Source organism: Scyliorhinus canicula, chromosome 7, assembly GCF_902713615.1.
Source record: "Scyliorhinus canicula chromosome 7, sScyCan1.1, whole genome shotgun sequence".
In the NCBI taxonomy this organism is placed as follows: domain Eukaryota; kingdom Metazoa; phylum Chordata; class Chondrichthyes; order Carcharhiniformes; family Scyliorhinidae; genus Scyliorhinus; species Scyliorhinus canicula.
In genome coordinates this window covers 132,438,590-132,582,768 of record NC_052152.1, presented here as the reverse complement: position 1 = coordinate 132,582,768, position 144,179 = coordinate 132,438,590, and the positions used below count along the sequence as shown (strand labels likewise).

Sequence of the window (144,179 nt, the reverse complement as noted above, 5' to 3'; positions counted from 1 at the left end):
CTGCCACCACCACAACCCCCCCCCCCCCCCCCTCAGTGTACACTGCTCCACTTCGACATTACGCTTATCACTGGGTGCAGACGGAATGGCACAACATTGATGGCTGTGTCAGCGGGTGTGATCAGTGCCATGTGGAATGATGACAGCCCGCTCTGCGAAGAGCTGTGAGCTCAGAATCGTTAGAGAGAGTCTGACCCATGGCAATAGCTGAACCATCCACCTTGGTGGCCGCTGAGTTCGTCACTGACACTCCATCACGTGCCCGCGTGGGCTAGCTGTGGGAGGGGGTAGGGGCAGGGACTGCACACCCGGCACCGAGGTTTCACCACCCGTCACCCCCAGCGACACTCGGTCACCATCACGATTCCTGTGGCTGTGAAACAATCACACGGTATTACAAGTAAGGTGGAACAGTGCGTTTAATGTTAACAATTATTTACAGGTGCCCTAGCCCCTACAACTAAACTGTGCCCCTTCACCCGTGCCAACTTACTCAGTGTCTATCTTAGTTGCCTTACGGGCCCTACCACTACGTCTAAGTGACTCCCCAGATGATACAGCAGGAGTGGAGGAGGATTGCTGCAAATCGCCCCCCTCGACTCGTTTTCTCCTTGGCTAAGCGTTTCCTGGGGCGACCAGGCCTTGATGGGCCAGGCTGCTCTGCGGGCGTCTCGGGTGACATTTGTGCCACCCTGCTCTGCCTGCTGCCCACCCCGATGCACCAGGGATGGGACGGGGGGAGGCCGAGAATTCCGGGACGTCCCGTGATGGAGTTAATGGGACGGGCCCCGAAACCTCCCTCCTCCCTCGGGGAGCCCGGTGGTCCCCGGGCCTCACTTTGGGACAGAGGTGCGAGCGGGAGGTGCCCCGTCGCACCACCGACACCTGGCGCTGCCAGTCCTGGAGGCCTGCAAAGGTATCCACCAGGATCCGAAGGTTTGCAGAGACGGAGTCCAGGGAGTTAGACATTCCCGCCAGGGACTGTGCAATCTCAACCTGTGTGTGCACGACGCCATCCAGCACATGTGTCAGGCGGTTGATGGTCTCGGCGACCGACTGCTGCGACTGGGCCATGACCTGCTGAGACTCGGCCATGGCCCGCAGGGCGCCGGCAATGTCATTTTGGCTCTGGCACATTGCTGCCTGTGAGAGGGCAACCCTGTCCAGGGCCGAGGATGACGCGTGCACATTAACCCCAACGTCTTGCATACCTGACCCATTGCCTCCACCGCGGATGCCACCCGTGCGGTGTCGGACTGGGTCTCTGCCATGAGCAGCACCGCTCCCTGCTCTTGGACGCGGTTCGACTCCTCTAACAGCGTCTGCAGAGCCAGGAAGGCTGCCCTCCTCCCGCCATTGTTTCCCTGGGTTTCCTGAGGCATCGGCTGTGCGGGTGGGTTGATAAACTCCAGGAACCTCAGGAAAACGTCTGGGAGGCCAGCTGCATCCTGGGCCTGGTCTGGCCTCCGCGAGTCCGGGGCCTCTGTTGCTCCGACCTCCACCTGCTGTACATGCTCAGCTGTGATGTGCCAACCAGACTGTGCCCCAGGAGACTCATCACTAAATAGGCCCGCCGGGGTGTGTGTCTCTGGGATGATAGATGTGGTGGGAAGGAAGCAGTGCCGCAAGCCCGACGCTCTCAATGTTTAGGGCCTCCTCCAGGGTGTGGGGCTGCTCAGCGACAGGAGGGTTGTCCCTGGCCATTTCTGGTGGTGGTGGTGGACTTCGAACCCTCTGGCGTCCTGGTCCGCAGATTGGGTGGGGCGGATAGGGCTGCCCGCTGATCGGGCACCCCTGTTGTGAGGGACCCCGGGTGAGGGTGGCGGCAGATTCCTCGTCTCCGTCTGGAGGCAGACGGCCCTGGGTCGTTCGGCATCACGTCTAGGGAAGAGAATGAGACGGGTATTTCGATTTGCTCGGCAGGCGCTGGACGGTCCCAGGGGCAGGGTTTTGTGAAGGGACAGAGGATGGGGGAGGTTGTCCCAGTGGGCAGGTGTGTGAAGGGGCAGAGGATGGGGGAGGTGTCCCAGTGGACAGGGTGTGTGAAGGGACAGAGGATGGGGGAGGTGTCCCAGTGGGCAGTGTGTTAAAGGGACAGAGGATGGGGGAGGGGTGAGTGTTTGTCAGGGAGGGTTGTCTCACTTGCTGCAGTTCGCCAACCTCGCATTGCGCGATATCTCGGGTGGCAGACCCCCCCAACAAGGTTCCCAGGGCCCTCTGTTCAAAGGTGCCCGAGGGGGTGCAGGTTGGGCGAACCCCCTCCAGTCTTGTGCCGCTCACGGTGGTTGTGAGCGGCCTTGGCCTGTTGGGGGAGGGAACATAGGTAGATCATTACAAAACGGTAGGTATCAGCAGTCCGTTCAGATACTGGCACAGTTTGGGGGGGACAAGTTGTCATAAGACGATTGCCTCTCTCATCGGGGCCAGAGCGCTGGGTCTGTGACAACTTTGTGAACCACCCTCAAATAAACTCTGCCCAATCCCTTCCCCCCCCCCCCCTCCCGTGCCGGGGGGGTGGGGGGGGGGGGCTGGTGCTTAAGTTAAGGGGGAGGGATGGTTGTGACTAGGTGGGCACCCTCATGCACTTACCCTGGCAGACCTGGTGAGGTCGTGTAGCCTTCTTTTCCTACATGCTTGCTGAGCGAGGGGTTCGCCCCACAGCAATTGACGGCAGCATGCCACGTCACGACCAGGCCTGGCGTACCGCTTTTGCAGATGGGGGCCATAGCAGACATTCCATCAAAATTAAAATGGTGCCTGAGCTGGTTTCAAGCCTTTAGTATGGCCTCCACCACTGGGTTTCTGGAGTACTTGACTGGGGGATCTGGGAGTGGGGCTGAGGCCAGTGCTCGGGGGGATGTCCCCATACAGGAGGCCTCCTCCATTCGCACCTAATCCGCCTCTGGCTCTTTCACCTACCCGCGCACCCTTTCTGCGTTCGCTGCCCAGTGGTACTCTGGGCCTCCGTGCTGCAATCGCGCTCAGCGTGGGGGTGGAGAATGGGGCGTCAGATCCACGATCGGGTCTGACGCCTACGCGCGATTCTCCGGGGACCGGAGATTCTCCGCCAATCGCGCACATTCGACGCGGCACCGGTCAGAGGCCATTGAAAGAGGCCGCCAGGCGCTCAAAGTGGCAACTGCGGACACTGTCTGCGGCCACCATGGTGGGAGGCGGGGGGGGGGGGATCTGTCACCAGGCCTCCAGGACGGCTAGGCTCGTGATGGGGGGCCACCGATCGGCAGGCATGTGCGATCTGGTCGGGAGGCCTATATTGTTGGGGCCGGCTTGTTCTGTGGGTCCTCCATGTTGTGCAGACCCGCGATCGTAGGTGCAGGGCCTCATATCGGCAGCCGGAGCTGCATGGAGTACTCCAGGGCCCTGCTAGCCCCCATCAAAATGGAGAATCACTCTGGACTTTCTCCAGGAAAGTCCAGAGTGACTCGAACCCATTTTCACGCGAGTGTGGGGACTTAGCCCCATTATGAGAGAATTCCGTCCAGGATATTTGGCAGAGCCAAGCCCCCATATTCTTCCTTCTTTGGAAGATGCTTTTACGGATCCTGGGGTTTTTTCCTGCCTATACAAATGCCGTGACTAGTTTATCTACCTTGGTGAAGAAGAGCTTGGGAATGAAGATTGGGAGGGATCTGAATATGAAGAAGAATCTTGGCGGCACGTTCATTTTTATTGTCTGCACTCTTCCACCAGGGAGAGTGGGAGCGAGTCCCGCTTCCGCAGGTCTCCCTTTACCTCTTCCACTAGGCTCGGCAGGTTCCAGTCATGTCCAGTCCGGGGCTATCTGGATCCTCAGGTATTGGAATTTGCTTTGGGCCAGCTTGAACTGCAGCTTCCCCAGCTCTGATCTTCCCATGTGGGTGGTTCACAGGAAAGATTTCACTCTTTCTCAGGTTACGTTTGAAACACGTAAAGGCTCCAAAGTTCCTTAGGAGTTCCATTATTCCTTCCATACTGGCTAGGGGGTTTGAGACATAGAGGAGGAGGTCATCTGCGTAGAGTAAGACTCTGTGCTCTCTGTTTCCCCTTTAGATGCCCTTCCACCCCTTCGGTGACCTGAAGGCGATAGTCAGTGGCTCGATTGCCAAGGCAAATAGCAGCAGGGCAGTGGGCAACCCTGTCTCGTGCCTCTGTGCAGCCGGAAGTATTCAGAGCTGGTGGCATTTGTCTGTACGTTTGCAATGGGAGCACTGTACAGTAGTTTCATCCAGGAGGCCCAAATCATTCCAGTACCTCCATGAGGTACCTCCATTTGACTTTTCAAAGGACTTCTCTGCATCTGGGGAGATGATCACTTCTGGTGTCTCTTCTTAGAGTGGGGTCATGATCACATTCAGGAGGCTTTTAATGTTCGCAGTTAGGTGTCCGCCCTTGACAAATCTGATTTGATCTTCCACGACTACCTCAGGCATGCAACTCTCCAGTTTCGTCATGAGGGCCTTTGCCAGGGCTTTAGCATCAGTGTTCAGGAGTGAGATGGGTCTGTATGACACGTGCTCCATCGGGTCTTTGTCTTTTTTGGGGATCAGCGATATCGAAGCCTGTGCCAGTGTGGATGGCACGGACCTCACTCGACAGCGAATCATTGAACAGGGCCAGTGCAGCTACAAACGTTTTATAGAAGTCCACCGGGAATCCATCCGGACTTGGCGCCGTCCCCGACTGCATGGTGTTTATGCCTCTATAACCTCCCCCAATTCTAGCAATGCTTCCAGTCTCTGTTTCTTTTCCTCCCCCACAACTGGTCTGTCCATCCCGTCGAGAAACCATTTTGTCTTTTGAGTCCCCGTCCAGGGGCTCATGGGTGTATACAGCTCCTGGTGGAAGGTAGCAAAGGCCTCGTTGATTTCATATGTCGCTGTGACGAGCCTCATCTGTGCTATTTCCCTTGGGCTGCTGTTTTCTCAGTTGGTAAGCCAGTAGGCTGCTGGCCTTGCCTCCGTACTCATAAAAGGTCTGGCGGAGCTGGTTCACTGCTTTTTCAATGGGGAGCAGACCAAATTCCATTGGTAGTTTATTTCCTCTCCACCAACAGCTCTACTCCATGGCCCCCATGGAGTACCGTCGATACACTTTCAATATGGAGTCGATCAGCCATCGCTTAACTGCCCTTTCCTTCCTGTCCTTCAGACTTCTGAATGCTATTATTTGCCTTTGATCACTGCCTTCAGCGTCTCCCAGAATGTCGAGGGTGAGACCTCCCCATTTTAGTTGCAAGTTACATACCCGTCGATGGCATGAGATATTTTCTCGAAGGAGAACTTGTCAGCGATGAGGGCAGTGTCCAGCCTCCATGGGGGTTGTTGGGCCCAGCCTGTCTCCAGCTTCACATCTATGTAGTGTGGCGCGTGGTCTGAGATTCCAATTGCAGAGTATTCAACCCCTACCACCCCTTGAAACACCGACTTACCAACTACAAAGAAGGTGATGCAGGAGTAGACTTTGCGATCATGGGAGAAGAAGAACTCCTTCTCCATTGGATGGTTGAACCTCCACAGGTCGAGCCCACCCCTATCCCCCACTACCCCGAGCCCTCCGGCTCATGTGCTCCATAAAAGTGTTCAGTTCCTTTGCCATTCCTGATTTTATTTCCCTGGTCTGGGGTTGGACGTGACTGTCGTTGGTCCTCTGCACAGTTGAAGTCTCCACCCATGGTAAGTTAGTGGGAGCTCCGCCATTGTTTTTTTTAATGAAGTCGGCGCGTCCCAGTTTGGGGCACATATCTTTCAAGAACCACCGGAGTCCCTTCCAGGACCCAGCTAACCTTCACATATTGTTCCATCACCGTGCTTGTCGATGTAAAGGCTATCCTTTTGCTAAGCAGTATGGCCACCCCCCTCATCCTCATAATGATGCATGCCTAATGAGTCTGTCCTATCCAGCTTTTCCTTATCCTCAGTCGGTCCTTCTCTCTCAGGTTTGTCTCTTTGAGGAAAATTATGTCGACCTTCAGGCTTTTTAGATGAGCAAACATTCTGGATCTTTTCACTGGCCTGTTAAGTCCCCTTATGTTCCAGTTGACTATCTGATGGGGGGTTTCTTTCCCCCTTACCCCTCCTGTGGGGTCAGCTATACTTACATCATGGACGTGTCCCTGCATGTCAGGGTTTCCCTTTATTCGTGGGCCATCCAAGATGGCCACCGTTGTCTTCCACTTTCCAGCCGTATGCATGTGCAACTTGTATTACCCTCCCCCCTCCACCTAATCCCCAACACACCCCCTCAAGCCCTTCTTCCCTTGCCATCTCCTCTCTCCCTTCCCCATACCCCTATTGCTTCACCCACGTATATGCCCCACCTCCTCCCCTCCTCTACTCTCACTGCCACAGTCAACTAATTACTCAAAAGAGAAAATGCAGGAAAATGGTCAACAGTCAGGCAGCATTGGCATTGAGAGAAACACGATTCATCAGAAGCAGCAAATCATTGATTATTAATTTTTAATAATCTTTATTAGTGTCACAAGTAGGCTTACATTAACACTGCAATGAAGTTACAGTGAAAATCCCCTAGTTGCCACACATCCCAAATGTAATGGTCAGCACCTTTTCCACAAAACACAGCAGCAAAATATTCACTTTGATATTGTGCTCAATTCCTGGAGTAGAATCAGGATTATGCTAAACCAGCCAAGCTGGTGTTTAGGGCAGATTCTCGTGGGTAATATATTTATTCAACTGTGTAAAATACTATTAACCTGCACTTTTATCCAATGTTCCAGCCAAATAAACCATATTATCTACAGCTGTCCGATAAGATCCATTCTCCCAATTCGGACCCAGGCCAATTGTATGCTCACACATTCAAAACCGGTTGAACCAATTATCATTCATTCTGAAAGCGTGTGTGTTTCTCGGCTATACTGGAAATCCCCTTAGTGAACGTGTCCGCCCATTCCTGACTGTGCCTTCTGGGTGTCTCTCCAATGGAACCAGGGCTTGAGGACAATGGGTATCATTGGGCCTGAAAGATGCTGGAGGCCCAGTGTCTTCTTCAGCTGGCCAGTTGCTGGAGTAGCTGCTGGGTCATTTGCCCTCGGGCCTATCTGCCTCTACCCTGAGCGAGGCAGCCTGCGTTTCAAAGATCCTCTCAGAGCGGCGATTTCACCCCGCACGCTATCTGCTGCCATTCCCTGCTGCGCAGAGTGCCCTTAGTGCCGGTACAGGGATCTGGGCAGCAGTAGGTGAGTTATACTGAGAGCTGCAGCCAACCTGGGGCTGGTTTAGCTCACTGGGCTAAATCACTGGCTTTTAAAGCAGACCAAGCAGGCCAGCAGCACGGTTCGATTCCCGTACCAGCCTCCCCGGACAGGCGCCGGAATGTGGCGACTAGGGGCTTTTCACAGTAACTTCATTGAAGCCTACTCGTGACAATAAGCGATTTTCATTTTTCACTTTTCATTTCAACCTGTGCACAGGAAGATCCCACAAATATCTGGGAAACAAATAATTGCATGTTTTTTTTATTTGTAGATATTGCTCGAACGGAAATGTTGGCCAGGAAATTAGGTTTTACTTTCTTCTTTTTAAACCAGGCTGTCTGATGGCAATACCCCTCTCCCGACCCACACCACCTCCGTGTAAGTAATCAGGATCGAGGCTTCACACAAGAAAGACAATTCATTGAACAACTTCTCCAATACCGCCACTGTGTTTCAGATCGATGGTACAAGTTCACCATCTTGGTGTCGAATTATGACTATTCCACTGGGAATAATATGAAATCAGCCGCAGCTCCTCACAATGGCTGGAAGCTGACAGGAACATGCAGTATAATTGGTTAATAGAATAGCGATGCAGATGAGTAGTGTAGACGTGGTGGGCGGCACGGTGGCACAGTGGTTAGCACTGTTGTCTCACAGCACCAAGGACCGGCTTCAATTCCGATCTTGAGTGACTGTCTGTGTGGAGTTTGCACTTTCTCCCCTTGTCTGCATGAGTTTTTTGCGGGTGCTCCAGTTTCCTCCCACATTCCAAAGATGAGCAGGTTAGGTGGATTGGCCATGATAAATTGTTCATTAGTGTTCAAAGATATGCCAGTTAGGTTGGATTACAAGGTTTTGGGGATAAGGCGGGTGAGTGCATTGAGGGACAGTACTCTTTCAGAGGATCGGTGCAGACTCAATGGGCTGAACGGCCTCCTTCTGCACTGTAGGGATTCTATGGACTATGATGTGTCTGTAACATCTGCTGTCAAGTGTAGAGACTCTGGGCGGGATTCTCCGCCCAGCCTCGCCACATTTCTGCCCCGGTCTGTCGGCGGGATTCTCCGTTACGCTGGTCGGTCAATGGGGTTTCCCATTGTGGGGCAGCCCCACGCCGTCAGGAGACCCCTGGGCGATGGCAAAACGGAGAATCATGCCGGTGGAGAATCCCGCCCCCTGTCTAGCAGACAGGTAGCACTTAGAGAAGGAGCTGTGCCTACTCAGTAAGCCACACAGTGTAAATAAACTAATTTTATCTAAATGCATGGGTCTAGCTACAGTCCTTCTTCACAAGGCCCAGCACGTCCATCAAACATTTTTTTTTATAAATTTAGAATACCCAATTAATGTTTTACAAGTAAGGGTCAATTAAGTGTGGCCAATCTACCTAGTCTGCACATCTTTGGGTTGTGGGGACGAAACCCAGGCAAACATGGGGAGAATGTGCGAACTCCACACGGACAGTGACCCAGAGCCGGGATCGAGCCTGGGACCCCGGCGCCATGAGACAGCAGTGCTAACCCACTCTGCCACCGTGCTGTCCTACGTCCATCAAACATGGTGGTGGTGTCACCAATTTAAGCAAGAGTTAGCCAAGGAACATCCACAGACTACGTCGACAATGATCCCTGGTCAGACCGACATCCCACAAATGCACCTAAGCAACATGCCAACTGGAGAAGGGTAGTGAATGCGACAGTGAGCAAGCTACCCCCACCTCTTTGAAAGTCTCGAGGACCTTTAGAGAGCCCAGCAACTCCAGATAAATTTGTTCCTTCACTTCATGGAGCCCATCACCGACCAGTAGAAAGAGGCTCAAAGAGACTGTACTGAAAGCACTAATTCATAAAGTGAATCCTTTAAGTTAATGGTCAGAAATCAGCCATAAACTACTCAAACTCAGCCCTGGAGGTTCAGAGGGGATTGGGAGAAGAGGTCTTAACATGTTGACTACTTTGCTGTTTTCATCCACACGCTGAAAATATCCCAATTGCAAAAGTTCTTCATATCCTTAAACCTATTCATACATAGAATCAAAGAGTGACAGAGCATTGAAGGAGGTTATCCAGTGCATCATTGGAAGAATGTTTTAATTAGTCCCACTGCTTTGCACTTTCCCCATCGCCCTCCAAATTTTTATCCTTTTCAAGCAGCTATCGAATCCCCATTACAAAGTTATTATTGACTCTGCTCCTTCTCCTGCTCCTTAAAGCAGCAAATTCCTCGCTGTATAAAAATGATTTGCCTCATTTTCCTTCTGGCTCTGCTGCTTTTAGCATTTATCTTCGCCCTGTGCCCTCTGGCTACGGACTAGTCTTCTTGCGGCAACAGTTTATCCTGACTTTTTCTATCAAAACCCCACATCTCAAATCTCCATTAAATAATCTGATTCTCTTTTTCAGAGTTAGCCCTGCTTGTTGTCCCTGTTTCCCTGCCCCAACTTCCCATTCCAGTGGCTAATTTCAGAGTTACAGAGCAGAAAGAAGCCATTCAGCCCATTGAGTCTGCACCGGCTCTTGGAAAGAGCACCCTACTTAAGGCCATGCCACCACCCTATCCCTGTAACTCAGTAACCCCACCTAGGCAGCATGGTAGCATAGTTGTTAGCACAGTTGCTTCACAGCTCCATGGTCCCAGGTTCGATTCCCAGCTTGGGTCACTGTCTGTGTGGAGTCTGCACGTTCTCCCCCTGTGTGTGTGGGTTTCCTCCGGGTGCTCCGGTTTCCTCCCACAGTCCAAAGATGTGCAGGTTAGGTGGATAGGCCATGCTCAATTGCTCCGTAGTGTCCAAAATTGCCCTTAGTGTTGGGTGAGGTTGGGTTATGGGGATAGGGTGTAGGTGTGGGCTTGGGTTAGGGTGCTCTTTCCAAGAGCTGGTGCAAACTCGATGGGCCAAATTGCCTCCTTCTGCACTGTCAATTGTATGTATGAACCTTATGGACAAGAAGGAGCAATTTATCATGGCCAATCCACCTAACCTGCACATCTTTGGATTGTGGGAGGAAAACAGAACACCTGGAGAAAACCCACATGGGCAGGAAGTGCAAACTCCACATAATCATCCGAGGCTGGAATTGAACCTAGATCCTTGGAGCTGTGAGGCAGCAATGCTAACCAATGTGCTACCCCTGTGGGAGTTACTGCAGGAGCCATCACTAGTTTTAATTTTCACTGATTGCAGATGTTTCTCACTGGGCCAATATTAATTGTCCGTCACAGAATCACAGAATAATACAGTGCAGAAGAAGCCTTGGCCTATCGAGTCTAAACCGACTCATGAAACAGCTGACCTGCCGACCTAATCCCATTTGCCAGCACTTGGCCCAATTGCCACTTGAGAAATTGCCCAATTGCCCCTTGTGAAAGTGGTGGTGAGTCATCTTCTAGAACCGCTGCAGCCCATGTGGTGTAGGTACACCCACTGTGCAGATAGGGAGGGAGTCCCAGGCTTTTGACCACTTGCATTCACAGTACAGTACAGTACTGACCCCTGGTGCTCATCAGTGGAATCACAGGGTAAATCAACCTTCACTTGCAGTTTTTAAAACAATTTCGACAAACATGAAGAGCGGGTAGTTTCAATAATAAACCTTATTATTGTCGCGATGTAGGCAAACATTAACACTGCAATGAAGTTACTGTGAAAATCCCCCAGTTGCCACATTCCGGTGCCTGTTCGGGTGCACGGAGGGAGAATTCAGAATGTCCAATTCACCGAACAGCACGTCTTTCGGGAATTGTGGGAGGAAACCGGAGCACCCGGAGGAAACCCACGCTGACACGGGGAGAACAAGAAGACTCCGCACAGACAGTGACCCAAACCATAATGGGTGACTGACAACTGCCCGACAACCTTCCCCCACACCGGCCCATGTCATCCTTAACCCTGCATGCCAGGTTAAAACAAAGATGTAACTTGGTAATCATAGGCTCCTGTCACAGTGTTTACCCTGTCATCCTATCTAAGTTCAGACCTGGATGCTTAGCTCTCCATTGTGTAGTCTAAGAACCAGGGGAACATGAAACGTTAAGCCTGCGTCTCGATCCACAGCTGCTGAGTATTTCAAGCATTCTCTCCTTTTACTTTGTAAATGCATATCGGCCGTCTTTAATCAGCTCGTATTTCTCGAAGAGCTCACTCAATCTGTCCTAATAATTATAGGTTGCAAAAGCTTCCCCACAACAGCTGCAGGATGAGCAACTCTCTGAATTCTTGGTTTCTCCCATTCACCTTTCTGAAATAATAGTTAAAAGGAAAAAAAAAATCCTGAATCATGAGACATTGGAAGTCTATTAAGGATCTACCCTGTTCTCACATTTCAAATCCTGGGTTGAGTCAGGCGCTGGGGGGTTGTCAGTCTTTTGCGCCATTATTGTATCTTATTCTATTTCAAGTTTAAATTAACTTTCAGTGAGTTCCCTGATTCATTCTTAGTTTGCCTGGGTTGTCAGGTACATTCATCTCTTCCTGTGGGGACTGGAATCGGTTTCGCTCAGTTGGCAGGGCAGCTGGTTGGTGATGCGGAGCCATGCTGGTAGCATCAGGTTCAATTCCCACACTGGCTGAGGTTTTTTTTTTTAATTCATGACTTTATTCCATCTTAACCTAGCCTGGGGTGTGGTGAGCCTCAGGTTAAATCGCCACCAGGTTGCCTCTCAAAATGGAGAGGGTCCTCTGGGGCTGTGGTGACATTTACACAACACAGCCATTTCACAATTTCTATTTGCAATATGGTTTAAAATGCCCGCATCATCCTTCATTACTTTTTAACATGTCGAACATGATTGTAAAACTTCTTGTGTTCATCTTGATGTCCATCACAACATTCTTTTTTGTTTTTATTTTTATGGCTCTTACTGTTTCTTTTTTAATCATGTCATCCTTTACTGGTCTTTACAGAACTTCCAAACACTGGATTCATACTAATATTTGCACTTTTGCAAACTCTTTCCTTTGTTCTATGTTGTCTATCATCTCTTCTGGTGACCCCAGGCTACTTTATTTGACAAGCAATTATATTGCCCCCCTCAGAGGTATATACTGGTCTGCATTAAGCTAAACACTTTTTTTGAACACCTACCACAGGTCATTTGTCATTTTACTCATCCGTCACACCCGGTTCAAGTTATCCTTTCCAAAATCTAAAATTTCTGTAATAGTTTGTGTTTCTCCTTCTCAAACCCGACACTGAATTTGATCATGTTGTAATAATCACTGTTATGAGGTTTAGAAGATTATGTTTTGGGACTGTAACTTTATATTTAGTATAAATTCACTGTAGGGTTGCGTGGCCCACTCTGCAGTCCTCCTTGGTGGTTATAGATCAAAGGAAGGCTTAGAATTTTATTCTGAGAAGAGGCTGCAAGATATTGGTGCTTGGAGACAAGAGTCTCTGAAACTGCAATGAGTAGATTCTGAGTCTCCCAAAATCCCAGAAAGGTATTGAAGGTACTGGGTCATAAACAGTGGTGCAATAAACTGTCCATTCTAATTTAAAATGGAGCTAGGCGCTCAAGAGTGTAATTAACATTTCTACCTCGATCCAAAATTGATGTGTTTCATATTGCCACGGGGAAGAGGGCAGAGGAAGCCATGTTTGAGATTTGGTTACAGGCTTCTCTACAAATCAATGAATATCATAGACAGACAGTACCTATGTCTGGTCAGCAGAGAGAGAGGCTGCTCTGCTATGTGGTCCCAATACAGGAGGGAGACGGTTTACAGTTGATCCTGTAGTAATCTAAGGAGAATCATCAGACTAGGCGTTACTGTTGGTGACGGATTTAAGAAGCTCTCTGAAAATTAATGAATGCAGCTGGAGCTGATCACCGGAAGTTACTTCTTGGCGAAATGAGGATATTAGAACCCATTGGAAGCTGGGAACCACTGTGGACTGATGTATATGATGCCTGTAATTCCATCGATAATGTGATGGATGATAAGAAGAAAAGGAGAATGTTCCTCTCCGTGGTTTAAAACATAAGTTGCATAAAAAAGGAGTGTTTGGTCAATATTATTTTCAGTCATTTGCTGCAGTTAAAGTTTTGAAATGTGAAATCTTGCTGTGTCATTTCTTCAGGCAGTAACGGAACGTTCAAATCTCTTTTTAAATGTTATCTGTCTCTTCTAAAACCTTATAAGCTGTTATATAAATCATCTCCTGCTGTCAAATCAGGAATTAATTCTAGCTGATTACTAATTATTAAAGCTAGTACAGCCCACTGGTTGAAAAATCATTAATGACATTCTTTTTGATTACAAAGCTCTTTGGGAGGGTCTAAAGTAGTCAGTAAATGTTTTACCATCTGATTACAAATGATCCTGATGTTACTTTGGAATATATTCCTTAATGAGTGTGAGTGTGACAATATGAATGTGAGAATGACAGTGAGTGTATCAGTGAATGTGAGTGTCAGAGAGAGTGTGAGTGAGCAAGAGTGTAAGAGTGAGTGTGTGAAAGTGTATGTGAGATAGTATAAGAGTGAGTGTGAGAGTGAGCTTGACAGTGTGTGTAACATTGAGTGTGAATGCGAGAGTATTAGTGAGAGAGTGAGAGAGAGTGAGTGAGTGTGAGAGCGAGTGTGAGTGTGACAGTGTGAGTGTGAGAGAGCCTGATAGTGAGTGAGTGTGACAGTGAGTATGAGAGAGTGTGAGAGTATGACAGAGAGAGAACAGTGACAGTGAATGTGAAAGAGAGCATGAGTGTGACAGTGTGAGTGTCAGAGAGACCATGAGAGACTGTGAGAGTGAGAGTGAATACAAGTGTGATAGTGTGAATAGGAGAGTATGGGATGGAGCATGAGTGTAAGAGAGAAGATAGGAAGAGTGAAGGACAGAGGGGGGAACACGGTCTTGGACCCAGCAGGGATGAACGGGGTGTTTAAAGAGTTTTATAGCTGGCTATATGAGTCTGAACCCCCAGCTGGGGTAGAGGAGATGAGGCAGTTCCTGGGTGAGTTGAAGTTTTCAAAGATGAAGGAAGGATTGGTGGAGGGGGTGGGAGCCCCGATTGGAATTGAAGAAATAGCAGAGGGGCTGGAGGCCATGCAGTGGGGTAAAGCCCCGGGACCGGATGACTACCCAGTGGAATTCTACAAGATGTTCTCTGAGATGCTGGGCCCGCTGCTGGTGAGGGCATTTAATGAGGCAAGGGAGCGGGGTGTCCTTCCCCCAACAATGTCACAGGCCTCGATCTCACTGATCCTGAAGCGGGAGAAGGATCCAGAGTTATGCGGGTAATACAGGCCGATCTCCCCATTGAATCTCGATGCCAAACTGTTGGCTAAAATCTTGTCCTCCAGGATAGAAGACTGTGTCCCGAAGGTGATAGGGGAAGACCAGACAGGGTGTGTTAAGGCCAGGTAGCTAACGGCCAACATTAGAAGGCTCTTAAATGTTATCATGATGCCCTCAGAGGGGAGGGAGATAGAGGTAGAGGTTGCTGTCATAATATACACACAAGTATATGATGGTGCATTGACACACACTGACTGACACACTGAAAGACCAATCAACACACAGAACACAGCAGCCAATCACCAGTTAGGGCACGGTCACTATAAAGCCAGAGGGCACTAGTTTTCCCATTCATTCGGGATGCAGCCTCTGAGACAGACAGAGCCCGCAGTCAGTAGCACGAACATCTACCATGTATAGTCTGGTCAGGTTAGCCATAGGTCTTCAGTCAACCTAACATAGTGTCGACCCACAGTGCAAGTATATTTAACAGCTCATAGTTAAATAAAATAGAGTTGTACTTCTACAAGCGTTGGTAACCTGTCTCTTCTACTGCTGTGGTAAACGCAGTCATCACAGACCCAGCATACCCAACACATCAGTTGCGATGGACACTTAAAAAGCCTTTGACCGGGTGGAGTGGAATTATTTGTGGGAGGTGTTAGGACGGTTCGGGTTTGGGCAGAGCTTCATTGATTAGGATCGGTTGCTGTACCAGGCACCAGAAGCAAGTGGATGAACAAATTGGCTGATGTCGGGCTATTTTAAGCTGCACTGAGGCACAAGGCAAGGGTACCCCCTCTCCCCGCTGTTGTTTGCCCTGGTCATAGAGCCACTGGCGATGGCGCTGAGAGCATCTAGGGACTGCAACGGGTTGGTCCAGGGGGGGGGGGGGGGGGGGGGGGTGGCGTGGAACACAGGGTCTCGCGTACACTGACGACCTGCTCCTGTATATTTCTGACCCATTGGGGGGGGATGGGGGAGATTATGCGGATCCTGGGGGAATTTGGCCGGTTTTCCGGGTAGAAATTTAATATGGGGAAAAGTGAGATGTTCGCAATCCAGATGAAGGGCAGGAGAGGAGACTGGGAGAGCTGCCGTTTAGAATGGTGGGAGGGAGTTTCCGCTATCTGGGAATCCAGGTGGCACAGGAATGGGAGATATTACATAAGCTAAATCTGACCCAGCTAGTAGAGCAAATTAAGGAGGACTTAGAAGGTGGGACATGCTCCCGCTGTCACTGGCGGGGAGGATACAGACCATAAAAATGATGGTCCTTTCTAGATTTCTGTTTGTTTTTCAGTGTCTCCTCATCTTTATCCCAAGTGCCTTTTTTAAACGGGTAAACAAGGTTATTTTGGTTTTGTGTGTGTGGTAAATCACTGTTACACCTGTATTAGGTGATGTAAGGTAGGACCTGTACTACAGGTTTGCCGGTAGCCCCTGCCTGCTATAAATATGCCTGTCCTCTATTCAGCAGCCATTTTGCCAGCTGCTGTGGGAGGCCACACATCTGACTGCAATAAAGCCATAGTTGTATCAGCACGGTAGCACCTTAGCATTGTGGATAGCATAATCGCTTCACAGCTCCAGGGTCCCAGGTTCGATTCCGGCTTGGGTCACTATCTGTGCGGAGTCTGCACATCCTCCCCGTGTGTGCATGGGTTTCCTCCAGGTGCTCCGGTTTCCTCCCACAGTCCAAAGATGTGCAAGTTAGGTGGATTGGACATGATAAATTGCCCTTAGTGTCCAAAATTGCCCTTAGTGTTGGGTGGGGTTACTGGGTTATGGGGATAGGGTGGAGGTGTTAACCTTGGGTAGGGTGCTCTTTCCAGGAGCTGGTGCAGACTCGATGGGCCAAATGGCCTCCTTCTGCACTGTAAATTCTATGATATCTATGTATCCAACCTTAGTCTTTGTACAATTGATCATGCATCAGTGTGGGAGGGTAAAACCGTGCGAGTGAAAACAGTGTTGCTGGAGCGTAGCCGAGGGGAGAGTGGGTTGGTGCTGCCGAACCTCAGCAACTATTACTGGGGCGGCAAATATAGCCATGATTAGGAAGTGGGTAGTCGGTGGGCGGGGGGGGTGCGATATGGGAGCGAGTAGAGGCGGAATCATGCAAGGACACAATTCTGGGGGCATTGGTAACGGCACCTCTGACGTTGTCGCCGGCCCGGTACTCCACAAGCCCAGTGGTAGTGGTGGCCCTGAGAGTCTGGGGGCAGTGGAGGAAGCACATGAGAGTGGAGGGACCATTGGTCTGGGCCCCAATTTGTAACAATCATCGGTTTGTACCAGGAAGGCTGAATGGCGTGTTTCGGAGGTGGCAGAGAGCAGAGATTGAGAGGATGGGGGATCTGTTTATAGATGGGAGCTTCCCCAGCCTGAAGGATTTAGAGGAGAAACATGATTTGCCAGCAGGAAATGGATTCAGGTATCTACAGGCACGGGATTTTTTGCGAAGGCAGGTTTCGACCTTTCCGCTCCTATCGCCACAGGGGATACAGGACAGGATAGTTTCTAGGATGGGAGTGGGAGAGGGGAAGGTATCGGATATCTACAAAGAACTCATGGAGTCGGAGATAACTCAGATAGAGGAGCTAAAGGGCAAATGGGAAGATGAGCTTGGGGGAGAGATAGAGTCGGGTCTGTGGGCGGATGCCTTGAGTAGAGTCAATATGTCCTCATCATGTGCCAGGCTCAGCCTGATTCAGTTTAATATAGCTCACTGGGCACACACAGTGGCTCGGATGACCAGGTTTTTGGGGGCAGAGGACAGGTGTGCGAGGTGCGTGGGAAGCCCAGCAAATCATGTTGATATATTTTGGGCATGCCCGAAGCTTAGGGGATTCTGCCAGGGTTTTATAGATGTCATGTCCACGGCACTTAAAACACGGGTGGTGCCGAGTCTAGAGGTGGCAATTTTTGGAGTGTCGGATGATCCGAGAGTCCGGGGGCGAGAGAGACCGGCATCTTGGCCTTTGCCTCCCTGGTAGCCCGGAGATGGATATTGCTAGCGTGGAGGGACTTGAAGCCCCCAAAATCGGAGACCTGGGTTAGCGTCAGAATTGAGAAAATCAAGTTCGTCCAAAGAGGGCTTGCCCAGAGGTGGCAGCCGTTTGTCGACTTCTTGGGGGAAAATTAACTGTCAGCAGAGGCAAAACCTTTAAAGAGGGGGGAGGGTTTTGCGGGGGTGTAGTTAGGCTATTTATTGTTTAGGGTAGGAGGGACTTGTTAGGGATGGAGATGATTTATGCAATATGTTTATATTTGGATTTGCATTGTTTACTGTTGTTACTGTTATTATAATAAATTACAAATACCTTAATAGAATGTCTTTATTTTAAACGATTGTGAGAGAGAGAGCAGGAGTGTGACAGTGTGAGTGTGAAAGAGTGTGAGAGTGAGCTTGAGTGTCACAGTGTGAGGTAAGAGAGAGCATGAAAGAGAATGTGTGTGATAGTGAGAGTGTGTGAGAGAGAGCATGAGTGTGACACAATGTGAGTGTGTGAGCATGAGAAAGTGTGTGTGAGACAGCGAGAGAAAGTGATTCAGACAATGTGAGTATGAGTGAGTGTGAGAGTGAGTGTGAAGGTGACAGTGTGAGTGTGAGAGTGTGAGAGTGATTCTGACAGTATGAGTGTAAGAGAGTGCAAAAGTGAAAGTGAGAGAATGTGAGTCTGACTGTGGATGCAGCACAGTAGCACATTGGTTAGCACAGTTGCTTCACAGCTCCAGGGTCCCAGGTTCAATTCCCGGCTTGGGTCACTGTCTGTGCGGAGTCTGCACGTTCTCCCCGTGTCAGCGTGGGTTTCTTCCGGGTGCTCCGGTTTCCTCCGAGTGCTCCGGTTTCCTCCCACAGTCCAAAGATCTGCAGGTTAGGTGGATTGGCCATGCTAAATTGCCCTTAGTGTCCAAAAAGGTTAGGTGGGGTTACTGGCTTACGGGGATACAGTAGAGGTGTGGTCGGGTGCCTTTTCCAAGGGCTGGTGCAGATTCGATGGGCCGAATAGCCTCCTTCTGCACTGTCAATTCTATGATTCTATGATGCGAGAGAGTACGAGAGTGAGTGTGAGAGTATACAGTGTGCTTGTGAGAGAGCGTGAGAGTGACAGTGTGGATGTGAAAGACTGCAAGGCTGAGTGTGAGAGTATAAGTGTGAGTATGAGAGAGCGTGAGAGTTGATGTGTTAGGCAGGTTGGTTCGACGTCGACTGCAACTGGATGCAGTGAAGCTAGAAACAAACGTCTGACACCGGAGATGATCCAACACTGTTTTATTTAACTATGAACGGCTGTACATGTTCAGCTGTGGGTTGACACTCAACTAATCCTACTGATGACCTCTTGCTGGCTCGACCAGACTTGCTAGTTACCACATGGCAATAGTGCCCACTGACTTGTGTACTCTGACTGTCTCAGTACCTGGGTCCTGAAAGAGCGGGAGTCTTAATGCCCTGTGGGCTTTATAATGGTGGTGTCCTGTCTGGTGATTGGTTGTTCTGTGTTGTGTGTTCATTGGTCATCCTGTGTGTCAATCACTGCCTGTCTGCATCTCATTATATACATGAATGGATATTATGACAAGAGTGACAGTGTGGATGTGAAAGAGTATGAGTGTGAGAGTGAGAGAGCGTGACAGTGACAGTGTGGATGTAAGAGAGTACGAGAGTGGGTGTGAGAGTATGAGAGTAAGTATGAGAGTATGACAGTGTGAGTGTGAGAGAGCGTGAGAGTAACAGTGTGGATGTGAGAGTATGACAGTGTGAGTGTGAGAGAGCGTGAGAGTAACAGTGTGGATGTGAGAGTATGACAGTGTGAGTGTGAGAGTAACAGTGTGGATGTGAGAGAGTACGAGAGTGAGTGAAAGTCTGACAGTGTGTGTGTGAAAGAGAGCGTGAGAGTGACAGTGTGAGTGGAAGAAAGAGTGTGAGAGTAAGGAAGCAAGACTAAGTCCATAGAAGAGTTTGCCGCGAGCCCTGAGCCTGCGAAAGACCTTTCGAGCCAACCTCCTGTGGTTTCACTGTCCAGTCCTCATTCTCAGCGTTCTCCAGACTCATTCTCATCTTTATACAATATCACCACAACAGAGAGCTCCCAAGAGATTCCAGATTAAAAGGAATTAAACAGTGTACAGTTCTTAACTACTTTATATGGTTAGCTGGTCTCAGCATCAAAGTGATGTTTTCTCACAGAAAGACAACGGCCAATTAAGCAGACAGTAACATGGCCCATAGGACTCATGTGAAGGAATGGAATAGCCCGATCCCTTGATCATTCCCACAGCCTGTGATGGTGAGATATGAATACTTATCCTAGCAGTGTTCAAAATGGTGCAGAAGCTCTGCCTTTAACAACATTGTGCCTTTGGCTCGACATGAAAAGGAGGCTTGCACTTATATCGCGCCTTGCATGACCTTGGGTGTTTCAAAGTGATCAACAGCCAGTGACGTGCCTGTGAAGGGCAGCCGCTGGTGTAACGTGGGAAATATGGCAGCCAATTTGCACGGAGCCAGATCCCAGAGAAAAATACTGACTACCTCCCTAGACCCAAGACCTCCCACTTGCCTCCTGCCAAATTGTACGTAATGATGATAAAATAATCTGTTGTAGTGAATGCTTGAGGGGTAAATAGGACACATTCTTCCATGAACATTCAAACTCTGCATCACCGATGAACAGTGGCAGCCGTATGCACCATCCACAAGATGCACTGCAGTAACTCACCAAGGTTCCTCAGAAAATACCTTCCAAATCCATGGCCACGTCCATCAAGAAGGACAAGAGCAGCAGATTCCTGGGAACCCCACCACCTGGAGGTTCTCCTCCAAGTCACTCATCACCCTGACTTGGAAATACATCCTTCACTGTCGCTGGGGCAACATTCAGGAACTCCCTCCCTAACAGCACAGTAGGTGAAGCTACACCTGAAGGACTGCAGCGGTTCAAGAAGGCTACTCATCATCACCTTCTGAAGGGCAACTAGGGATGGACAATAAATTCTTGCCTGATCAGCGACGCCCACATCCTGTAAATAAATATTGGTAAAAAACCTTGAATTGCAGGCCATTCAGCCCAACCACTCTATGCTAGTGTTTATGCTGTACTTTAGCCTCCTCCCATCTTTCCTCATCTAAGTCTGCCATCCTCCGTCAATATTCCCGTCTCAAATGCTTGTCTAGCTTCACCTTCAATCCATCTGTACTCATCACCTCCCTGTCAGTTCTCATCATTCTTTGGATAAATGCCTGTTGGATTTTTTGTGGACTATCTCACACTGATGGCCTCCAGTTCTGCCCTTTCCCCCAAGACCAAAGATATACAGGTGAGGTGGATTGGCCATTCTAAATTGCTCTTAATGTCCAAAAAGGCTAAGTGGGGTTACTGGGTTACAGGGAAAGGCTGGAGATGTGGCGTGAAGTAGGGTGCTTTTTCCAAAGGCAGTGCAGACTCGATGGGCCAAATGGTCTCCTTCTGCACTGTTGATTCTATGATATTTCTATGATATCACTGTTCTCCCTGCACCAACTCTATTTAAAAGCTTCCCCCATTTTAAAGGCCTCGGTTAGGTCAACCCTCATCTTTCTTTCTTCAAGAGAGAAGTGATTCAGCCCGTCCATTCTTTCCTGATGTGTAACCCGTGCATTTGTAGCTTCACCATGGTGCCTTGGGTATGTTTACATCTCTGAGAGTGCAAAGGGGGCCTTGGAGAAGGCTCACCTTCCTGCTGATTCTCTGATTTCCTATTTATTTTTGTTTGTCGTTATCACTTTTGGTCCGTGGATCTTTAATGGAGACGTACCTTTAAGTGTAGCAGAGGAAGTGAGGAACTCAAAAGTTTCAAAACGATATGGTTGCAGTGGAGAGTCACCAGGTTGTTGCCTGGGATGAAGCTGAAGAGAGGCTGGATAGGCTTGGGTTGTTTTCTTTAGAGCAGGGATGGCTGAGGAGGGGCCTGATTGAGGGGTATGATGAGCCATCAATTGCACGAGAGACGAGTTGCTTTACAAAAGTTAGGCTTTAATAAACTAGAACTTATCCCTGCGGTTGTCTACAATAAAATGAACAACCGCCGGGCGTTTGACTATTTATACCTCGGCAAGGAGGCGTGGTTAACTCAGCCTCACGACCAATCGGTCGAGAGGCACATGACCGACCAGGGCCAATGGTAAACCGGTGTTCTGCCCCAATGGCAGACAGGTGTGCAAATCATATCACCACAGGGTATAAAATTATGAGGGGTATGGACAGGGTGGATAGGAAGTAGCTGTTTCCTTGTGTTGAAGAGTCAATAACGAGGGGGCATAATTTAAAGGTGAGGGGCAGGAGGTTTAGAGAAGATTTGAGGAAATCTGTTTTCACCCAGAGGGTGATGGGAGTCTGAAATGCACTGCCTGGGAGGGTAATACACAGAATATACAGTGCAGAAGGCCATTCGGCACATCGAGTCTGCACCGACCCACTTAGGCCCTCACTTCCACCCTATCCCCGTAACCCAATAACCCCTCCTAACCTTTTTGGACACTAAGGGCAATTTAACATGGCCAATCCACCTAACCTGCACGTCTTTGGACTGTGGGAGGCAACCGGAGCACCAGGAGGAAATCCACGCAGACCCGGGGAGAACATGCAGACTCCGCACAGACAGTGACCCAGCGGGGAATCGAACCTGGGACTTTGGCGCTGTGAAGCCACAGTGCTGTCCACTTGTGCAACCGTGCTGCCCCCATTAGTAGTAGAGATGGAAACCTCACAACCATTCAAGGCCATGGTCCAAGTGCTGGAAAGTGGGATAGGTGTAGATTTAGAGTAGTTTTGTTGGTGCAGACGCAAAGGGCCGAGGGGCCTCTTCTGTATTGTATGACTGACTCTCTAAGTAATACCCATTGGGCCCCAGCTAACACAACACAAATGCTCTGCAGAAAGAGAATGCTGCTGGGCAGCATGGTGGCAGAGTGGTTAACACTGCTGCCTCACAGCACCAGGGACCCAGTTCAATTCCAACCTGGGGTGGCTTGCCTGTGTGGTCTTTGCATGTTCTTCCCATGTCTGTGTGGATTTCCTCCGGATGCTCTGATTTTCTCCCACATTCAAAGCTCTGCTGTTTGGGTGGACTGGCCATGCTAAATTGGCCCTTAGTGTCCAAAGCTTAGGTGGGGTTACAGGGATAGGGCGGGGGAGTGGGCCTAGGTAGGGTGCTCCTTCGGAGAGTCGGTGCAGACTCGATGGGCCAAATGGCCTCCTTCTGCACTGCAGGGATTCTATGATTTCAAAGGAATGCTTCATAGTTTATCCGCCCGCTGTGTGTCTTCTTCACAGATTGAGGAATCAGGTCACTGTAACTCACTTTAACACCTTCTATAAGATCTAACAAGAAAGAAACAAAAATAGACCAACGCTGGAATAGGCCTGGAATTCCTTAGATGTGAGTATCCAGTGGGCTGAGGAAATTATTCTCTCCCATTGGTGAGGTTTGAAAGCAGCCTATTGTCATGGGAACTGCAGGTATTGGTGTGCTTTCCAGATTAATGCTAAGGCACTCACTGCCAGAGCATATCAAGAATAATTATCTTTGTTCCAAGTTCCTCTCTGGAGAGATTCCAATTTTTCACTTTCATAACTTCAAGGAATTCTAAAATGGTTCCAAGATCCTTCCTGACACACCCAGTAATGCACACATCTAATTTCACAATGATCAAACAATGCAGAGTCGAGTGTGTGATTAATATCTCACACCACTGCATTCCGCACGGCTGACACGAACTTTACCCTTCAGGTATTAGCTCAGTTTCACTTTAAATGGATGGTATCTTTCTGGGAGTGACGCCCAAACCCATTCACTATGATTCTAGCCCACGTCTCCCGATGGAAATGGAACATGAGGGTAAACTCGGAGCCCGGCTTCCTTCTCCATTCCCGCTGCATCACTGGCACCGCCAATTAAAATGGTCGATTTTAAGTGAGAGTCAGGAGTGTTCCCCTAGACCCCACAGGGAGTGGGGAGTGTCCCCCAGACCCCACAGGGAGTAGGGAGTGTTCCCCCTGACCCCACAGGGAGTGGGGAGTGTTTCTCAGGATCTCACAGGGAGTAGGGAGTGTTCCCCCAGACCCCACAGGGAGTGGGGAGTGTTCCCCATGACCCCACAGGGAGTGGGGAGTGTTCCCCCAGACCCCACAGGGAGTGGAGAGTGTTCCCCCAGACCCCACAGGGAGTGGGGAGTGTTCCCCCAGACCCCACAGGGAGTGGGGAGTGTTCCCCCAGACCCCACAGGGAGTGGGGAGTGTTCCCCTAGACCCCACAGGGAGTGGGGAGTGTTCCCCCAGACCCCACAGGGAGTGGGGAGTGTTCCCCCAGACCCCACAGGGAGTGGGGAGTGTTCCCCCTGACCCCACAGGGAGCGGGGAGTGTTCCCCCTGACCCCACAGGGAGTGGGGAGTGTTCCCCCTGATCCCACAGGGAGTGGGGAGTGTTCCCCCAGACCCCACAGGGAGTGGGGAGTGTTCCCCCAGACCCCACAGGGAGTGGGGAGTGTTCCCCAGACCCCACAGGGAGTGGGGAGTGTTTCTCAGGATCTCACAGGGAGTAGGGACTTTTCCCCCTGACCCCACAGGGAGTGGGGAGTGTTCCCCATGACCCCACAGGGAGTGGGGAGTGTTCCCCCAGACCCCACAGGGAGTGGGGAGTGTTCCCCCAGACCCCACAGGGAGTGGGGAGTGTTCCCCCAGACCCCACAGGGAGTGGGGAGTGTTCCCCCAGACCCCACAGGGAGTGGGGAGTGTTCCCCTAGACCCCACAGGGAGTGGGGAGTGTTCCCCCAGACCCCACAGGGAGTGGGGAGTGTTCCCCCAGACCCCACAGGGAGTGGGGAGTGTTCCCCCTGACCCCACAGGGAGCGGGGAGTGTTCCCCCTGACCCCACAGGGAGTGGGGAGTGTTCCCCCTGATCCCACAGGGAGTGGGGAGTGTTCCGCCAGACCCCACAGGGAGTGGGGAGTGTTCCCCCAGACCCCACAGGGAGTGGGGAGTGTTCCCCAGACCCCACAGGGAGTGGGGAGTGTTTCTCAGGATCTCACAGGGAGTAGGGACTTTTCCCCCTGACCCCACAGGGAGTGGGGAGTGTTACCCCTGACCTCACCGGGGGGGGCGTGGGGGGGGGGGGGGGGGGGGGGGGGCTGGTGATCCTTCAGACCCCACAGGGAGTAAGGAGTGTTTCTCCGGATCCCACAGGGAGTAGGGAGTGTTCCCTCAGACCCCACAGGGGGTAGGGTGATCCTTCAAAACACACAGGGAAACTTTGACCCTCAGATGCTGCAGACTTCCAGAGGGGCTGGTTTAGCACACTGCGCTAAATTGCTGGCTTTTAAAGCAGACCAAGCAGGCTAGCAGCGCGGTTCGATTCCTGTACCAGCCTCCCCGGACAGGCGCCGGAATGTGGCGACTAGGGGCTTTTCACAGTAACTTCATTGAAGCCTACTCGTGACAATAAGCGATTTTCATTTCACTTCCCTTCCTCCTCAGCCTGAATTCACTCTTTCCCCCCCAACTGCATACCTCATTCAGATGACCTTTCCCCCCAGTAATGACCCTTTCGGTCCAAAATCCTACCTGTACCCATTGACCAGGTAGACATTCCAGAGATGTTCAATCAAGAGTCAGCCATCCAGCAAGGGAATGAAGGCCAGGATTGAATCTGTCTCTGGACTTCATTCAGCGGTGTCAGAATCAACAAACACACAGCATTCACTCCCCACATTGATACAGGCCGGGCACCTGCATGTCCTCCCTGTTGTGCTCTGTGGTTCCCCTGATAATGAAGGCACGCATAGAACAATAATCATATTAATCTTTATTAGTGTCACAACTAGGCTTACATTAACACTGCAATGAAGTTACTGTGAAATGCCCCTAGTCACCATATTCCGGCACCTGTCCGGGTACACAGAGGGAGAATTCAGAATGTCCAATTCACCTAGCAGTACGTCTTTCGGGACTTGTGGGAGGAAACCAGAGCACCCGGAGAAAACCCACGCAGACACCGGGAGAACGTGCAGACTCCACACAGAGCTGGGAATCAAGCCTGGGACCCTGACACAGTGAAGCAACAGTGCTAACCACTGTGCTACCAAGCCGCTGAACATGTATGTTCAGCCAGAACAAGTATTTATTATTAAACAAGTGGGCAGATAACACACAAAGATATTTAAGTTGCTTGAGAGCTATTTATTGTAAGTGTGATTGTCCTGCTACCAAGGGGCTTTCTAAGTAACTTCATTGCAGTGTTAATGTGAGCCGACTTGTGACAATAAAGGTTATTAAAAAAAACTGCGACTCCCATCAGTCACCTGATGTATGTCTGGCTCCACCTACAGGCAAGAAGTCATATCTGTCAATACATGTACTGATGACCAGCTTTATACATTTGTACTGTTATAAGCAGTTATATACAGATATGCATGTATGCTGATTTGAGTTCAGCTATATTCTTGGACGCTGGGAGCTCAAGGATAACCTTGGCTTGATCTCGAGGGGATGGAGGTCTGTTGCATCCACATGGAATCTAAATACAATGCTTCTGAGGCCTGGGATGTACATTTTTCACATTTGAGGTGGACACCCATGTCCCGGAACTTTTTTAGCACCTCCTCCAGGATACACATGTGCTCCTCAGACATAGTCTTATGACTAAAACATCATCAAGATAGACTATCACTTTAGGGAACCCCTTAAAGGAGATTTTCCAGCATGTACTGGAAAATAGCGCACGCTGACGCAATGCTAAATGGCAGCCTTATGTTTTGAAATAGGCCTTTGTGGGTATATATCGTATTAGTTATCAATTTCTGGGACTCTTCATCCAATTCCAATGCGTGGTTGAGATCTCATTTAGAGTAGGCAAGGCCTCTTGCTAGCTTGGCGTAGAGGTCCTCAATATGGTGAGCTATTTCTCATTCACGGCCCCTTCTAAACCTGGCCAAGAACCATAGAATCCCTACAGAGCAGAAAGAAGCTATTTGCACCATCAACTCTGCACCAACCCTCTGAAACAGCACCCTGCCTTCAACCACGTAACCTAACCTACACATCTTTGGACACTGTCATAATATACACCAGTATATCATGGTGCAGACACACACTGATTGAGACACAGCAAGACCAATCAACACACACAACACCGCAGCCAATCACCAGTTAGAGCACACTCACTATAAAGACAGAGGGCACTAGTTTTCCCGCTCATTCGGGATGCAGCCTCTAAGAAGGACAGAGCTTACAGCTTACAGCACAGATCTTCACCATGTGCTGAGTGCATAGACTGGTTAGGATAGGCATAGGTCTTTAGTTTAATCCAACGTAGTGTCGACCCACAGTGAAAGTATGTTCAACAGTTTCTAGCTTAATAAAATAGTGTTCTATTTCAAGTGTTGGTAGCCTGTATGTGTTACTGCTGAGTAAACGCAGTCTCAACAGATCCAGAGTACCCAACACATCAGACACTAAGGGGCAATTTAGCATGGCCAATCCACGTAACCTGCACATCTTTAGACTATGGGGGAAAATCGAAGCACCCGAAAGAAACCAATTCAGACACGGGGAGAACGTGCAGACTCCGCACAGTCACCCGAGGCCGGAATCGAACCTGGGCCCCTGGCACTGCGAGGCAGCAGTGCTCTAACCACTGTACCACCCATGTCAGGAAGTGCATTTTCACGCAAAGTGGAACGTAAATCTCAAGTTCTCTGTCGACAAGGTTGTTCACTGGGTCAAATATAGCCTTATTTTAATTGATTATGGTTTGGTAAGGGTAATGGGAATATGGAATAAAGGCAGGGAAATGGAGTTCAGGTACAGAACAGCCATGATCCCATTGAATGGCAGATCTGATTCAAGGGGGCTGAGTGACCTACCTCTAATCACAGCATCAACTGGGGAGAGGGGGGGGGGGGGCCAAGGGGGAAACTCCGAGAGGACAAGGGAGGTCCCATCCCTGAGAGTTATTGGCCATTCGAAGGCAGAGTTCTCCATTACAGCATCATCGCCAGGAGCGGTGGCTGCTGTCGATAATGGACTGAGGCCCAGCCCCAGGATTGATGCTGAATCCCAGGACACAGAGAGGGCAGGAGGAGATGGCAACAGATTGTCAGACAGAACAGTTGGCATCAGTAAGCAAAGCAAAGCCTGCAGTTGCAAAGTGAAATAGATATTCATCAGCAGAATAACTCATGGATAAATGGGTTCTACTGACCTGAATGGAAAGAAGAGGGAAGTTAGCAGATTTCAATGTTACACAGCAAAATGAAACTGGCTCCCCGGCCAGGGATGTGAGGGATTTATACATCAGTGTAAGGAAACGAATTGCAACATTTTAAATTTTTTTTTTACAAATTATCTTGGAACGGTGAAGGGTCTCTGTGATCTGAAATGATTGCACCCCACCTCCTTCCAGAATAAGCTTGTTATGCCAAAACACACAATGAAGGCACAGCTTCTTATTACAGATTCTTAATTGAGGCCTGTCCCAGACTCTGGAAGTGAACGAGCTTTGTCTAACGAAAGAGCATGGCCGGGATTCTCCATCGGCTGACGCTGGAATCGGGAAACGCGATTGGGTGGAGAATGGTGTGTCAAGCGAAAACCGTGGCCGGCGCTAGCATCAATGCATTCTACTCCACACGCACAGTAATCCCAGGTTTGATTCCCCGCTGGGTCACTGTCTATGCGGAGTCTGCATGTTCCCGTGTCTGAGTGGGTTTCCTCCGGGTGCTCCGGTTTCCTCCCACAGTCCAAAGACGTGCTGTTAGGTGGATTGGCCGTGATAAATTGCCCTTAGTGACCAAAAAGGCTAGGAGGGATTATTGGGTTACGGGGATAGGGTGGACGTGAGGGCCTAAGTGGGTCGGTGCAGACTCGATGGGCCGAATGGCCTCCTTCTGCACTGTATGTTCTATGTCTATGTAACCAGGGAAAGGATTGGCCCACTGGAGGACAGGCGGGGAATCTATGTGTGGAGATAGAGGAAATCAGCGAGGTACTAAATCAATACTTTGCATCAGTATTCACCAAAGAGAAGGAATTGGTGGATGTTCAGTCTGAGATCCAAAAAGACGAGGTGTTGGGCGTCTTGAAAAATATTACGGTGGATAGGTCGCCAGGGCCTGATGGGACCTACCCCAGAATACTGAATGAGGCAAGAGAGGAAATTGCTGAGGCCTTGACAGAAATCTTTGGATCCTCACTGTCTTCAGGTGATGTCCCGGAGGACTGGAGAATAGCCAATGTTGTTCCTTTGTTTAAGAAGTGTAGCAAGGATAATCGAGGGAACTACAGGCCGATGAGCCTTACGTCAGTGGTTGGGAAATTACTGGAGAGAATTCTTTGAGACAGTATCTACTCCCATTAGGAAGAAAGTGGACGGATTAGCGAGAGGCAGCACGGTTTTGTAAAGGGGCCACCGAGTCTCACTAACTTGAGAGTTTTTCGAGGCGGGCACAAAGATGATTGATGCAGGTAGGGCAGTGGATGTTGTCTATATGGACTTCAGTAAGGCCTTTGACAAGGTCCCTCATGGCAGACTGGTACAAAAGGTGAAGTCACATGGGATCAGGGGTGAGCGAGCAAGATGGATACAGAACTGGCTCGGTCATAGAAGGCAGAGAGTAGCAATGGAAGGGTATTTTTCTAATTGGAGGGCTGTGACGAGTGGTGTTCCACAGGGATCAGTGCTGGGACCTTTGCTGTTCATAGTACTTATAAATGATTTGGAGGAAAATGTAACTGGTCTGATTAGTAAGTTTGCAGGAGACTTCCGGTGGCGGCGATGTCCGAGTGAGCCGCACATTCGGCGGGCTCTCACTCCAGCGGGGCTTAACAGCTGATTCCCTGCGATAGCGGGACCACGGGGGCGGCAAAAAGGCTGCCGTGGAAGGAAGAGGAGAGCGGGCTGCAGCGGATGGAATCGTGGGAGGCCAGCAGGTAGAGGAAGAAAGAGAGAGAGAGAGACGGAGGCAAGGAGGAAACTGACCTGAAGGGTAAGATGGCGGACCCACGGACCTTCCTTCCTCCAGGACAAAGAAAAAAAGTTTGGAGTTGCTGAGGAGGGACAGCTTGGACCCACTTCAGATGCCCAGGAGGTAAAATTTAAGGAGCTGGGCGAAGGAAAGCGGCAGCGAAGGCGCTGAGGAGCGGGCTGCGGCACATGGAACAGCAGGATTCCAGAAGGCAGAAGAAGAAGGAGAAAAAGGGACAGAGACAAGGACCTGAAGAAAATTACCTGGGACCTAAGATGGCGGACACACGGACCCTGGACTCAGCAATCCAGCTGGCGCTGGATAACATGCTCCAGGTAATGAAGTCCAGTTTTGAAGCGCTGAAGCGGGACAGCTTGGACCCAATCCAGAAAGCGGTGGATCAGCTGAACCAGAGGCTGGACGCCCAGGATGTTAAAGTTAAGGAGCTGGGAGAGGCGGTGGAGGAGCAGGCGGATGCGCAAACGGTTGCAGCGCTAGAAGTTGACGACCTGAAAGAGCGGCAGAGAAGACTGCTGGACAGAGTGGAGGAGCTGGAGAATAGAGTCCGCAGGAACAATCTGAGGATGGTCGGCCTCCCGGAGGGGGCTGAGGGAGCTGATGCTGCAGCGTTTGTAGCAGACCTGCTGAAGCAGCTGATGGGGGCCAAAGCCTTTCCACGACCGCTGGAGCTGGAGGGGGCACACAGAGTGCAGGCAAGGCAGGGGCGGCCGGGCGGACCCCCCCGCCCGATGGTGATTAGGTTCCACAGGTTCGTGGACAAGGAGCGGGTGCTGCAGTGGGCAAAGAGCGCCAGGAGCAGCACGTGGAATAACAGTGTTCTCCGCATCTATCAGGACCTAAGCCAGGAGGTGGCTCGGCGGCGAGCAGCCTTTAAGAATGTCAAGGAGGTGCTGTTCAAGAAGCACGTGAAGTTTGGTCTGCTGTTCCCAGCTCGGCTATGGGTCACGCACCAGGGTCAACACCACTACTTCTCCGAGCCCGAAGAAGCGATGGATTTTGTGAGGGACCTGGGGCTGGTCCCGAAGGGAGGCCCCAAGGACGCGAGTTAGGGCCCGAGGATTTCTGTGGGAAGGAACGCCGAATGTGCCTGGACTGCTGCTCAACGGTTTGCTGGGCCAAAGGGGCCAAGCGGAACATTTGAGACTCTTTCCTTTGTTCATGGACATTTATGTGCTTTTTCTCTTTTTTCTGTGTTTTTTTTTTCCTGTTTGGGCTGGTTTGTGCTTTTTGTGCAGCTCGCGGAAGACACTGGAACCGGCTTGCCCCAGTGGGTGGGGAGGAGGACGGGAAAACAATGGGAATGAGACAGGAAGGCGCCGGAGTGTTGAGTCACCGGGCTAGCAGATTGGCTAGTCAAGGGAGTCAGATGGGGGGGGGGAAGTTACAGCCAGTAGATGGCAGGGGTGGGGGTATCGGGGGAAGGGGTTAGGGGAGGGGGGGTTGTTCTGCTGACGGGAGAGGGACTTGAAGGCACTGGAAAGGAGGTCGAGGGTGGAGGCAGCCAAAGGGCGGGCCAGGAATGGCGCGACGCACGGGTCAGGGGCCGGCCCGAGAAAGGCTATGGCTGACCGGCGGGGTGGGGGGGGGTGGGATGTGCCCCCCGACCAGGCTGATCACCTGGAACGTCAAGGGACTGAATGGGCCGGTTAAGAGGGCGTGGGTGTTCGCGCACTTGCGGGCCCTGAGGGCGGACGTAATTATGTTGCAGGAGACACACCTGAAAGTGTCAGACCAGACCAGACTAAGGAAGGGCTGGATTAGCCAGGTCTTCCACTCGGACTTGGACTCGAAGTCCAGAGGGGTGGCAATCATGATCAACAAGCGCGTGCAATTTGAGGGGGGCATATCCGCAGACAGGGGGGGCAGATACCTGATGGTACGGGGCAGACTGGAGGGGAGAAGAGTGGTGCTGGTGAATATATATGCCCCGAACTGGGATGACGTGGACTTCATTAAAAGAGTGCTGGGGAAGATCCCGGACTTGGATTCTTACAGGCTAATAATGGGAGGGGACTTTAACATGGTCCTTGACCCGACTTTGGATCGGTCGTGTCCCAGAACGGGTAGACTCTCAGCAATGGCAAGGGAGCTGAAAGGGTTTATGGAGCAAATGGGGGCAGTGGACCCCTGGAGAGATGGACAGCCAACAGGAAGGGGCTACTCGTTTTACTCGCACGTCCATAAAGTATATTCCAGGATAGATTTCTTTGTACTAAGCAGGGACTGTATGGGGGAGGTAAAGAACACGGAATACTCAGCAATTACCATTTCAGACCATGCCCCGCATTGGGTGGACCTGCAGTTCGGGGGAGCGAGCTATCAACGCCCGCAATGGAGGCTAGATGTGGGACTGCTGTCGGAGGAGGGGATCTGCGAGAGGCTTCGGAAATGTATAAAAAATTACCTGCAGGTGAATGACACTGGGGAGGTCTCAGCGGCGACCGTGTGGGAGGCGCTAAAGGCAGTAGTGCGGGGGGAGCTGATTTCAATTGGGGCCCACAGAGCCAAGGCAGACCGGGCAGAGATGGATAGATTGGTCAGGGAAATGGGTCGGATAGATGAAGAGCACGCGGAGTCCCCGGGGGAGGTTTTACTCAGGGAGAGGCAGAGACTACAGGCGGAACTGGGGGCACTATCCACGAGCAGGGCCGTGGAACAGCTTAGGAAGGCGAGGGGCGTGGTGTACGAGCATGGGAAAAAGGCTAGCAGACTGTTAGCGCAGCAACTCAGGAGGAGGGAGGCGGCCAGGGAAATAAGTAGAGTGAGGGACGAGGGGGGGGCGCAAAGTGGAGGATCCGGCAGAATTGAATAGGGTATTCCGGGACTTCTATCGTAAGCTGTATACTTCGGAGCCGCCGGAAGAACCGGAGGGGGTGAAAAGGTTTCTGGATGGGTTAACATACCCAACAGGTGGGGGGGGGGGGGGGGTGGCGAGTGGAAGAGCTGGGGGCCCCGATTAGAGTAGAGGAGGTATTGGGGGGCCTAAAGGCCATGCAGTCGGGGAAGTCCCCGGGGCCGGATGGATACCCAGTAGAGTTTTATAGGAAGTTCTCTGAGCTGGTGGGCCCGGTCTTGGCGAGGGTTTTCAATGAGGCAAGGGACAGAGGGACCCTGCCGCCGACAATGTCACAAGCTACCATATCTCTGATATTGAAGCGGGGTAAAGACCCGGAGGTGTGCGGGTCCTACAGGCCAATCTCCCTGATTAATGTAGACGCCAAGCTCCTGGCAAAGGTACTGGCGGGTAGAATGGAGGACTGTGTACCGGAGGTGATTGGGGAGGATCAAACGGGGTTCGTGAAAGGTAGGCAGCTGGCGGCCAATCTGAGGAGATTGCTCAATGTGATAATGATGCCCCCGGCGGGTAGAGAGGTGGAGATAGTGGTGGCAATGGACGCCGAGAAGGCCTTTGACCGGGTGGAGTGGTACTATCTATGGGAGGTGCTCGGACGGTTTGGGTTCGGGGAGGGATTGGTGGATTGAATCAAATTATTATATCAGGCCCCGAGGGCCAGCGTCAGGACCAACAGAGAAGTGTCGGAGTACTTTAGGTTGTACCGAGGGACCAGACAGGGCTGCCCGCTCTCCCCGCTGCTGTTTGCGCTGGCCATAGAGCCGCTGGCGATTGCGCTGAGAGCCGCAGAGGGTTGGAAGGGGATGGTGAGGGGCGGGGTTGAACACAGGGTTTCTCTTTATGCAGTAAGTTTGCAGACGACACAAAGGTTGGTGGAATTGCGGATAGCGATGAGGACTGTCAGAGGATACAGCAGGATTTAGATTGTTTGGACACTTGGGCGGAGAGATGGCAGACGGAGTTTAATCCGTACAAATGTGAGGTAATGCATTTTGGAAGGTCTAATACAGGTAGGGAATATACAGTTAATGGTAGAACCCTCAAGAGTATTGACAGTCAGAGAGATCTAGGTGTGTAGATCCACAAGTCACTGAAAGGGGCAACACAGGTGGAGAAGGTAGTCAAGAAGGCATATGGCATGCTTGCCTTCATTGGCCGGGGCATTAAGTATAAAAATTAGCAAGTCATGTTGCAGCTGTGTAGAACCTTAGTTAGGCCACACTTGGAGTATAGTGTTCAATTCTGGTCGCCACACTACCAGAAGGATGTGGAGGCTATAGGGAGGGTGCAGAAGAGATTTACCAGGATGTTGCCTGGTATGGAGAGCATTAGCTATGAGGAGAGGTCGAATAAACTTGGTTGTTCTCACTGGAACGAAGGAGGTTGAGGGGCGACCTGATAGAGGTCTACAAAATTATGAGGGACAGAGACAGAGTGGATAGTCAGAGGCTCTTCCCCAGGGTAGAGGGGTCAATTACTAGAAGGCATAGGTTTCAGGTGCGAGGAGCAAGGTTTAGAAGAGGCAAGTTTTTTACACAGAGGGTAGTGGGTGCCTGGAACTCGCTGCCAGAGGAGGTGATGGAAGTAGGGACGATAGTGAAGATTCAGGGGCGTCTTGACAAATACATGAATGGGATGGGAATAGAGGGATACTGACCCAGGAAGTGTAGAAGATTTTAGTTTAGACGGCAGCATAGTCGGCACGGGTTTAGAGGGCCGAAGGGCCTGTTCCTGTGCTGTACTTTTCTTTGTTCTTTGTTCTGTTACTGTATTTGCCAAGTTTGTTGTCGTTTCCAGTGCTCTCCTTCTGGCTGTCATTCCCTCGCCTCCCCCGCCGCTCTGTTTCCCCTCTATTGTTCCTGTCTCCTCCGTCTTCCCTTTTCTCCCCCTCCACCCCCTCCACCCCCTCTGCCCCCCTTCCTGCCTCTCCTTCTCCTGTGGTTGGCCTGTCTTTTCTCTTAGGTTTAGCTGTTCCCCCCTCACTCCGGGTCTATCCCTCCCTCTCACGCCTTGGCTGCTTTCCCCTGATTCTTGGCTACTTGGCTATTCTTCTGCTTGTTCGTTGGCCACAAACAGGTCCCGGAACAATTGGGTGAATGGCTCCCACATTCTGTGGAAGCCGTCGTCTGACCCTCGGATGGCGAATTTGATTTTCTCCATTTGGAGAGATTCCGAGAGGTCGGACAGCCAGTCTGCAGCTTTGGGCGGTGCTGCTGACCGCCAGCCAAACAGGATTCTACGGCGGGCGATCAGGGAGGCAAAGGCAAGGGCGTCCGCCCTCCTCCCCAGGAATAGATCTGGCTAGTCTGAAACTCTGAAGACCGCCACTATCGGGCATGGCTCCACCGTCACCCCCACCACTTTGGACTTTGCCTCAAAGAAGGCTGTCCAGTACCTAGCAAGTCTGGTGCATGTGGGCGTGGTTGGCTGGGCTTCCTTGGCACCATTCAGATCTATCCTCCATCTCCGGGAAGAACCCACTCATTCGAGTTCTTGTTAAATGGGCTCTGTGTACCACTTTTAGTTGCGTCAGGTTGAGCCTTGCGCACGTGGAGGTGTGTTGACCCTTTGCAGTGCTTTGCTTCAGAGTCCTCACTCTATTTCAATCCCCAGGTCTTCCTCCCATTTCTTTCTTGTGTCAAGTACGGTGTCGGCCCTTTCTACCGGTCGTCTATACATGTCGCTACAGTTCCCTTTATGCAGGATGCTTGCATCCAGTAACTCTTCCAGTAATGTCTATCGTGGCGGTTGTGGGTATGTCCTTGTCTCCTTTCGTAGGAAGTTTTTGAGTTGCAGGACCCTTAGCTTGTTCCCCCTGGCTAGTTGGTATTTCCAGGTCCTTGAATTTGGTTGGTCGGTGTGCTGTAGTTGGAGGACAGAGCCAGTCCAAAAGAGGCACTCTTTTGGACAGTCCCAGGTCTGGATCCAATGGATCATTAGGATTTTGATCACCCTAATCGATCCTGGCCAATTAGGGGCGGGTACCTTGAGGCTCGGTGGGTCCTAGTCGGTCATGGTCGTTATTGTCCAAGGCACGTAGGCATTCCCAAATAAGGTAAACAGGCACCCCCGAGTCTGCCACTTATGGTATGTTTCAATCTGGAGCCCATTGTCCCGGGAAGACCTGTGAGTGGTCTCTAGCAGGTGTGAGTTTCTGCATAAGTCTGAGTTATTGTTTGCAATATACACAAGTTGTGTCCTGTCTGTGTCCCAACCTGACCTCAATTCCCATCGTCCTTTGCGGGCAGCCATTTTAGATGGCCACACTTGTCTTGTCTGACCTGCAAATTAGTCTCCTGCCGAAAAACCACATCAGCTTTCAGACTTTCAAGGTGAACAAATACCATTGACCTTTTCACTGGACCATTCAACTCCCTGACATTCCAGGTGACCAGATAAATTGACCACTCAAGTCCAACGAGCGAAACATTCAACCCACAGTAGAACATAGAAATACAAACATGAACATGAACTGGAACCCCAACAACTCCACACGACCACATACCCACCCCCCAAAATCCAAAAAAGCCTCAAAAACCTCAATCAACCTGCACCCAGCCCAAGATTTTTTACAAAACAACCCACCTCCTCCGGGACATCAAAAAAATAGGCCGGGATTCTCTGCTTGACAATGCCAAAATCGTATTCGGCGATCGGATGGAGAATCCCTTTTGACGCGGAAATTGGGGACGTCGCCTGTTTTCGGTGAGTACGCGGCACGGCGTTGGAACAGCCTCAGGACATCACCTGAAGGCCCTCCCCCGATGGACCAACATCCCGACGGCGTGGGACACGTGTGCTCTGAGTTTTTGTCAGCCTCGTGTGGCGGCTGCAGACTGTGTCTAGCGCCACCACAGTCGGGGGTGCCATGTACACCACCCCAAGTCAGACTCCAGTTTTAAACAAGGTTTTGGCCTTGTTGAACATACATAGAACATAGAACATACAGTGCAGAGTCTGCACGACCCACTTAAAGCCCTCAATTCCACCCTATCCCCATAACCTAATAGCCCCTCCGAACCATTTTTGGACACTAAGGGGCAATTTAGCATGGCAATCCACCTAATCTGTATATCTTTGGACTGTGGGAGGAAACTGGAGCACCCGGAGGAAACCCATTCAGACACGGGGAGAACATGCAGACTCCGCACAGACAGTGACCCAGCGGGCACTATCTGATTTGGCAGATCGGGTTCACACACGGCCAGCGCCATGTTTTACCGCACAACCGCTGCAGGTTGTCGTCGTGCGAGTGCGCAGCCACAGACCAGGCCATTCTCCGCCAGTTTATATCTTGGGAGCTGTGAGTTCTGTGTGGAGCAGCTGCTGGCCCCTTACCGGCCGCAGGATCAGTAAGGGGCGCCACTGATTTTTTTGCACGTAAAACGCCCAGATCCTCCGCATCCAGCCCCGTGTCTGCCCAGATCAGTGATTTCACCATTCACACTTTCCCTGGGTGCTGCAAGGGTTAAATTGTACATGGGCATTATTGCAGCAATTTGGATCTTTTGAAATATTTTCTTCCTCTGCCTTGTTGCTCACCCCATCTGCGAGCAGGATTTTATTTTAACCGAAGAGATGTGTGTCGCCTGCACACCAGACTCCAGACAAAGGTTGCTCAATCACAGCATGCTCCATGTCACTAATGAAAAATCCTTCAGACTGGAAAAATCAGACAGAAGCACATTCAGGTTCATGAGTCACTGAAACTGTCTGGTAAAAAAAATTAAAGTCAAAATCTATGCACTGGGCATAATGATGTTATTGTTATTGTGACAGGATTTGGCGAGGGGGGGGGATGGCGGGGCTGGAGCTGGAGGGGCAGAAACTGGTCAAACCCTTGGGTGAGGAGTTGTAAGCGACGGAATTCTCCATTCCTGTGACTAAGTGTTGACGCCGGCACAGGATTCGTGGACTTCCACGGCTCCAAAAACTGGGGCCGCACCTGGACTGATTCCGCTACTGCTAAGGGGCTAGCACCGGTGCCACATGGAACACAATCGATTCCAATGAGAAACGGTGCCAGATTTGCCAGTTTCGCGATTGACACTCAGGAGACTGACAAGCTGCAGCCGCATATACACACTTCACTCCCCACACACACCATCACAGCCAACAAGATGGCAGCAAGGAGAGCGGCCCCAAGATTCACTGATGCCGAGCTGAAGACCTTCCTGGACACGGTGGTGGAGAGACGGTTTACCCTGTACCCCGGCCCAGGAAGGAGACTGCCAGCCGTCGCCATTCACTGTGCCCAGGTGCAGGTGGCAGAGGCGACCAGCACCGTCAGCAATACCGTCTGGACCAGCCAGCAGTGCCAGAAAACACTGCACAACCTCCTCAGGACGGGCCAGGGTGAATAGGCAATACTGTGCCCCTGGCATTAACCCACGTGCCACACACCCATAACCCAAACCCCCCCTCCCCCCCAGAAGGTGGCCGAACCCCCACCCTGTACCACATGCCGGCACCCATGCCAGCCGCCATGGCCGGGTGCCCTGATCACTAAGGCCACCAGCACCCCACACCCGGGGCTGCAGCATCGGACTGTTTTCTGTTTACCCAATGGAGAAGGCTGCGCACAATTGCCATGAGCGTGAGAAGACAGGAGGTGGATCGCCTGACCAGCTGCCCCTCACTGTGGCACAGCAGAGTCGGCTGCCCGGAGGAACAGGAGGTCACCGGAGTGGAGGTCGGCCACGGGCAAGGAAGTGAGGCCCTGCTGAGTTGCGGTTCCCCGTGATATGTGAGTCAAACGCCCCCCAACACCACCCCCACATCACCCTTATTCCCACCACCCTCCGGCCTGCGGCCTAATCATGCATCTGGCCTTGTGTCTTGCAGGACCTGCTGGTGATGGGCTGTATCCTTCTGGTGTCTCCGCCCCCAGCCAGTGCCAGTGCCACAGCCCCCTTATGAGCCGAGCAGTGATGAGGAGAGCAGCCCAGACTGGAATGGACAGTCTCATCCATAGACTGGGACGGACGGGGGGAGTGGGATGCAAGGCACGGGTTCAATTCCTATGGCTGAGGTTATTCATGAAAACCTCACCTTCTCAACCTTGTCCCTCGCCTGAGGTGTGGTGATCCTCAGATTAAATAATTACCAGTCGGGAGGCCTTTACCAGGTGTGCTCTGTCTGGCTGATAGAAGTGCGGTTTGCACTCCGCGCAGACCTGGCAGTCCCTGTGTGGTAGTATGACTAGAGGTACTACCTGGGAGTGTGAGCTGCTGTTGGTGGAGAAGGCTCGCTGCCCATTGGCCCAAGTGTTGCTTTCTCATTATCATAGAATTTACCGTGCAGAAGGAGACCATTCGGTCCATCGAGTCTGCCCCGCCTCTTGGAAAGAGCACCCTACCCAAGGTCAACACCTCCACCCTATCCCCATAACCCAGTAACCCCACCCAACACTAAGGGCAATTTTGGACACTAAGGGCAATTTATCATGGCCAATCCACCTAACCCGCACATCTTTGGACTGTGGGAGGAAACCGGAGCACCCGGAAGAAACCCACGCACACACGGGGAGAATGTGCAGACTCTGCACAGACAGTGACCCAAGCCGGAATCAAACCTGGGACCCTGGAGCTGTGAAGCAATTGTGCTATCCACAGTGCTACCGTGCTGGTCAAGACGAAGGTTGCTCCGCCCACGAGGCGGAGTATAAGAAGCCGTGTTTCCCAGCAGCCATCATTCCTTCTGTACTCAAGCTGCTGGGGACACTTCTTGTAGATTAAAGCCTTCGATTCGGACTACTCCTTCGTTTCTGTGGTTATTGATCGCGCATCAATTTAATCTACAAGATTTTAAAGGATGGAGCTCGGCCCACACGCAGCTAATGCAACAGCCACATTCAAGCACTGGCTGGCTTGTTTCAACAGCTACCTCAGCACGGCGGAAAACGTCCCGACGAGGGAGCAGAAGCTACACATCCTCCACTCGTGCGTCGGCACCGCCATCTACACGCTCATCGAGGACACGACCAACTACGACATGGCCATGGAACTGCTCAAAGGATACTTCATCCGGCCGGTAAATCAAGTCTATGCTCGGTACTTACTGGCCACGGGGCAGCAGATCCCTGGTGAGTTGTTGGATGATTTTTACTGTGCCCTCCTCGTGCTAGGGAGGAACTGTGGCTGCCCACAAGTGTCGGCTAGTGAGCACACTGAACTCCTCATCCGAGACGCTTTTGTTGCAGGCATGCAGTCCCCACAGATCCGCCAGAGACTATTAGAAAGGGAAACCTGGAGCCTCACGGAGGCATGGTCTCTCGCTACCTCCCTAGATGTTGCGAACAGAAACGACCGCTCATATGCCCCCCGACCGCGTGGCAGCCCCCTGGGCAGCGTGGAATTCAGCCTCCCTCTCCCCCACGGACTCGGACTCCCCCAGGCCTGCGCCGCAGGACGCCCCGAAAAACCCCGAGCGTGGCGGCCAGAGCAAAGTCCGACCCATCGCTTTCCACTTGAAATATGATGGACTTATCCACAGTGTTCATCGCGGCTTTGGTAATGTCTGCTTTGATGCAGTTACAGGGCAGTGGGGGAGAGGGAATTCCAGGAGGGGGCGCATGCGGTCAGGGTCGGGCCCTAGGACTCCGTGTTCCTTGACGTAGCCGAGGATGGCCAGGCAGGTTGTGCAAAAGATGCATTTCTCTCTATTATAAGTGAGGTTCAGGAGTTTTGCGGTGTGGAGGAAGCGCCAGAGGTTCTCGTCATGGACCTGCTGGTCACGGCCACAGATGGTCACATTGTCCAAGTACGGGAACCTGGCGCGCAGTCTGTACTTGTCAACCATTCGGTCCATTTTCCTTTGGAAGACCGAGACCCCATTAGTGACACCAAAGGGAACCCTGAGGAAGTGATAGAAGCAACCATCTGCCTCGAAGTTTAGTGTATTAAATTGATACACCATCAATAATACGCGATGAGTTGATAAAGTTAACTGAGGCTTTAATACACTAAACAGCAAGCCTCCTGCCTGTGGACCTGAACTTTTATACAGAAGCCCCGAGGGGAGGAGCCACAGGCGGAGCCAAACTGGACAAGCCCAGGCATGTATGATACAGTACAGGCCAGACAATACAATCACATGGTTTACCACACATGGGAAGAGGGATTTAGGGTGGATAAGCAGCATGAGCATGGGCTTAGCTCTCAGCAGACCTCCACCCCTTCCAAATGTCCAGTCACTCAATCAGATACTGAGTGCCATTCATCGAGGGAACCCTCCCCCACCACACCCCCCCCCCCCCCCCCCCCCCCCACTCCCCCCCCCCCCCCCCCCACCCCCCACCCACAGGTGGCAAGCTGGCTGAACGATTTCAGCTGCTGTGCATACCGTGTGGTGACAGGCCTGCCTGTAATTGGGTTAATCCCAGTTGCAGCAGGATTAGGCCCTCAAGTGGTCATTAATTGGCCTCTTAATTGGCGTTTTAAAGGCGGCAGGTTGGGAGTTTGACCATGGGCCTTCCCACTCAGAACTTAATCCTGGTGAAGGTAGGAAGGCAGCGGGGTTCTGGTACAACACCACCCCACCTAATTACATACCTTTCCTGCCTCCAAGCTCACCACCAGAGACAGCAGAAGATTCCTCCCTTTAACTCTGGGCGCAATTCCACTAATTCGGAACAAAGCCCCATAATGAGCGCGTTTAGCAGCATGTACCCGGGACTCACAGCACCAGGAACACATGGCTGTCCATCATGAGTCGCGTTGTATGAGGGTCCTCAGCAGGGAACACATGGCCAAGGCCGCACATAGCCTCGCTCGGCGGAACTCCTCAGAGTAGGAAGAGATCAGGATGCCATTTTTAAATGGCATCCTGATCTCCGAGGCTCCCAAAGTGATCCTGACGCCCCAAGCCCGAATGCAGTATGAGAAGATTCCCGGCCCCCCCCCCCACCTTCAACCATCCCTCACCCACACAGGGCGCGCCGGCCTGATTGCGCACTTGCAAAAAATGCCAGTTTGGCATCTTAAAGTACCAATCTGGCAGTGCACATGCCAGCTTTCAGTTATACCTGGGCAGTGACAGTGCTGAGCACGAGAGTTGCCAGCCTCTGATTGGATGGCAGCACTTGGTAGGCAAGACTTCTGCCAGGCATAGGGTCTTGATTCAAGTGGAAGGCCCACTGCTGGCTTCACCACTGCCTGATTGAAGATTTGTTCAGTGGGTCTTCTTAAAGAGGCTGCACGGTTCTCTTGCTGACTCGCCAGCTGGCAGGCGGGATCCTCGACACCTCAACAAGAGTTCGCCCTGGTATTTTAGCCCAGATTTTGTTATTATCTGGATTTTTATTCTTCCAGCTACAAGAGTGGGGTTTGAACTCATGTCTTTGGATGAATAGTCCACTAGTCACTGCATGGCCATATGCTGGATTCCACCACAGCGCGAGAATCACCTATAACATCTTCTCTTCCCCTCCCCATAAAGGTATGCGAGTCCCCAAGTATCCTCCCATTTATCAGCTCCTCAGTGACACCATCTGAAAGCACAACGGCAGGTTTAACATGTACGCTGACAAGCCACCTCACCACTTCTCTCCACCATCTCTGATAAATCAGACTGCTTGTCCACAATATTTCTTGTCAGAAATGTTCTTTAATTAGATATCAGGAATAGTGAAGCCATTGGGTGTGATGTTCCCAAAAGGGAACAATGTCCCCTCGTGTGCGCGTTTAACCATGTCTTTCCCGGCGCTCGCAGTGCCAAGAAACACATGGCTATTCAACGCAACTTGCGTTGGATAAGGGCCAGAACATAGCCCCGTTTTGTACAGTTGGAAGCACTTCTAAATGGGCGTCCCAATCTCCGAGGTTCCCAAAACGATTCTGACCCCCCCCCCAGCCCAAACAATCCCCACCGACCCCCAACACCCATCGGGCACCACCAGCCCAATAAAACACAAAAAATGTCAGCTTGGCACCTTGGGAGTGCCCCTGCCACCAGTTGGCACCAGCAGTGCCAGGGCACCATCCTGCCAAAAGGGCATGTAGCTGGCACCTCCGATGCCCTGGGAGACCCTCACGAATGACGTTCCATCTGGCCCACAGTGATCCACGGCGCATGTGGGGACCAGGGCTGAACAGCGCTTGCGCGAGGTCTCAGGCAAAAGGAATGAATCCCACAGCCTCAGGTACCTTTGGAATCTGCACTTTAGACACAGATTAGCGGTCTCGCTCTAATATGCAAATTTACCAAAATGTGATCCTGCCCACAATAGGTGGGAGTTACAGCATAACGTCTCGCATGATTGCGTTGCATCTTGGTGGACCTTGGGAGCGGGGTCTCCCGGCTTTCTTCAGCCATGCTGTGCCGTGGCGAACTGCTTTTCCAGCTCAGCATGGCCTTTGGATCGCACCCATTGGCCGGGATCCCTGGGGGGAGGTGGGCGGCACGATAGCACAGTGGTTAGCATTGTTACTTCACAGCACCAGGGTCCCAGGTTCGATTCCCGGCTTGGGTCACTGTCTGTGCGGAGTCTGCACGTTCTCCTTGTGTCTGCGTGGGTTTCCTCCGGGTGCTCCGGTTTCCTCCCACAGTTCAAAGACGTGCAGGTTAGGTGGATTGGCCATGCTAAATTGCCCTTAGTGTCCAAAGGGGTTGCGTGGGGTTACTGGGTTACGGGTATGGGATGGAATTGTGGGCTTAAGGGCTGGTGCAGGCTCGATGGGCCGAATGGCCTCCTTCTGCACTGTAAATTCTATGTTTTATGTTCTATGTTCAAAACCCTCCCCGATGCCGGCTGCCCTATTCTCCAGCGCCGTCTTACGCCATCCATCTATGATATTGCTTACAGGCATATCACCACAGGGAAGATATTTCCTTTGTAAAATAGCTAAAAATACAGTTGCTGTCAATTCTTGTAGCAACATGTTTCGATTTTGTCTTGTGTAACGTATGCTATGAAATGTCAAAATGCCAATAAAAATATATATTTTTTAAAATAATCGACTGTCCCAAAGCTCTCCTGGCCTGCACGCATACTATGCCCTCATTGAAAATCTGTTTCTGTAACCTAACTCGTCTCAAGTTGCACTCATCCATGCCCAGTGCCCACCGATCTATAATGGCTTCTGATTCGGCAACACTTCAAATATTAACTTCTCATCCTGCTTTCATAATTTTTCTATGGCCTCATCCCTCGTCTCTGTAATCTCTTTACAATCCTCTGAAACGTCTGCATTCCACCAATTCTGGCCTCTTGTACATCCCAAATATCCTTACCCTTCCTTTGTCCCTTCAACTGTTGTGACTCCAAACTTTGGAATTCCTGCCCCAAACATCTTTGCCTCTCTCCCCACCATTAATAAACTCCTCCCAAACCTACCTCTTTGACGATAAGCTTTTGGTCACCTGTCCTAGTATCACCTTGGCCTAGATAAAACAGTCCCGCTGAATTGAATGGAGATTAAAGTGGCTCACCGCATCCGCCAGGGGTGAGACGCACCAAGGCAGTGCTGTATAGCCCTACCCCTTATGTAGCTCAGTGTTAAAGTCGGTCTCTAGTGAAGTTCATTGAGACGTTCCACTACATTAAAGGTGCTAAATAAATGCAAGTCTTGGTTGCAGATTGTTGACGTGAATAGGAATTGAAATCTCCAGTTGGTAAATTATCCCAGCAGTGTGGTTGCAGTTTGCAGGGTCCCACGGTCTCAGTGTGTGTTCAATCCCTGCTGGCGGTCTCACGGTGCTGTTTGTGGAGGGGACAGTGACTCGCAGGCCCCACAGGTTCCTTGCTAAGCTTCTTGCAGGCCGTCCCTACTTCAGCTGAACTTTCATTCACCCTGACTTTCATCTCGATAGATAAGCTCGTTGTCAATCAGGGGGAAAGTAAAGTTGAGCGTTCAGCCTAAAAGCACCCCCCTGCTGTTTGCTTCTCTCAGTCTGATTGCACATATCTGGTGTCAGCCTTTTTACAAGCTTTCCACATTTCCCATCGGGTCCTCTCCATCTGCTGCCGCAGTCTGAGCTTCCTCACAGAACAATCCCGAGAAAGACACTTCCTCTCTCCCTCCCCAACCATTCAGTGGAACAGAAACAAGCAGCAATAAACACACTGCTCTCACACAATACCCCGTAGCTCCACATGTATTGGAGAGATGGGCTGAATGGCAGTACAGTAAGTGGATTAGCGATTTACTCTCATTTAATCAGTTGGAAGGGCTAGCTGGCAATTATTGGCAATTATTCTCTGGTTTTCAAACCTTCCCTCACATTGTATCAAATTGCAAAATACAGTTCAGGGCAATTATTTACGGTTTCCCTTCTGGAATTTGGAATAACCCAGCGTTTACCAGCAGCCATGTTCTTAACAGAGGCCACAGAATTCAGCCCCTTGTCCCTGCAGATAGGATGTGATTTATGCTGTGAATTGTTTTCACTGCGGACAGATGAGGAGAAGCACAGAGGGATTGCCAAGTGTATTGGCAAGTGGTGCCATTCAGATTTCACTGCCACATGTACCTGTCACATCTACAGGCCTGGGCACAATGGCTTGGCAATGACTGAGGAGTTCTGGTGACACGGTGGTTAGCACTGCTGCTCACAGTGCCAGGGCCTGGGTCGATACAAACTTGATGGGCTGAATGGCCTCCTTCTGCACGGTAGGGATTCTATGAACTCCAGACTCAATTACTTAGCAAAGGACATGATCGGGGTAGTGTCATCTGCGGCAAAGGACGTGAAGACAATCACGATAGTCAATGGCTGACAAAGTGACCAGCGATCTGCAATTTTAACGCCATTAGTTCCTACCAGGTTATTGGCAAAATCAGTCAATTGGCTATCCAATGATGTATCAAACATGTAACAAGTGCTTTATAGAAGAGGGCCTAAGACATTCACCTTTCCCAAAAATTCAGGAGAGCAACATCATGTTGATACCCATACCCAGCACTGCTGCCTCTATTGAAGTCATTGTAATTCAAAGTCTACTTAAAGATAAAGGTATTCATTACATCAATGCACATCTTCACCAGGTGAAGAAACACTCTACAAAACATTCCGGAATTGCAATGTTAACCCTATCATCATCTCTCCACAGATGCTTCAAAATGGAAGTGATATTTTTTTTTTAAACAATTGAACATTTATTCCTTTTGTTCTGTTTTTCAATCCAAGCTCAGATGATCAGCAAAAATAAAACCAGGAAGGAGAGCTGATGTGATTCGTTTTTTTTGTTCAGAGATGTACAGTCTCTGGTCGAAGGCCTCGAATGCTTTGTTGACCATTTTTAGTTCGGCTGGCCCTCATCCCGTAGCAGGAATGGTCCGTCTGTCCCACCCAGCCCTTCCTTTCCCGCAGTCACGTGCGATTCCTGCAGGAAGACTCTATCGACTTTCTGTTTTTCAGGTGGGCAGAGATTCTGGATCTTTTCACTGGGCCGTTAAGTCCCCTGACGTTCCAGATGACTATTCTGATCAGGGCTTTTGACTCCACCCCCCCCCCCCCCCCCCCCCATCCCCCTCCACTGCGCGATCAACCATACTTACCTTGCAGATTACCTTGGGCTTTCCCTTTGTTAGGGGGCCATCCAAAATGGTCGCGGTTACCTCACTCACCACGAGGTCGGGCCCCTGGGCTCCAGGATCTCTCTTTTCCCTTGGGCTGCCCAACGTGGCTGAGTGAGCCCCTGCATTCCAGGGTTTCCCTATCTTTGGGGACACGGCAAAGTGGCTACTTGCAGTGCCATTTTGTTCCTTATTACCTTGTGTGACCTATTGTAGCCAGCCTCGAGCCCTTCCCCCCTTGTCTCTTTGTTGCCCCTGCGGTTCTGCTTCTCTCCCCTTCTGCTCCCCCTTCCCTTCTGTGGTCCCCCTCTGATCTACCCCTCCTCGTCTACCCTCCTAGCTATGCCCCCAATGGTGGTGTGCACCCCTCCCCAATCAGCAGGCACTCTCTCCCCAGTGGGAGAATCCCTGCGCCACCCCCCCCCCCCCCCCCCACTCGTACCTCCCGGTACTAGCTTTCCCATTAGTGTTGTGGCTCCTGTCCTGGGGTCGATCTGACCCCCTCTTTTGCCCGCTGGTTTGATTCCCCCCTGTCTCCTCCTCAGCCTCTCCTGTGCTCTGCTGTCCTCGCCCCTCCTTTCTGTGCACTGGTTCCCAGGTTCAGAACGAGGCGGTACAGTCCCGCGCACATTATCTTAACATTTTCTGCATCTCCGGTGTCTGTCTGACCGTTGCCTCCACTGCTGTTTGTCCACCCCGTTCTTTTGGATGAACTCATCAGCGTCCGCATGGGTCATGAAATAATGCTCCCTGCCCTGATACATGTCCCAAGTCTGGTTGGGTACAGCATCCCAAAGTTCATTTCGCTCCCGTACAGGGCCGACTTCGCATTATTACATTCTGCCCGGCGCTTTGCCAGGTCTGCCCCAATGTCCTGGTACACCCTGATCTTGTGTCCGTGCCAGTTGAGAGCCTTCATTTATCTGGCCTAGGGTAAGATTTTCTCCCTGTCCTGGTGCAATTAGGTGATGATCGCCATTGGATGCTCCCCAGCCTTGGGTTTTGGTGGGAGGAACCTTAGGGCGCTGTCGGTCACCAGTTGGTTGGAGAAGCTGTCGCTCCCCACCAGCTTTCCCAGCATCGGAGCCACATAGTCTGTCAGGTCCCTACCCTTGGTTCCCTCTGACAGACCCAATATCCTGAGGTTTTTGGCACCTCGCCCGGTTTTCCTTGTCCTCAATCTTCCCCTTCAGGTTCCCCTGGGTTGTCACCAACCTCTTTATTTTCACTTCCAGGGCGACGATCCAGTCACTCTGGCCCGTTGAAGTTTATTCAAGGTCGTGCTTCCCTGGGCTTCCAATCTCCTTTCCACCTTGTTGAGGGACACCTGAATGGCGGCCAGTGTTTCTGTGACTGCCACCTTAACCACTGCGTTGATTTCGACCTCAATGTCATCTTTTAACTCCTTCCGTTCCTTCATGAGGAGCTTCTTTCCATCCATTTTCTGGTGGGGGGGAGTTGGGGGGCTCATTTTACCCTTTGCTGGTCTTCCTCTCACAGGTGTGGTTGGGGATACCCACCTCATGGGTCCGCTAATCCACTCACTCGCTTCTCCTGTCCTTTACACCACTTTTGGTCTCTTTTGCACCTCTGGAGCTACTGCTTCCTGGCACTTCTCCTTGTCTGTGCATTGTAGAGGGTGAGGGGATGTTTTTAAGAACAAAGAACAAAGAAAATTACAGCACAGGAACAGGCCCTTCGGCCCTCCCAGCCTGCGCCAATCCAGATCCTTTATCTAAACCTGTCGCCTATTTACCAAGGATCTACTTCCCTCTGTTCCCCACCCATTCATATATCTGTCTAGATGCATCTTAAATGATGCTATCATGCCCGCCTCTACCACCTCCGCTGGCAAAGCGTTCCAGGCACCCACCACCCTCTGCGTAAAAAACTTCCCACGCACATCTCCCTTAAACTTTCCCCCTCTCACCTTGAAATCGTGACCCCTTGTAATTGACACCCCCACTCTTGGAAAAAGCTTGTTGCTATCCACCCTGTCCATACCTCTCATAATTTTGTAGACCTCAATCAGGTCCCCCCTCAACCTCCGTCTTGCCAACGAAAACAATCCTAATCTACTCAACCTTTCTTCATAGCTAGCACCCTCCATACCAGGCAACAGCGCCGGCCCTAGGGTTGCTGGCGCCCCGGGCAAGCTGAACTTCGGCGCCCTTGGGGGGGGGGGGGGGGGGGGGCCGGGAGGGGGGGGGGGCCGAGAGGGGGGGCGGGGCCGAGGGGGGGCGGGGCCGAGGGGGGGGCGGGGGGGGCGGACCCGAGGGGGGGGGGCGGGGGGAGCGGACCCGAGGGGGGGGGGGCGGGGGGGAACGGACCCGAGGGGGGGGGCGGGGCGGGGGGAGCGGACCCGAGGGGGGGGGGGCGGGGGGGGGGGGCGGGGGGAGCGGACCCGAGGGGGGGGGCGGGGGGAGCGGACCCAAGGGGGGGGCGGGGCGGGCGGACCCGAGGGGGGGGGCAGGGCGGGCGGACCCGAGGGGGGGGCGGGGGGACGGACCTGAGGCGGGGGGGGGGAGCGGACCGAGCGGGGGGGGGGGAGCGGACCGAGCGGGGGGGCGGACCGGGGGGGGGACAGCCCTGGGGGAGTGCGGCCACCGCGCATGCGCTGGTTGGCGCCGGCCCAACTGCGCATGCGCGGGACCCGAGTCTGGCGCCCCCTAGCACATGGCGCCCCGGGCGACTGCCCGAGTTGCCAGTGCCATGAGCCGGCCCTGCCAGGCAACATCCTGGTGAACCTCCTCTGCACCCTCTCTAAAGCATTCACATCCTTCTGGTAATGTGGTGACCAGAACTGCACGCAGTATTCCAAATGTGGCCTAACCAAAGTCATATACAACTGTATCATGACCTGCCGACACTTGTACTCAATACCCCGTCCAATGAAGGCAAGCATACTGTATGCCTTCTTGACCACTCTATCGACCTGCGTTGCCACCTTCAGGGTACAATGGACCTGAACTTCCAGATCTCTCTGGACATCAATTTTCCCCAGGACTCTTCTTTTTGTCCAATGTTTGCAGGCTAATTTTTATTAAAATTGCCTATTTTCTAGTTCTTCAGGGGAAAGCCACTTTGTGTGTGTCCGCTCACACATCCCAGACACGTCCAAGCATATACTATCTTCATCTTAGTAATAGGTATGAAAAGATAGACTGGGAAACATACTTGGTGATTATGAGTGTGGTGACTCTCGGGACTGGTGGATTAACAGAGATAGTTATCTACGAGATCCGGGACTCACAAAGCAGTAACCATGAAAGCATGAATGTGTCTGATGGGGAATCTTCAACAAAAATTAATAGACTGTGAGAACAGTAACTGGTCTTGAAAATGGTAGGGTCTTGAAGAATATTGGAAAAACACTGGTCGCGATCTTCCGGCAACGCTGCGCCTGAAAAGCATCTCGCTGTGGAGCAGCATGGCCGGTGAAAGCCAGGTGACCCCACTCCTGGGATCTACCCTGCTTGCATGATTCAACGCAATCTCGCGAGATGTTGCAAGGGGAATCCCGCCAACAATTGGCAGGATCACCTTTTAGAGAACCTGCATATTAGAGTGAGGCAGTAAGCCTTACTTTAATCTGCAGGTTCCTGAGGTACCTGAGGCTTTGGGATTCAATCCCTTTGTCTCGGGGACCTCGGGTGAGCGCCACAAATGGGGACCCGATTTCGGCGCCAATGTGAATTCTCCAGCCGATCGGCAAATGCGGTTTTGGTGTCGGAGAATCCCACCCATGATCTGGATGTGACACACAAGCAAGAGAGACAGATGTACATTGCTGACCTGCTGTTGAGAGCAGCCCTCCCCATGAGGAAAGTTGAGGATATTACAGCAGGATGTGACATCTTCCAGATTCAATGTGGAGCAGCACCTTGACATGATCTGGAAGTCATCAACCTGGCAGAGACTTTGGGCAGGATTCACCCTATGGGCGTGATTCACCCTAAAAATAACTAAGTGTTGTTTTGGGTGGGTTTGGTGGGGTGTTTTGCACCAGCGGTAATGGCAAGATCGTGACCTATATTCACCCACGCGTGAACCTTGCCATACCTGGCTCCCTCACCGTCTCATTCGCCCGACTGGCACCTCAGCTGCTTACCACTAACAAGGGGGATCTGCTTTTGAACGCTCCCTCAGCACTTACTCCCAGTAAAGACACAAGCATGGCCGCGTGGAGACATGCTTTTCGGTTTGGGGATGCCAACCTCTCCAGGTTTCTTGATGCTGTTGATGAGAGGTGGGCCATCCTGTTCCACCAGAGGTGGGGGGGGGGGGGGGGGGGGGGGGGGAAGAGGTGCAGAGAACCAGCAGCAGGGTCAGTAATGCAGCCAGGAAGGGTGTGGCAGCAGCTGTTGGTGTGGGCAGCATGACATCAGGTGGTAGCAGGAACATCCAAGGAAGACAGCATTCGGAGGTCTGCTGGATCCCAGGACACAGCTAAGTCCCAGTCAGATGCTGAGCCTCTGGCCAAGGTTATCCCAGAGCTGATGCAGATGAAAGGACATCGCCATCAGATTCAGGAGGGGATGTCAGTGCCATCGATGGCCGCTTGGACTTGGGACATCCTGACGATGGCAGCGAATGCTGCAGCCTGGGCATCTTGGTGGGCCTGGTCTAGATTGAAAATGATGTATCAAATGTCCAGACATACAGATCATCCGCCATCTTCCCGATACATTTGTGGGCTGAAGATTGCGAAATGCGGCACAGGTCCCCGCTCGAGCCCTGTGACAGAAATGGATCATTTAAAAGTCCATTGACCTCAGGTGGGTATTTCCGATCTCAGGATGGGAGTGACCGGAAAATCCCACCACATGTGTGAACACATAGAACAAACAGTTGTTGATACATGAGAAACATGGGTGTATAGGGGGTAACCTGAGTAACTCACAGTCACACAGGATTATGCATGCAAATGTGTCTTTTGTTCACTGGGAAAAAGGGGATGTTTGTATTTTTTTTATATGCAGTTTGGGTTTTCAAAAGTAACCAGTCTGCTTGACACATCTGGGGTGGGATTCTCCAATCTGCCAGCAACGTATTCCAAGTGGGCGCAACCCTGCCAGCAGCAGGATTCTGCGTTCCCACAGCCAGACAATGGGTTTTCCCATTGTGTCCACCTCACACGCTCGGGAATCCCAGGAGCATGGGTGCACTGCCGGTGGACCGGAGGATCTCGCCGACGGAGAATTCAGCTGCTGGTATTCCGTAGTCATGTGACTATGCCATGAGGCCCGCCGCTGGACACAGGCATCTTAAAGCAGTTCAATAAAGGCTCTCACTGAGACAAAACACTGAAGAAGATGGCTGTCCTCATACAGGAAACACTATATATAACACCCCCACCCCACCAACCCCCCCCCCCCCCCCCCCCCCACCCCCCCACACCCCTGAAACCCGATAAGGTTCCATTCTATAACTCACTCCCAGATATTGTTATTCCATAAATAGATCATCCAAACCCCTTGATTAGGTTCCAGTCTTTAATTCACTCTCTGGTATCTGTTATTCTACACGTAAAGTTCTCAAGCAATTCGATTAGTTTTCGGCCTGTAACTCAATCCCGGGCATCTACAATTTTATATATAAACCACCCTGGATTCCTAGATTAGATTTTAGCTTGTAACTCACTCCAGGATATATTTTATTCTATATATAAACCACCCAAAACCCGTCAATTAATTACAGCCTGTAACTCACTCCAAGATATATTTTATTCTAGATATTAATCTGCCCCCCCAATCCCTGAATTCCAGCCTGTACCTCACTCCGGGTATCTGATATTCTATACATAAACCATCCGAACTCCTTGAGTAAATTCCTGACTAAAAAACATATTGGTATTGCTTTTTGATGTTGAAATAGTGAGGGTGAACTTGTTTTGACGACAGACACGGTTAAAAAAATAGCATTCACTTAATGTAGCAGCTAAATCCGGGTTACTGTTGGTCCAAAGCTCAGAGACTCGTGCTGGGGTGGGAAGGTTACAGTAACAAGGCAGATGGTTTGAAATGCCTCAGAACTGAGTCTAGCAGTGATTGTGTGAAGGTATCAGCCTGTCTAGCCTCTGTGCAGTCATTCTGATTAAACAGATGTGATATGGGATATAAACGTGAGAGACTTGCAATATGTTGTTTCAGTATGAACACCAGTGACACTTACAAGAGTGCAGAAAGACATACAGTGCCTGTAGGTTGCCCCTTGCTAACAAGCTGCTTCACAGGTCCTGCCTTGCTCTCTCCTGTAACTCTTTGAGTGCTGACCCACCTGTTTCCCCTCACTATTTCCAAGCGGTTGATCCTCACACAGGCCATGCAGCACGACACTGAGAACAAAGTCTCACAATGCCCTTCATTTTTAAACAACTGGAACTCATTCCGCCCGTCTTTCTGAGCCCCTTAGCTGAATAAAAACACAACGAGCCAATTAAGACAGGTCCTTGGGAAACAGACAAACAATACAGGACGCAAGGAGCAACATTAGAGTAGATAGCTTTAATGCATGCTAATTCCAGGGAGATTATGAAGTGACAACACAGAGTAGTTGGGAAAAGATAATTTCTCGTGGTTGAGGACTCTAATGAGGTGCAGAGAGATAAGATTCAAGAAAGAGCAGCCGAAACATTTTTGCAAAGTTGATTATGAAGTTGTCGAAGGTATGACTGGAGTTAAAGGTTGAAGCAGAGATCATAATGTCAGCATATAATAATAATCTTCATTAGTGTCACAAGTAGGCTTACATTAACACTGCAATGAAGTTACTGTGAAAAGCCCCTAGTTGCCACACTCCGGCACCTGTTCGGGTACACTGAGAGAGAATTCAGAATGTCCAATTCACCTAACAAGCACGTCTTTCGAGACTTGTGGGATGAAACTGGAGCACCCGGAGGAAACCCACACAGACACGGTGTGGTGCTAACAATTGCACACAAAAGACTCGATACGGTACAAGAGAGGCTTTATTACAGTGAGAAGCTATTCCTTCGGCTGCAGCTGTAGAATGGCTTCTCAGGGAAACTTATGAATATTTATTCTGCTTCCTGTGGGCGGAGCTAGCCGGCAGGGGCATACCGGAAAATCTGTAATACAGGTACTGTCATACATCCCCTAATGCACGCACACTCATATATACAGTAGTAGAGATCACCACACACAGGAGATCGTGCAGGCTCCGCATAGACAGTGACCCAACCTGGATTTGAAACTGTGACCCTGACGCTGTGAAGCAACAGTGCTAACAACTGTGCTACTGTGCTACCCACGGTAGAATATTTTGCATAGGAGGTTGAGAGAAAGGGGAACTGAAGGGCTTGGGGAACAGGGTGAGCAATGAGATAAGGATACTGTTCAAGTGGTGCGTAAACATCAAAGGGGCATTTTGGGCCAAATGAGCTGTTTCGATGTAATTTCAATGTCATTTCATGTGGAGCTGGCAGCAACACAAGTATGATGTTGCTTCTGCACAGTGGCTAGCACTTCTGGTCACAGAGCTTGTGACCCAGGTTCGATTCCAGTCTTGGGTGACGGTCTGGATGCACGTTCTCCCCGTTTCTGCGTGGGTTTACTCCGGGTGCTCCGGTTTCCTCCCACAGTCCAAAGATATGCAGGTTATAGAATTTACAGTGCAGAAGGAGGCCATTCAGCCCATCGAGTCTGCACCGGCCCTTGGAAAGTGCACCCTACCTAAACCCACATTTGGACTCTATCCCCATAACCCCACCTTTTTGGACACTAAGGACAATTTAGCATGGCCAATCAACCTAACCTGCACATCTTTGAACTGTGGGAGGAAATCGGAGTACGCGGGAGAACGTGCAGACTCTGCACAGACAGTGACCAAAGCGGGAATCGAACCTGGGACCCTGGAGCTGTGAAGCAACTGTGCTAACCACTGTGCTACCATTCTGCCCTAAAAGCTTAGGTGGATCAGCCATGCTAAATTGCTCTTAGTGTCCAAAAGGTTAGGTGGGGTTACTGGGTTACAGGGAAAGGATGGAGATGTGGGATTAAGCTCTTTCCAAGGGCAGGTGAAGGCTCGATGGGCCGAATGGCCTCCTTCTGCACTGTAAATTCTATGATAAACACCCACCGACGAATCCTGTGCCAGCTGGCAATCAGCAGCACCACCCACAGCTGCAGATTGGCTGGCCGATGTGTCGGAATTTCTCCACCTGGAGAAAATCAAATTTACCATCCGCAGGTCAGAGGTGAGCTTCCACAAAACGTGGAGGCCACTCACCAATTTGTTCCAGAACCTGTTCAAAGCCAACAGCCAATAGAGCAAGGAGACGGAGGGCACACGGGAATCAACAAAACAACAGGGAACAGATAGGGAGAGGAGGTGGAAAGGGGAAAGAGCTGCACATATGTAAATGGATGGCCATCACCAACTGTAAAATATGTGATCTAAAAAGGACGGGCGGTGGGGGTGCATCAAGGAGGGGGTTGGGGGGTGAGGGGTGGTGATGGTGGACTAATGCGAATGGAGAATTATTGCACATTGTGCCTGATCCACATACCCTTGTCTACTGTACAGTCTACAAAATGAAAAACTTCAATAAAAACATTTTTTTTTTAAATGTGTGGTCACTGATACCGAGGGATTCCTTTACTCTGAGGTTATTAATTAATCCTGACTCAATGTATACCACCAGGTCCCGAAGAGCCTGCTCTCCCGTTGGCTCTATAATGTGCTGCTCTAAGAAATTGTCCCAAAATCACTGACAGTTATCTTTCAGTTACCTTTAACGATCTGATTCATCCAATCCATGTGGAGACTAAAATCACCCCTGTTTTGTTATGCTCTTGACGTAGCATAAGCTGCTTCCTTGATGTGCACTCTGACAAAGGAAGGTTCAGACTTGGAGATAGCTTTAACACATTTATTTAAACTGTTAACAATTCTCCTACTTGGATTCGACTCTCCTGTTAATCCTGCTCTGGCTACTCAGACTGACGAACCAGTCTGCTACAATCCACGTGGTAGGTGTGATGTGTTTCAAATCAACCCTGTGTACACACTGAGTGTCTCCACTGGAAAGAGGAAGATCATGTGTGCTGTGTCCTTTTATATGGGTTGGTGTAATGCCCTCCTGTGGTAGTGTCACCTCTGTGTGTGTCGTGAATGCCCATTGGTCGTGTCCTATCTTACTGGCCTATTGGTTGAATGTCTGTATGTCATGTCTCTGGTGCTCCCTCTAGTGTCTATCTAGTCTATGTGTACTTACATTAACCCCTTGTGTATTTACAGTGATGCATATCACCACAATCCCTGCTTATTATTATTGTGTCTTTCTTCCTATATACCCCGTTCTAAGGTTTGGTTACTGTAAGGGAGCATAGAATGTTGCTCATTCTGGGTGAGTGTGCTAAACACAAATTTGGCTCTGTTTCGTTACTTAGCTCTGGAGTCGCCAGGTATCGTTAAGATACCGCCACAAGTTTCAAGGTTAAGTTCAAAGCAATAAAACCATACACCAATTAGTAAGTTCAAACAACTGAGTTTATTATAATACAATTATAATACTACCCATGCACACGCTAAGAGGATTAAACTGTTCCTACCGCTAAATAAACCAATACTTATCTCAAGGGAATTGCCGGATCAGGGGAGAAGGCCTCTTGCTCTGCTCTGGTCTGCAGACTTCAGGTTGGTACGGGTTAAAAGGGGTCAGGAGTGTCTATCTCTGGTAGCGATCGGTGTGAGACTTACTTGCTGGCGGCTGCTGTCCCAAACCTCTCCTCTCTCTCGTTCAAGGACTTCTTTGGCAAAAGTTGGTCGAGATGCTGGTCCAGAGAGGAGGGCTGGTCAAGGAGAACAAACTATGTGTGGGACCTGTCTTTTATAGATCCTAGGACTTCACGCCCTTTTGGGCGGATCCTTTTCCTGCTGGGAATCGATTGGGTCGCTTCCCAATCAATTTGTTTGAATCCCCCCCCAATACTGAGGCTATCTCTTGGCTACTGGGCGGGCCTTCAGGTGCTTTGTTTTCGAACCCCGCTGGTGCCGGGGTGTCTGGTTTCCCATACACTGTTGCAATCACTTCCCCATTTGTGTCCATTGTCCCTGGGATCGTTCCATTACTATGTTAACTATCCCGGAGATTGCCTCATTAGTATGCGGAATGTTCGTTTCGGTGCTGTCTGCTCTCTTAGCAGACAGAATACACATTGGCTTGGTGCAGCCTGCTTGTGCTGTTAACATTGTCCATTTTAACCTGTAAGCTTTGCGTTCCTCCATTTTGTATTGAGGGAATGGCCAACTTCGGTGGCTACAATAAGGTACTCCCACAAGTGACTCCTTAGCTTTACTATTTCTCATCTTCATCCAAAACTAATTCAACATCTTGATATGTAGAAATAAAATCATCCTTCACTATTATACTAACGTCATCCTTGATTAACAGAGCTACCCTACCACCTTTTCCTAGCTTCCTGTCCTTCAGAAATGTTAAGTACCCTTGAATGTTCAGGTCCAAGCCTTGGTCACCTAATACCCCCATCTCTGTAATGGCAATCAGATCATGAATATTTATTTTTCTTTGAGCTGACAATTTATCTGTTTTATTATGAACAGGATGCACAGGGTGCTGTGGTGGAGGCCGTGGTGGGGGGGAGCCGCCAAGGGCAATGGCGGTGAGGCTGCATCGTTTCTTTGGCTAGGAGAAGATCATGAGGTGGGTGAGGCAGACCGAGAAGTGCACTCGGGAGGAAAGCGAGCTGCGGAAATACCAGGACATGGGAGCAGAGTTGGCCAAATGGAGGGCCGGGTATAACCGGATCATAGCCGCCCTCTGCAAGAAGGGGATGAAATTTGTGGTCCTGTGCCCCGCCCGCTTGTGGGTCGTGCACCAGAAGCAAGAGTTTTATTTTAACTCGCCGGAGAAGGCGAAGGACTTTATGAGACCATGGACTGGGCGGAGTGTGAGGACATTGAACTTTGGAGTGGAGCTTTGTGTAAAATATGGGAACACACGTTGGGGGAATTGGCGACAGCTACGACAGAGGGAGTGGTGAGGGTGCCTTTTGTTTTTCCTTGTCTGTTTGTTATTTGGAGGATTGGGGTGAGGGGTCAATTGGGGGGATGAGGGGTTGTCAGAGGCACCAAGGAACCAGAGTTTCTAAAGATAGAACCTTGACATGAAGAAAAATGGTGATCGGGAATTTCCATAACAGGCGGCCTCAACACGGTTTCCATGTAATAGTTAAAGATCTACCAAACAAACACATTCAGGTACAGGTATGATTCATTGTTAAACACTTGAAGCATGTGAAGGAAGGAATACTCCAGAATAGGCAGCAATGCAAATTTCTCTAATAAAAAAGAGCACTTTTGTTTGTTATACTCTCAGCTACAGATGGCAGCTGCCTGGTTCCCAAATGCTGGGATATGTAAAAGGGCCGTGTGATTCAAAGCTGTGAAAGGGTGCCACAAACTGTCCATCTGTGTATGAAGTACTGGCAGAGAGCAGGAAGTGGGACGCACATGTTGCATGCTGTTTTAATAACACTCATCCAATTTAAAGTGATCCAAACTGCGGCAAATCTTCTCAAGTAGAGACCACCAGTTCAGTCCAACTCACCCCTTATCAAAAACATTGTTCTATTCCTGCTACATACAATATCAAGTTTTGCCCATAAATCACAGAAACACTGATATAAAGGAGGAGGTGTCGAGCGATGAGACTTCTTAAAACTGAACAGCTAGGATGCCACTAGAGTAGTTTAACATAAGTTATTTTATTAAGGATTGAGACTAATTATAGAAAGTGTACTGGGTAATCATTATTAACCATTAAATCTGTACTTTAGGACATTGCGGTGATAATCATTTAAACTCTGGCTACAAGCAGTGACCACAATGCATGATGGGATTTTGGCTAGCTAACTTGACCATGTTTTTGAGACACATGAGATGTGTGGTTAGCAGATTACGTAGTAAGCAAGTTTTTATCAGTGGCCTCCGATATCCTCTGGAACAATCTATGAAGTGAAAAGGAAGCTACTTCTCCTGCCATTCTCCTGTCTTTTCCCTGCACACTTTTTACAAAAAGCGCAGAGGGTCCAAGAATTAAGGATGCTACTGTGAGTAAACCCAGGAGGAAAATATAATTGGGACATTCAACAAATTGGCTTTTGAAATTTTCTTTGAATATTTTTGCATACTAGTTTTAATTTAAAAAAATCAAGAATCATCCAATCAGATAGAGAAGATAGTGAAGTGTAAGGAGATACTCACCAGAGTGCCCCTCTTTGGGAGAATAGACCCATTTCACTCCTCTACAGACCACTGGACATAATACATCGAGCACCTTGGGCATTATTCCAAGCAAACAAAATAGGGATGGAGGCAAAACACAAATCAATTCTTCTAAGTGTTGTGAAACTCTGACCTATAACCTTATTCATAGGCTAGGATCAATCCACCCTAAATGTGCCTGACTCCAAACTGTTTAGTGAGCGCGTGGATTAGTGAAAGCTCAATTGCGACAGCAACCTTCCTCCATAGATTTGAATTTAATTTGAGGATGTGAACCCAGGCTGATCGATCACGACTTATGCTGCTAAACTGAAGCAATTATCGGAGTATTGTGATTTTGGAGCCATCCTAAATGACATGATACAGGATAGTTTCGTTTATGGTGTGAACAACAATGCTCTTCAAAGCAGATTTCTTGCAGAAGTCAACATAAATTTTAAACAAGCAATGAACATAAGAACATAAGAACATAAGAACTAGGAGCAGGAGTAGGCCATCTGGCCCCTCGAGCCTGCTCCGCCATTCAATTAGATCATGGCTGATCTTTTGTGGACTCAGCTCCACTTTCCGGCCCGAACACCATAACCCTTAATCCCTTTATTCTTCAAAAAACGATCTATCTTTACCTTAAAAACATGTAATGAAGGAGCCTCAACTGCTTCACTGGGCAAAGAATTCCATAGATTCACAACCCTTTGGGTGAAGAAGTTCCTCCTAAACTCAGTCCTAAATCTACTTCCCCTTATTTTGAGGCTATGTCCCCTAGTTCTGCTGTCATCCGCCAGTGGAAACAACCTGCCCGCATCTATCCTGTCTATTCCCTTCATAATTTTAAATGTTTCTATAAGATCCCCCCTCATCCTTCTAAATTCCAACGAGTACAGTCCCAGTCTACTCAACCTCTCCTCATAATCCAACCCCTTCAGCTCTGGGATTAAGCTAGTGAATCTCCTCTGCACACCCTCCAGCGCCAGTACGTCCTTTCTCAAGTAAGGAGACCAAAAATGAACACAATACTCCAGGTGTGGCCACACTAACACCTTATACAATTGCAACATAACCTCCCTAGTCTTAAACTCCATCCCTCTAGCAATGAAGGACAAAATTCCATTTGCCTTCTTAATCACCTGTTGCACTTGTAAACCAACCTTCTGTGACTCATGCACTAGCACACCCAAGTCTCTCTGAACAGCGGCATGCGTTAATATTTTATCGTTTAAATAATAATCCCGTTTGCTGTTATTCCTACCAAAATGGATAACCTCACATTTGTCAACATTGTATTCCATCCAATGGAGATAAGACTGGCCATAGAAAGCGTTGGAAAAGGTGCACAAGCGCTACAGAGTGCACAAAATGATGCTGCTCACCGGTTAGGGCAGGAATCTGCAACCAGCTGTGGTACCAAAACAGCTGAAACAGCCACAAAGCAGAAAACAATTTCAGACACCCGCAAAACAAAATGGTACAGAATAAGCAATCAGTCCATAATGCTTAATGGTGAATGTTACGGATGTGGAGGTAACCACACTCCTGAATCATCTCGGTTCAAGGAGGTTGAGTGGTTTTATTGTCACAGAAGAAGGCATTTGATAAAGCAGTGCAGAGCTAAGTCAAGATTGCTGAGCGATTGATCAACTAACATGTTAAAAGTATACAACGTGGAAGAGCCGAGCACCCGGGATTCTGGTAATCATCCTCTGTTTAATCTAAAACAGTTAAGATGGAGCCTATTACTGTAATGCCCCCAGGGCGGCACGGTAGCACAAGAGGATAGCACTGTGGCTTACAGCACCAGGCTCCCAGGCTTGATTCCTCGCTGGGTCTGTGCGGAGGCTGCACGTTCTCCCTGTGTCTGTGTGGGTTTCTTCCGGGTGCTCCGGTTTCCTCCCACAGTCCAAAGACGTACAAGTTAGGTGGATTGGCCATGATAAATTGCCCTTAGTGACCAAAAAGGTTAGGAGGGGTTATTGGGTTACGGGGATAGGGCAGAAGTGAGGGCTTAAGTGGGTCGGTGCAGACTCGATGGGCCAAATGGCCTCCTTCTGCACTGTATCTTCTATGTTCTATGTATGTTTGTTCTATGTAAATGGAAAGCCTTTTAAAATGGAAATGTCTACAAGGGCATCAGTCACTACGATGGACTAGCAGTGACGATGGTGACGGGTGAAGAACCAAGTCTTCTCGGCCACGATCGACTTAAAGAAATTGTGGGAATGGGAAATGCCTTAACTGGCAAGAAAATGAGATATTCTTCTGTGATGGATTTATGTGGATGCAGAGGCAAGTTCCTCGATTCTTTAGGGAAAGATCGGTACCATATATCTTACGAGAGAAAGTGGATATTGAGGTAAACAGGTTGGAAAAACATGGCATTATTCAGCCAGTTTTGGTCTCGGAATAGGCTGAACCTATTGACCCCATTTTGAAACCGGACAAGACTAACCACAATTCTGCCGATTATAAGCTAACAGTTAATCAGGCCGCCAACTGGATAAATATCCAATCCTGAGAATTGAAGTCCCGAATGCATAGCTGGAAGGAAATCAATCTTATACAAAGCTGGATAGGAGTCACATGTGCCAGCAACTCGAATTCGATGATGTTTCATAGAAAATAGAACATAGAACAGTACAGCACAGAACAGGCCCTTCGGCCCTCGATGTTGTGCCGAGCAATGATCACCCTACTCAAACCCACGTATCCACCCTATATCCGTAACCCAACAACCCCCCCCCCCCCCTTTAACCTTACTTTTCAGGACACTACGGGCAATTTAGCATGGCCAATCCACCTAACCCGCACATCTTTGGACTGTGGGAGGAAACCGGAGCACCCGGAGGAAACCCACGCACACACGGGGAGGACGTGCAGACTCCGCACAGACAGTGACCCAGCCGGGAACCGAACCTGGGACCCTGGAGCTGTGAAGCATTTATGCTAACCACCATGCGTCAAGATAAACACACACAAAGGCCTATTCCAGTAAATACACCCGCCTTTTGGCTTCCCTTTGGCATGAGCAATATTCCAAAGGACAATGCAGAGTCTGCTATAGAGACTCCTGTGTCTTTTATATATCTTGATGATGGTCTTATAACTGGATCAACAGAGGCTCAGCATCTAACAAACTTAAAAGAGGTGTTACAGGAATTTCAGGAGTCTGGAGTTCACCTCAAGAAAGAGAAATGCACCTTTAAAGCCACTCAGGAGACCTACCTGGGGCATTGTGTAGATGCACAAGGATGGAACCCCGTGGAAGACACAGTCAAGATAAAGGAGACACCTGCCCCACAAACACAGCTGACACAAATCGTTTTTGGGAATGGGAAAATACTATAGACATTTTCTCACCAAATTTATCATCGGTATTGGCCCCTCTGCACATTGTGCTGAAGAAACACCATTGTTGGTCTTGGAAGGCTCCCCAGGAGGAAGCTTTCAACAGATTAAAGCAATTGCTGCATTCGTCAAACCTGTTAGTCCACTTCAACCCATCTAAAGAACTGATAGTGGCCTGAGACGCCTCTCCATGAGGTGTCAGTGCAGCGTTGTCCCGTGAGATGGACGACGGCTCTGAAAGCCCGATAGAGTATGTGTCAAGAATCCTCTCAGAGGCTGAAAAGGGCTACTCACAAATCAAGAAGAAAGGACTATCAATTTCTTGGGTATCAAGAAAGTCTGCCAGTATTTACAGGAAGACACTTTACCATAATTTCTGACCACAAACCCTTCTTGGGTCCCTTATAAAAGGACAAGGCTATCCTGCCGATCACCTTGGCAAGAATTCAACAATGGGCATTAATTCTATCCATCTATGAACATACTTTGAAGCACTGACCTGGAACACACATAATGAATACGGATACCCTTAGCCGCCTACCTTTGCAAGAAAGTGTCACATGCACTCCAGTACAACAAGAAATCATCTGGCATTAAATATTTTAGACACATTGGCAGTCTCAACAAAGCAGATCAGGATTGGGACCAATTGAGATCCACTTCTATCCAAAGTGAGAGACAGAATACTTATAGGATTGGTAAATGAGGTGGCATGTTAGCGCAGTGGTTAGCACTGCTTCCTCACGGCGCCGAGGACCCAGTTCGATCCTGGTTTCGGGTCACTGTCTGTGTGGCGTTTGACATTCTCCCCGTGTCTGCATGAGTCTCACCCCCACGACCCAAAGGTGTGCAGGGTAGGTGGATTGGCCATGCTAGATTGCCCTTTAATAGGATTTTTTTTTAAAGGATGGGTAAATAAGCCAGTTTCTGGTTAAATGAAACCATTCTTTACCACAAGAATGAATCGAGTTTTTCGGATGGCATCTTACTTTGGGGAGCAAGAGTAGTTGTTCCTGTACCGAATGGTCTCCTCTTGCTCCTGTTTTCTATGTTTCTATGTTCATTTCTGGGCATAATGTTTTTGCTCGTAATTGATACATGCTAAATGGATAGATATTTTTGAGGCGAAGTCATCTTCTTTGCATGCTACCATCAAACGATTATGCCAATGTTTTTCAACTCACCGATTACTTGAAGTCATGGTATCAAATAATAGAACGGTATTCACACATGCTGAGTTCCAAAGCTTCACCTCTCTCAACATAGATTCAAAAACAACTTCTTCCCTGCGATTACCAGACCACTGAATGGCCCTCTTATGGATTGAACTGATCTTACGGACTGAACTGATCTTTCTACGCATCTTCCCTACACCTGTGGCATTATATACCGTACACCAATTTTTTTGTCTGGGACCAATTTTTACCAATCGGCCATCCTTCGGTACCTATACCGGCCGACTTTTGCGGCCCACGCCGGCCGACCTTCGCGACCCACCATTTTCACTTACTTTTCATGTGGCAGGTAACCTGCTTGGTCCCCACGATCTCACTCGCTTTGTCAATCAATGTTACATTTCTGATAATAACTTCAGCTGATGATGTAAATCTCACTGCATCCGTTGAACAAAATATGAGGTTTGTCCTCGAACTCGCAATCCTTAGTCTTCAAATGACTTTGAAGTTTTGAGAGTTTTAAACTACCATTTGCCAGTGCTTCCCTGCATATAACAGACATGAACTTTGAATCCTGATTTGCCGTGGAACAATTAATAACCCATATCTCAAGTAATCATCTTTATGCCGCTTTGTTCCTGTTTTCAGCTTCTTCTTCATGGGTTGTTCACCAGAGGCCCTGGAGTTCACACCAGCACTGCTGGCAGCTGCAAAATGGAGGAATCTCTCTCACGCCCAGAACTCGTGATGTCAGTGTACAGGGCGTGTGACCTGCTCTCTGCCACTGCTCCAGGCAGGAAGACTCCAGCAATGAAGAAAAAACTCTGCTCCTGGGTCAGTGTGCTGATGTCAGGAAGAGGCGTTCTGCCACACTTGGCTCCGGGCTGTGCACTGCTGAGGGGGCATGCATGTGTGGAACGGTAGGCATTTTGTAAGCCTCTAGAGGCCAGCATTTTCCAAGGCCAGTTTGCATTGTTGGGCACTACTTCCTGCAATCCGGAACGCTGCCCCACGATCGGGAATGCCACGGTGCATGGCCGCGCAATTGGTAATGCTGTGGCGCATGGCGCCATGATCAGGAATGGCCCCGCAATCGGGAACGGTGCGACACATAGCCCCACGACCCTCCCGACACCCGCCTGTGACGCACCCTTGGGTCGCAACCCTGGGTTTGAAAATGAAAATGACTGCCGTACACTTCACCCGCTGTCTATATTTATGTATTTTCATTATGTATCCTCATGTATTTATTGTATGTTCTATGTTTTCATGTATGGAGCAATCTACCTGAACTGTATGCAGAACAATACTTTTCACTGTACCTCGGTACACGTGACAATAAATCTATATCTAAAATCTACTCATTATTTCAGTTCCTGTTAACGTTAACATTGATCCTGTGGAAGCATCTCAGATTAGAGAATTACACCGCTCTACAAGAAACATAAAAACCCCCTCAAAGACTCAATTTATAAACATCAACTCATGTACATAATGTTTAGTTAGTATTTATGACTGAGTGAATTAGTTGTTGAAGATTATAGAAAGGACTTAAAGGGGGAAGGATGGGTGATTGTCATTTTAAGGACAACACAGCAGAGTAAGGGTCACTTGCTCTGCAACCAATCAGGACTCAGAGTGTGGAATCACCCCATGGTGAGAGCGTCTCCAAGGCAAAGGGACATTTTGGGAGTGAGTCACAGCCACGAGGCTGCTGTACAATTCTTATTAATAAAGACCTTTTGTGTTCATTAATGAAGTCTATGAAAGTTCATCTTTACACTTTCCAATTTAGAGCTTGTGTTGTGGTTCCTGGACTTTCCCTCATTTTTCAGTTTTTGTTCTGTCCCATCCATATTGTGAGGAGGGGATTCCAGTGTGCAACCTCGTCAGGGCCACAGATCAGGGGAGTCAGCACAGCCTGATTCACGGCACTTACAATTTCTCAACCGTGAGAGTTAATGAGTACCTCCACCTCATAAACTGCGTGCCCACCTTCAACGTGAGGACAGGGTGATTCCACACCATGAGCATCTCCAGAAGCTGACAGCACTTATCTTCAAACATCATTCACCAGACCCACCAGGGCTTTCTCACCAATCAACTGCTCCCATTGGTTCCACATCACTTTCTGAACTGTGATATTCCCTCAGAACGCACTGCCGATTTACCCTGACTCCGCCGCAATCAGCAGTTTCCCTTGGCACCATGTCACTTCCTGAATTATTGCGTCACCTCTGGAAGCCATTGTTGCTGGCCCCAATGGTCTCCGCTGCAAGGCTGCCACCACTCACCTTTCTGAGGAAAGATCGATAAATGAAAGGAGCTCCCTCCTCACCAAATTCCCTCAGTCACCAAACTCCAAACTTTAGCACTCTACTACCGGCCAAAGTAGCACTCCAGTGCTATTTTGATGAAGATGTGGGAGTTATCATCCTGTTCTGTTCAATAATTATCCTCATTAAAATGTTCAATGTTTTAGAACATCCCAAAATAGGTGAAAGGTGCAATCTGAATGTGGTCTCTTTTTTACTTAGGAAAACAAGCACAACTTGGATACAGCCAATTAGTGAAGAATTCTGCTCAGTATCAACAAGTTATACTTGTGCAAGTCAACCATTGATCAAGCCCCTCAATACTGTATATCCTAACAAACACAGTGCTGAATTGATCACTAACTCATCACAAACATGTCTAACTCGCGTGGAGGGAAGAATGTTTTGCAGTCAAGCAATATTCCCTCAGATAGCCGACTGCCCTGAGCCTATTGGAAAGGCCCCAGTGCTTTCGGGTTAGCAGCTGTTTGCTTCAACTGGCTTCAAATATTTAACATTACATATTCAAACTCACATTTCTAATGAATAATTTACAAATGCACAAATAATTGATGGATTGTGATTGAAGAGGAGTATTGCACTTGTGTCAGTGTCAACCAGTGTGATCTCACTTTGTTAATAATGTGCTTTTGAATATTCACCGAAGGATGTCACTTTGTTGCGAAGCTTCCTTAAAATTCACCACTTGCATCTGTCCCTGAGTTTGTTTAGTCTGGTGGCAGAAGGAATGGTTGACAATACGGACAGAGCAAACATTTCTTCCCTTCCCTCGTATTAAGGTCTGAGCATGCTGCATTGCACTGGCGTTGTGGTATCTGGTGGTTTGCTGGGGGCCTGGAAGTGTATGGAACAGGAGGAGGTCACTGAATCCCTCAGGGTTAATCTGCCAATCATGACTGATCTGTTCCTCAATTCCATTTACTCACCTTTGCATAACAGCATGCAAAATATGAGCAGGAGTAGGCCATTCGGACCCTTCAAGCCTGCTCTGCCATTCAATGAGATCATGGTTAATCTGATTATGGCTATGTTATATCGCTGAGTTTGCCGCAAAGAGAAAAGGTACGGAGGTGCCCACACTCTGGATTCTCACAAACACAATGAGAGGTTTTATTAAGAAGTGTTGCACGTGCAATCTAAGTTAGAGAATTGAAGCTGGTGCGAAACACTCCGCTGATGTCACATCACATGATGCTTCACCAGCAGGGATGTATTCTCTGACACATAACATCCCCTGCCCCTTTACTTCTTGAGTACAAATGAATGATTTAACATTTATGCAAAAGACCCACTTCTTCATTATCTTTATACACAACTCAATTAGACAGTCTGACATGATGTAGAATATCTAGAATATAAAGGGTTAATGTAATATCATAATTGACCACTAGATAGAGCTAGATGCAGAACTATGCAAAACACTGACTCTCAGGCTTCTGGGTGAGGGCTGGAGAGAATGCAGAGGAAAGGTCTAGCAAGTGCAGCGAACAGTTATAGAGTGTAGAGACTAGCGTTAGTAGAGTTTAGAGTACAAGGTTATTGCTTGCTATAGGGGTAAGTGGTTGAGCTTTAATAAGTAATGTAATAAATGTTAGCTTTTTTATTGAACTTAGCTTCTGTGGTCTTTGTGAACACTACGACATCCATCCTGATAATACGAATCACAAAGAACACCATATGGTACCAGGAGTATAAATTTTAAAGTACCAAGAACACCACATGGTGCCAGAAATGCATTCCTAAAAGTATAGCAGTAGGTTTAGAAAGTCAGATCAGCTTCAAAGAAGAACAATCACGCTACTCAACAGAATCTCAAAGTCAGCGCCAAGTTACTGATCGTAAGATGGATGGTCTGAAAAAGCCAGAGCACTTCAGGAAGACTGGTAAACTAAGTCTAAACTGGAAAAATTTTCAAACAGTAATTTGAATCAGCTCCTGATCATTGAAAAATCGCGCTGCTCCGACTTTAGCATTTGAATTAAACAATTTGTTGAGTTTGAAGACAGTGAGGTTAAGAAAAAATATGAGCAGGTCATGAACAAATTTGATGTTCATTGTAAATTGCAAGTGAATGAAACATATGAGCACTATATGTTTAACAAAAGGCTGCAGCTAAAAGGAGAATCAATTGATTCATTTGTCACTGATCTAAGGCTCAGAGCTCAGTCTTGTAACTTTTCCTCCGTAATGGATTCATTAATTCAAGATCAGATCGTGTTTGATGTATATGATGAGCGGTTGCGAGAACGTTTACTTAGAAGACCGATTTTGACGCTGAATAAGCCACAAACCAGTATGCAGAGTTGAGGGCTCAAGAAACAGGTGCAATTCCAGGAAACATGGCTGATAGAAACCTACTTTATTGTAGATATTAAAGGTTTAAGGGAAGAAATTATTTAGTGACATTATACTATTAAAAATCATACAATAAGCCATGACAGCAGAGAATGCTGAGAGCATGGGGAAAGATCTGATCAGGAAGTCAGTATTCAAACTGACTATCCACGTTGCAGAATAGACTCATTGTTATCATTACTGGGCAAACATCCCAGTTCTGGAGAATATGGTGGGAAACAGGTGATTCGATCACACCATATTATGGAAACATAGAGAAATTTTCTCAGGGCCAATATCTCTGAAAACTTGATAGACAGACATTTTGTCGAATTAAGTGAATTATAATTATTTTCACCCAACCACAGTTAGAAAGGGGATAGAGCCTTAAAAGATTATGATTCCTTAAGAGACCGGGAGAAAACCTTTTTCCGAGCTCTCTGAATTCATCTTTAACCTAACCTTTGAAACCTATTTCTACTTTGCTTTGCAAACAGCTATTTACTTTTGTTTCATTTTTGTATTGTGCATTTTGATCTGAAGAAATTACCACAAACTGAATTGTATTTTGAATTCACCTCTCCATCTGTATTTGCGTTGGACAAACAACTTTCTAGGTTCTGTATTCGTATAAAATTTGAAACTGACATAAATAAAGCTATACTTGACTTCACCCGAGAATTTCAGTTTCGAGTTCTGTAAGATTAATATATCGTGTGGCGACACATAAATATATGAACAAAATATACATCCATCAGTGGCCAAAGCCATTATCTCAGTGATGAAGTTTAGAAGACAGCGTGCCGCTGACGGTGGCCATTTTGAAAGTGATGCAAGCAGCGTGAAGACGTGCACACGCAGTGGCCACGCCCATTATGGAAAAAATTGTCATCCAAAAGGAAAAAAATGCTCGCGATGCAGTAAACTCAATCACTTTGCCTCCCAAAGTCGTTTTACATCAGCAATACCAGCAACCAATTCTAAAAATGGTTCCATAGATATAAAAAAGTACAGAGCTTAAAAAAATGAAGGAGATGAAGAAAAAAATGTTACTTCAAATTCATCTTCCTCGAAGTATATTCATGGTAGAAGCGAATACAAGGGTTAATAAGACAACTATCAGATCTAATCTAATAAACGATTGGACTGTCACACTTAATGTTAATGGGTCTGATGTTCAATTCAAGCTGGACACAGGTGCACACGCAAATTTGTTAATTGAGGCAGATCTGAAACAAGTAAACAAGTTTCCAAGAATCAAAAAATCCAAATGGCGTCTGACAGTCTACAACGGGAATGCAATTGCAATGATAGGTTCCTGCTGCCTCACAGTGCAGAACTGTGACATCTGCATACCATTAGAATTTGAAATTGTTGATGCTACAAAATCATCATTAATTGGTGTAGATGCATGCATTCAATTAAATTTGGTACAAGGAAATCAGACTGCCAACACATCTCAGCATGAAGCTGAGGGCAAAGAAACATTTCGATCGAGTGAAATTGTCACTAGCCCACGGTCAAAGGTTGGGATGGATTTGTTCTATTTCAGAGGGAATGATTATTTAATGTTCATAGATTACTGTTCCGGGCTTCCGGAGCTGTCATGGAGTGAGTGTTCACTTATTTGGTGGCTCCCACTCGTGGTGGACCTTTGGCAACTTTTTCCCCGATTTATGGGGGATTTGATCGGTAAAAGAGGAGATTGGTGAGGTAGGATTCCCCACCAGTGTATGCAGTCGTGGACCAGAAGTGATCTGAAAAGGAGAGATTGTTGGTCGAAGAAGGGAGTGGAGTCTGCAGCACAGAAAAATATGGCGGAGTGTCAGGGACCAGAATTTCTGGCCCAGTAGTCAACGGAGCAGCTCGTGAACTTTCTCCAGTAGAGCTTTGCGCAGGAACAAAAAGAATACCTGGATCCGATTAAGATGGGGATTGACCGTGTAGAGCAGAAATTGGAAGCCCAGGGCCAGGCGATTAAGAAGGTGGAAGAGACGTTGCTAAGCATAATGAACAGCTAGCCGCGATGATGGCGGAGATGGAGCTGATGAAGGACCACCAGAAAAGGCTGCAAGAGGAAGTGGAGGATCTGGAGAACAGGTCGCGCAGGGAGAACCTGAGGATCTTTGGCCTCCTCGGAGGGCAGTGAGGGATCGGACACAGGGGCATATATAGTGCGTATGTTCAAGAGCTGCTGGGGGAAGGTGTGTTTACTCAGCCCTTGGAGGTGGATAGGGTGCACAGAGCGCTGATGAGGAAGCCGTTAAAGAACGAGCTGCCGAGGATGATTGCGGTAAGAATACACCGGTTCCTGGACAAGGAACCGATCTTGAGGTGGGCCAGACAGACGAGGAACTGCAAATGGGAAGATAGCGAGCTGTGTATGTACCAGGACTTGGGTGCGGATCTGGGCATAAGAAGGGCGAGTTTCAGGGCAGCACGGTGGCACAGTGGGTTAGTCTTGCTGCCTCACGGCGCCGAGGTCCCAGGTTCGATCCCAGCTCTAGGTCACTGTCCATGTGGAGTTTGCACATTCTCCCCGTGTTTACGTGGGTTTCACCCCACAACCCAAAAGATGTGCAGGGTAGGTGGAGTGGCCATGCTAGAATTGCCCCTTAATTCTAAAAAATAAATTGGGTACTCTAAATTTATTTTTTAAAAAGGGCGAGTTTCAATAAAGTGAAATCGGTCCTCTTTAAGAAGGAGGTGAAGTTCGATATGCTGTACCCAGCTCGTTTGTGGGTCACTTTTGAGGGCCTAGAACTTTATTTCGGATGAGCTTTGTTAAGTACAGAGGACTGGCAGGTGATGGAAGACATTGAACTTGGGGGCGAGTAGCTGTGTTCTTATTATGCTGCTAAATTTCTTCTTTTTGGGTTTTGGGTTTTGTATGTGGTGATTTGGGCCGTGGCTCAGTTTTGTATGCAGATTATCTTTGTTCTTAATGGGGGATGGTGGGTGGAATTTTCTTCTCTGTGTTTGCTGGGGATTGTAATGTTTGCGTATGTTCGAGCGCGGGGAGGGGGATGGGCGGGGGCTATTAGGCTAGCTGGGTGGACTAGCTCACGGAAGTGCAGTAGGGGGCAAGCAGGTCATAGAATCATAGAAATTGCAGTGTAGAGAAGGCCATTCAGCCCATTGTGTCTGCACCAGCCCTTGGAAAGAGCACCCTACTTAAGCCCATGCCTCCACCCTATCCCCGTAACCCAGTAATCCCACCCAGGTGATCAGTTTGTTGAGGAGGGTTGGGATTGTTATTTTGTTATTGGGGGAGGGAGGGAGAGGGACGGGGGAATTGTTCTGCTGACAGGGGAGGGGATGGTGCTTGAAGACAAATTGGAGGTCGATGACGGTGAGCATCCGAGGGCAGGCCTGAGGAGGCGCGGGACGCAGGCTGGCCTAAGAAGGGTGATGGTTGATTGGCGGGGTGTAGGGTGAGGGGGCCGGCCAGACCAGGCTGATCACATGCAACGTGAGAGGGCTGAATGGGCCGGTCAAGAGGGCTCACGTGTTCGTGCATTTGAAGAGTTTGTAAGTGGACATGGCAATGCTACAGGAGACACATCTGAAGGTAGTGACCCAGACTAGGCTGAGGATGGGGTGGTTCGGGCAGGTATTTCATTCAGGGCTGAATTCTAAAACTAAGGGGGTAGCGATCTTGTCAATAAGCAGGTGTCATTCTGAGTAGGGAGCACAGTGGCGGATTTGGGGGGTAGGTACATTATGGTGAGTGGTAAGCTGGAGAGGATACCGGTGGTATTAGTGATTATTTATGCACCAAACTGGGATGACGTGGTGTTTATGAGGCGGATGCTGGGGAAGATCCCGGACCTGGACGCGCATAGGCTGATCATGGGGGGTACTTTAATGCGGTTATAGATCCGTGGTTAGATCGCTCGAGTTCAAGGACAGGGGGAGTGCCGGCTGCGGCGAAAGAACTAAAGTGGTTTATGGAGCAGATTGTAGGGGTAGATCCGTGGCCGTTCGGACGACCAAGAGCGAAGGAGTTTTCTTTTTTCTCCAATGTACACAAAGTGTACTGCCGGATTGATACTTTTGTTTCGGATAGGGCCTTGCTGGTGGGGGTGGTGGATGCCAAATACCTGGCGATTGTTGTATCGGACCATGCCCCACACTGGGTGGATCTTCGGGTGAGCAAGGAGGGTGGTCAGCGCCTGCAATGGAGATTGGATGTAGGACTGTTAGCGGATGAGGAGGTGTGCGGGCGGCTGAGGGAGGCCATCCAAAATTATTTGGAGATAAATGACACAGGGGAGGTTTTGGCGGCAACAGTATGGGAGGCGCTGAAGGCAGTGGTTAGCAGGGGAGCTGATTTTGATACGGACTCATAGGGAGAAGGTAGAGCAGGCAGAGATGGATAGGCTGGTTGGGGAGATACTCCAGGTGGACAGAAGGTACTCTGAAGCTCCAGAGGTGGGTTGTTGAAGGAGCGGCAGAAGCTGCAGGTGGACTTTGGGCTGATATCCACAGAGAAGGCGGTGGGGCAGTTCAGGAAGGCAAAGGGGGAGATATATAAGTATGGGGAGAAGGCCAATGATGTGTTAGGCAGGTTGGTTCGACATTGACTGCAACTGGATGCAGTGAAGCTAGAAACAGACGTCGAACACAGGAGATGATCCAACACTTTTATTTAACTAATGGACTGCTGTACATGTTTAGCTGTGGGTTGACCCTCTACTAATCTAACTGATGACCTCTTACTGGCTTGACCAGACTTACTAGCTACCGCATGGTGATAGTGCTCACTAGCTTGTGCACTCTCACTGTTTCAGTAGCTGGGTCCTGAGAGAGGGAGAGTCTTAATGCCCCGTGGGCTTTATAGTGGTGTCCTGTCTGGTGATTGGTTGTTCTGTGTTGTGTGTTCATTGGTCATCCTGTGTGTCAATCACTGCCTGTCTGCATCTCATTATATACATGAGTGGATATTATGACATCACCCCTTTTTTAAAATAAATTTTGGAACGTGGAGGTATGTACATGCCTGACTATGTACAAGTGGTGAGTTAATGAACATATGTACATTGGAAGGTGTCTATCGTGCAGATACAGAGCAAACTGAACAAAATTTACAAGAGTTAAGTCTATCGATTCAGTCTTTGAGGTGGGCATCAAATTCTTGTTGATCGCCGCAGAGGTGGAGCAGGAGACGCCGGCACTTGAACAGGCGGGATTGCTGCCATTGCGGTGGTCTCGTGGGCAGGCGGAATCGCTGGCAGATTGGTGGCCTTGTGGCAGGAGACGTCCGGAGGAAGCATGATAACCGGCGGAGCAATGCGGTCAGGTGGTGGGCGGGGAACTCTTCGCAGCGACCTCCTGTTGTGCCGGAGAATGGAGCCGTCAGCCATTTGAACAAGCAAAGACCTTGGGGCAGCCTTCCTGACAACAACAGCTGGGGCTGCCCAACCTCCATCAGGCAACTGGGCGCGAACAACATCTGCTGGAGCCAGCGCAGCAGATCCGTGGCATGGGCATCATACCGGATCTTCTGCTGGTCCCTGGATCGCTGCACCTTTTGCAGCACCGTGGGGTGGTCAAGGTCTGGAATATGGATGGCTGGAACAGTCGTCCTCTGGTTGCAGTTCATAAGCAGCTGCGCCGGAGACAAACCAGTCGACAGAGGGGTTGCCCTGTATGCCAGCAGCGCCAAGTTGAAATCGGAGGCTGAGTCTGCAGCCTTGCACAACAACCGCTTGACAATATGAACCCCTTTCTCGGCCTTCCCGCTTGATTGCGGGTAATGGGGACTGGAGGTGATGTGACTGAAGTTGTAGGATCGTGCAAAGTCGGACCACTCTTGGCTGTAGAAACATGGATCGTTGTCACTCATTACTGTGAGTGGTATCCCATGCCTGGCAAACGTCTCTTTGCAGGCTTTGATGACGGACCTGGACGTGAGGTCTGACAGTTTCACCACCACCGGGTAACTGGAGAAGTAGTCGACCAAGAACACGTAGTCACGCCCATTGGTGTGAAAGAGGTCTATTCCCACTTTAGGCCACGGAGAGGTCACAATCTCGTGCTGTTGCAGTGTTTCCTTGGGCTGAGCTGGTTGAAACTTCTGGCAGGTTGTGCAGTTGAAGACCGTGTCGGCAATGTCCTGGATGATGCCCGGCCAATAAACCGCCTCCTGAGCTCTGCGTCGACATTTTCCGACTCCAAGGTGACCCTCATTTGCTGACGTCAGCGCGTTCCGTGCGCCATCGCTCATGCACAGTGCGGTCGGCCGACGTACGCACCAACGCATTTGGGTTTTCGGCCTCGTCGACCACCCAGTCATGGCGCGCATGCGTAGGGACTCGGGAAAAACGCGCAAAAGAATTCGCTTAAAAGTAGCACCTCATGGTCGAGGTCTTGTTCCTGAATTCCTATATTCCTAAATTCTTGAATCAGCTATCTGTTTGTTTGTGCTCAGAGTGATTTCTTTAAGCTTTTATGTTTTATGCTTTTAGCCATGAGTTCAATATTTCATTTCTAAAGTTTTGATTTGGTTCTTAACCAAGTGTAATCAAGTGAATAGAACATAGAACATAGAACAGTACAGCACAGAACAGGCCCTTCGGCCCTCGATGTTGTGCCGAGCAATGATCACCCTACTCAAACCCACATATCCACCCTATACCCGTAACCCAACAACCCCCCCCCCCCTTAACCTTTAGGACACTACGGGCAATTTAGCATGGCCAATTCACCTAACCCGCACATCTTTGGACTGTGGGAGGAAACCGGAGCACCCGGAGGAAACCCACGCACACACGGGGAGGACGTGCAGACGCCACACAGACAGTGACCCAGCCGGGAATCGAACCTGGGACCTTGGAGCTGTGAAGCATTTATGCTAACCACCATGCTACCGTGCTGCCCACTAATTAGCAATAAAATTGTATTTTGATACCTCCAATCAACCAGACTATCTTATTAGGAGGTAAAATAAGATCCCCAACACCCACCCTGAGGCAGGTTCCCCAGTGGAAGGGCAGGTGACTGTGGAACAATTGCAGGTACAATTCAACAAACCAGCCATGAAAAGGCCCACAGACTTTGGTGACAGCAGAAGATCCTGCCTGCGGCCAATGACTTACCATATCTGCTGCGGGGAAACCTACCACAAGGGTGCCAGAAATTCCCAGCCATTAATACTGTTTCTCTCTCCACAGATGCTGCTGAACCTGCTGAGTATTTCTGGCATTTTCTGCTTACAGTTCAGATTTCTAGCATCTTCAGTATTTTGCCTTAGTATTACTGTTACACATGCAGCCAGTCCTCTTATAGACAGGCAGTCCGGTTATACAGATTACCCTGTGATAAACACAGCCAGTGTTGAGAAGCTGTGTATGTGTGAGTGTGTGCGTGGTTGTGCTTGTGGGTTTGGGTACAGAACACAGAACTCTGTGCATAGTGAATAGAAGGAGGCCATTTGGCCCATTGAGTCGGCACCGACCCACCTAAGCCCTCATTTCCACCCTATCGCCGTAACCCAATAATCCCTCCTAACCTTTTTGGACATTAAAGGCAATTTAGCATGACCAATGCACCTAATCCTGCATGTCTTTGGACTGTGGGAGGAAACTGGAACACCCGGATGTGGTAGTCACCACTGATGTATTATACTGTATATATGCGTTTTATGATAAGGCCCCTGTACTACAGGTACGGGGGTAGATCCCTGCCTGCTGGCTCTGCCCAGTAGGCGGAGTATAAATATGTGTGCTCACCGAGCTGCAGCCATTTTGCCAGCTGCTGTAGGAGGCTACACATCTCAGTGTAATAAAGCCTCGATTACATTCTACTCTCGACTTTGCGTAATTGATAGTGCATCAATTTATTACACAGAGATTTTTCAGAGATGGACCTCCACATCAAGCCAGATCACCTGCAGCTGCATCCTCAAGCAGACAACGCCAAAAAGGTCTTTGAACATTGGCTAGCCTGCTTTGAAGCATACATTGGGTCTGCGCCAGACCCAATCCCAGAAGCACAGAGGCTCCAGATTCTGTACACGCGGCTGAGCTCCAACGTTTTTCCCCTCGTCCGGGACACACCGACTTACGCAGAAGCCATGGCGCTGCTGAAGGAGAATTACGCTCAGCGGACCAACAAAATCTACGCCAGGCATCTCCTATCCACGTGGCACCAACTTCCCGGTGAGTCTGTGGAAGATTTCTGGCGTGCCCTGCTTGCCCTAGTGAGAGACTGTGACTGTGAGGCCGTTTTGGCCACTGAACGTCAAACCTGCTGATGAGAGACGCATTTGTTACGGGCATAGGGTCTGACTACATCCGGCAGCACCTCTTAGAAAGGGCCATGCTCGACCTCGCGGCGACCAAAAGACTAGCGCTCTCACTTATGGTCGCCTCACACAACGTACAGGCCTATGCCCCTGACGGCCGACAGCCACCCCTCATGGACCCCATCAGTGACCCCCCCAGCCAACCCCACGCCTGCACTGCGCGGCAGCCAACCAACCCCAGGGGGCCCAAATGCTACTTCTGCAGACAGTCAAAACACCCCCAACAGTGCTGCCCAGTGCGGAGCACGCGCTGCAAGGCCTGTGGCAAGAAGGGACATTTTGCTGCAGTGTGCCAGGCCTGCTCAATCGCCGCTATTGTCCTGGCACCTCCCACGTGCGGCCAGTGGGTGCCGCCACCTTCCCCTCCTCGGACCACGTCCGGCCAGTGGATGCCGTCATCTTGCCTTCCTAACGACACGTGCGGCTCATGGGTGTCGCCACCTTGCCCGACTCGGGACCCCTGCCCGTTGGGCACCTAACCGACAACAAGGGGAAGTGCGTGTTCAGCACGATCCGCTTAGCCATCCTTGGCTATGTGGTTCAGAACGGAGTTCTAGGGCCCGACCCCGATCGCATGCGCCACCTTATGGAACTCCCCCTCCCCCACTACCCCAATGCCCTCAAATGATGCCTAGGGTTCTTCTTGTATTACGCCCAGTGGGTCCCAAATTAGGCAGACAAGGCCCGCCAACTCATTCAATCCACTGTTTTCTCACTGATGCCCGAGGCTCATCAGGCCTTCGATCGTATCAAGGCCGACATCGCCAAGGCCGCGATGCACGCGGTCGATGAGCGCTCCCCTTCCAAGTCGAGAATGATGCATCAGACGTCGCTATGTCTCCCACCCTCAACCAGGCAGGCAGACCCGTGGCATTCTTTTCACGCACCCTCCATGCCTCCGAAATTCAGCACACCTCCATCGAAAAGGGGGCCCAAGCAATCGTTGAAGCTGTGCGACATTGGAGGCATTACCTGGCCGGCAGGAGATTCACTTTCCTCATTGACCAACGGTCGGTTGCCTTCATGTTCAACAACACATAGCAGGGCAAGATCAAAAACGATAAAATCTTGAGGTGGAGGATCGAGCTCTCCACCTACAATTACGAGATTTTGTATCACCCCGGTAAGCTCAATAAGCCCCCCGATGCCATATCCCGAGGTACATGTGCCAGCGCACAAGTGGACCGACTCTGGACCCTGCACGACAATCTCTGTCACCCTGGGGTCACCCGTTTTTACCATTTCATCAAGGCCCACAACCTGCCCTAATCCATCGAGGAAGTCAGGGCTATCACCAGAGACTGCCAGGTTTGCGCGGAGTGTAAACCATACTTCTACCGGCCAGACCATGTGCGCCTGGTGAAGGCCTCTTGCCCCTTTGAACACCTCAGCGTGGATTTCAAAGGGACCCTCCCCTCCACCGACCGAAACACGTACTTCCTCAGTGCGGTCGACGAATATTCCCAATTCCCCTTTGCCGTCCCATGGGCCAACATGATATCTGCCCTCAACACCATCTTCGCTTTGTTCGGTTTCCCCGCCTACGTCCACAGTGTAGCCACCTAAAATGGACACTGGGCTAACAAAATGGAGAACTGCTAAGACTGCAGGGAAAAGCAGTTTAGCCAAGGCAGCAGTCTGCAAAGACTAATTAGCATTTTGCAAGCAGCAAAACTAGTTTCTGGCCAGGTGGAAGATCTCAAACCAAAGGTGTTAATGGCAAAACGCTTTGCATACTAATGAGGCAATTCAGATCTAGGCACACACAATGGCAACATCTAGGTTTGAATAGATACTTTAAGTGGATGTCCAGACAGAGCGGCACCAGAAGTATCCACTATAGAAACCGCCCCCTCCATCAAGAAGAAACCCTCACATTGGGGGAAATTCAAAAGATATCGATTAGAATTCGGTCCAATCGATACCTGAAGGTAAAGCCCGCCCCAAAAGAGGCACGGACATTGGGGTCCTATAAAAGATAGACCCCACACATGGTCCTGTCTGTTGTTTTCGTGCTCCGGCTTTGACCAAGAACTTCAACCTGTATCCTGACTCCAGCCGTTGAGCACCAGCCGCCGAACCGTAAGTGACCATACGACGCTCGCTACGCGAACCAGGCCCACTAGACCCCCAGCGACCAGCACGCTCTCTGAAGGTTGCAGACCAAGATCGGAACGAAGGCCTCGCTCCCTGACCTTGCCTGTTCCTGTTTAGTTAAGTATTCTGATCGCTTAGTTTAGTTATAGCTTAGTCCCTTAGCGTGTGCATGCGTATTTATTATATTTGTATAATAAATATTGATCGTTTGGAACTTACTAATCGGTGTATCGTTTTATTACTTTGAACCTGACCTTGGAATATCTGTGAGTTGTCTAGATACGGCAACTGGCGACTCCCGAGCTGAAAATACATACATAGAGCCTAGCAGTGTTAAGCACACGGCCTTTAAACGGAGGCGTGTTAATACACTCCAATAAACGCGAATTACACTCAAGTAAAACGTGCAACAACAGTGACCGGGGATCCTCATTTATGAACGATGAGCTGCACCAGTTCCTGCACAACAGGGGCATTGCCACGAGCAGGATGACCAGCTACAACACCAGGGGCAACAGGCAGGTGGAGTGGGAGAATGGGATGGTCTGGAGGGCCGTCCAGATGGCACTACGGTCCAGAAATCACCCGGCCTCCCGCTGGTAGGAGGTCCTCCCCAATGCACTTCACTCCATTCGGTCGCTCCTGTGCACCGCGACTAACGAAATTCCCCATGAACGTTCTCTTTGCCTTCCCCAGGAAGTCCACCTCCGGGGTTTCGCTCCCAATCTGGCTGGCAGCTCCAGGACCCATTCTCCTCCGTCAACACGTACGACTCCACAAGGCAGACCTGCAGTATGCTTATGTAGCATACCCCAATGGCCACCAAGACAGTCTCCCTCAGAGACCTGGCACCAGCTGGTTCCCCACTCATTCCCCTCTGCCCCGACGCCACCCTCCCTTCCCCAGCGCACCCCACCGCAGCCCCCACTCTAGGACAATCAGTCCTCCCCTTGCTCCCACCCGGGGATGAAGAGGATTGTGACATGCTCCCGGAGTCACCGAAGACCAAGCCGACGCCGGAGTTGCCACCAGCTCTGCGGCGCTCTCGATGGCAGATCAAGGCACCAGACTGCCTAAATTTGTAACATTCTCTGTGATTTTTAAAAGCAATTTGTAGTTCTCCACCACCCCCGCTGGACTCATTTTTAACAGGGGGTGAATGTGGTAGTCACCACTGATGTATTATATTGTGTATATGGGTTTTACGGTAAGGCCCCTGTACTACAGGTACGGGGGTAGATCCCAGTACGCGGAGTATAAATATGTGTACTCTACCGTAGAGCAGTCATTTTGTCACCTGCTGTAGGAGGCCACACATCTCTGTGTAATAACGCCTCGATTACATTCTACTCTCGTCTCATCGTAATTGATAGTGCATCACCGGAGGAAACCCACGCAGACACGGGGCGAACGTGCAGACTCTGCAGATAGTGGGCCAGCGGGGAATCGAACCTGGGACAGTGGTGCTGTGAAGCCACAGTGCTAGCCACTGTGCTAACATGCTGCCCTGTATGTGTGACTATGTGTGGATGCATGTGGGAGTGTGTGTGGATGTGTGGGGGGCATGTGTGGGAATGTGTATCAGTGGGCATGTAGGAATGTATATGGGAGCGTGTGTATCTGGGTGTTTGTGTTTGGGAGAATGTGTGGATGTGTACATGTGTGTGTGGGAGCCTGTGTGTGTGTGAGTGTGCGTGGGAGACTGTACGTGTGCACGGATATGTGTGTGTCTGTAGGAGTGTGTGTTTATGGGAGACTGTGTGTTTGCATGTGTATGGGAGTGTGGGTGGATGTGTGCGGGTGTATATGGAGATATGTGTGTGTGGGGGGGATTGTGTGTGTAGGTATGTATGTAGTGGACTTATGGGTGTCTTTTGCCACGTTTGAGTTCAGGGGATTGGTGGGAGGTGAGTTGGTTTTTGGCTGGGTTTGAGTTTGGGGAGGGGCTCCCTGACTGTGACATCAATCCTGACCTTGATTCTGATCCTGTCTCTGAGCTGACCCTGGTCCTTGAACCTGATCCTAGTCCTGACCCTCATCCAGCTCCAGATTCTGACCTTGATTCTGTTGCTGATCATGATCCTGACCCTGGTTTTGATCCTGATCCTGATTCTGGTCCTGATCCTGGCCTTAATCCTGTTCCTGATCCTGGTCCTTGGTCCTGTTCTTGAACTTGATCCTGGATCCCGAACCTGATCCTGATCCACTCCAGTTGAATGACGTTAGCAGCCTCCTAGTTGCCATGGTGCGGGTGTCACGTGCTGTAAACAATGGGCCGGATTGTTACAGTGACGCGGGAGGGCGCAGGGGAGCGCGGGGGCGCGCTTGAACCAGAAAAGCAGCAAAGAAGCAGCAATGAGTGGCAAAGGGGCTGACGCTAAACTCTACGACTTCGTGGCTGCCGATAGACAGTGGTAATGAAATAGAACACGGCGCATGCATTTCCTTCCTCTAACAATATAACAAGCGCGGGGGGCAGGTATGGAGTTGCAGATTTATCTTTCCTGGCTCTTTAAACAACTATTCAATACACCTCAGTAGCAAAACCTCCCCCAAAGGTGAGTGGAATATTCGGATGTTCTCCACATCAATGCTGGCATTAGACTTAGAGGACTCGTGCATGGCTGGACTGTTCCTAGGTGAGTGCTGGTTAGGAGGTGCACCGCAGGTACTGGGTGTGCCAGAGTAGAGTGCCAGTGCATTGACAGTGATTTGGCAGAGAGGGAATATTTCAAATTAAGTAGAAGTGACAGCAGAATGGGAGTGACATAGTTCAGTATGAATGTTGATGCCAGTTAGAATGAATTGACAGAGCCCAAAGATGTGCAGATTCGGTGGGTTAGCCATGGTAAAATTACTCCTTAGTGTCCAAAGATGTGCAGGTTAGGTGGGGTTACGGGCATAAGGTGGGGAAGTAGGGCTAGGCAGAGTGCTCTTTCAGAGGGTTGATGCAGACTCGATGGGCCGAATGGCCTCCTTCTGCACTGTAAGGATTCTATTTGGCGTATGGATGGCAGTGTGGCGTAGGAGTGACTGTGCAGGAGTAATATATACAGTGCAGTTTGGAATTACAGGATAGATTTGGAGTGAATGAGTTGATTGGTGGTGGAGGGGACTGAGAGTGATGGTTCCAATGTAATTCGATGTTTCGCTCTTTCACGAGGTGCGGGCGTTGCTGGCTAGGCCAGCATTTATTGCACATTCCTAACTGTCCTTGAGAAGGTGGTGGTGAGCTGCCTTATTGAACCCCTGGAGTCCATATGGTGCAGGGAGGTTGTTCCAAGATTTTGACCCACTGGCAGTGAAGGCACAATGATATAGTTCCAAGTCAGAATGTTGTGTAGCTTGGAGGGGAACTTGTAGATGGTGATATTCTCATGTATCTGCTGCCCTCGCCCTTCGAGATGATAGGGGTTGTGGGTTTGTGAAATATTGTGCAAGGAGCCTTGGTGAGTTGCTGCAGTACATCTTAAACAGTAGTATGGACTGTTGCCATTGTGCAACAGTGGGGGAGGTGAATGTTGAAGGTAGTGGATGGGGTTCGAATCATATTGATTGCTGTTTTCCTGGATGTTGTCGAGCTTCTTGACTGTTGTTAGAGCTCTGCTTTCCAGACAAGGGGGAGTGCTCCATCACACTCCCACTCTGTAACTTGCCGATGGTGGACAGGTTTTGGAGAGTCAGGAGGTGAGTAACTCACTGCATAATTTCAATTCTCCGATCTGCTCTTGTAACTACAGTATTTATAAGATTTTTGCTTGGGTCACTGTATGTGCGGAGTCTGCATGTTCTCCCTGTGTCTGGGTGGGTTTCCTCCGGGTGCGCCGGTTTCCTCCCACAAGACCCGAAAGACGTGCTGTTAAGTAATTTGGAAATTCTGAATTCTCCTTCTGTGTACCTGAACAAGCGCTGGAGAGTGGCGACTAGGGGATTTTCACAGTACCTTCATTGCAGTATTAATGTAAGCCTACTTGTGACACTAATAAAAAGATTAGAGATTATATGACTAGTCCAGTTCAGTTTCAGCTCAAAAGTAAGCCTCCAGGATGTTGATAGCAGGGTATTCAGTGATGGTAATGCCATTGACTGTCAGGGAGAGTTAGTGAGATTCTGTCTTATTGGAGATGGTCATTGCCTGGCACCTGTGTGGTGCAAATGTTACCTTCCACTTGTCAGCCCAAACCTGGATATTGTCCTGGTCTTGCTGCATTTGGGCATGGACTGCTTCAGTATCTGATGAGTCATGAATGGTGTTAAACATTGTGCAGTCACCAGCGAACATCCACCACTTCTGAACTTATAATGGGTGAGAGGTCTTTGATGAAGCAGCTGAAGATGGTTGAGCCGAGTACATTACTCTGAGGAACTCCTGCAGCGATGTCTGTGACTGAGATGATTCATCTCCAATCACCACAACCATCCTCCTTTGTTTTCAATATGACTCCAACCAGAGGAGGATTTTCCCCCTGATTCCCATTGACTCTAGTTTTCCTCAGGCTCATTAATAATAATAATCACACTGCAATCTGCAATGATACTCAGTCAAATGCTGCCTTGATGTCAAGGGCAGTCACTCTCACCTCTAGCATTCAGCTCTTGGGTGGGGGTGGGAGACTTGGTGGGGATTGGGGGTAACTGTGCAGAGTGGGACTATATAGAGCAGAGTGAGAGCTAAGGTATAGCTTTGGAGTGTGAGTGACAAATTTAAGTTGCAGAAATAGACAGAGCAGAGTGGGGATAATTGGCATGAATTTGGAATGACTGAGGGTTACACGGGAAGAAATAAATAGATTGACAGAATTCCGTGTTTTAGATATGTACAGAATAGATACGTACAATATTCTTAAAGGAATAGACAGAATAGATTCAGGTAAGATGTTTCCCTTGGTTGGGGAGTCTAGATCCAGGGGACACAATTTCAAAAGAAGGGGGACGCCGCTTAGGACCAAGATGAGGAGAAATGTCTTTACACAGAGGGTTATGAATCTTTGGAATACTCCCGCAAAACAGGTTTACGAACATTCCATAATCGTCTTCATCTGGCTCACCTTCCACATCTTTATTTTTCGTGTCATCTTCGTATTCGTCATATATGTCATCGTAGTATTCATCATCGGAGTCAGTATCTTCTGCAAAAACTTCTCGTGCAAAATGCAACATTGCGCATGGAATTTATGTGTTCGCGCAGGAGGCAGCCAATTTCAAAGTCGGCAGCACGTTTCGCTGCAGAACGTTTATTTAACATTCCATGCTGTGGAACCTAAGGGGGACTGAAGAAATTGAAGAATGAGTCACATGGTACAGTTTTCGGAACTTTTGTGAGTACTCCTTGTTTTACAAAAAGTGTTTTAATGCTTTTCAGCATGAGATATTTTCCTTCCTTCCAGTCGATCTGGCAGCCTGTGAACATAAAACATAGACCATACAATGCAGAAGGAGACCATTCGGCCCATCGAGTCTGCACCGACCCACTTAAGCCATCACTTCCACACTATCCCGGAACCCAATAACCCCTCCTAACCTTTTTGGACACTAAGGGCAATTTAGCATGGCCAATCTACCTAACCTGCACGTCTTTGTACTGTGGGAGGCAACCGGAGCACCCGGAGTAAACCCACGCAGGCACAGGGAGAACGTGCAGACTCCGCACAGACAGTGGTGCAGCGGGGAATCAAACCTGGGACCTTGGCGCTGTGAAGCCACAGTGCTAGCCACTTGTGCTACTGTGCTGCCCATGTTTTCTAGTTCATCAAAGATTCAAGTTTGTGAGGCCCCAATTCCAGCTGGTATACTTTCGTGATCACCTCATTTATAAAGTACTCATTCAGTTCGAACTTAAACTTCAGAGTGAAGCTCGTCAGTTGTTCATGCTCTGAACATTTAACATTCACATCTTCTAAATGGTTTAACACAGGCTGATCATGCTCCTGCATCATGCCACTGAGAATATACACCTTCTTGAAGACTGTTCACCAGAAGTCTGGAATGCTCTTTGGCTCTTCCAAATCTTTACCTGATTTGTCGTCCTCCGCTGTACATCTGCTGGATCCTCATCGAATGACACTATCATATCTTGCTGGAAACTGTTGAGTTTGACTGGCCACCCACTTTCTGGAATGTACAGTCGCTCAACTAGGTTCAGGGCCTCACATGCATCCGCTCCTATGATGGACTCGATTTTCATGTCCACAATATGAAAGGGTAACATGTATGTTGTGTCGTGCATGCTTAGCTGAAGCTCACATTCACAAAATGTCTGATATTTTTTCTACCGTAGCATATCGGCGGTCCCGGTTGATCAACAACTTTCGGCTGCACGTTCAGCCTATGCAAAGCGGACCTACTGAGGAGGTTGGCCCTCGTTCCCATGTCGAGGAGGCATTTAACTAATGAGTCATTAATTTTTATTCTTTTAAAATATTTTTATTCAAATTTTCACATTTTCACAAGAAAGAAAACAATAACAGAAAATTCTAAGAACAAAAAGAACAGACCCCCCCCCCCGTATATACAAAAGAGAAACGATAAATTAACGCCCGTCGTTGGCAAAAAACAGATATTCAACCCAAAACAAAAACAAAGAGACAACCCCCCCCCCCCCCCCCCCCCCCCCCCCCCCCCCCTCCTCCCGGGTTGCTGCTGCTGCTGACCTTTTGTTTTTACCGTTCTGCCAGGAGATCTAGGAATGGTTGGCATCTCCTGAAAAACCCCTGCACTGACCCCCTTAGGACAAATTTCACCCTCTCCAATTTAATAAACCCCGCCATATCGTTGACCCAGGCCTCCACGCTTGGGGGCCTTGCATCCTTCCACTGAAGAAGAATCCTCCACCGGGCTACTAGGGACGCAAAGGCCAGAACCCCGGCCTCTTTCGCCTCCTGCACTCCTGGCTCCACTGCAACCCCAAATATTGCGAGTCTCCAGCCTGGATTGACCCTGGATCCTACCACCCTCGATACCGTCCTTGCTACACCCTTCCAAAATTCCCCCAGCGCTGAGCATGCCCAGAACATGTGGACATGGTTTGCTGGGCTCCCTGAGCACCTAACACACCTGTCCTCATTCCCAAAAAACCGACTCATCCTTGTCCCGGTCATATGAGCCCTATGCAGTACCTTAAACTGTATGAGGCTAAGCCTCGCACACAAAGAGGAGGAGTTCACCCTTTCTAGGGCATCCACCCACGTCCCCTCATCAATCTCCTCACCCAGCTCCTCCTCCCATTTATCTTACAGCTCCTCCACCGAGGCCTCGTCGACCTTCTGCATCACCTGGTATACTGCCGAGATCCACCCCTCTCCGAACCACACCCCCGAGAGCACCCTGTCCTGAACCCCACGCGGCGGCAGCAGAGGGAACCCCGCCACCTGCCGCCTGACAAACGCCCTGACCTGCAGGTACCTAAAGGTGTTCCCCGGGGGGAGCCTGAACTTCCCCTCCAGCTCACCCAGGCTCGCAAACTTCCCGTCTATGAACAGGTCCCCCAGCCTCCTGACACCAGCCCTGTGTCAACTCAGGAACCCGCCATCAATTCTCCCCGGAACAAACAGGTGGTTCCCCCATATCGGGGACCCCATCGAGGCCCCCACCTCCCCCCCTGTGCTGCCTCCATTGCCCCCAGATCTTGAGGGTAGCTGCCACCAACGGGCTCGTGGTATACCTCGTCGGAGGGAGCGGCAGCGGTGCCGTTACCAGCGCTTCCAGGCTCGTGTCCACACAGGATGCCATCTCCATCCTCTTCCATGCTGCCCCCTCCCCGTCCATTACCCACTTGCGCACCATCGCTGCGTTGGCAGCCCAATAATACCCACAGAGTTTGGGCAACGCCAGCCCCCCCCCCCCTCCCCCCCCCCATCCCTGCCCCGCTCCAAGAACACCCGTCTCACCCTTGGAGTCCCGTGTGCCCACACAATCCCCGTAATGCTCCTGTTAACCCGCCTGAAAAAGGCCTTCGGGATAAGGATGGGGAGGCACTGGACTAATGAGTCATTTATTAACACTAAAGTTTTCCATCTGGTTTCAATGGCATTGTGTTTTTTCTCAATAACTTTGTTCTTTTTTGAAATTATATCTTCATCTTTATGGGTTGGACTCTTCTGGTCCATGGTTACAATGAGATCGATGAGGACTGTTCGTCCGGAGACATCTCATCAACTGCATTGACTGATTTGATTTGGTCCACTGTAGGACATGAAAAACATTGTTTCACAAAATGACCAACACGGCCACACCTGAAACAGATTTGTCCAAAGGTTGGACATTGCCGTGGGCTATTTCAATTTCCACATTTCTGGCACATCTTGGCGTCTTCGTTGGCTGCTTAAAATGGCCACCTGCACTGAGAACACGTTATTATTGACCTGCGTCACAGTGCTGATGGCGCTGGCGTCCTGCTCCATGTTGCTGCAAAGCTGAGTTTGCTGATTTGCTATGCAGCTAACACACTCGCACGGCCAATCTTTATTGCTTGTTCCAATATCAAATCATCTTCCCGTAGCAATCTCTCAACGAGCTTATCATTTGATGTACCTAATACAATTTGGTCATGGATCATTGAAGATTTCAGACTACTGCAATTACAGGACTGGGTCTTCAGCCTCAAGTCAATAACAAAACTGTCGAAAGATTCACCTGGTTTCCTGGGTATGGATACGAAAAATGTATCCTTCAAATGTTTAATTTTTTGGTGGGGGGAGCAATACCTATCAAAGTACCCAATGACTTCATCGTATCTCTTGCACTCTTCTTCATTATCAAAATCAGAAGTATTGTACATTTCAATTTCTTATGGACCCGCCACCATGAGCAGCAACGCAATTCATCTTTCGTAAAGCTATGCCTACAGGCCAAAGGCCGATACATAGAGTTTAAATTGTTGTTTGAAGACACGCCAGATTTCATCTACAATTACCCGATACTTGAAGTTGGTGGGCTGCCTTTAAACCTTCCATCTCGTACTTCAGTGTCTTTTGCTGCGTTGAGTCGCCAATGGCCGCAGTTCACCTGGTCGGTTCTTCAGCCGATTTAACTTTGCCTTTTCTGACGTTATACTCAAATCTTCAGCACCCCTGGTACCATGTTGTGTTCATGATCTTGTCTCGGAATGGTTCCATGGAACTGCTGGTGACTTAGCCAGAATTATGATTTATTGATGTACATGTGGTGAGATTACGATCAGAATGCTATCATAGAGTTACAATAGATTCTCCTGGAACTACCCTGATGTGCGACTGTCCTCGTGTGTGTGCCTTACAACCTTCTGCTGGTAGCTGGATGTCACCTAACTGATATCTGACACCACCTTCTGGTGGGAGGTCACACTGCTCAGTACATGTAATATTATCCACAGGCATATGACCACATGCCAGGGACTCCTGCTTGGCTGGAGATCAGCAGCGCCACCCAAGGCCACAGACTGGCTGTCCAACCTAGTGTAGCCACCTGAATTGGCCACTTCCCAAGTTCAAAAGGGAGAAACACAAGGAACACAGGGAAAATTGGACAATCCTAGAGAAACAAGCAGTTTGCAGACTTTTCCTGTGTATTCTGCCTGCAAAGAAAGCAGACAGCACTGAAACCAGCAGCCATGCATATTAATGAGCGATTCTCGGGCACAATAGTAACAATCAAAGGTGATCGAAGTAAAGCTAGGCTCCTCGGCACCAGCAGGAGTCCAAGACAAAAGAAGCAAACGGGCACCCAAGGACCGCCCAGCGATCGGGAAACAGCCCTAGTATTGGAGAATTCAAACCAATCAATTGGTATGGGATCCAATCGATTGGAAGTAAGCTCAGGGTCCGCCCAAAAGGGCGCAAAGCCCCTGGGGCCTATAAAAGACAGGTCCAAAGTTCAATTCGCTCTCTTAGCCGGCCCTCCCAGCAGAACATCTTAGCAGCTCTCGAAGAACTTGACCGTAAGAAGGAGAGGCCTGGCCAACTGCTGCACCATCAAGTAAGTGTCCAGTCAACGCACGCTATGAGATAGATGCTCCTGACCCCTTAGTCCATACCAGCTGGAAGCCTGCAGACTCAGGATCGAGCAAGAGGCCATTGTTCCCTGACCCAGCGGGTTCCCTTATCCAGATAAGTATTGGTCTGTTAGTGGTAGGAATAGTTTAGTCTTTTAGTATTGTATGCATGAGTAGCGATTAACTGTGTATTAATAAACGTGTTTTGATTTGAACCTTACTAACTGGTGTATTGAGTCATTGATCTGAACTTGAACTTGAACCTCGTGGTGATATAAGGATACCTGGCGACTCTAGAGCTAAGTAATAAAACAGAGCCAATTGAGTGTAAAGCGCACTCACCAGAATGAGCAAAACTAGCAGAATCCTTAAACTGGAAAAGATAAAATTCACCATCAGAGGATTGGAGGAAAGCCTCTCCAACATATGGAAGCAATTCACCAACCTGTTTAAAGACCAGTTCGTAACTAGCAACAATAAGGATAGGGGGGAGCAGGGATGGGAGGGGAGGACTGAAACAAATAGTGAAAGAAGAGGGGGGGTTGGGGATAGGAGAGAGGGGAGGCACCAGCCAGCATCCAGGGTAAGCAGGGCAGAGGAACCCATGGGACCGATGACACAAAAAGCACATGGTACAGCCATGACAACAACACCAAGGTAAACCGTGTGGAACCAAAAATGCCCTTGGTACTTTTAATACCAGGAGGCAACATGTATCTGATTAATGCAGGACTGTTGTGGTAGCAGATCACTGGGGTTCAAAGTCAGGGCCCCATATCTGTATATATATATATTACCTTTGAATTCAGACCTGTCTATTTTTCTTTCATAGCCCCATTTTGCCGATTTCTCATTATTTCTTTTTTATGTTCCTTGCAATTTCTTTCCAAATAAGTACAAAACCAATCAAAAATATATATATTTTTTAATTGACTGAAAATGTCATTTATTTGTTTCAGGACGAATGCAATCCTACTGGAGGCAGATGCAGCAAGAAAATGGGTGAACAGATGGGGATTTCTGGTAACTGAGCGTGATCAGGTAATGCCAATCCCGATCTCTGAAATCTGGGATGAGCAGGATCCAAAGGGAATTCAGAGAAGGCGGCAGGGGTGGGTGTGGGATAATGGGGTGGTGAATTGGGTGTAGAGTGGAATAGCGTCATGCCACAGGACCCCTCTCTGTGTAGATAAATTATAGGAGACAGTAGATGCCACACTGTCCCAGCTAATATGTCAGGGGCAGGTGCCCGCCAACGGGAACCCAGCTGCCCAGCAGCCATTTCACGGTTCATTGGCTGTTAATAGACTGGATATGGGATTTCCGACAAGAGGTCCCACCTGCTGGCTAATCAGAGGCTGGCAACTCTCCAGTACTTTGGGACAGAGGTTTTCAGGTGTTAGTTTGGGATTGGGGGTGAAATCTTGTGCCCTCCCTCCTTCATGGCCAGTTTGATATTGAGGGGGCATTTAATGAGATGGGGGGATTATGGATGGGGATCCTGCCACCTTCTTGCCTCCAACTTGGTTAAGTCTTTGGTGCTACCTGTCACCTGTTTAGACTTAATTAATGCCCACTTAAGGAGTGGGAAACTCATCTGGGTTTTTACAATAACAGTTTCCATCCATGAATCAACTGTTGAGTAGTCTGTCTTTGGACATTAGGATTGGATTGTGCTCTTTTTGGCTGCATTGTTTGTCAAAATACTGTACATGTTCAGACATGGTGAAGGCCGTATTTAGGTGAGGACAGCTAAGGAATTGAAATCTAACAAAAGACAAGAGAGGGGGCAAACTGGTGAAACCCGCTTCATGTGAACGAGCAAAACGCTGAGGACACTGATGGTGTGCAGCATGGTAGCATAGTGGTTAGTACAGTTGCTTCACCGTGCCAGGGTCCCAGGTTCGACTCCCGGCTGGGTCACTGTCTGTCCGGAGTCTGCATATTCTCCCCGTGTGTGCTCCGGTTTCCTCCCACAGTCCAAAGATGTGCGAGTTAGGTGGATTGGCCATGCTAAATTGCCCTTCGTGTCCAAAAATGTTAAGTGGGGGTTACGGGGATAGGGTTGATACGTGGGCTTCAGTGGGGTGCTCTTTGTAAGGGCTGGTGCAGACTCGATGGGCCAAATGGCCTCCTTCTGCACTGTAAATTCCATGATTCTATTGTGTCAATTGTATTTAAATTCAGCAACACAATAAATGCTATTCATTTTCCTTTCAGATTGTGGCTGAACAGGAGAAATTAAGAAATAAATGCCGACTGCATACCCCTGATCACCTGAAGGTTCGACCTGCATCTCCCATCAGCAAGTACATCAAGGTTAAGAGTGCCTTTTATTCTCTCAAGTTTTAATAGGAGTCGATCTTAACCCAGGTGGGATCTCCCCTGCTTCTGTGCAGTTTCATTACATCACTCAGATTACAGGTTCCTCACTCAGAGGTCCTGTTCAAAGCCATTACCTCACGGTCACGAGGTCAAACGCAGAAGGAAATAACAATTTGGACCAGAATTCTTATTTCCCCATTTAACTGGATAATCCGGGAAATCCTCACAAGTATCTTATATACACACACAGACACGCACACTCACGATATACAGATAAATACACACAGACATACACGCATGCGCACAGAGACACACACACGCCAACACATACACACAGAGAAACAGACACACACATACACACATGCCACATACACTTACATATACACAAACACATGCCACATACACTTACATGTACACACACACATAGGGCAGCACGGTAGCACAGTGGTTAGCATTATTGCTTAACAGCGCCAGGGCCCCAGGTTCGATTCCCGCTTGGATCACTGTCCATGCAGAGTCTGCACGTGCTCCCCGTGTCTCTGGATGCTCTGGTTTCCTCCTACAAGTCCTGAAAGATGTGCTGTTAGGTGAATTCGACATTCTGAATTCTCCCTCTGTATACCTGAACAGGTGTCGGAATGTGGCGACTGGGGGTTTTTCACAGTAACTTCATTGCAGTGTTAATGGAGGACTACTTGGGATAATAATAAAAATTAATATTATTATACACACACAGGCCCCCACATACATGCCATATACACACATGTACACACATACAACCCCCCTCACACACATCCCTCCCTCACACACACCACACAAAAGTGCCCCCACACATATACATGCCCCACACACACCACACACGAGCTCCACACACAGCCACCCACAAGTCGCAACCACAAGCAAGCTCCACACACACACACACCTACACACACACACGAGCCCCCCCACACACCCCACACACACACACACACGAGTCCCATACAGAACGCACACACACTTCCACACACACATACACGAGTCCCACATATACACACACGAGTCCCAACACACACGTGCGCCCCCCCCACACACACAAGCCCCAAACACACATCGCACCCACATGCAAGCGCCACACACATATACACACACACACATGTGTCCCACACACACAACGCCCCACACACACACATCCCACACATACACACACGTATACCCCACACACACACATGCCCCACACACACACCCACCCCACACACCCACATGCGCCCCACACATACCCACCCCACACACACATGCCTCACACACATTAGAACGTGCACGACATTCTGAGCGATATAAATCTCGCAAGGTTTAACGGTCTCGTTGTGTCACCGAATCGGGCGCGACAAGGCAGTTTGAACATGGCCAAATCTCTGGCCGGAATTCACGGCAGCGAGATTCTCTGGTCCTGTCGCAGTGAATGGGAGATTTAGCTGAGCGCCACATTCTCCATCTTCATTAGCAGCGGTAGTGGGGCAGACTTGCAACGGAAAATCGGAGAATCACAGTCTCTATCTCTCAACGCATCTATCTCTATCCATCTATCACTCTCTATCTGATCAATTTTGGACAGTCAGACAATCATTGCAGCACAGAAGGAGGCCATCCGACCCATCTAGTTACTGCTGGCTCTCAAGTGAGCGATCCAGTTCATCCCTTTACCCGCTCTATATTTTCAGCCTGGCAGTTTTATTTCCTTCTTAACATCCAGTGGGTTCCAGGTCGTTGCCTCTCCTCGTGTAAAAATGTTCTTCCTCACATCCTTGTGCAACGTTTGCACAACTCTTTAAATGCCCAAACCACATATCATGAGACAATGGGGAAAGCGTTCATTTGTCTACCTCACTTAAACTTGTCATAATCGTTTACACCTGGATCAAATATCCCCTCAATCTCCCTTTACTTCAAGGAGACCAAACCCAGCTTCTCCAGCCTAACCTTGAAGCTAAAATTCCCCTATCCCTGGAACTGCTGGTAAATCACCCTCCGCACCATCTTAAGGACCCTCATATAGAACCATAGAATTCCCGCAGTGCAGAAGGATGCCATTCGGCCCATCGAGTCTGCACCAATCCTCTGAAAGAGCACCCTACCTAGGCCCACTCCCCCGCCCTATCCCCATAACCTAACCTGGACACTAAGGGCAATTTATCATGGCCAATCCACCTAACCTGCACATCTTTGGACTGTGGGAGGAAACCGGAGCACCCGGAGGAAACCCACACAGACACAGGGAAAAAGTGAAAAATCCACACAGTTACCCAAAGCCGGAATTGAACCCGGGTCTCTGGCGCTGTGCGGCAGCAGTGCTAACCACTGTGCCACCGTGCCGCCCTATCGAAAGTGGTGACCAGAACCAGCGAGCTAACCACAGCTTGGTCTCGTGTATCTCAGTTTATGCAACTCATTTTACCACAAGTGTAATTTTACCACAAGACCCCAGACCTATTTTCGTTCTCCCTGTGTCTTTCTGCAGGTGGGGCCGTCTCCTGCCGTACCACAGACAACCCAAGGGTTTATTGGCTGGAGGTCCGCTGTGCCAGAATTGAAACTGGAGAAATACGCCGGTCCCAACCGAGGGAAATGGAGCTTTCTCAGTCAAATGAAATGGCCGGAGGATTGTATTGACTAACTTCGCGGTAGTCAAACCATTTTTGTTATCCGTGCAGCTGAACTGCACAGTGATGCTCCAGGACTTTAGCTGCAGTTTAATGGTCACCCAATGGACTTGTTGGTTATTCTTAAGGTTTTAAAAAAAGGTTATCTTGACGAAACCTACATTCCTTTCCACAAGACATAAAAAGCATCTAGAAACACGTAATAGCAAACCATTTTTACAGCAAATATTATTTTTTGATCCCTTTTTAAATACCTCTCTACTCCAAACACTTGCCTCTTTCAATCTGTTTAATGTGGCCGAAACAAAGGAAATTATTTTCAGTTCCAGGTTATTCGCACTCTTGAAAATACAGTGATCATCATTTGATGGAGTTTAATGCACTGAGTTGAATTAAAGAGAAACTGCCATGGGTCAGAATAGAATGTCGGTTATGGAGACTTTTAGAATTATTCAGTCCGCCTGGCAGTCAAACCCGCCAGAAAGAAAGCTTTAATATTTCCACAATTTCTCATCTGGAGACTGTATTTCAATATTACAATAAATGCCTCCTCCTGTGATTGAACTTGTGCCCTGTGGCATTCAGCTATTGCTCCTGTGACTCAGTCCGACCTTTGCACTTGCTTTTTTACATCGTCTTTGATGTTCCGAATACGTACCAATCAAAACATTGACTCACTCTATGGGAATAACACTGGGGCCCAAATCTTCCCATATTCGGACTGTTAAATTCTGGGCCTAAGTTGGAAGGTGCACGTCAGGATTCCACAGAAGTCCTGACACACAGATGTGCGGGGGAATTGCCGGGGAAGTTTAAACGTCTGATGGGCTGATTTCTGTTGCCCCGGAGACTCTGCAAATGTCTCGGACACTGAGCTTACTGTGAGAGATTCAAGCCTGGTACACCGGATTTACCTGGATATTTACCCAGGAAATGTTATGCTGGTTAAAACCTGACCTAACTCTGAGATTAGCCATCATAACACATTGAGCACCACAACCATCTCACCCCCATCGCAACCCTGACCACCTGACTAAACCTCCTGACCTGACCCAACTAACCCACCCTTGACCCCAATTCTCTCTCCCCCTCCATCACCTCTCAACACTTGACCCAACTGCTCACTTTCACTCACTCATTCACTCACCCGCCCACTCCTTCCACACTCACTCCTTCATCCACTCACTCACTTTCACAGGGTCCCTACAGTGCAGAAGGAGGCCATTTGGCCCATTGCATCTACACCAACCCTCTGAAAGTGCACTGTACCTCGGCCCACTCCCCCACCTGTTCCCATAACCCCATCTGGACTAAGGAGCAATTTAGCATGACCAATCCATCTAACCTGCACATCTTTGGGCGGGAACTTGAGGACCCAGAGGAACCCACGTAGACACAGGAAGAACGTGCAAACTCCACACAGCCACCCAAAGTCGGAATTAACCTAGGTCCCTGGTGCTGTGAGGCAGCAGTGCTAACCATTGTGCCAACGTGCTGCCACTTGTTCATCCATTCACTCACTTTCATCCATTTACTCCCTAACCCAGTCGCTCAAATATTCATCCACTCACACTCACTGACCCACTGACTCACTAACCCGCTGGAGGGCAGCACGGTATCACAGTGGTTAGCACAGTTGCTTCACAGCTACAGGGTCCCAGGATCGATTCCCGGCTTGGGTCACTGAATGTGCGGAGTCTGCACATTCTCCCCGTGTCTGCGTGGGTTTCTTCCTGGTGCTCCGGTTTCCTCCCACAGTCCAAACATGTGCAGGGTGGATTGGCCATTCCAAATTGCCCTGAGTGTTCAAAAAGGTTAGGTGGGGTTACTGGGTTTTTGGGATAAAGGGGATAGGGTGGAGGTGTGGGGCTTAAATGGGGTGCTCTTTCCAAGGGGTGGTGCAGACTCGATGGGCTGAATGGCCTCCTTCTGCACTGTAAATTCTGTGCATTGAGTTTCTTCAAAATTTACGTGAATGCAAAAGCCAATGTCATAAAAACGGAGCATGTTCCCTCTTTGCCCATCTTCTCCTCCACTTACCAGTCTCCCCCAGGGTTACTTGCTCTGACCCATCACTGCTGCTGGGATCTGGGATCCCAGCTAAAAAACTGCAATAAGATTAGGGTACAGGAATCCTGGTGGGCAGCAACAATGCGAGTGCATCAACACTGACTGGAAGGCCTGTACCAAAAAACTCTCTCCCAGTGCAGATGTTTACATCTCTAAGCCATGGATCACTCAGTCTGTGACCTTCAGACCTTCATTATGAAAAGGTCAGTTTGGGACAATGGAAAGGCCAACCACTGGCATTCCGGTGGCGGCTACGAAGGAGTAAGTCGCACATTTGGTGGCTCCCGCTCTTGTCGGACTTTTGGACCATTTCCCCCGATTTTCTACCGGACTTGAATTGTAAAACTGATGACAGAGGCAATTGTGTACTGAATTCCCACATCATGGAGAGAAGGACTAGAAGTGCTGGTAAAGGCAGAAACAGAAAGACAGAGAAGGCTTTGGCTGAAGCAGCAGCGGGAGACAGCATGGCGGAGGCCCGGATCTCTGGTTTGTCGACCCAGCGGTCGATGGAGCAGCTGATGCAAGTTATTCAGGAAGCCTTTGTTGAGCAGAAATAGGACTGCTTGGACCCGATAAAAGAGTTAATTGAGCGGCTGGACCTTAGATTGGACGTCCAAGATCGGGCGATCCAGAAAGTGGAGAAGGCGCTGGCTGGGCAGGAGGAATATCAAACTGCGGTGGAGTTGGAGGTGGGGATGCTGAGAGACCAGCAGAAGCTCCGGGAAAAGGTGGAGGACCTAGAGAATAGGTCCCGCCAGCAGAACTTAAGAATCGTTGGGCTCCTGGAGGGGTCCGAAGAAGCGGACACTGGGGCATACATCACAGATATGTTTGGGAAGCTGGACTTCGTGAAAAGGAAAGGACTGATGGTGCAACGTTCATGGTTTTTTTTTTGTTTTTCTGTTCTTTTTTTTTAAAAAGAGTTTCTCGTTTTTCGTTTTGTGGAAGCTATTTGTAATGCCTTTTGCATTGATTTGGGACCAGCGGTAGAGCTGAGTGAGTTAAGGTTTTCATTTGCACTGTTGTGGGATGGAGTTATGCTTGTTTAGATCTTGGTGTTTTTCTGTTGGGCAATTGTGTGGGGATTGTTTGATGTTGGAGTATGTTGAGCGGGGGAGAAGTTGGGAATGGAACAATAGGTGGGAGACTATCCGGCACCAGGGATGGGGGAGCCCAAGCTAGCTGGGCGGGTTCGCTCACGGAAGCACAGTGGGGGATGTGCATATGTTTGGTTTATTAAAGAGGTTGGGTCACAGAGTGTTGTTACTGAGGGGGGGATGTTCTGCTGATGAGGGAGGGACTTGTTCTCAGGGACAGAAAGGAGGTTGGGGCGGAGGCTGCCTGGGGGCGGGCCGGTGGAGGCGCGGAGCATGGGCTGGAGGCGGGGATGGCTGATCGGCGAAGGGGGAGGGGGGCAGTGACCAACTAGGCTGATCACATGGAATGTTCGAAGGTTAAATGGGCCAGTCAAGAGAGCACGTGTGTTCTCGCATCTTAGGGGACTGAAGGCGGACATGGTAATGTTGCAGGAGATGCACCTTAGAGTAGCTGACCAGATTAGATTGAGGAAAGGCTGGGTCAGTCAGGTCTTTCACTCGGGACTGGATTCAAAGACTCGAGGGGTCGCGATCCTGATCAATAAGCGGGTGGTGTTTGTGGCAGGTAGAATAGTCTTGGATGTGGGAGGTTGGTACATTATGGTCAGTGGGAAACTGGAGGGGGTGCAGGTGGTATTAGTAAATATGTATGCGCCAAATTGGGATGATATGGAGTTTATGAGGAGGATGCTGGGGAAGATACCGGACCTGGACTTGCACAAGTTGATCATGGGAGGGGACTTCAACACAGTTATTGACCCTGGCTTAGACTGGTCAAGCTCGAAAACGGACAGGGTGCCAGCAATGGCAAAGGAAGTAAAAGGTTTCATGGAGCATATGGGGGGGGGGGGGGGGGGGGGGTGGATGCATGCAGATTTGGGCAGCCGAGGCTGAAGGAGTTCTCCTTCTACTCACACGTGCATCATGTGTACTCCCGGTTTGATTTCTTTATTTTGAGCAGGGCCTTACTGGCGGGGTGGTGGACATTGGACATGGGGTACTCGGCGATCACAATCTCAGACCATGCGCTGCATTGGGTTGACCTGCAGGTTAGTGAAGACAGTACCCTGCGCCCACAATGGAGGTTAGATGTGGGACTTTTGGCTGATGGATGGGTGTGCGAACGGCTGAGGAAATGTATTCCAAAGGCTGACCACTGATCCTCTCTGTTCTTTTAGAGTCACGCTGGCTAAATCGACAAAAGGTTTTTGGGATTCAGACGCAAGCCTTTTGTTCTTTAAAATGTTTTCACTAGCCCAATGAAGACTTTCTGAACCTTGAACAGCTTTTTTGCCCCTCAATCAATGATTAGGTGAAAGCTACACAAATCACCTGCACACCCAACGCTCACTGCACACCTAGGGCTCACTGTACACCCAACACCCACTGTACACCCAGCACCCACTGTACACCCAACACCCACTGTACACCCAGCACCCACTGCACACCCAGCACCCACTGCACACCCAGCACCCACTGTGCACCCACTGTACACCCAGCACCCACTGTACACCCAGCACCCACTGCACACCCAGCACCCACTGTACACCCAGCACCCACTGTACACCCAGCACCAACTGCACACCCAGCACCCACTGTACACCCAGCACCCACTGCACACCCAGCACCCACTGCACACCCAGCACCCACTGTACACCCAGCACCCACTGTACACCCAGCACCCACTGTACACCCAGCACCCATTGTACACCCAGCACCCACTGCACACCCAGCACCCACTGCACACCCAGCACCCACTGCACACCCAGCACCCACTGCACACCTAGGGCTCACTGCACACCCAGCACCCACTGTACACCCAGCACCCACTGTACACCCAGCACTCACTGTACACCCAGCGCACACTGTACACCCAGCGCACACTGTACACCCAACACCCACTGTACACTCAGCACCCACTGTACACCCAACACCAACTGTACACCCAGCACCCACTGCACACCCAGCACCCACTGTACACCCAGCACCCACTGTACACCCAGCACCCACTGTACACCCAGCACCCACTGTACACCCAGCACCCACTGCACACCCAGCACCCACTGCACACCCAACACCCACTGTACAACCAGCACCCATTACACCAGCACTCACTGGACACCCAGCACCCACTGGACACCCAGCACCCACTGTGCAACCAGCACCCACTGTACATCCAGCACCCACTGTACACCCAGCACCTACTTATACACCCAGCACCCACTGTGCAACCAGCACCCACTGTGCAACCAGCACCCACTGTACACCCAGCACCCACTGCACACCCAGCACCCACTGCACACCCAGCACCCACTGTACACCCAGCACCCACTATACACCCAGCAACCACAGCACACCCAGCACCCACTGGACACCCAGCACCCACTGTGCACCCAGCACCCACTGCGCACCCAGCACCCACTGCGCACCCAGCACCCACTGCGCACCCAGCACCCACTGCGCACCCAGCACCCACTGCGCACCCAGCGCCCACTGCGCACCCAGCGCCCACTGCACACCCAGCGCACACTGTACACCCAGCGCACACTGTACACCCAGCGCACACTGTACACCCAGCGCACACTGTACACCCAGCGCACACTGTACACCCAGCACCCACTGTACACCCATCACCCACTGTACACCCATCACCCACTGTACACCCATCACCCACTGTACACCCAGCACCCACTGCACACCCAGCACCCACTTACACCCAGCACCCACTACACCCATCACCCACTGCACACCCATCACCCACTGCACACCCAGCACCCACTGTACACCCAGCACCCACAGTACACCCAGCACCCACTGCACACCCAGCCCCACTGTACACCCAGCACCCACTGCACACCCAGCACCCACTGTACACCCAGCACCCACTGTACACCCAGCACCCACTGTACACCCAGCACCCACTGCACACCCAGCACCCACTGCACACCCAACACCCACTGTACAACCAGCACCCATTACACCAGCACTCACTGGACACCCAGCACCCACTGGACACCCAGCACCCACTGTGCAACCAGCACCCACTGTACATCCAGCACCCACTGTACACCCAGCACCTACTTATACACCCAGCACCCACTGTGCAACCAGCACCCACTGTGCAACCAGCACCCACTGTACACCCAGCACCCACTGCACACCCAGCACCCACTGCACACCCAGCACCCACTGCACACCCAGCACCCACTGTACACCCAGCACCCACTATACACCCAGCAACCACAGCACACCCAGCACCCACTGGACACCCAGCACCCACTGTGCACCCAGCACCCACTGCGCACCCAGCACCCACTGCGCACCCAGCACCCACTGCGCACCCAGCACCCACTGCGCACCCAGCACCCACTGCGCACCCAGCGCCCACTGCGCACCCAGCGCCCACTGCACACCCAGCGCACACTGTACACCCAGCGCACACTGTACACCCAGCGCACACTGTACACCCAGCGCACACTGTACACCCAGCGCACACTGTACACCCAGCACCCACTGTACACCCATCACCCACTGTACACCCATCACCCACTGTACACCCATCACCCACTGTACACCCAGCACCCACTGCACACCCAGCACCCACTTACACCCAGCACCCACTACACCCATCACCCACTGCACACCCATCACCCACTGCACACCCAGCACCCACTGTACACCCAGCACCCACAGTACACCCAGCACCCACTGCACACCCAGCCCCACTGTACACCCATCACCCACTGTACACCCAGCACCCACTGCACACCCATCACCCACTGTACACCCAGTACCCACTGGACACCCAGCACCCACTGTACACCCATCACCCACTGCACACCCAGCACCCACTGCACACCCAGCACCCACTGTACACCCAGCACCCACTGCACACCCAGCACCCACTGCGCACCCAGCACCCACTGCACACCCAGCACCCACTGCACACCCAGCACCCACTGCACACCCAGCACCCACTGTACACCCAGCACCCACTGTACACCCAACAACCAGCACCCACTGCACACCCAGCACCCACTGCACACCCAGCGCACACTGTACACCCAGCGCACACTGTACACCCAGCGCACACTGTACACCCAGCGCACACTGTACACCCAACACCCACTGTACACCCAGCACCCACTGCACACCCAGCACCCACTGTACACCCAGCACCCACTGTACACCCAGCACCCATTGTACACCCAGCACCCACTGCACACCCAGCGCACACTGTACACCCAACACCCACTGTACACCCAGCGCACACTGTACACCCAGCGCACACTGTACACCCAACACCCACTGTACACCCAGCACCCACTGCACACCCAGCACCCACTGTACACCCAGCACCCACTGTACACCCAGCACCCATTGTACACCCAGCGCACACTGTACACCCAGCGCACACTGTACACCCAACACCCACTGTACACCCAGCACACACTGTACACCCAGCGCACACTGTACACCCAGCGCACACTGTACACCCATCACCCACTGTACACCCAGCACCCATTACACCAGCACTCACTGTACACCCAGTACCCACTGGACACCCAGCACCCACTGTACACCCATCACCCACTGCACACCCAGCACACACTGCACACCCAGCACCCACTGTACACCCAGCACCCACTGCACACCCAGCACCCACTGCGCACCCAGCACCCACTGCACACCCAGCACCCACTGTACACCCAGCACCCACTGTACACCCAGCCCCCACTGTACACCCAACAACCAGCGCCCACTGCACACCCAGCACCCACTGTGTACCCAACACCCACTGTTCACCCAAAAACCACTGTACACCCAAAAACCACTGTACAGTCAGCGCCCGCTGTATACCCAAAACCCACTGCCCACCCACTGTATACCCAACACTCACTGTACATGCAGCGCCTAATGTACACTCAACAGACACTGTCCACCAGAACCACTGCACACACAGTGCCCACTCTACACCCAACACCCACTGTACCCCCAGCACCACCCGCAAACCCAGTGCCCACTGTATGCCCAGCACCCACTGTACATCCAGTGCCGACTGTACTCCTGGCACCCACTATACCCAGCACCCATTGTACCCTCAGCACCCACTGTACCCTCAGCACCCACTGTAGCCTCAGCACCTACTGTAGCCTCAGCACCTACTGTACCCTCAGCACCCACTGTAGCCTCAGCACCTACTGTAGCCTCAGCACCTACTGTACCTTCAGCAACAACTGCACAAATAACAAAGAAAAACACAGACTATTCCTAAATTGAAGTTAATAATGATTTCAGTCAGGTATCCCAGCCACACTGTTACATTTTGGTAGCTGAGTGTACAGTAGGAGTGTACGCCGGCACCCGGTGTGGTGCATGGATGACTGTGGTGGCATTCGGCTCGAGTAGTATCTTGTAGCGATATGGGAGCATGCCCATCCCATCAAACACATTGTAGTATTTGTATAACTTGTTCATCAGTGGCTGGGAGGTTGCTGGCACATAACTGTACCTGTACCTCAATGTGGTGAATGAAGTCGCCCTTTTCACACAGCATGGCGATGGATCGGGATAGGGCATCCGCGATGATCAGCTCCTTACCCGGTGTGTAGACTAGTTCGAAGTCATATCGGCGGAGACAAAGAAGAATTCGCTGCAGCCAAGGTGTCATATCATTGAAATCCTTATGGATTATGTGGACTAAAGGCCTGTGGTCTGTTTCCACTGTGAACTTTGGCAGACCGTATACGTAGTCATGAAACTTGACTATTCCTGTCAGGAGACCCAAGCACTCCGTTTTGATCTGGGCATACCGTTGTTCGGTCGGAGTCATGGCCCTGGAGGCGTATGCCACTGGAGCCCAGGACGAGGAGTCGTCTCGCTGGAGGAGCACCGCCCCAATGCCGCCCTGGTTTGCGTCTGTGGATATCTTGGTATCCTTGGTTGGGTCAAAGAATGCCAGTACTGGGGCTGTGGTGAGCTTCACCTTCAGCTCAAGCCACTCCGCTTGATGTGCAGGAAGCCACTGGAACACTGTGGACTTTTTACGAGATGCCGGATGGCTGTGGTGTGGGATGTCATGTTAGGAATGAATTTTCTGAGAAAATTTACCATCCCAAGGAAACATAGGACCGCCTTTTTGTCCTCTGGGGTCTTCATGGCATTGATTGCCAGCACCGTGTCAGTGTCAGGTTGCACACCCTGCTGTGAAATGTGGTCACCCAGAAACTTGATAGCGGATCGACCAAATGAGCATTTGGCCATGTTGAGCTGGAGGCCGTTTTCGTGGATCCGCTGGAAAACCCGTTTGAGGCGAGCAATGTGATCCTCGGGGATCGTGGACCAGATGATCACGTCATTCACATAGACTCGCACCCCCTCGATGCCCTCTATCATTTGCTCCATTATTCAATGAAAGACTTCGGAAGCTGAAATGATGCCGAAAGGAATGCGGTTGTAGCAACACCGCCAAGCGGAGTGTTAAACGTGCACAGCTTCCGACTGGACTCATCCAGCTGTATCTGCCAGAAACCCCGTGAGGCGTCCAGCTTGGTGAAGAATTTGGCATGAGCCATCTCACAGGTTAACTCTTCACGCTTTGGGATTGGGTAGTGCTCGCGCATGATGTTGCGATTCAGGTCATTGGGATCAATGCAAATGCAGAGTTCACCAGAGGGTTTCTTGACGCAGGCCATGGAGCTGACCCAGTCTGTTGGTTCTGTGACCTTTGAAATGATGCCCTGATCTTGCAGTTCTCGTAGCTGCGTTTTCAGATGATCCTTGAGAGGAGCCGGCACCCGGTGTGGTGCATGGATGACTGTGGTGGCATTCGGCTTGAGTAGTATCTTGTAGCGATATGGCAGCATGCCCATCCCATCAAACACATTGTAGTATTGTGAGAGTGTCATCTATCTCAGCCTATAGGTTCAAATTGGGCGAGGCAGTCGCAGGTGTGGAGGACATAGCATGGATTCGCTGGACCAGATTTAGGAGTTTGCATGTGCGAGCACCGAGCAGGGATGCCTTGTCAGGCTGAATGACCTTGAATCTTAACATCGCCTTGATTGCCTTGTGAGATACAGCGAGCTGGCGTGATCCACTGGCAGCTATGGCATTGCCATTGTAGTCAAGGAGCTGGCAGGCTGGTGGAAGAATGCTAGGTTGGTCTCGGATACTGTCGAGGTCTGACTGTGACATGAGATTCGCAGACGCGCCAGTGTCCAATTTGAATCGGATGCGACACTGGTTGACCATGATGACAGCACACCGCTCGTCATCAGGATCCACACTCAGGATTGAAAGGCGGTTTGCAGGCACGGTGGAGACCAGCTCGCGTGTGGTGATGATGCCCACCCATTACAGAGACTCGAGGCAGTCAGCATCGGGGTCTGTTGGGCTTTCAGGATCAGAATCCTGCATGCCTTGTTCTACACAGCGGACACGTCTGCGCTGCAGCTGGGATCGCTGGCTGTTGCTCAGTGGAGCAGACCTGCAGAGGGCCGCATAATGCCCAGGCTTTCCACACTGTAGACATCGCCTTCCTTTGGCTGGACATTGCCGCTTTAAATAGGCGGAGCCACAATTTGGACACGTCATGACGCTGACATCAATGCGTTCTGTGCGCCATCGCGCATGTGCAGTGCGGTCGGCCAACGTTCGCACATGCGCAGTAGGGTCTTCGGCCTCATTGTCCTCCCGGTCGTGGCGCGCATGCGTAGGGACCCGGGAAAAGCGCGCGAAACGGCCACTCTCCTCGATGATCAGGCCTTGCATTTCTGCGATGGCCTGCACCCTTTCTGCCTCGTGGGAAGCCAGTTTTGCAGTTTCTGCCGCCTTGATGCGGGGTAACAATTTCTGGCATGCTCATGGACAACGCACGTTTCGATGGCAACGGAGAGGGTCAACTGTTTGACTTGGAGTAGCTGCTCCCGCAGGGAGTGGAACTGGACCCCAAAAACGATCTGATCCCGGATCATAGAATCAGCCGCTGAGTCATAATTACATCACTGCACTAGGATGCGGAGATGGGTCAAGAAGGACTGAAAGGATTCATCCTTACCCTGAATCCTCTGTTGGAAGATGTACAGTTCAAAGCTCTCATTCACCTCAATGTCGCAGTGGCTGTCGAACTTCAGCAGAACTGTCTTGAACTTTGTCTTGTCTTCGCCATCGGCAAACGTGAGCGAGTTAAAGATGTGGATGGCGTGATCCCCCGCATTCGACAGGAACAGCACGATCTTCCTGGCATCCGATGCTGCCTCGAGGTCGCAGGCCTCGATATACAGGAGGAATTTCTGTTTGAAGACCTTCCAGTTTGCGCCGAGGTTGCCGGAGATCCGGAGTTGTGGAGGGGGCTGGATCTTTTCCATGACACTGGATGTTTGCTTGCTGGTCATTGCAGAGTCACTCGAGGTTGGTTCGTTAGAGTTAATAGTTTCCTGGTACCATGTGTTATCTGAGTTGGGTTGGTCTAACATCGGCTGCAACCAGATGCAGTCAGACTCGAATCAGGCTTCAGACACAGGAAATGGTCCAACACTGCTTTATTGAACTTGCTTGTTGCTGTACATAATCTGCTGTGGGTTGACACTCTATTAATCTAAACTGATAACCTCAGACTGGCCTGACCAGATTAGCTCTCTGTCACATGGAGAAGGTGCTCATGACCTTGTGCACTCTAACTATCTCTGTAGCTGTATCCAGTGAGAAGAGGCAGAGTCTTAATGCCTTGTGTGTTGTACAGTGGTAGTGTCCTGTCTGGTTGGTTGTTCTGTGTCGTGTGTGTTCATTGGTTATCCTGGGTGTCAATCACTGCCTGTCTGCATCTCATTATATTCATTAGTGGATATTATGATACTGTCGGTATTGGGTGTAAGGTGGATGTTAGGTGTACTGTGGGTTCTAGGGATACAATAGGTTTTGGGGGTAGTGGGCAGTGGGTGTACAGTGGGTGCTGGGAGTACAGAGGGTGCTGGGAGTACAGTGGGAACTCTGTGTACAGTGGGTGTTGGGGTACAGTGGGCACCGTGATTACAGTGGGTGCTGGGTCTACAGTGGGTGCTGGGTGTACAGTGCGCATACGGTGTACAGTGGGTGTTGGGGTACAGTGGATGTTGGGTGTACAATGAGCACTGAGTGTACATTAAGTTCTGGGTGTTCAGCGGGCACTAGGTGTACAGTAGATGTTGGGTGTACAATGAGCACTGAGTATATTGTGGGTGCTGGGTGTACAGTGGATGCTGGGAATGCAATGTGTTTTGGTGTACAATGGGTGTTGGAGTACAGTGCGCACTGGGTGTACATTGAGTGTTGGAGGTACAGTGGGTGTTGAGGGTACAATTGGTACTGGATGTACAGTGGACACGGTGTACAGTTGGCACTGGGGGTACAGTGGATGCTGTGTGTACAATGGGGTATGGGTGTGCAGACGGTGTTGGGTGTACAATGTGTGCTGTGTGTACAGTGGGTGCTGGGAATGTTGTGGGTGCTGAGGTACAGTGTCTGCTGGGTGTACAGTGGGTGCTGGGAATGCCGTGGGTGCTGGATGTACAGTGGGCACTGTGTAGAATGAATGTTGGGATACAGTGGGTGTTATGTGTACATGGATGTTGGGAGTACATTGGGTGCTGGGTGTACAGTGTGTGCTGAAGGTTCACTGGGTGCTGGGTGTGCAATGGGTGCTGCAGGTACAGTGGGTTCTAGGTGTTCAGTGGTTGCCAGATGTTCAGTGGGTGCTGGAGGTTCAGTGGGTTCTGGAGGTTCAGCGGGTGCTGGGTGTACAGGGGTGCTGGATGTATAGTGGCTTCTGGGTGTTCTGTGGGTGCTGGAGGTTCAGTGGGTGCTGGAGGTTCAGTGGGTGCTGGAGGTTCAGTGGGTGCTGTATGTACAGTGGTGGGTGCTGAATGTACAGTGGGTGGCTGGGGTGTTCTCTGGGTGCTGGATGTACAGTGGGTGCTGGGTGTACAGTGGGTGGCTGGGGTGTTCTCTGGGTGCTGGATGTACAGTGGGTGCTGGATGTACAGTGGGTGCTGTATATACAGTGGGTGCTGGATGTACAGTGGGTGCTGTATGTACAGTGGGTGCTGGATGTACAGTGGGTGGCTGGGGTGTTCTCTGGGTGCTGGATGTACAGTGGGTGCTGTATATACAGTGGGTGCTGGATGTACAGTGGGTGCTGTATGTACAGTGGGTGCTGGATGTACAGTGGGTGGCTGGGGTGTTCTCTGGGTGCTGTATGTACAGTGGTGGGTGCTGAATGTACAGTGGGTGGCTGGGGTGTTCTCTGGGTGCTGGATGTACAGTGGTGGGTGCTGAATGTACAGTGGGTGGCTGGGGTGTTCTCTGGGTGCTGGATGTACAGTGGGTGCTGGGTGTACAGTGGGTGGCTGGGGTGTTCTCTGGGTGCTGGATGTACAGTGGGTGCTGGATGTACAGTGGGTGGCTGGTGTGTTCTCTGGGTGCTGGATGTACAGTGGGTGCTGGGTGTACAGTGGGTGGCTGGGGTGTTCTCTGGGTGCTGGATGTACAGTGGGTGGCTGGGGTGTTCTCTGGGTGCTGGATGTACAGTGGGTGCTGGGTGTACAGTGGGTGGCTGGGGTGTTCTCTGGGTGCTGGATGTACAGTGGGTGGCTGGGGTGTTCTCTGGGTGCTGGATGTACAGTGGGTGCTGGGTGTATGATGGGCACAGGGGAACAAGTTGACTTTGTGTAGCTCTCACCTATTTTTAAAAATATATTTTATTTCAAACTCAAGCAATTCGTCCAAAACCGTCCATAAACACAATCATTACACATAATTTGTAACGGTTTCCATGTTATGCAGATTCTGCCGCCTGGACCGATTATGGGCAACAGGTGGGGAAGTGGATTTGAGACCAGAAAGAGATCAGCCATGATCTGATTGAATGGCAGTGCCGGGTGAATTGCCTACTTTGCTCCTAATTCTAATGTTCCTGTGTTCCCCTGGTCGTTGACACTCGCCCGCAGCACCTTGCACATTTCCTCCGACATCGACATCTCCCCCTCCAGGGATACGATTTGGTCACTCTGGTATGAGATCATCTTCTCCACTTCTTTTATCATCCCACCCAATGCCTTCGGGCGCTTCTCCACTTGCTCCAGAGACGCACAAATACATGCTACGGACCCCCCTCAATCGGTCGCGACCAGTCTCCCTACATTTCCTTGCGCTGTTGTCGAAATTTATCTTTAATGAAGCTCATAAGATGTTCCATCTGCGATATGGCTATCAACGACAACCCATTCCCCTCCGCCATCTTTTCCATTAGTGCCACGCCACGCGGGCTTCACCAACTCCAGGGCAAGGGGTTTCAGCGACTTCTGCCGGGTTTGAGACTCCTTCATCATACCACAGTGGGCGTGATCGATGGGATGCACATCCCCCTAGAAGCACCAGCAGATGACAGGCCACTCTACATAAACCGAAAGGGGTTCCACTCAATGAACATGCATCTGTTATGCCACCATCAGCTACACATCATGCCAGTCTTTGCCTGATATCCGGGCAGTGTGCACGACACCTTCATCCTGGCACACTCTATGATTCCTGACATGTTCGAGATGTGAGGGTGGCTCATGGGTGACAGGAGTTATCCACTGCGTCTTGGCGGGTGATGCCAATCCAGAGGCCACAGAGCAGCGCGAAGACCGGCTACAAACACGCCCATTCCACGTGTGGAATGTGTTGGAGTGAGTTGGAATGTGAATGTGTAGATTGTGTTGCAGTGTGTTGGAATGTGAGTGTGTTGCAGTGGGTTGGAATGTGTTGGAGTGGGTTGGAGTGTGTTGGAGTGGGTTGGAATGTAAATGTTTTGGAGTGATTTGGAATGTGTTGACGTGTGTTGGAATGTGAGTGTGTGGAATATGTTGTAGTGTGTTGGGATGTAACTATGTTTTGAAGCTTTTCTAACACAATATGTAGATTGTCCGACCAGAGGGGAGGCCATATTGGATTTGGTACTTGGTAATGAACCAGGGGAAGTGATAGATTTGTTAATGGGGGAGCATTTTGGAGATAGTGACCACAATTCTGTGACTTTCACTTTCATAATGGAGAGGGATAGGTGCGTGCAACAGGGCAAGGTTTACAATTGGGGAAGGGTAAATACGATGCTGTCAGACAAGAACTGAAGTGCATAAGGTGGGAACATAGGCTGTCAGGGAAGGACAAAATTGAAATGTGGAACTTGTTCAAGGAACAGATACTATGTGTCCTTGATATGTATGTCCCTGTCAGGCAGGGAAGAGATACCAACTGCGGCAGCAATTTGGCCTGACCAAAATGTCGGACAAGGCTCCCATCTGCAACAACCATAGGTTCACACCAGCACTGACTGACGCCACCTTCAAAAGGTGGAGGCAGGACGGAGGGACACTGACAGTCAGGGACCTATACACGGATGGCAGGATCGCAACACTGGACGAACTGACACAGAAATTTCGGCTAGCCAGGGGGAACGAGCTACGGTATCTGCAGCTCAGAAACTTCTTACGAAAGGAGACAAGGACGTACCCACAACCGCCACGACAGACACTACTGGAAGACCTGGACGCAACAAGAAAGAAATGTGAGGATGACCTGGGGATTGAGATAGGGTGGGGACTCTGGAGCGAAGCACTGCATAGGGTCAACTCCACCTCCACGTGCGCAAGGCTCAGCCTGACGCAGCTGAAAGTGGTACATAGAGCCCACTTAACAAGAAACCGTATGAGTAGGTTCTTCCCGGAGGTGGGAGACAGATGTGAACGGTGCCAAAGAGGCCCGGCCAACCACGCCCACATGTTCTGGTCTTGCTCCAGACTTGTGGAGTACTGGACAGCCTTCTTCGAGGCTATGTCCAAAGTGGTGCGGGTGAGGGTGGAGCCATGCCCGATAGAGGCGGTCTTCAGGGTTTCAGACCAGCCAGATCTATTCCTGGGGAGGAGGGCGGACGCCCTTGCCTTTGCCTCCCTGATCGCCCGCAGTAGAATCCTGTTTGGCTGGCGGTCAGCAGCACCGCCCAGAGCTGCAGACTGGCTGTCCGACCTCTCGGAATCTCTCCAAATGGAGAAAATCAAATTCTCCATCCGAGGGTCAGACGACGGCTTCCACAGAACGTGGGAGCCATTCATGCAATTGTTCTGGGACCTGTTTGTGGCCAATGAACAAGAGTCGGGTGGTCAGGAATCAGGGGAAAATGGACGGGAATCGGGGGAAGGTAGCCGGGGCGGGGGAGGGGCTACGGGTTCGTTATGGGGGGTTTGTTCTCATGGTTTTATGCTTATTTCTTTTTCTTGTAAATTTATTGTTTTTGTATTGGAGGGGTGGGGTTACTGTTTTTCTCTGCTGTGATAAAATTTGTTGTTGAAAACTTGAATAAAAACTATTCCAAAAAAAAAGGAAGGACAAAGCCGCAAGCGACAGTCTGACGGCAAGCTAAGGCCCAAAACCAAATTGTAAACAAATGCCTATAAACATGTGCCTCGGCCATATTGGGGAATGTAAAATATGTATGCCGGTTAAAGGGGGCGGCCACAGTTGTTGTTATGAAGATGCTTACCTGTAAATATACATGTTAATTTTTGCGTGTTTTTTTTCTAATAATTTGTAATTTGTTGGATATAAAATATGAAAACTCAATAAAAAACATTTCCAAAAAAAAGGCAGGGAAGAGATGGTCGAGTGAGTTGACAAGAGAGGTTGAATGTCTTGTTAAGGGGAAGAAGGAGACTTGTGTAAGGCTGAGGAAACAAGGTTCAGACAGGGTGCTTGAGGGATACAAGATAGCCAGGAGGGAACTGAAGAAAGGGATTAGGAGAGCTAAGAGAGGGCATGAAAAATCTTTGGCGGGTAGAATCAAGGAAAACCCCAAGACCTTTTACACATATGTGAGAAATATGAGAATGACTAGAGCGAGGGTAGGTCCAATCAAGGACAGTAGCGGGAGATTGTGTATTGAGTCAGAAGAGATAGGAGAGGTCTTGAACAAGTACTTTTCTTCAGTATTTACAAATGAGAGGGGCCATATTGTTGGAGAGGACAGTGTGAAACAGACTGGTAAGCTCGAGGAGATACTTGTTAGGAAAGAAGATGTGTTGGGCATTTTGAAAAACTTGAGGATAGACAAGTCCCCCGGGCCTGACGGGATATATCCAAGGATTCTATGGGAAGCAAGAGATGAAATTGCAGAGCTGTTGGCAATGATCTTTTCGTCCTCACTGTCAACAGGGGTGGTACCAGAGGATTGGAGAGTGGCGAATGTCGTGCCCCTGTTCAAAAAAGGGAATAGGGATAACCCTGGGAATTACAGGCCAGTTAATCTTACTTCGGTGGTAGGCAAAGTAAAGGAAAGGGTACTGAGGGATAGGATTTCTGAGCATCTGGAAAGACACTGCTTGATTAGGGATAGTCAACATGGATTTGTGAGGGGTAGGTTTTGCCTCACAAGTGTGAGTGTGTTGGAATGTGTTGAAACGTGAGCGTGAAATGTGTTGGAGTGTGTGTTGGTGTGTGTGTTGATGTGTGCTTGCTGGTATGTGTGTTGGAGTGTGAGTGTCTTGAAATGTTTGTGTGTAATTTTGAAAGTGTGTGGAATGTGTGTATCTGTATGTGTGTTTGAGTAAAATCTGTTGGAGTGTGTTTGAATATGAGTGTTTTGGAATGTGAGTGTGTGAAATGTGTTCAAATTTGTTGGAATGTGAGTGGGTTGGAGTGTTTTAGAATTTGAGTGTGTTGGAATTTGAGTGTGTTGGTGTTTGTTGGAATGTGTTGGAGTGTGTGTTGCAGTGTTTTTGTGTGTGTGTGTGACTGAGTGTGTGTGAGCTTGTATGAGATTTTGAGAGTGTTGGGGTATGTCTCAGTTTGTGAGTGAGTGTGTGTGCATATCTAGAAATAGAAATAGAATTTACAGTGCAGAAAGAGGCCATTCGGCCCATCGAGTCTGCACTGGCCCTTGAAAAGAGCACCCCACAAATCTGCCCCAAACCCGTCACCCAACAAACCCACCCAACTCCTTTGGACACTAAGGGCAATTTATCAAACCACCTAACCTGCATGTCTTTGGACTGTGGGAGGAAACCTGAGCACCCGGAGAAAACCCACGCAGACACGGAGAGAACGTGCAGACTCCACACAGTGACCCAGCAGGGAATCGAACCTGGGATCCTGGAGCTGTGAAGTGACAGTGCTAACCACTGTGCCACCATGATGCCCCACTGTGCTACTGTATATAATCTAGGATTATATACAATTAATAATAATAATAAGGATTTACTGAACACAGACACCCCATTTGCCCAAGCCAGACCATGCCAACATTCATGCTTGACTCAAGCCCCCCATCTTTCCTCATTTCAATCTGCCATTGGAACCCTCTATTTCCTTCTCCCGCAAGTGCTTTGTCTAACGTCCCCATTAAATACATCTGCACCATACAATTCAACCATTTCCTGAGGCCTTTGTGTGACGACGTTTCTCCTGCATTCCCTATTTCTTGTCGACTTTCTTATATTGACTCAGGTCTCTGGTTCCGTTCTTCCCCAATAGAGGAGACACTCTCTTTCTACCCACTCTATCGAAACCTTTCATAATTTTAAAGATCACTATTAACTCACACCTCAACCTATTTTTCGAAGAGTAGAGACCCAGGGCGAGATTCTCCCATATGGGGAGAAATCGTAAGGCTGGCGTCAAATCCGGGCGGGTTTGACGCTAGCCCCCCCCTTCCCGACCGGAAACCGATTCTGGTCCCCGCTTGCCAGAGTTAGCGCCGGCTGACGCGTCATATGACGTCAGCCGCGCATGCGCGGATTGGAAGACTCCAACCCGCGCATACGCGGATGACGTCATCGCGCATTTGCGCGAAACCCGCGCATGCGCGGGCCGGGATGCCCCTCAGCCGCCCCGCGAATGGATACTGCGGGGCAGCGGAAGGACAAAGAGTGCACGGGCATCGGGCCCGTTGCCCGCGATCGGTGCCCACCGATCGCGGGCCCATGGCACCCTTGGCACGGCCGTGGTACTGCCGTGCCAATCGGTGCCATGGTTTTAGAAATCGAGAGTTTACGGCCGTTTTTACGAACGGCCAGACCAGGTGTGTTTGCCGTTCGTAAAAACAGCCGTAAAGGGCTGGGAACTCGGCCCATCGATCAGCTGAGAATCGCTGCCGGCCATAAAAAAACGGCGGCAGCGATTCGTATCGGGAGTCGGGCGTGGGGGGGGGGGGGGGGGGGGGAGAATAGCGGGAGGGCGTCGGGACAGCGTGGCCGTAAAATTTTACGAGCCACGCTATTCTCCGCACCGTCGGGAGTGCGGAGAATCTCGCCCCCAGTCTATCAATCTGTGTATGCATGTGTGTTTGAATGTGTGTGAGAGTAGGTGAGGGTGTGTGAGTGTGAGTTTGTGACTGAGTGTGTGCATTTGTGAATGTGCACGTGTGTTAGGTTGAGAGTGTTTGTGTACATGAGTCTGTGCGTTTGAGTGTGTTGAAATGTGAGTCTGTTGGAGTGTGTGTGCATGTTGGAGTATGAGTGTGTTGGAGTGTGTTTGAATATGAGTGTGTTGGAATGTGAGTGTGTGGAATGTGTTGGAATGTGGTGGAATGCGCGTGGGTTGGAGTGTTTTAGAATGAGAGTATGTTGGAATGTGAGTGTGTTGGAGTGTTTTGGAATGTGACTATGTTGGAATATGTTGGAGTGTGTCTGTTGGAGTGTGTTTGTGGTGTGTGTTGGAGTGTGTTGTAGTGTAATTGTGTGTGATTTTGAGAGTGTTGGAGTGTGTGTGTGAGTGTGCATATGTGTGTGTGTTTATGTGTGTGTCTGTGTGTTTGAGTAGAATCTGGAGTGTGTTGGAGTGCGTTGGAATGTGAGTGTGTTGGAATGTGTTGTAATGTGAGCGTGTTGGAGTGTGTTGGAATGTGAGTGTGTTGGAATGTGTTGGAATGTGAGCGTGTTGGAGTGTGTTGGAATGTGAGTGTGTTGGAATCAGTTGGTGTTTGTTGGAATGTGTTGGAGTGTGTGAGTGAGATTTTGAGAGTGTGTTGGGGTATATCTTAATTTGTGAGTGAGTGTGTGTGTGCGTATTTGTGTGTATGCATGTGTGTTGGATGTGTGTGAGAGTTGGTGAGGGTGTGTTTGTGACTGAGTGTTTGTGTTTGTGAGTTTGTATGTGTGTTAGTTTGAGAGTGTTTGTGCGTTTGAGTGTGTGCCTTTGTGAGTCTGAGTGTGTATGTGCGTCAGTTTGTGAGTATGTGTATGTCAGTTTGTGAGTATGTGTGTGTGTGTGCGCGTTTGAGTGTGCTGGCGTGTGTGTGTCAGACTGTGTGTGAGTACAAGGGTGGCATGGTAGCATAGTGGTTAGCACTGTTTGCTCACAATGCCAGGGTCCCAGGTTCGATTCCCGGCTTGGGTCACTGTCTGTGCGGAATCTGCATGTTTTCCCTGTGTCTGGTGGGTTTGCTCCGGATGCTCCGGTTTCCTCCCACAAGTCCCAAAATACATGCGGTTATGTGAATTGGACATTCCAAATTCTCCCACAGTTCTCCCAAACAGGCGCTGGAATATGGCAACTAGGGGATTTTCACAGTAACTTCATTACAGTGTTAATGTAAGCCTACTTGTGATACTGATAAATATTATGATTATGTATGTGTTGGAATGTGTTTGAGTATTTGGAGAGGAATTTACAAGTGAATACATTTTTAAAGACTTACGAGAAAGCAGGAGACTGGAGATCCTCAGGCGGGTATGATCCTGAAATGAACAGGACTGGAAATTGAAGGGGTTGGGAAGGTGAGTTCTTTAGCAGAGGCTGCCCTCTGCTGGCTATCTGCACAATCAACAAAACTGTGCATGCTTAAAATCAGGAACAGAAATTGCTGAAGGGACGCAGCAGGTTAGAGAAAGAGAGTCAATTGACAAACATCTCTGATTCAACACATTAACTGGCTCCTGTTTTCATGATGTTCAGTGCACGTGTGAAAAGAAGTGTGGCCACCTGTAAGTGTAGACAACCCCAGGGTGTTGGACAGAATACTGCACATAGTGTATTGTTTGTAGATACAGTACTGTATACTATGGGCTGCCCATAGGGCTAGCTTATGGCACACTGGGATCAGTGACAAGTCTGGGTTAGCAGTGGTTTCTAGATTTGCTGATTATAAGGTAAGTGATATTGAACACATCCGATGCCACAAGTCCCATTATCCTCCTTCTTCAAGTGTTAGTATACAAAATTACGTAGGCCACTGGGTAAGGTTTCTGTAATTTTTTTATTTTGTTGGTGACTTAACAAACAGCATCAACTGGCCGAGTTCGGATTGGGAGCATTTTACTATCTGGGCCTTTAGTGTTCTGCCTTTGTGTGTGTATATTTGAATAGATGATTGCTGTGAAGTGGACCTGGGGCAGTAACGGGAATGTGCTGCAACTGATATTGGAGCTTGCCACTTTCCAGTGAAGCATTCACTGATAAAGATGATGCTTCACCAACACTGACTCTTGTCAGGGTGATCATAATAACACCAGTCATCATTAGATCATCAACCCTCAACTCTCCCCCTCCTCATTACAATACAACTCTTCCCTCCCCATCACTCCTCCCACCCCTCCCTCTCCTTCCTCCCTCCCCTTCCTCCCTCCCCTTCCTCACACTTCTCCCTCCACACTCCTCCCCACACATCCTTCCATTCCTCCGCCTCCACTTTTGCATCAGTCTTTCTGCTCTTCCTCAATCCCATTCTCTCTCCCTCGCCCATCACTGGTCCCCCTATCCCCCATATCTTCCCATGCCTTACTCCGTCCTCAACCTCCGTCACTTCTCATCCTCCATTGCAACACCTTCCTCCGTCAACTCTTCCCTCACACTCCCTGCATCACTCCTCTCTTACCGTCTTTTATCAATTCTCCCTCCAGCGACCCACCACTCCTGCCTCTTCCTCCTGCCATCACTCTTCCCTCTCCTTCATCCCCTACCCTCGACCCCTCCCCTTCCTCCATCACTACTTCCTACTTGCTTTACCTGACCGACAATGGGTTGGCCCCATTGTCAAAATCAGGCTCTACTCCCCTTTGATTTTCTTCATTCACGAAATGTGGGCGTCGCTGGCTAGGCCAGCATTTATTTCACTCGATGGCCTGTGGGTGGGCAGCAGTTACTGGGCCTAATTTTGTTTGGGCTGAAGAGATGCTTGGCCTGTGGGTGCCATTGCTGTCCCCTTGGCGCTTGGTGCCACTGGCCTCTTTCTGCTGAGCATTGTACGGCTGTGTGGGTAGTTTTCCCTCTTGTGCGTTGCCCAAAGCTGGGGTTGGATCAGGTTTTTGGACCTGTTTAGTGCTGTCCTTGGGCCGAGAAGGGCTGGTAGTGCTGGGGGGTCTGTTTCTCCCAGCCCGCTTCTGGCCCGGCAATTTCCGCTCACTGACTTGGCCTCCACGGGGCTCGCCGGGTTTCAGCAAGTTGGCCATGTAGATTTTGCCATGAGTGCCCGTGCGCCATGTCTGCAATGTGGAGTCATACTTCTGGTGGGCGAAGAGAGCGGACTTCGCCATGAGGGCACTCTCCCCTATGTCAGACTTTTTGTTCATCCACTGGACCTGGTAGATCTTGCTGAAGTTATCTGGGTGACCCGACATCTGAGCCATATCTAGCAACGTCTGGCCTTCATTGTTGACATCGTTCACCTCTGCTCCGTGAAGTATCAGCTGGTCGATGCACTCAGACTTGCCCATGATCACAGCCATGTGGAGAGCAGTGTGCCCATCTCTTGTTTTAGTGTTCGGATTGGCACCTGGAAACAGACATCGGAACAGATGAATAAATGAGTTAGAACCGAGGAACAGGACAAGTTAATTTAACCCCTTGAATCATTTCCCAGTAATTCATTGACTGGCCGACACCGCAATCCCAGTGACCCACCTATTCACCATATTCTTTGATTACCGTATCCAACAAACATTGATCAATTTTAGTTGGAAGAACAACAGCAGAGGTTTCAGAGCACAGGCCCAAAGTGGCATTGCTAAAATGAATAAAAGAAAGTTTGGAATCGAGAGGTTAAGATGGTATCAACTAGATAGTACTACTATGGCACCATGACAGACGGCAGTATATACCCAGTGTATAACTGGCTACACACACTGCATTCACACTGGTAGCTATTTTACCATCGTGATGAAATATTTAACAAAAAAGTGAGATGAAGTATAATACCATCCATCTTTGGATGCTACCGACATTGGGTGATTGTATTTTTATTTTATTCTTTCATGGGATGTGGGCATCTCTCACTGGGCCAGCATTTGTTGCCTATCTCAAATTGCCCTTGAACTGAGTAGTTTGCTAGGCCATTATAGAGGGGCAGGTAAGAGTCAACCACATTGCTGTGGATCTGAAGTCACATATAGGCATGGTAAGGATGACAGATTTCCTTCCCCAACAGACATTAGTGAACCAGAGGGGTTTTTACAACAATCAATTATATTTCAATGGCACCATTATAGGGACTAGCTTTCAACTTTATTTAATTAAAAAAATAAATTTCACCCAGTGCTATGGTTGGATTTGAACGCAGTGCCTCCTGAGCATTAGCCAGGACCACAGGATGACTCGTGGCATGCCATTACCACCATCATCCTCAGTGGGTGTTCTGATGCCCACCTCTGAATGAACTCCAACAGGATTCTACCTGATCCGCGAGTGTTTGATGGAACAGTGAAGAGGGGGTTTTACTCTGTATTTGACAGGTGCTCTCCCTGGCCCGGGACCACATCAAAGGACTCACCAGTTACTGAGTTCTTACCATTCATCAGAAGAAAGTTGAGCATATCAATGTGACCCCTGTGAGCAGCAATGAAGAGCGCAACAAAAGCACGTTCTGCGATCCAAGCCTTTTTCTGCTTGATATTCATATACCTCGAGTTTGCAGTAGAATACTCAGAGTCCATGGTTACGCCTAGAGACATTAACTGCAAGTCAACAAAAAACGTCAACAAAATCAGGCTCCACTCCCCCTTTTTTTTTTCTTCATTCACGGCATGTGGGCGTCGCTGGCTAGGCCAGCATTTATTCACCAGCCCTAGCTGCCCTCGAGAAGGTGGTGGTGAGCGACTTTCTTGAGCAGCTGCAGTCCATAGGATGGTATAGGTGCACCCCCAGTGCTGTTAGGGAGGGAGTTCCAAATGGCCCAGCGACAGTAAAGGAACGGCCAATATTTTTCCAACTTGGGATAATGTAAGGGGTGTTTTGGGGCTGATGGGGTTCCAATGCAACGTGCTGCCTTTTAAAGTTGTTGACCCAAGTTCACTTCATATACTTAAGCAGAAACTCGAAGTTCACACTCCCTTGCAGTGCTGCGGGAGAGCTGCATTGCTGCATGTCTGTGTTTCAAATGAGCCATTAAGTTGCGTCCGGGTCTGCCCTCTGATGGGAGTGTGAAAGATCCTATGCACTATGTGAAAGAAGAGCTGGCCAATATTTATCCCACACCCTATTTAGACAGATTGTCCGTCGATATCAATCTGCTGTTTGTGGGATTTTGCTGTGGGAAAATTGGCTGCCATGTTTTCCACATTGCACCAGTGACTCCACTTCTACTGCATTGTACTTAATTGGTTGCAAAGGGCTTTGGAACATCCTGAGATGTTTAATAAAGATGCGACAGACATGCAAAGTCTCTCGCTGGATTGTGGGGGTGGGGTTTTGGGGAGGGTTTTGGGGAGGGGTTGCTGCAGAACACCCAAGTCTCAACAACATGATAAAGTCATTCTCAATTAAGGATGATGAGATTCAAGCCCCAAATGTACAGATAGTAATTTCCACGTCATGCCATTTCAATAAACGGACTGATCATGACACTGGCTGCTTATAGAGGCAAAATCCAATTACTCCTGCCAACAATGCACATCAGCTGAGGGGAGAAGCAGCTTGACTGGTGATAAACACTACACTCCGCGAGGAACTACCTTTGAAATAGGATGAAAGCAATTGGTGAACACCCGATTAGTAGACATGGGGCGCGATTCAACGGAAACATTTCTAAGTGTGGTAAGCGAGGGGTGATGCGCTATCAATTACGACGAGACGAGAGTAGAGTGTAATCGAGGCTTTATTACGCAGAGATGTGTAGCCTCCTGCAGCTGCTGACGAAATGGCTGCAGCTCGGTGAGCACACACATTTATACTCTGCCTACTGGGCAGAGCCAGCAGTCAGGGATCTACCCCCGTACCTGTAGTACAGGAGCCTTACCGTAATACACTTTATATACAATATATACAATACAACAGTGGTGACTACCACATTCACCCCCTGTTAAAAAAGAGTCCAGCGGGGGTGGTGAAGGCTATTTACACAACCAGCTGTTTAACATTTTAAGGAAAGTTTACAAATTCAGACGATCGGGCGCCTTGATCATTGTGAGCAGCGCAGTCCCGGTGGCGATGCAGGCTTCAGTTCGGGCACCGGTAACTCCGGGAGCGTGTTGACCTCATCTTCATCCCCGGGTGGGACCAAAGGGAGGACGGATCGTCCTGGAGCGGGGGCTGTGGTGGGGTGCGCTGGGGGATGGGGGGGGGGGACCCAGCTGGCGGCAGGTCCCTGAGGGAGACTGTGTCTTGGCGGCCGTCGGGGCACGCCACGTAGGCGTACTGCAGGTTCGCGTGAAGTAGCTGTACCCTCTCAACCAACGGGTCTGCCTTGTGTAGCCGCACGTGCTTTTGGAGGAGAACAGGTTCTGGAGCTGCCAGCCATGTTGGGAGCGAAACCCCGGAGGTGGACTTCCTGGGGAAGGCAAAGAGACGTTCATGGGGAGTCTCGTTGGTCGCGGTGCACAGGAGCGACTGAATGGAGTGAAGGGCATCGGGGATCACCTCTTGCCAGCGGGAGGCCGGGAGATTTCTGGACCGTAGGGCCAGCTGGACGGCCTTCCAGACCGTCCCATTCTCCCACTCCACCTGCCCGTTTCCCCGGGGGTTGTAGCTGGTCGTCCTGCTCGAGGCAATGCCCCTGTTGAGCAAGTACTGGCGCAGCTCATCGCTCATAAATGAGGATCCCCAGTCGCTGTGGACGTAGGTGGGGAAACTAAACAGAGCGAAGATGGTGTTAAAGTCTTTGATGATGCTAAGGCGTTCAAAGGGGAGGGAGGCCTTCACCAGGTGTGCTCGGTCTGACCGGTAGAAGTGCGGTTTACACTCCGCACAGACCTGGCCGTTAGAAGTGCGGTTTACATGCAGACCTGGCAGTCTCTGGTGGTAGCCCTGACTTCCTCGATGGAGTAGGGGAGATTGCGGGCCTTTATGAAGTGAAAAAAATGGGTGACCCCTGGGTGGAAGAGGTCGTCGTGCAGGGTCCGGTGTCGGTCCACTTATGCGCTGGCACATGTACCTCGGGATGGGGCATCGGGGGGCTTGTTGAGCTTACCGGGTCGATACAAAATCTTGTAATTGAAGGAGAGCTCGATCCTCCACCTCAAGATCTTATCATTTTTGATCTTGCCCCGCTATGTGTTGTTGAACATGAAGGCAACCGATCGTTGGTCAGTGAGGAGGGTGAATCTCCTGCCGGCGAGGTAATGCCTCCAAAGCTTCTACTATGGCTTGGGCCTCCTTCTCGACGGAGGAGTGCCGAATTTCGAAGGCGTGGAGGATGCGTGAAAAGAATGCCACGGGCCTGCCTGCCTGGTTGAGGGTGGCGGCCAGAGCGACGTCTGATGCATCGCTCTCGACTTGGAAGGGGAGCGTCTCGTTGACCGCGTGCATCGTGGCCTTGGAAATGTCGGTCCTGATACGGTTGAAGGCCTGGTGAGCCTCGGCCGTCAGTGGAAAACGGTGGAGTGGATGAGTGGGCGGGCCTTGTCCACATAGTGCGGGACCCACTGGGCGTAGTACGAGAAGAATCCCAGGCATCGTTTGAGGGCCTTGGAAAAATGGGGAAGGGGGAGTTCCATGCGAGGGCGCAGGCGATCGGGGTCGGGCCCTAGAACCCCATTTTGAACCACATAGCCGAGGATGGCTAATTGGTTAGGGCTGAACACGCACTTCTCCTTGTTGTAGGTTAGGTTGAGGAGTTTGGCGGTGTGTAGGAATTTGGAAAGGTTAGCGCCGTGGTCCTGCTGGTCGTGGCCGCAGACCGTGACGTTATCCAGGTACGGGAAGGTGGCCCGCAATCCGTACCGGTCAACCATTCAGTCCATCTCCCATTGGAAGACCGAGACACCGTTAGTGACGCCAAAGGGAACCCTAAGGAAGTGGTAAAGCCGGCCGACCGCTTCAAAAGCGGTGTACTGGCGGTCCGCCTTGCGAATGGGGGGCTGGTGGTAGGCGGATTTTAGGTCCACCGTCGAGAAGACCCAGTACTGTGCAATCTGATTGACCATATCAGATATGCGTGGGAGGGGGTACGCGTCGAGCTGCGTGTACCGATTGATGGTCTGACTGTAGTTGACGACCATCCTGTTTTTCTCCCCGGTTTTAACAACTACCACTTGAGCTCTCCAGGGGCTGTTGCTGGCCTCGACAATACCTTCCCATGGCATGCTGCTGGACCTCAGACCTGACAAAGGTCCTGTCCTGGGCGCTGTACCGTCTGCTCCTGGTGGCGATGGGTTTGCAATCCGGGGTGAGATTCACAAACAGAAAGGGGTAGACCTTATGGGTCGTGAGACCGCAGACAGTAAAGGGTGTTAGGTGTCTGCCAAATTTTAGGGTTGGGCTCTGGAAGTTGCACTGGAAGTCCAGGCCGAGTAACAAGGCAGCGCAGAGGTTGGGGAGGACGTAGAGCTGGAAGCCGCTGAACTCTACGCCCTGGATGGTGAGGGTAGCGGTGCAGTAACCCCGGATCGCCACGAAGTGGGATCCAGAGCCAGGGAGATTCACTGGTTCATGAGGTACCGTGAGGGAGCAGCGCCTTACCATATCGGGGTGGATGAAGCTCTCAGTGCTCCCGGAGTCCAGAAGGCATGATGTCTCGTGCCCCTCGACCTTCACTGTCGACGACGCGGTCGCGAGGTTGTGCGGTCGGGACTGGTCGATGGTGATGGAGTCGAGACGCGGCTGATAGGCGGCGGTTGCAGGCGATGAGCGGCCAGATGAGGTGCCCAACGAGCAGGGGTCCTGAGGCGGGGAAGATGGCGGCGCCCACGGGGCGCACGTGACGGGCGGCGTTAAAGATGGCGGCACCCACGGGCCGCATGTGTCCTGAGGGAGGCAAGATGGCGGCACTCACGGGCCGCATGTGTTATGAGGCGAGCACGATGGCGAGCAAGATGGCAGCGCTGCCAGGGATGTTTTATCTGTCTGCAGTAGTAGCACTTGGGTCCCCCGGGGTTGGTTGGCTGCCAAGCGACGCAGGCCTGGGGTTGGCTGGGGGCGGCCGCTGGTGGGGTCCACGATGGGGTGTTCGCTGGGGGGGGGGGGGGGGTCCACGATGCCTAGGAGGGGTGGGCCATGCGGTCAGTGGCATACGCCTGAACATTGCGGGAGGCGACCATGAGTGAGATCGCTAGTTTCTTGGTCGCCGCAAGGCCGAGGGTAGCCCCTTCTAAGAGGCCCTGGCGGATGTACGCTGATCCTATGACCGTAACGAAAGCGTCCCTAATCAGGAGTTCAGAATGTTCAATGGCCGAAACGGCCTGGCAATCGCAGTCTCTCGCGAGGGCGTGTAGGGCACGCCAGAAACCTTCCACAGACTCACCGGGGAGTTGATGCTGCATAAACAGGAGGTGCCTGGCATAGATTTTGTTGGTCTGCTGAGCGTAGTTCTCCTTCAGTATGGCCATGGCCTCAGCGTAGGTAGGTGCGTCCCGGATGAGGGGAAAGATATCGTAGCTCAGCCGCGTGTAAATTATCTGGAGCTTCTGTGCCTCTGAGGGTGGTTCTGTCACAGATCTGATGTAGGCTTCGAAGCAAACTACCCAATGTGCGAAGGCCAACTTGGCGTTGCCTGCTTGAGGGTGCAGCTGCAGGCGATCAGTTTGATGCGGAGATCCATCGTTGTAAAATCTCGGCGTAATAAAGTGATGCACTATCAATTACGACGAGACGAGAGTACAGAGTAATCGAGGCTTTATTACACAGAGATGTGTAGCCTCCCGCAGCTGCTGCCGAAATGGCTGTAGCTCGGAGAGCACATACATTTATACTCCGCCTACTGGGCGGAGCCAGCAGGCAGGGATCTATCCTGTATCTGAGGTACAGGGATCTTACCGTAATACACCTTATATACGATATACAATACAACAGTGGTGACTACCACAAGGGGGAATTCAGCGAGCTACCCGCCGCTCAGCCCAGAGAGGCCGGCAACGCAATTCAATGTTAATAGGTGGGCCTCTCGTCGCAAATGAAGGCTCGCCAGCTGATTCACCGGGAACCCGCTCGCCAGCTCCCCGCTAACTAAATTGAGCAGCACTTAAACAGCACTTGCTCAGCCAACCTCAGCCAGCTCGCAACAATGGCGTCAAGGGGATCCGCCCCAAGACCTGGAGGGGGGATGTCCTGTTCGCCTGAGCGTTCCAGAGGGTGAGCTACAAGGTAGTCAGTGCTGTCTGGGATGAGATGGCGGCAGCCGTAAGCTCGAAATGTATGACCAGGAGGACTGGCCCGCAATGCAGGAAGAAGGTCAATGACCTACACTGGGCAGCACGAGTGAGTAGACACCAACGGCCCAATTCCCCCAAGACCATTCTGCCCACACGTGAGCATCCACCGTACAACTCTCCATGTGAAGCCTAGTCCTCCGCCCATCCCCAACCCCGCCTTCACACCCCCTCTCTCACCACTGTGGCTAACGATGCCCTCTCTGTGTCTCCGCAGGAAAAGCTCTCACACAATCGCCGGGAGAGGGCCCAGACCGACGGTGGGGTGCCAGTCATAAGAATCCTCACCTCCTTCGTGGAGCGGGTCCTGGAGGTGACCGGGTTGACCAAGGACAGAGCTGTCACCCACACGGAGACTGGCGGAAGCCGCAGAGGTGAGGAACCACTGGGTTCCACCTGGAGGACCTGTCAAATGTGAGTTGTTTATTGCGTTACTGACTAACCCATCCCATCCACTGGATGTCCCATGTCCACATTCTCCCGCAGGTCCTCCAGCCGATGGTGCTGGCCCATCCCCAGGCTGCCCGCTTTCCTGACTCCAAGGAGAACACCTCAGAAGAGAGCTCCCACGATGCCACTGTGGTTGCGGCACAGCTGTCACCCCACCCAACACAAGTGCAGATACACACACCTCAGTGGGAAATGTTAGTGTACAGGCTTCTGAGGCACAATCTGGTGAGCACCGCACTGCTGATGATGTACATCAGGTGGAGGTAGGAACCCCCAGGTGAGACAGCAGTTGGAGAGCTGCTGGATCCCTGGACCCAGCTGGGTCCCAGCATGATGCTGAGCCTCTGGAAGTGGGTTACCCAGACCTGATGGAGACGTTAGGGAGCAGCCGGGACATTCAGAGGGAGATGTCAGCGTCACTCCAGCAGATCCATAGCAGCTTGGAGGAGTCCCAGAGGCTACGGGCGCAGGAGATGGTGCTAGCAATGAGTGGCATCGGTGCCAACATTGCCATGGTGGCGCCCGCAGTGTAGAGCCTGGTGCATGATGATGGCACCATGAGCAAAGGTGTTCAAGGCATCACGCAGTCGGTGACGGCCATGGCTGAGGATCTCGGCAGAATGTCCGACTCACTGGGGGATATCACCCAGCATCAAGCTGACCTTGATGAGCTTCTGCGGGACATGTCCCGCTCTCAGGTGGGAAAGGCCGAGTCACTGCAGAGCATATCCCAGTGACTGAAGAGCATCGCTGAGGGCGATGATACCATGGTGCAGACATTGCGGAGCCACCAGGGCTGGCAGAGCCAGGTGATTCAGGGCAGCCTCAGCTCGAATCAGCTGCCCCTCCGTCCCAAGGTGAACCTCAGGGCCCTAAGGAGGGGGTGCTGAGTTCCAGGCCGTACCCGCCCCGTGGAGTAGCAATGGTGGGCGCCAGCTCCTCAGAGTTCCAACCCTCTGATGAGGCTGCGTCGCACAGCCAGCAGACCCGGAGACAGTGGCACGGCTGTGTATGTGCCGCCAACAAGTGAGCCGGGCCCTCTGGCTCCAAAGCCCCCAGAGGACAGCCATTAGGGGCATCGAAGGCCACAGGCTGAGGTATGCAGCTTGCTGCCTCCACTTCTGATGTGCATCCTGGGGAAACACCAAGACAGAGTGGCAGAGCTAGGAAGGCCAAGCACAATGAGGATCACTGAGGGCACTGGGGGAGGGGGGAGGGGAATGGGGTGGGAGGATAGGTAGGGTGTGGGGGGGGGGGGGTAGTTGGGGGCTAGGAAGGCGGCACCATCGGGAATGGGGTACTGTATAGAACATTAAATATCTTTTTGCAAAACCATTATCGTGCCTCTGTCACTCTTCTGCAATTCGGGTTGACCACCTGACCCTTGAGCCATCTTTCCAGGCATCTCCCCCTCCCTGTGGTGTTCACCCACATTCCAGCCATGGGCATGTCCCCAGAGCTGTGTCCCATCCCCTGGGTGTTCGGATGTTGCGTGTGTGGTGTTGCCTCCTGCAGTGTTCTGGCCCAGTGTCCAGGCATCAAGGTGCTACAGGGATGCTGGGAAATGACTCCCACATGCTACATGGCCCACCCACCCACAGCAGTTCACTCGGCAAAAGTGCTCACTTAACCACGATTGTCAATTCTCTATTAGCAATAGCCTTCAGCTGCGCTGAAGAGGCTTCAGCAGTCGGTGGAGGTTATGGGTGGTTGTTGGGGGAGACAGGCAGGGACAAGGGTTGCCCCCGGAACAGGTACACACGGTCCAGGGGTTGGCATGGTGGTGCCCCAGCGTTCCCTACCCCCACCCCATGGCAGCCCACCCCTGCAGAGGGTCCCACACCCCCAGCTGAGATTCACCCCCCAGACCCTGCCGAGCGCTGGGATGGCAATCCCTGCGCATCTGGACTCTTTGCCTGTGAGCAAAGATGGCTACTCACCTCCTCGGCTCCCCGCAGAAGCCCTTCCACCAGCTCACATTTCTCAAAAGGGGTACTAATCAGCACCCGCATGACCACTGGGGTGGCCGCTGAATGACAGGAGGCCTTTGGATATGGGGTCGCTCTCATTGATTGTATGGGAATGGGGCTACGGTGAGAGCCCGATTTTGCATACGGGAGCGGGCCGGTTGCATCGCAAACAGTTTGGCGCTCGGCGCGGATTTCATTTTTGGCCTCTCCCGCTATTCACCAGCCTCATTGTGCTTGAGCAAGAGTGTGACGAGGCCGGAGAATCGTGCCCATGGAGAACGGGAAGTAAGAGACTGCCAGCTCAGTCGAAAGGAGGAAATTCAGGACGCTGGGCCATTGAAGGACCACGCCGGTTTTGTGGTAGTATGACTAGGGGTATTACGGTACCTGGAAGTGTGAGCTGCCATTGGTGCAGAGGGCTCGCTGCCCATTGGCCTCGGTATCGTGTGCCTCTCAGCCCGATTGGCTTAGAGGAAGGTAGCTCCGCCTACGAGGCGGGGTACAAGAACCCGTGTTCCCCGCAGCCAGCCATTCTTCTGCACGTTTGCTGCCGGGTTCACTTCTTGCTAATTAAAGCCTTTCATTCGGACTTCATCTACGTTTCGTGTCCATTGATTGTGCATCAATTTAATTAGCAAGATTTTAAAGGATGGAGCTTCGCATCAAGCTGGAGTGTCTTCGACTCAGCCCGCACGCAGCAAATGCAACAGCAGCATTTAAGCATTGGCTGGCTTGCTTCAATAGTTACCTGAGCACAGCCGAAAACGTCCCGACGAGGGAACAGAAATTGCGCATCCTCCGCTCGTGTGTTGGCACCACCGTGTACACACTCAGACATGACAGACTACGGCATGGATATGGACTTACTTAAAGGACATTTCATACGGCCGGTGAACCAAGTCTATGCTCGGCACTTACTAGCCACGAGGCAGCAGATACCTGGTGAGTCTCTGGACAAATTTTACCGTGCCCTCCTCGTGCTGGGGAGGAACTGCGGCTGCCCACAGGTGTCTACTGCTGAGCATACCGAACTTCTGATCCGAGACGTCTTCGTTGCAGGTATGCAGTCCTCGCAGATACGCCAAAGACTGTTGGAGAAAGAGACTTTAAGACTCGCCTCCTCCCTAGACGTTGCAAATCGTAACGCTCGCGCGTACGCCCCCGACTGGGCGGCGGCCCCCTCACGAACGCCTTCTTGTTTTTCCCAGGAAGTCTTCCTCAGTGACCCCACTCCCGACCTGGCTGGCTACCCCCGGGTCCATCCTGCTCCGGAAACACGTGCGGGTGCACAAGTCGGACCCGTTGGTCGAAAGAGTCCAGCTACTCCACGCGAACCCGCAGTACGTGTATGTGGAGTATCCTGACGGCCGACAGGACATGGTCTCCCTATGGGACCTGGCGCCAGCAGGATCCCGCCCCCCCACCCCCCCCCCCCCCCCCCCCCAACCGGCCCCACCGACATCTTTACACGCGCTGCCTAGTGGACAGGACGACCCTCCCCCGGCCTGGCCCCCGCTAGCTCCAACTAGGAGTACGGACACAACTGCAAGAATAGGATCATCGCTCCCGGAGTCACAGACGACCACCACTCCAACATCGTCGGCACAGCTCCGCAGGTCGCACAGGATGTCCAAGGCACCCGATCGGCTGATCAAATCCATGTGAACTGTTGATGGACTCTTGTTTTTGCTTGTTCTCTATTTTTTTTCTCATTCCGCAAACTGTACATAGTTACTGTATTTTGTAAATAGTTGCGGGCCAGCGGGCAGCCATCAGTGAAATGGTATAATCCAACATCTCTAGTCATACTACCAGTCTCTCACATACTCATGGGACACACCCCCCCTCCATGTCCGCATTCCCCGTAACACCCCCCCCCCCCTCCCCCTTGGTTCCTTTCTCAACAGGGGGTGAATGTGGTAGTATGACTAGGGGCTTTACGGTACCTGGGAGTGTGAGCTGCCATTGGTGCAGAGGACTCGCTGCACATTGGCCCAGGTATCGTGTGCCTCTCAGCCCGATTGGCTAAGAGGAAGGTAGCTCCGCCTACGAGGCGGGGTATAAGAACCCGTGTTCCCCGGTAGCCAGCCATTCTTCTGTATGTCTGCTGCCGGGTTCACTTCTTGCTAATTAAAGCCTTTCGTTCAGACTTCATCTACGTTTCATGTCCATTGATTGTGCGTCAGGTCTGAAACAGTTATAATTCGCCTCCTATCATGGAGAGCATTAGCTCCTTGCAGACGGGGAAGGCGCCGGGACCAGACGGATTCCCGGCGGACTTCTACAAAAAATTTGCGACAGCGTTGGCCCCGCACCTGCGGGAGATGTTCACAGACTCGCTAGCTAGGGGCACACTGCCACCCACGTTAGCACAGGCCTCAATCTCGCTGATACCCAAGAAAGACAAAGACCCAACGGAATGTGGGTCATACAGACCCATATCTCTGCTGAACGCAGACGCCAAAATACTGGCCAAAATCCTAGCCAAAAGGCTAGAAGACTGTGTACCTGAGGTGGTCACAGAGGACCAGACGGGCTTCGTCAAAGGTAGACAGCTTACCTCGAACATCAGGCGCCTGCTGAACGTGATAATGACCCCCTCCGGGGAGAGAACACAAGAGGTGATCGTCCCCCTGGACGCAGAAAAGGCCTTCGACAGAGTCGAATGGAAATACCTCATAGAGGTACTGGAGCGGTTCAGGCTTGGAACAGGGTTCACCGCTTGGGTAAAGCTCCTATACAACGCTCCCATGGCGAGTGTATGGACCAACAATACCAACTCCCAATACTTCCAGCTGCACAGGGGCACCAGACAAGGATGCCCACTGTCCCCGCTGCTGTTCGCACTAGCAATCGAATCGCTAGCAATTGCACTCAGGGCAGCAAAAAATTGGAGGGGGATCCGAAGGGGAGGCAGAGAGCACAGAGTCTCACTCTATGCAGATGATCTGCTCCTCTATATCTTGGACCCACAAAGCAGCATGGACGGAATCATCGCGCTCCTGAAAGAGTTTGGAGCCTTCTCGGGCTACAAACTCAACATGAGCAAAAGTGAGATCTTCCCAGTACACCCGCAAGGGGGGGGGGGGGGGGGGGGGGAACCACTAAAGGGGCTGCCGTTTAAACAAGCCCGACATAAATTCCGCTACCTGGGGATCCAAATAGCCCATGACTGGAAAGGGATCCACAAATGGAACCTCACCAGTCTGACGGAGGAAGTTAAAAAGGACCTGCAAAGATGGAACACACTCCCACTCTCCCTCGCGGGGAGAGTCTAGACGATCAAAATGAACGTACTGCCCAGGTTCCTCTTCCTGTTTAGATCCATTCCGATCTACATCCCCAAGGCCTTTTTCAAAGCGCTGGACAAACTTATCATGGCGTTCGTATGGGGGGGGTAAAAATGCTAGGATCCCAAAGGAGGTCCTACAAAAAACAAAAACCAGGGGGGGGCTAGCCCTCCCGAATCTACAATTCTACCACTGGGCGGCAACAGCCGAGCGAGTAAGGGGATGGATCCAGGAGCCAGAAGCCGAGTGGGTGCGTGCGGAGGAGGCCTCCTGCATGGGAACCTCCGTCCGGGCCCTCGCCACGGCAGCACTCCCATCCCCACCCAAAAAACACTCCAGCAGCCCAGTGGTGACAGCCACCCTCCAATCCTGGAACCAACTGCGGCAGCAATTTGACCTGTACAAAATGTCGGGCAAGGCTCCTATCTGCAACAACCATAGGTTCAAACCAGCACTGACTGACGCCACCTTCAAAAGGTGGAGGCAGGACGGGGGGACACTGACAGTCAGGGACCTATACACAGACGACAGGATCGCAACACTGGACGAACTGACAGAGAAATTTCAGCTAGCTGGGGGGAACGAGCTACGGTACCTGCAGCTCAAAAACTTCCTACGAAAGGAGACAAGGACGTACCCACAACCGCCACGACAGACACTACTGGAAGACCTACTGGACGCAAGTATCCTAGAGAAAGGGAACTGTAGTGACATGTATGACTGACTGGTAGATAGGGACGACACCGTACTGGACGCAACAAGAAGGAAATGGGAGGACGACCTGGGGATGGAGATAGGGTGGGGACTCTGGAGCGAAGCACTGCATAGGGTCAACTCCACCTCCACGTGCGCAAGGCTCAGCCTGACGCAACTAAAAGTGGTACATAGAGCCCACTTAACGAGAAACCGTATGAGTAGGTTCTTCCCGGAGGTGGAGGACAGATGTGAGCGGTGCCAAAGAGGCCCGGCCAACCACGCCCACATGTTCTGGTCTTGCCCCAGACTTGTGGAGTACTGGACAGCCTTCTTCGAGGCTATGTCCAAAGTGGTTGAGGTGAGGGTGGAGCCATGCCCGATAGTGGCGGTCTTCGGGGTTTCAGACCAGCCAGATCTATTCCTGGGGAGGAGGGCGGACGCCCTTGCCTTTGCCTCCCTGATCGCCCGCCGTAGAATCCTGTTTGGCTGGCGGTCAGCAGCACCGCCCAGAGCTGCAGACTGGCTGTCCGACCTCTCGGAATCTCTCCAAATGGAGAAAATCAAATTCGCCATCCGAGGGTCGGACGACGGCTTCCACAGAACGTGGGAGCCATTCATGCAACTGTTCCGGGACCTGTTTGTGGCCAACGTACAAGAGGAAGAATAGTCGGGTGGCCAAGAATCAGGGGAAAATGGACGGGAATCGGGGGAAGGTAGCCGGGGGGAGGGGGGGGGGGGGGGTTACGGGCTCGTTATGGGGGTTTGATGGCAAGCCAAGGCCCAAAACCAAACTATAAATAAATGCCTATAAACATGTGCCTCGGCCATATTGGGGAATGTAAAATATGTATGCTGGCTAAAGGGGGCGGCCACAATTGTTGTTATGAAGATGCTTACCTGTAAATATTCATGTTAAATTTTTGTGTTTTCTTTTTTTTTCTCTCTAATAATTTGTAATTTGTCATATATAAAATATGAAAACTCAATAAAAAACATTTATAAAAAAAAAAAAATTCGCCTCCTGAAAGGGCTTATGGGGACAAGTGGAAATTACATGGGTGTGTTTGATGGGGACAGTGTTTAAGGAGCTGTACTCTGTATCTAACCCTGTGCTGTACCTGTCCTGGGAGTGTTTGATAGGGACAGTGTAGAGGGAGCTTTACTCTGTATCTAACCCTGTGCTGTACCTGTCTTGGGAGTGTTTGATGGGGACAGTGTAGAGGGAGTTTTATGGCCAGCGTGGGTCCTAAATGTCGGCCGGTTGGTAAAAGTTGGTCCTGGAAAAGAAAGTTTGACAAATACTAGTGTAGAGGGAACTTTACTCTGTATCTAACACAATGTTGTCCCTGTCCTGGGAGTGTTTGACATGGGCACTATAGAGGGAGGTTTACTCTATATCTAACCCTAGTCCAGGGGATGTTTAATGGAGACAGTAAAGAGGGAGCTTTACTCTGCAACTGATCCCATCCTGTACTTGTCCTGGAAGTGTTTGATGGGGACAGTGTAGAGGGAGGTTGGCTCTGTATCTATCCCCGTGATGTACCTGTCCTGGGAGTTTTTGATATGGGTGGTGTAGAAGGAGGTTTACTCTGTATCTAACTCCTTGCTGCACCTGCCCTGGGAGTGCTTGATGGGGACAAGAGACAGGGAGCTTCACTGTGTACCTAATCCCATCCTGTACCTGTTCTTAGAGTATTTGATGGGAACAGTATAGAGGGAGCTTTGCTCTGTATCGAACCCCGTGCCGTACCAGTCCTGTGAGTGATTGAAGGGCCAGTGCAGTGGGAGCTTTGTGTGCTGTAATTGTCCTGGGAGTGTTTGAAATTAGTGGTGTAGGAGGTGGTTTATCTGTATCTGGCACTGTAGAGGGTGCTAAACTGTGTATCTAGCCTTTGCTGTACCTCCCGTGGGAATGTTTGATGGAGACAATGTGGGGGAACTTTATTCTGTATCTATCCCCGTGCTGTACCTGCCAGGGTGTATATGTTGGGAACAGTGTAGTGGGGGCTTTACTCTGTATCTAACCCCATGCTGTACCTGTTCTGAGAGTGTTTGATGTGGACAGTGTAGAGGGAGGTTTACTCTGTATCTAACCCCGTGCTGTACTTGGTCTGGGAGTGTTTAATGGGGACAGTGTAGAGGGAGCTTTACTCTGTATCTAACCCACGTTGTACCTGCCCTGGGTGTATATGTTGAGAACAATGTCAAAGGAGCTTTACTCTGTATCCGACCCCGTACTGTCCCTGTCCTGGGAATGTTCAATGGGGACAGTGTAGAGGGAGCTTTACTCTGTATCTGACCCCGTACTGTCCCTGTCCTGGGAGTGTTTAATGGGGATAGTGTAGAGGGAGCTTTACTCTGTATCTGACCCCGTACTGTCCCTGTCCTGGGAGTGTTTAATGGAGACAGTGTAGAGGGAGGTTTACTCTGTATCTGACCCCGTACTGTCCCTGTCCTGGGAGTGTTTAATGGGGACAGTGTGGAGGGAGCTTTACTCTGTACCTTCCCTGGGTGTATATGTTGAGAACAGTGTCAAGGGAGCTTTACTATCTATCAAACCATGTGCTGTATCTGTCCTGGGAGTTTTTGATGATATTCTCTATAATTCAGTATTTGGCAGTGATACCTCTGTAATGTCACCATGTGCAGCAGCATTCAGCAGATCCTGCCAGCCATCTTGAAACCAGGTTTTCATTCTTATTGTTGGATTTGCAATGATACCATTGTATCTTAGGGTAACATTATCCGGCATTTCTCCTGTGGAAAACAAGCACAGCGCCATCAGCATTACAACTCAGTAACTACAACACCGAACGCAAACCATTCAAACACCAACAGGAAGTGACGGCCTAGAACCAGGACTCCACTATGAAGCACAAAGCCTAGACCGGGGTGGGCAAACTACGGCCCACGGGCCACATGCGGCCCGACAAAGGTTTTTATGCGGCCCGCCAATGAGGTGCCCGGAATCATTTTTTTTTTTTAAATTTAGATTACCCAATTATTTTTTCCAATTAAGGGGCAATTTAGCATGGCCAATCCACCTACTCTGCACATTTCTGGGTTGTGGGGGTGAAACCCAGGCAGACACAGGGAGAATGTGCAAACTCCACACGGACAGTGACCCAGAGCCGGGATCGAACCTGGGACCTCAGCGCCGTGAGGCGGTTGTGCTAACCACTAGGCCACCGTGCTGCCCTTAGGTGCCCGGAATCATAACCGGCATTTTTGAAAAGCTGCCGGGGAAAAGCCGCTGAAGTAAATGCGCTTATTCAATAAGCGCATTTACTTCAGCGGCTTTTCAAAAATGCCGGTTATGATTCCGGGCACCTCATTGGCGGGCCGCATAAAAACGTGCGTAGTGGGGTGGATGAGTGGGGCTGTCTCATTGGTCGGTTTAGTTGGGTGTGCGACCAATAGGAGTCCAGGTTACAAACAATAAGCCTTATTATTGTTTGTAACCTGGATTCCTATTAGTCGCACACCCAACTAAACCGACCAATAAGGCAGCCCCACTCATCCACCCCACTATGCGTGTTTTTATCGTTGACTCGGCCAGGCTGTGCTTCTGTCAGTGTTAAGGATCAGCACAAGCAACTTGACACCTGATTTCAACAAACTGGTAAATGACTGCAGTCAGATGCATCATTCTCATTGACATTGTTCTGTTACTTACTGAGTTACTTTGTTTTTCAAATAAATGTGCTTTTTTTTCTTTAAAGACCTTTTATTTTGGTTATTTAAAATATTAATTATTTTACTTAATATACTATGCGGCCCTTTAAAATTGTGAATTTCTGAATGTGGCCCTTGCACGGAAAAGTTTGCCCACCCCTGGCCTAGACTCACACTCTCACAAAGTACCACTGAATGCTGCATTAGGAGGTGCTGTCTTTCAGTTTCGATGTTAGCTGAATTTTTTTTAAAAGAGAGGAAAAAAAGAAAATACGAGCACGGGGAGGCCATTCGTCCCTTCGAGCCTGCTCCGCTATTCATTATGATCATGGCTGATCATCCAACTCAATGCCTAATACCGCTTTTCCCCATACCCTTTGATTCCCCCTTCCCCCTAAGTGCTATATCTAACTGCTTCTTGAAAACATGCAGTGTTTTGGCCTCAACTACTTCCTTTGGTAGCGAATTCCACAGGTCAACCATTTTCCCCTCATCTCTGTGCGCAGGGATGTTCAGATTAGGTGGGGTTGCAGGATTACAGGGATACGCCAGGAGAATGGGCCTGGGTAGGTACTCTTTCAGAGGTTCAGTGCAGACTCGGGCCAAATGGCCCCCTTCTGCACTGAGCAATTCTATGGTTCCCCTGTTCCTATTTCGTTTTGAGCACATTTGTCTCCAAAAACCTAGCATGCAAGTTGAGCAGGTAATTGGGAAGGCAAATGGAATGTTGGCCTTTATTTCAAAGGTAATGGAGTTTACAAATAGGGAAGTCTTGCTAAAACTATACAAAACACTAGTTAGACCACACGTGGAATACTGTGAACAGTTATGGTCCCTTTATCTAAGGAAAGCTATACTGGCATTGGAGGCCATCCAGAGAAGGTTCACTAGGTTGATCCCAGGTATTTTCTTATGAAGGGGGGTTGGGCCTGTACTCATTGGACATATAGGATTCTCAGGGGGCTTGACAGGGTAGATGCTGAGAGGTATTTTTCCCTTATGGGAGAGTGTAGGACCAGAGGGCACCATCTCAGGATAAGGGGTTGTCCGTTTCAAACTGAGATGAGGAGGAATTTCTTCTCTCAGATGGTATTACACCTGTGGAAGTCTTTACCCCAGAGGGATGTACAGGCTGGGTCACTAAGTATGTTCAAGGCTGGGATAGGCATATATTTAATCAGTAAGGGAATCAAGGGCTATGGGTATAAGGCAGGAAAGTGGAGTTGAGGATTATATCAGATCGGCCACAATCTCATTGAATAGCTGAGCAGACTCGATAGTCCGAGTGGCCTACTTCTGCTCAAATGCACTATGGTCTTATGGTCAGTTAGAAGGATACAGGACATGGGAATAAAAGCTAGTCAGCCAATAATCAGGAAACATCCAAAAGTTTACCATTCATATGCTACCTGCTCGCTTTCCAATTGGCTGGGTATGCAGGGAAGTACAAAGATGGACAGGTCAAGCAAACAATGGCGAGATGGCACGAGGCAGGAGGTCATGTGGTGAAACCTCCTGGTATATGTGCGTGGTGCTTGTCCTCTATGTCACGTGACCCCCCCCCCCCCCCCATTAAGTGGGCCGAACACTATAGCATGCAACTAGATTTTGCACCCCTACACCTGGCACCGCACACTGCATAGATAGGAATGTCGTTGTCCTGGCAACCAAGGGCCTTACCCTCATCCACGTAGTAGAGCCTTTGTAGGTAGGTGGGAATTCCGGTTAACAGCTCCAGCTGGGACTTCAACTCCTTTATCGTCATGTTCACACGACCCTTCTTCATTTGGAAGGACTCCTCTGTGTCCTTCAGATGTACATTCAGGAGGAAGGTCTTTTTACGCTGCATGGGCAGCTCGTCAGGTCGACTGTCAGGCCTCACTCTGCCCACCTGCTAACAAATGGATCCCCAGCTGGAGAGGCCACACACACCACAGCCTAGCTGGCCTTCAGAAAATTATTAATATATACATTAAAACAAAATATGATAAGGTATTTCATTAAAGTCATTAATTTCTAAATGGTTCATTGGCTAAAAGAAATTCTTTCACTGCCTGGGTTTGAGAATTTTCACTGCTTCCTGGCATCAGCTGGGGAATCACAATCAGAGCTTGTGTTTGACATCTCCCTGGAGACAGACTTTGCTCTTTGAGCACTAGGTATGGAGCCTCTCAGCCACCGTCAGCTCCATGGTATTTAAAGGACCTAAAGGCTGCATAGTCTGCTCTATCCCTGTGGCAAAAAACATGGTCCTAACTCCTATGATAAAAAAAAAAAATTCTCATTGGAAAAGTATGTGTGTACTCTCAGAGAGAGGTGTGTGTGTCTGTCCACGTGTGTTTGTCTCCACTTGTTCCTGTGTTTGTGCATGCGTGAGTCTCCCTTTGTGTGTACCTGTGTTTGTATATGTGTGTGTGTGTGTGTGTGTGTGTGTGTATACCTCTGTTGTTTCGACACCCTGGACTTGTGCGCGGTCATTTCCAACCCCCAGAGACACAACACATATGAATTAACCAATGATTCTTCCAAAAATTCCTAGTCTTTGGCCCTTGGCTGCCCAATATTTACAGTCACCAGGTTTTGAACACAATTACTGTTTATTTATAAAAATAACTATCATGAAATATGCAATAAATACAACTGAATAGTCAATACCTACTACCCCCTTTAACTGTCCCATCCTCTGCCCAAACACAGGAGACAGGGAAACACAGAGGGAGTGAAATGGGTGAAAATAATAAGGATGGTGGTCAAAAGATCTTTTCTTAAAATGGTGGTTCTTTGGCACACTTTCCTCACAGCATGCTGGCTGATTCAGGTCTCTGGTTTACAACTCGTAGTGGTCTTCTTTTCAGAATCATTCATTCAGGGTCCTTGCAGTTAACAAAAAGAATACAGTACTCACAGGCAGCAGGCTTCCTTCTGGAAAGACTGTTCAGTTCTTATCAGCTCAAAGTTTATATTCAGGCCTATATCTTTCTTGTTTTCAGCACATGGCTTGACTTCAGGCCTTTGCAGTCTCAAGAGAATGGCCACCAGACGTTCTGGAGAGAGAGTGAACCCCCACAGCAGCCTTCTGAAGTGGATTAGTTAGGTCTTTCTGGAGAGAGTTAGTTGGAACCCTCCATCCAGGCTGCAGAATCAAGAGTGAAATCAAACTGGAACCTTGTGACTCTGAAAACATTCCAGTGGGATAATGTCCAATCACCTGTTACCGGGCAGTGCACAGCCTTTTGGGCCCATTAATTGGCCACCAGCCAAATCAATCAAACCAAGTCATCGCTGACACCGGCCGGTCTGCCATCACCAGACAAAAACAGCACAGGCCCCTGGAATCTCCTGTTTTAATTAAAGGCGCAGGCCAATGCTTCCTTCTGTTTGCCTGGAAAATGCTGAGCCCAGCTATAATAAGCTGCCTTAAAGACACATGTCTATAAATCATCCATGGATCAAAAATGTAATGGCAAAAATAAAAGAAAGGAGAAGTAAGGAAATAAACAGGGAACATACAGGAAGGACCCCTACACTGAGCGTGTACTTATGTTTGGGTATCTGTGTTTGTTTATCTATCCGTGTGGCTTGTTACAATCCCAGTCAAGATCCCAACAGTGGTTAGGATACTGGAAAGAAACCCCATTATATAATTTTAGTTTTTTATGACTGTGAGGAAAGCATAACTCGGTCCAAGAGTGATTTAACAAATAAATAAGGATATGGTATATTGAACAAATTTTATTGCAAACACAGTATAAAATATCTTTAACATCACACCAGAGAATAAGTTACAATTGCTCTTTAAACACTGCGAATGAATGCAGTGGTGCAGTAACCTTTAACTACTATATTTATTTCCATGCAGACAACAACAAAAACTTCTCAGCTCTGAATCCACTGTTAAAATATATTTAGCAATCAGGAATACCATTTTACAGAGTTGTTCTTTGTGAAAAAGCGATCTTTTAACATTGCTTTACGGATAAGTGCATGTCTGTGAGTGTGTATGCATATGTCTGTGTGTATGTGTGTGCCTGTGAGTATCAGTGTGAGTGTCATGTGTACCACTGTGTGCATGTCTGTGTGTGTCTGAGTATGTGTATCAAAAGTGCATCTGTGTATGTGTATTTGTGTGTGAATATGCCTGTGTGTGTGTGTGCCTGAGTATTTGTCAGTGTGTGTCTCTGTGTGCATGTCTGTGTGAGTGTGCATGTGCCTGCTTGTGTTTGTTTCTGTGAGTGAGAATGTGCATATGTGCGTGAATGAGAATGTGCATGTCTGTATGTGTGTGTGTGTGAGAGTGCGTGTCTGTGTGTGTGAGAGAGAGTGCATGTCTGTGTGTGTGTGAGAGAGAGTGCATGTCTGTGTGTGTGTGAGAGTGCATGTCTGTGTGTGTGTGAGCGAGAGTGCGTGTCTGTGTGTGTGAGAGAGAGTGCGTGTCTGTGTGTGTGTCTGAGTGAGAATGTGCGTTCTGTGAGTGAGAGTGCGTGTCTGTGTGTGTGTGTGTGTGTGTGAGTGCGTGTCTGTGTGTGTGTGTGTGTGTGTGAGTGCGTGTCTGTGTGTGTGAGAGAGTGCGTGTCTGTGTGTGTGTGTGTGTGTGTGAGTGCGTGTCTGTGTGTGTGAGAGAGTGCGTGTCTGTGTGTGTGTGTGTGTGTGTGTGAGTGCGTGTCTGTGTGTGTGAGAGAGTGCGTGTCTGTGTGTGTGTGTGTGTGTGTGAGTGCGTGTCTGTGTGTGTGAGAGAGTGCGTGTCTGTGTGTGTGTGTGTGTGTGAGTGCGTGTCTGTGTGTGTGAGAGAGTGCGTGTCTGTGTGTGTGTGTGTGTGTGAGAGAGTGCGTGTCTGTGTGTGTGTGTGTGTGTGTGTGAGTGCGTGTCTGTGTGTGTGTGTGAGAGAGTGCGTGTCTGTGTGTGTGTGTGTGTGTGACTGCGTGTCTGTGTGTGTGAGAGAGTGCGTGTCTGTGTGTGTGTGTGTGTGTGTGAGTGCGTGTCTGTGTGTGTGTCTGAGTGAGAATGTGCGTTCTGTGAGTGAGAGTGCGTGTCTGTGTGTGTGTGTGTGTGTGTGAGTGCGTGTCTGTGTGTGTGTGTGTGTGTGTGTGTGTGAGTGCGTGTCTGTGTGTGTGAGAGAGTGCGTGTCTGTGTGTGTGTGTGTGTGTGAGTGCGTGTCTGTGTGTGTGAGAGAGTGCGTGTCTGTGTGTGTGTGTGTGTGTGTGAGTGCGTGTCTGTGTGTGTGAGAGAGTGCGTGTCTGTGTGTGTGTGTGTGAGTGCGTGTCTGTGTGTGTGAGAGAGTGTGTGTCTGTGTGTGTGTGTGTGTGTGAGTGCGTGTCTGTGTGTGTGAGAGAGTGCGTGTCTGTGTGTGTGTGTGTGTGTGAGAGAGAGTGCGTGTCTGTATGTGTGTGTGTGAGAGAGTGCATGTCTGTGTGTGTGTGAGCGAGAGTGCATGTCTGTGTGTGTGTCTGAGTGAGAATGTGCGTTCTGTGAGTGAGAGTGCGTGTCTGTGTGTGTGTGAGCGAGAGTGCATGTCTGTGTGTGTGTGAGCGAGAGTGAGTGTCTGTGTGTGTGTGTGCGTGTGTGTGTGTGTGTGTGAGAGTGCGTGTCTGTATGTGTGTGTGTGAGAGAGTGCATGTCTGTGTGTGTGTGAGCGAGAGTGCGTGTCTGTGTGTGTGTCTGAGTGAGAATGTGCGTTCTGTGAGTGAGAGTGCGTGTCTGTGTGTGTGTGTGTGTGAGTGCGTGTCTGTGTGTGTGTGTGAGTGAGAGTGCGTGTCTGTGTGTGTGTGTGTGAGTGAGAGTGCGTGTCTGTGTGTGTGTGTGTGTGAGTGCGTGTCTGTGTGTGTGTGTGAGTAAGAGTTCGTGTCTATGTGTGTGTGTGCGTGTGTGTGTGTGTGTGTGTGAGAGAGAGTGCGTGTCCGTGTGTGTGTCAGCGTGGATTTCAAAGGGCCCCCTCCCCTCCACCGACTGAAACACATATATTCTCAGTGTGGTCGATGAGTACTCCAGGTGCCCCTTCGCCATCCCATGCCCCGATATGACGTCTGCCACCGTCATCAAAGCCCGAAACATAATCTTCACTCTGTTCGGTTTCCCCGCCTACATCCACAGTGACAGGGGATCTTCATTCATGAGCGATGAGCTGCGTCAGTTCCTGCTCAGCAGGGGTATCGCCTCCAGCAGGACGACCAGCTATAATCCCCAGGGAAACGGGCAGGTAGAGAGGGAGAACGGGACAGTATGGAGGGCCATCCAACTGGCCCTATGGTCCAGGAACCTCCCAGCCTCTCGCTGGCAGGAGGTCCTCCCTGATGCACTACACTCCATCCGGTCACTACTGTGCACCGCTACGAACACACCCCATGAACGTCTTTTAGCCTTCCCCAGGAAGTCCACATCCGGGGTGTCGCTCCCCACTTGGCTCGCAGCTCCAGGACCGGTCCTGCTCCGTAGCCATGTCCGACTCCACAAGGCGGACCCGTTGGTGGATAGGGTGCACTTGCTCCATGCCAACCCCCAGTATGCCTATGTGGCGTACCCCGATGGCCGCCAAGATACTGTCTCCCTCAGGGACCTGACACCAGCAGGTTCCACCCATACACACTTCTCCGGCCCAGCGCCACCCTCCCCTCCCCCGGCGCTCCCAACATTAACCCCACCAGGCCCATCCATCCTTCCCCTGCCCACGCCAGAGGATGAAGAGGATTTCGACACACTCTCGGAGTCATCCAACAGCAGGCCAGCGTCGACATCGCCGCCACCGCTACGTCGCTCCCAGCGGAACGTCAAGGCACCAGACCGGTTGAATCTCTAACTGGCACCGGACTTTCAAAGGACATTTTTTTTTCTTTTCCCTGATAAAACACTGTACATAAATTCACTACTGTATATAGTTCTCCACCACCCCTGCCGGACTCATTTTTAACAGGGGGTGAATGTGGTAAACCACTGTTGCACCTGTATTAGGTGATGTAAGGTAGGACCTGTAGTACAGGTTCGCCAGTAGCCCCTGCCTGCTGGCTCTGCCCAATAGGAGGAGTATAAATATGTGTGTCCTCTATTCAGCAGCCATTTCGCCAGCTGCTGTGGGAGGCCACACATCTTACTGCAATAAAGCCACAGTTGTATCCAACTTTAGTCTTTGTACAATTGATCGTGCATCACAATGCTAACTTCCTGCCTGCTGGCTCCACCCAGCAGGCGCCGTATAAAAGCGTGTGCTCTCTGGCGCTGCAGCAATTCTGGTTCCAGCTACAGGAGGCACAACAACTTGTTCAATAAAGCCTCGATAGTTCCACCATTCTCGTCTTATGGTAATTGATGGTGCATCAGAGAGTGTACGTGTCTGTGTGTGTGTCTGTGTGTGCGAGTGCGTGACTGTGTGTCTGAGAGTGTGTGTCTGTGTGTGTGAGAGTGTGTGTCTGTGTGTGTGTGTCTGTGTGAGTGAGAGTGTGTGTCTGTGTGAGAGAGAGTGTGCATGTCCATGTGTCTGCGTGAGTGAGAGTGTGTGTGAGTGAGAGTGCCTGTCTGTGTGTGTATCCACGTGTGTGAGAGCGCATGTCTATGTGTCTGTGTGAGAGTGCATTGTCTGTGTGTGTGTCTGTGTGAGTGAGAGTGTGTGTCTGTGTGAGAGAGAGTGTGCATGTCCATGTGTCTGCGTGAGTGAGAGTGTGTGTCTGTGTGAGAGAGAGTGTGCATGTCCATGTGTCTGCGTGAGTGAGAGTGTGTGTGAGTGAGAGTGCCTGTCTGTGTGTGTATCCACGTGTGTGAGAGCGCATGTCTATGTGTCTGTGTGAGAGTGCATTGTCTGTGTGTGTGTCTGTGTGAGTGAGTGCGTGTCTGTGTGTGTGTCTCTGGGAGTGAGTGCGTGTCTGTGTGTGTGTCTGTGTATGTGGCTGTGTGAGTGAGAATGCATGCCTGTGTGAGTGAGAGTGTGTGTCTGTGTGAGAGAGAGTGTGCATGTCCATGTGTGTGTCTGCGTGAGTGAGAGTGTGTGTCTGTGTGTGAGAGAGAGTGTGCATGTCCACATGTGTGTCTGCGTGAGTGAGAGTGTGTGTCTGTGTGTGAGAGAGAGTGTGCATGTCCACATGTGTGTCTGCGTGAGTGAGAGTGTGTGTCTGTGTGTGAGAGAGAGTGTGCATGTCCACATGTGTGTCTGCGTGAGTGAGAGTGTGTGTCTGTGTGTGAGAGAGAGTGTGCATGTCCATGTGTGTGTCTGCGTGAGTGAGAGTGTGTGTCTGTGTGTGAGAGAGAGTGTGCATGTCCATGTGTGTGTCTGCGTGAGTGAGAGTGTGTGTATCTGTGAGTTTGTCTGTGTGAGTGTGTGTGTGTCTGGGACCCATTGTGCAGCTGGGAGGATGGAGGTGGACAAATGGTGATAAGTAGGTGCAATTGAAGAATTTAGCAAAATACTTGAATACCACGAATTTATCGACATTATGGGAGGCTAATCCCAGTCTGTGGAGAACACCCAGTAGTGACATGGTGAGATAACCTGCCCTCTTTAAAACTCCATGCCACACAGTGGGGCCATTCCTATCTGCCTTGCTACATATAATTTGATCCAGAATTCCAGCACTCCGAAGAATGTGACAATCATCCTTGGAAGATGGTTTTGCTGGAGTGGGGATCAACCCATGTTCAATGAGGAGTGCAGGAGCATGCAGGGAGCAGCACCAGGTGGCCTGGAAATGAGTTGTCAACATGGTGAAGCTGCTCTGCAGTCCTGACACATCCAGCTGTGAATGGTGGTGGACAATTAAACAATTCACTGGGGGAGGGGGCTCCACAAGTATCCCCATCTTCCATGATGGAGGAGCCCAGCACGTCTGTGCCAAAGACAAGGTTGAAGCAGTCACAACAATCTTCAGCCAGAAGTGCCGAGTGGATGATCCATCTCGGTCTCCTCCAGGGACCCCCAGCATTACAGATGCCAGTCTTCAGCCAATTCAACTCACTCCATATTTTTGTGTATTGCTGTTTGCAGGATTGAAGCTCAGAGCCACAGAGCTTCAACAAACTATGGAGCTTTATTAAGGACAGTACAGTTCAGTGCAGTACAGGCTGAAGATCTACTCTGTGCAGTTATCCACGCAAATGGTCAGTGCCTCACCCCTGATGAAGTCATGTATGCATTATCTTAAAGTGCCCTGTTCAGCTTCAATACAGCTGTTAAATCATTATAAATACACAACACATGTGATATGAAGAAATGGCTGAAAGGACAGGATACTGGACCCTGACAACATTCCAACAACAGTACTGACCATATGTGCTCCTGAATTTGCAAAGCCCCTAGCCCAGCTGTTCTGCTACAGCTACAACACTGGCATCTACCCTGCAATGTGGAAAATTACCCAGGCATATCCTATACACAAAGGGCAGATTACCGTTCTATCAGTCTACACTCTATCATCAATAAGGTGGCGGAAGGGCGGAGTGATAGCACAGTGGTTAGCACTGCGGCCTCACAGCACCAGGGACCCCGGTTCAATTCTGGCCTTGGGTGACTATGTGTGTGGAGTTTGTCCGTTCTCCCATTATTGTTTGCATGGGTTTCCTCCAGGTGCTCCGGTTTCCTCCCACAGTCCAAAGATGTGTAGGTTAGATGGATTGTCCATGATAAATTGCCCCTTAGTATCCAGGGATGTACAGGTTACATTACGGGATTACGGGTATAGGGTGGAGTGGATCGGTGCAGACTCGATCGGCCAAATGGCCTCCTTATTCACTGTAGGGATTCTTTGAAGGGGTCATTAACAGTGCTATGAAGAGGCACTTACTCAGCAATAACCTGCTCACGAACACTCAGTTTGGGTTCCTCCAGGGTCACTCAGCTCCTGACCTCATTACAGCCCTGATTCAAACATTGACAAAAATGCTAAACTCCAGAGGTGAGGTCAGAGTGACTGTTCTTGACATCAAGGCAGCATTTTTCTGAGTGGCATCAAGGAGCCCAAGGAAAACTGGAGCAAACAGACATCAAGGAGAGACTGAAGGATCAAGAATGAGAGTTTTAAAATGATTTGACAAAGAAGCAAATATGACGTGAAAAAACCCTTTGTCACACAATGAGTGGTTCGCATGTGGAATGTAAGGCCTGGAAGTGTGGTGGAGGCAGGTTTAATCGAGGCATTCAAGAGGGCATTAGATGATTACTTTAATAGAAACAATGTGCAGGGTGTGAGGAAAAGGCAAAGGAATGGCACTAAGACAAGATGCTCGTATGGAGAGCCTGTGCAGACATGATGGGCCAAATTCTGTGATTCTGTAAAAATGCTTCACGGTTGGAGTCATACCTGGCACAAAGGAAGATAGTTGTGGAGGTTGGAGGTCAATCATCTCAACTCCAGGACATCAGTGCAGGAGTTCCTCAGAGTAGTGTCCTAGGCCCAACCATCTTCAGCTGCTTCATTACTGACCTCCAGTCCATCATCAGGTCAGAAGTGGGGATGTTCACTGATGATCGCACAATGTTCAGCACCATTCATGACTCCTCAGATAATGAAGTGACCTGTGTCCAAATACAGCAAGGCCTGGACATATCCAGGCTTGGTCTGACAAGTGACAAGTAACATTCACACCACACAAGTATCAGGCAATGACCATCTCCAACAACAGAGGATCTAAATCTTGACATTCAATGGAAGTATCATTGTTAATCCCCTATAATAAACATCCCGTGGGTTACCATTGATCAAAAGCTGAACGGGACTAGCCATATTAATACTGCGGCTACCAAAGCAGGTCAAAGGCTAGGAATCCTCCGGCGAGTAACTCACCTCCAGACTCCCCAAAGCCTGTCCACCATCTACAAGGCACAAGTCAGGGGTCTGATTGAATACTCCGCCATTGTCTGGATGAGTGCAGCTCCAACAACACTCAAGAAGCTCGACACTATCCAAAACAAAGCATTGTGGTTGATTGGCACCCCATCCACAAACTTAAACATCCAATCCCTCCACCACTGATGGCAGCAGTATGTACCATCTACATAATGCACTGCAACAACTCACCAAGATCCCTTACGCAGCACCTTCCAAACCTGGGACCTCGACCACCTGGAAGGACAAGGGCAGAGATGCTCAGGAACACCACCACCTCCAAGTCACATACCTTCCTGACCCATCTTGACTTGGGAATAGATCGCCGTCCCTTCATTCTTGCTGGATCAAAATCCTGGGCCTACCTCTCTAACAGCACAGTGGGCCTACCTACATCACAAGGACTGCAGCAGCTCACCACCCACCTTCTCAAGGGCAATTAGGGATAGGCAATGAAAACGCTGACCGAGCCAGTGACACCCACATCCCATGAAATATTTTTGTTTTTAATTTCTTCATCCTTAGGAACTGGCCAAGCCCAAATATCAGTTTAGAAGAGCGAGGTAAATTTACCTAAGTGGAGCTGATTGGCAGTTTAGCAATGTCCTTTGAAAGATCGGAAGTAGTGCTCAGAATCACACTCAATAGATTTGGAACTAATATTCTTGTAGAATGTTCAGAACCACAGGCCAATTGTGAGTTGCCAAGGAGACTGTGATCCATCCAAAACATTGTGTAAAGCTTTTGAGCTGTGAGAAATAATAAGACTGCTCCGTAAAGCCAGTGAGAACGATGAACAATCGGAATGTAACAGTAACCTACCCATAGGTGGAGGGATTTATCCAATATATTGGTTACTTTTAACAAGATAACGTTATCACAGGTCAGGATGGTTTCTA

The 144,179-nt window shown here is 50.2% G+C and overlaps 2 protein-coding genes across 2 annotated transcripts; one reads left to right on the top strand and one right to left on the bottom strand.

The window, feature by feature from the left end:
* Positions 1 to 79,984: 79,984 nt before the first annotated feature.
* LOC119969386 (uncharacterized protein C20orf85-like) lies at positions 79,985 to 93,216 on the top strand. The gene is made up of 4 exons (XM_038802960.1): positions 79,985 to 80,134; positions 88,647 to 88,728; positions 89,908 to 90,006; positions 92,507 to 93,216. Exons 1-4 carry the CDS (start codon positions 80,076 to 80,078, stop codon positions 92,660 to 92,662), a joined length of 396 nt encoding a protein of 131 aa, XP_038658888.1. The 5' UTR covers positions 79,985 to 80,075; the 3' UTR covers positions 92,663 to 93,216.
* Positions 93,217 to 114,936: 21,720 nt separating this feature from the next.
* On the bottom strand, positions 114,937 to 135,904 carry LOC119969137 (ankyrin repeat domain-containing protein 60-like). Its single transcript, XM_038802353.1, has 5 exons — positions 135,387 to 135,904; positions 134,162 to 134,428; positions 131,433 to 131,563; positions 116,610 to 116,775; positions 114,937 to 115,598 (listed from the first exon to the last, which is right to left on the bottom strand). The coding sequence occupies exons 2-5, from the start codon at positions 134,328 to 134,330 to the stop codon at positions 114,937 to 114,939; spliced, it is 1,128 nt and encodes a 375-aa protein (XP_038658281.1). The 5' UTR covers positions 134,331 to 134,428; positions 135,387 to 135,904.
* Between the last annotated feature and the right edge of the window lie 8,275 nt (positions 135,905 to 144,179).

Excerpts from the sequence above, each read along its gene's own strand:
- LOC119969386 (XM_038802960.1), top strand. The coding sequence starts at position 80,076 with ATGAGTGGCAAAGGGGCTGACGCTAAACTCTACGACTTCGTGGCTGCC. Across the intron at positions 80,135-88,646 it reads GTGGCTGCCGATAGACAGTG|GACGAATGCAATCCTACTGG; the intron begins GTAATGAAATAG and ends TATTTGTTTCAG. Across the intron at positions 90,007-92,506 it reads CCATCAGCAAGTACATCAAG|GTGGGGCCGTCTCCTGCCGT; the intron begins GTTAAGAGTGCC and ends GTCTTTCTGCAG.
- LOC119969137 (XM_038802353.1), bottom strand. The coding sequence starts at position 134,330 with ATGCAGCGTAAAAAGACCTTCCTCCTGAATGTACATCTGAAGGACACA. Across the intron at positions 116,776-131,432 it reads CACATGGTGACATTACAGAG|TTAATGTCTCTAGGCGTAAC; the intron begins GTATCACTGCCA and ends GTTGACTTGCAG. Across the intron at positions 115,599-116,609 it reads CAACTTTCTTCTGATGAATG|GTGCCAATCCGAACACTAAA; the intron begins GTAAGAACTCAG and ends GTCTGTTTCCAG.